The sequence below is a fragment of the Polypterus senegalus genome, chromosome 3 (genome assembly GCF_016835505.1).
Source record: "Polypterus senegalus isolate Bchr_013 chromosome 3, ASM1683550v1, whole genome shotgun sequence".
Lineage (NCBI taxonomy): Eukaryota > Metazoa > Chordata > Cladistia > Polypteriformes > Polypteridae > Polypterus > Polypterus senegalus.
Window position 1 is genome coordinate 40,537,343 of NC_053156.1, and position 121,896 is coordinate 40,659,238.

The 121,896-nt window shown below is 38.0% G+C and overlaps 2 protein-coding genes across 5 annotated transcripts; one reads left to right on the top strand and one right to left on the bottom strand.

Annotated features, from left to right (window-relative positions):
• Positions 1–1,026: 1,026 nt before the first annotated feature.
• si:dkey-19b23.7 lies at positions 1,027–36,446 on the top strand. The gene is made up of 8 exons (XM_039747014.1): positions 1,027–1,292; positions 15,082–15,153; positions 16,071–16,142; positions 16,615–16,748; positions 23,604–23,661; positions 23,840–24,005; positions 24,103–24,300; positions 29,068–36,446. The coding sequence occupies exons 1-8, from the start codon at positions 1,278–1,280 to the stop codon at positions 29,184–29,186; spliced, it is 834 nt and encodes a 277-aa protein (XP_039602948.1). The 5' UTR covers positions 1,027–1,277; the 3' UTR covers positions 29,187–36,446.
• A 15,027-nt stretch (positions 36,447–51,473) lies between these two features.
• On the bottom strand, positions 51,474–121,052 carry si:dkey-19b23.8. 4 transcript variants are annotated; one of them, XM_039747015.1, is made up of 4 exons: positions 121,000–121,052; positions 88,794–88,865; positions 56,589–57,273; positions 51,474–53,616 (listed from the first exon to the last, which is right to left on the bottom strand). In XM_039747015.1, exons 3-4 carry the CDS (start codon positions 57,175–57,177, stop codon positions 53,531–53,533), a joined length of 675 nt encoding a protein of 224 aa, XP_039602949.1. In that variant the 5' UTR covers positions 57,178–57,273; positions 88,794–88,865; positions 121,000–121,052; the 3' UTR covers positions 51,474–53,530. The 4 variants fall into 4 exon arrangements, with proteins under 4 accessions (XP_039602949.1, XP_039602952.1, XP_039602950.1 ...); XM_039747018.1 differs by having other exon boundaries at positions 51,474–53,620; XM_039747016.1 differs by lacking the exon at positions 121,000–121,052 and adding an exon at positions 96,599–96,617.
• Positions 121,053–121,896: the final 844 nt, after the last annotated feature.

Consider the following 121,896-nt stretch of genomic DNA (forward strand, 5'->3'; position numbering starts at 1 on the left):
ATTGAGGTTTTGTCAGATTACGTCAACATGACAGCAGTACTGGTCAAGTGGTTAGCTTGTTAGACGTTTAATTAAATGATTGACGTTTTGCGACCAATGTGCACAAACATTCATTTTTTTTCTTGTTTTACCAATTTTTCATCATTTATATAGAAACTTGGCGAAATACTCTTTTCAGTGATTTGGCGATATTGGCTCAGTGGATAAAGTGTTAGGCTTCTCTAAGAATGACTGAAGGTTCGATTCTCCAATAGACAAGCGCACATTTCCAGTACTTCACACGTGTAAGGTTTTAACGTGGTTAGGAATTTCTGAAATGAGAAATTAACATGAATGACTATTATTTTTCACTTTAAACTCGTGGGTTCGATTCCACTCCGTCGCGAATGTCATTTCTGTCACCTTACCTTCCCACCCCAGATAAGGTTTTTGTAACGTGACGAGGACTGTGTGGCATTAGGGTGGCTAAAAGTATATATAAAAAATAAGTGACACGATTTTATTCAAAAATGCTCTAAAAAGTAATTTCTTTTTTCTTGTACTAAGATTTTCTTGGTCATATGTGGCTAAAAATAAAATCGTGGGGCACCACGAATTAAGTTAATTCAATTAAAATGCATAGATTCCTTAAATGATTAAAAAAAAACTTACAATTTGCAAATTTCTTCAATTACAGTCATTATCCTACATACTTTGACAACTTTTATATGATGCGTGATTTTCAGCTGGTTAGAAATCTCACTTTAACGAATGTATGCATTTTAACTTAAATTAGTTCTTTTATGGGCGCCCACTATTTTATTTTTCTCACATATGACCAAGAAAATCTTAGTACAAGAAAAATATATATATTTTACTTTTTATCGCATTTTTAAAGAAATTCGTGTCAGTTAAAAAAATCATGCCATATATGATATCTATCATATATATATATATATATATATATATATATATATATATATATATATATATATATATATATATATTTTCCCTAGTCGGTTCGCTTTCCAGCAGGTGGATGTGATGATGAAGACTTCAGCATCTTCCCGCCCATCGCGCAGTCGTCGTACGCCGGCAAGCTTCTGTCAGACAGGCACGTTATTTTTCGTTTTTATTATTTTGTGTTTTTAAAGCACCCTGCTTCATACAGCAAAAAATCCGGCGAGGAGCCCAGTTAAAGTCAGTAGGATTTTTCGTAGAGTGCGTGTCTCACTCGGGGATGGGAGAAGAATACGACATCCACGCTCCGCCTGTCTTGACTACAGCAGCGCCCGAAAATGAGCTCCGTCACCGTAAGTGCCTGACAGCTTTTCTCTTTCAAAAATCACACTTCATATTTCGAAGGGGTGAAGTGGGCGGGTCTTCAGACCTACCCAAATAATAACTCAACCCATTTGAACTCGGCTATAAACAAGAGCACTTGCCTTCTGATTAGGCCGCGGTCACGACACCGATAGAGACGGCAAGGCGATGACGCCCCCATATCTTGGCAGCCCGCCGCCTGTCTTTTCTCCTGACAGATTTCGGTGAACCTCCAGTGCTGCGACATGAACAATAAGCAATTTGGGTTAAGTGGACTCGTGGCAAATGTGAACATCTAAATTAATACAAATGACCATGTTTTAAAAATAGAACAACTATCGTAATGAAGTGTCAATTGTATTCTGTTCCCATGGTGGCCACTGCTGCCACTGTGGAGTTTTCATGTTCTTATCGCGTGGGTTTCGTGGTTATAAAGTACAAATTGCCATATAATGTTTTTTTCCCGATTCAAAAAAGTGGGTGGTTGCATGCACTGACACATATACTGAGACCGCAAAACCGGATTAAGTGGGCAACTAATGTATGGAAGAATGGATAGATACAGAAATGTTGCATAGTGCAGTATGGTGGCACAGTGACTAGCAGCTCCACAGCGTGGGGTTTATAGTTTTTTTTCCAGCGTATGTTTGTCTTTATATTTAATTGTTCTTCCACTGTCCAGTGATATGCGTTAGGTTGACTGGCAACTCCAGATTTCCCCGTTTTGTCGTTTCAGTGGCTTGGATTTGATTCCCATACCCAGTCATTTTCTGTGTGAAGTTAGAATTGTTTCCTCATTCTATACGTGGGTGTGTGTGTGTTTACGTATATTTTGTATTTCTGTAGCAGCCCAGTTACATTTGTTACATTGATTGGTAACTCCAGATTTGCTTACTTATCATTTCAGTGACTTGTGTTTGATTCCCATTCTCAGTCATTGTCTGTATGGAGTTTGACTTTTCTCTCTTTCTATATGTGTTTTTTTATTTTTATTTTTTTATATTTCATTTTCCTGCAACAGCCCAGTTTTGTTTGTTACATTGATTGGTGACTACAAATTTGCTTCCTCGTTATTTCAGTGGCTTGGGTTTGATTTTAATACCCAATCATCTAGTTATCGTTTGTGTGGAGATAGATTGTTTTTTCTCTATCTGTATGTGTGTGTGGTTGTTCTTTTTTTATTCACTAGGGGGCTCTGCCCCCTGCTTGCTTCGGTTGCCAACCCCTGGATTTTGCAGATCTGCCGCTCGTGTATGCGGAAGCTGATGTACAATTTAAACAGATTTTTATTTTCTTGGGAATTCTTACATATGCATAATAGAACTAAATATTTTACATTACACCGAGTAATTAAAAATAGTAACAAATAGTAAAACGTTATATATTGAAATAAAATTATGTTTCATGTTGCCTTATACGTTTTCGTTCTGTTTGGCTTTGAAATTAACCTGCAAATACTTTTTAAACTTACAATTTTACTGTAAAAGTTCAGTAAAAATAATATTTGGAATTACATTTTTGTCAATATCGCATTGAATTTTGATTTCGTGTTTGGACTTACGTCGTGACAACGCAATGTTAAACTGCCTGTGAGTGAATATTGTTTCTTTCTCTCAAATAAATAAACCAACTTTTTTGAATGTTTGTCCCTGTGATTTGTAAATTGTCATAGCAAAAGCTATTCTCATTGGAAACTGTAAACGTTTTAATATACTTATTATGTCTTGTATTTTTCTTTTCTTCACTATGTAAAGCACTTTGAGCTACTTTTTGTATGAAAATGTGCTATACAAATAAATGCTGTTGTTGTTGTAATACGAATGGCATATCAAGATCTTCTTTGGTGTCTAATGTTATTCGCGGAATATGTACTACTTTACCTTTCTTGTCACCTGTTAAAACAATCTACAAGTCTCAGACTTAAACTTTAAAGCCAAACAATATCTACATACTTCTGTCATATCACCTATCTCTTCTCTGTTCCATTATTTCACTGAGTAATAGTTTCCATTTGTTAGTACTAATGGGGTCTTTATTATCAGTTTTTTAAGACTTTTGAATTTTACTACTTTCATAATCTGTAACTTTTTCTGCATGTGTATCATGCCAATATTTTTTTGAGACTTTCGAATTCCACTGCTTTCATAATCTCTAACCTGCTCTGCATGTGTAATGTGCAAACGTTTTTAAACGTCTTTACAACATTCTACTTTGTCATCTACTCTTTATCTTTTATTTCTGACCCCGCTTGGACCTGCTAGGTTTTCAATTCCACTTGGTCCAGTCTTATTACTTTCCTTCTTTTCCGAATTTTTTGAATTCTTTTTTCTCCAACGTTTTTGGGCCTTTTTTTGATGCGCTGCCTTTTCTTCTTTCAGTAGTTGACGTGTCATCTAGAATGTATAAAATTATTGTCCAGAAAAGGACTACAACGAATGAAACAAATAGATTGTATGTATAAAAATACAGTCCAGAAAAGCTTCTTTAAAGGATGAAACTGGGGACTTCTCATAAACGACTTAAACTGAGGAAAGCATAAAAATGTATAATCGCTGAGAGTGCAGGAAGTGTTTCTGACAAAAGCACTCACACGAATGAGAGATGAGAGGACCGTGGGTGTGGCCGTTAACCTGAAATGGTTGAGAAGAGGACGGGACTTGAACAAATCTCTTGGCAAAAGCTTGTCTCATCTCAAGATTTTCTTTTATAATAGAGAGATATTGTTTTTCTGCATCAGCCTAGTGAAGTTTGATGCATTGATTAGTGATTTCAGATTTGTTTCCTCGTTGTTTCTGTGGCTTGGGTGTGAGCCCCATTGCCAGTCATTGTATGTGTCAAGTTTTTTTTTTTAATTTATTGTTTCATTTTTCTGTAATAGCCCAGTTTAGTTTGTTACACTGATTGCTGATTTACTCCCATGTAGTTTCAGATTCCAGTCATTGTTTGTGATTGTAGAATTTCTATTCTATTCTCTTTCTATAGGTCCTTCTAGTATGTTGTTTTTCTGCATTGGCCCAGTGAATTTTGTTACAGTGACTGGTGACTCCAGATTTACATTTCATGCGTAAGAGGCAGGTGGCAAGGTGGATTGTACTGCTACCTAGTGGTGGGTCTGATATTGCCTTGTTCCCGAAGCCACCAGTGTGTTGTCATTCAAATGCAATTTTTTACTTTCATTGGTCTTCAGAGTTACCCAAATAATAACTCAACCCCTTTAAAATTTGCTATAAAAACGGATTTGACTCGCAGTCACGATATTGCAAAATTGTAAAAACTGCCGTCTTGCCAACCTGTCACAGATCTTTGTTTCTGACACACATGACACATGAGGTAGTGTAAACTGTCAGGTTCAGATTTTTGGAGGGGTTAGCTCTCAGTTTGGGGAATCTTCAGTGTTGTGACATGGACAATATGAAATATGAGTTAAATGTACCTGTTCAAATCATATGGGGGTGCCCCTCATAAGCTGGTGTTTGGTCTTGTGAGCTGTCATTCAAGACCACAACTTCCAAATGTTCTAAGTATATAATTAATACAAATGACAATATTTTTAAAATGGATATCTCTTGAACTTTGTTCCCAGGGTGGTCACCATTGCCTCTGTGAAGTTTTTGTGTTCTTCTAACATGAGGTTTTTGGTTATAAAGCAAAAAATGTTTTGTTTTTGTCATGAAATAGCATGTATGTGTATACTCAGATTGATACATGTAAGCACTGGTATACTGAAACCCCATAACTGAAAAAGTAGGTTGAAAATGGATCAAAGAATGGATTGATGGATATAAATATATCAGTTTGGGTAGTATGGTGAAACAGTGACTAGCAGCTCCACAGTATGGATTTTGCAGTTTATCCCTGTGTGTTGAGTGTTTTTCTTGCTTTTTAGTTTTCCTCCCACAATCCAGTGATACACATAAAGTTGATTGGTGACTAGTTTATGTGGTGGTTTATGTGTGGGTGGCATGGCAATTAGTACTGCACCCGCATTGTTTCAGTGGCTTGGGTTTGATTCCCATACCCAGTCATTGTTAGTGAGGGGTTAGAATTTCCTCTCTTTGTACATGTTTTTTTTTTCTTAGTATTTTTTTTTAAACCCAGTGAGTTTTTTAGGTTGTTTGTGACACCAGATTTGCTTTAGGTGTATGAGTGTCTGTGGTGCGCTGGTGCCTTGCCCAGGGTTTGTTTCCTGCCTTGCGCCCACTGTTGGCTGGGATTGGCTCCAGCAGACCCACGTGACCCTGTGGTAAGATATAGCGGGTTGGATGATGGATGGATGGATGTATGAGTGTGCAGGTGACAAGATGGTTAGCACTGCTGCCTCACAGTGTGTCTGATATTGTTCCTTTGGTTACAGAAGCCACGTCAATGTTGTCATTCTAATACAATTGTTCACTTTCAATGAAGCAGATTTAAAGCTGACCTCTGACATCTGAGTTAAGTTTACTTACAAAGTGCTGCAAATAGAATGTAGTTCTTTTTACCCCATTTATTTTTAAGACAAGATAAAGTTAAACAAAAAATATAAAATACAAGAAAGATATTAAAGGAACCAAATCTAATTAAAGGCCAGAAAGGCAAGATGCATTTTCAGGCCAGGATTTAAAAATGGCCACAGTTGTTGCAAGACTGACATGAGCAGGGAGGGTTCTTGCAAAAATCACGCTCACCTTTAAGGTTTAGTTGGCCCTCAGCACCACTATGGAGTGTCTGATCAGAGAATCCAAATTCTGCTCTCTTATTTCCCACCTGCAGTTAGTAATGGGGTCTCCATATATTTTGCAATTAAAAGATGTAATTCAGAAACATAATGTTAACTTTGAATCAGATTTATTAACTAAACAATAAAATACTTCTATAATTATGTCATTCATTACATGTTTTAATGGTAAAATGACAGTTTACCTTTTTTCGCTTGCTTATGACACCTGCACTAGTGTTCCAACTGTTTTGTATCACTCAATAGGACTGATTATTTTTTATGAAGGTACCATTAAACTGATTTGAAAATATAACCAAGACATTAATAATGTTGCAAATGGCTATTATTATTTGAAATGACTGCTTTATAATTAATTTTTCAAATATGACTGCATAGCCCTGTTTTCAGCTATCATTCTTTCAGTGTTCTAATGGTCAACTCCCTTAACTTATCCTTAATTAGTCACGTATAAATGCTAATCAGTTATTAGAGAAACCTTTTTACTTGTATCAGCACTGCTGAAATCTGTTATTCTGTTCTATAAAACAGCTCAATTGTCGTTCCATGGCTTGCAAGGTACTGGCATTCGTAAAGTTCATTTTTGAGTTCAGAAATGAACAAAACAAAACAGCTTTCTTAAGAAACATGCCAGTCTGTTGTCCCATCCATCCATTATCCAACCCGCTATATCCTAACTACAGGGTCATGAGTGTCTGCTAGAGCCAATCCCAGCCAACACAGGGTGCAAGGCAGGAAAAACCCTGGGCAGGATACCAGCCCACCGCAGGGCACACACACACCCACGACAATTGTAGATAGCCAATGCACATAAGCTGCTTGTCTTTAGACTGTGTGAGGAAACCCACGTAGACATGGGGAGAACATGCAAACTCCATATAGGGAGGACCCGGGAAGCGAACCCAGGTCTCCTTACTGCAAGGCAGCAGTGCTACCACTGCGCCACCGTGCCGTCCCAGTCTGTTGTTGTTCTGCAAAATTAAAATGATTTAATGTGACAGACTTGTCTAAAATTAAAACCTTCTACAAAGGTGTCTGTAGCTATCTTCAGAGAAGGGGGTAAACTGTACCTAACTGGGATAGAAAAAGAAGAGGAAGTCCCAGATGCACAATGACATAAGTTAAGGACAGCAGAGTGTGTAGACTGAGAAACAAACATCGTACAAGTACCAAGTTCACTTCTTCCTTAAATACTCGCCAAATTCACTGCCACCTGCAACAGTAAAAAGAAAAAAATAGCATATTTATATTATGAAACTTTTGTTGGCAAGTGTATATTTATTTGAGTAGATTCCTTCACTTATTAAGGTTCTGAACAATAGCTGTATTTTTTTAAACCAGTAGCCAGTCATTCAACAGCAGACATATCAGAAAGTAGCTCCATTAACAAAATATTATAAAAAACAATTGGAATTGTGAAAGCAAGTTCAAACATCACACAAAACATTTTGAAAAGAAACATTTCCAAAAGCACAAGTTCTGTATAAGACATTATTTCTAGAATTTGCCAAAAGGTCGAGAAAACACGATCAGTATTTGAATGTGTCAGTAAAGTTCAGTGATTATTGAACTTATGCATAAACTAGATACTTACTGGTGCTGCCACATATCAGAACAGTATAGAAGTATGGAGTTCACTTTTCAGTACGCATTACTCAACTATGACAGACGACTGACATTTTTATAGTACTTGTGGATTTTCAGCTGGCTACTCTGACTTTCCTCCCTCGTTCCCAAAGATGAGCAAGTAAAGTTAATTGGCTAATCCAAATTGGCCCTTTTTTATTGTGAATGTTGGTGTGCTGTGTGATGGACTGGAGTTCTATTCCTTCCTTGTACAGTACTCATTGCTGCTGGAATAAACTCTCTCCCCTTGCAATCCGAAATTGGATTACGCAGGTTTGAAAATTTTACTATGTTTTTGATACACTTTCTAGTGTTATTTAACATGCCTGTTCAATATTTTGTTTTAAAAAAAATACAAACATGCCATGGAGTTCTTGCTGATCTGTAAGCAAATGTAAGCCTGGCAGTTATAAATGTTTGCATTTAAAAAATGTTCTTAATGTCCCTGAAAATTCTCTGTAACTAGGTATACTTATTTGTGGAAGGGAGATGAAAGGAGCAGTATTAAGCACATAAAAATATGTATAGTGTGTAAAACTAAAAAAATGCCTTATACAGTAGATAGGCCAACATAATGAAAATTGACAGGAAAATATTAACCTTTTTTCATTTAGTAATAAAACAAAAAAACAAATACTGCAAAATCTATAGCATTTTTGGTAAATTATATTTAATGATAGACAAAAACACTTTTGGGGTACTTAATCAAGTCTTCTCTATAAAACATATACAGCTTTAAATTGTTCAGGTGAAAAAAATATAACAGTCTCCTGTTTTAATCCACTTTAGGGTTACATGGACATTGGGTTCAGTCATAGCAGCATGTAAGGCATGAAACCAACCAGTTCCTGATCCCCACCTTCACAATGGGCCACTAATGAATTTCCAGTTAACGTAATCTGTGCATGCTTTGAGTTTTGTAAGGAAAACTGGAGAGGAAAAAAAAAGAAAAACATAACTTGAGTGAATATTATATACATAGGTAAAATATTTTACAATATTGAACATTTCAGATGCAGAAGACAACAAGCAAGTGGGCTCACTACAGTATGTTGTATTCTTATAGGACAATAGGAGTTGGCTTCTGAATTAGAGGTTCATTTAGGGGTAAACCAGCAACCTGTTGTGGTCCCAGAAGCTAGTCTGACTTTTCCAAAAATGTATTAAATGTTTGTCTTTACACCTTAAATTAAGTACTACTAAAGTAAATGCATAATTTCCACTATCTCTCAACATTTCTGTGCGATTCTGAATGGGTTTTTATGGTGCTGTGACGAAAGCTTAAAGAGGGACAAAAGCTTTTTTAAATTAGATGAAGACTAATAATTTAGGTCTCCTAATAATTTTTTTCTTATGATCTTAATAATTTTTACTGTAGTCAGTGGGATACTGAACTGTGGTTTGTGAGCAGTTTTCTTCAGAAAGCTTTTATTTGGGTTTGATAAATGTATAATTGCTTGTGGCATGGAAAACGTATTCTTGGTTTACCTTTTGGAATTATTAGTCATACATTGTTCAGAGACTGAAATTATTGTACGTTTGTGGTAATTATCATACTTCTCAGTATCCAAAACCAAAGATAATTTGACACACTTACGCACAAGAAGTGAGACATTGTGATCTGTAATGTTTTATAGGTGAATAAAATCACTACTAGTTGCAGTGTTGTTGGTTAAAACAGCAGGATGAGTGGCAGAGAGTTATATTTTTAGATAATCTGTTCAACTGCAATCCCAAAAATTTGCTGGCACAAAAAAAAGTCATAAAATGCTAGACATGCCAGAAATGCCATGGAATGTTTTTATTTGTCTGTCTGGTTGTGGTTTTGATAATGGGGAGAAGAATAACATTAGTTATAAAACAGATGGAGAGACAGACACACAGGCACTTATCCTTTTATTAAGGTAATGCAAAGCTGGCTGACTCACTCACTCACTCACTCAATCACTATCTCACTCATTTACAAACAAAAACACTATTTCCCATTTAGTTAAAAAGCTGAAATTTGTCAGGATAGTACATGTAGGGCTGTAGGTGTCCACCAAGAAAGAACATTTTGGAAATTTGTGGGTAACCCCCCCAAAATAAATACTCAAAAATCTCAAAAGGCATTGACTGATCTAATTGAAACTTGGTGACATTGTGCATGTTCTTTTTAGTTGTCGATATTTGTTGGTGAAAAAGTTGTAGTGAGTGGGGTATTCAGCACATCATATTTTGCCTCAGCTGTAATCACGCTGAGGTAGGGGATGTGCAGTTCATTTAAATGAATGATATAAACAGAACAGCGCCACTGTATAAGCTCAGGCTGTAATCGCAAAGAGAAATGGGTCAGGCAGTGAGTGGAGAATGGCATCTGCCATACATAGGAAAAAGAGTTGAGGTGGCAAACTACGTGGAAAATGAGATGTAAAATGGATGAAGAAAAGTTATTTGAAATGAAGACGTGGTTCGTCTACTTGGTTACATGTGATGCTCCCTATTCTGACACAGGAACGACAATATCTATTAGCCAGTGCGTTTCTCCAGAGGAGTTCATCAGCACTCACAAACTTAAAATAAGAGCATCTGGTAAAAACTGCTGCTTTTTTTTTTCCTCAGCTACTTTGGGCTAATAATTTTATTGTCTCGCTAGATTACAGTGTTTATTTTAGAGTTTTTACTATTGTTTAACCTAGGATTGTGTTTAGACATGTTGCACTTTCCCCTGTATATTTTAATGTTGACCAGTGTATGTAGTGTTGACCTTTCTTTCTTTCTTTCTTTCTTTCTTTCTTTCTTTCTTTCTTTCTTTCTTTCTTTCTTTGATTGTTTTTTGTAATAATTGTTGTTGTGTAATAAAGTGTATCTTTAAAAATCTTCTTTCTTTCTACATAAAAAAATCTGTTTTAATAAGTTTGAGCTTAGAGTTAGAGCTTTGACTTGAACCCAATTAAATATCTCTGTAGAAGCCTGAAAATAAATGTCCACTGATGGCCTCTATACACCTGATAGTACTTGAGAGGATCTGCAGAAAAGAATAGCTGAACATCCCCAAATCCAGGTGTCCAAAGCTTATTGGGTCATAACTGTAGTACATGCTGACATTATCCATTCTGATCTGCCTGGAAGTGCCTAGTTTAGCAAGCCAGGGCCAGACACTCTAAATGTCAGCTAGAAGGTCTCAGTTTCTATGATGGGAGCACTCTGTGGAATTTAGGCCTCTGCACCTTACCTGGTCTGCAATTGGTCCTTTTATCAGATAACACTAGAGACAACTTTAAAAGGGACCACCTGGATATCCAAGTTTGAAGAAAGAGCCATAATTGAACTAGTGACAGCCTTCATTGGCAGAACATTGCACCAGTTGTGCAAGAAACCAATGGCAAGATGTCCACTCCTACACTTAAAAAAAACCTTTCATAGCCCAATTCATTGCTTCCTGTATCAGCTCACTGCTTCCGACCTAGGCATAACTTTGGCTGTCCATACGTAACAAAGATTAGAGCATATCTTTCTATTACAAATGGTAACCCGTCTTGGACTGGAAAAATGGAAGACAGTCCGTAAAAGGAGTTGGGTGAGGGGTGCCATTAATCCAAACCCTGCTAATATAGCAAATGCTCAAGCCAAGGAAGACTGTACATAAGACAACTCATTTGTTTTGCTAAAATTGGTAACAGAGTAATCACCAGTTGCCCAGAATATGTGATTTTGCTAGCAACAAGAGGACTGACATGGTGTGTTTGAAACTGAAAAGAATGGTGTAATAAACAAAAAATATCCAGAGAGTAGCAGTTCTGTGAGTGAAAATGCCCTATTGTTGGGAAAGGTTAGGAAATAACCAGAATTATTCAAACAAACGAACAAGCCTCAAATGCTCAGATAACAACCCTTTACAACAGTGTCATACAGAATGGCATCTCTGAATGCATGGCATGTTGGACCATAAAGTGGATGGGCAACAGCTGAAAAAGACCATGTTGGTTTTCACTCCTGTCAGCCAAGAAAATGAAGATCGGGCTACAAGGGGCATGTGATACATGGACAACTGAAGATCTGAAGAAATTTTGTCTGCTTTGACAAATCTTATATTTTGCTGTAACATGCAGATGATAGGGTCATAATTTGTTGTAAATTAATCAAAGCTATAATTTGTTGTGTCAATGGTATATCCTGGTGGTTATAGTGTTATAATGTGTGGAATGTTGTCTTGGCACACATCAATCCTCCTAATACCCTTAAAGCACACTGTCAGCAAAAATGCTTAGGTATACTATGACATTCAAAATACATTCAGTCGATATTATTTCATTGCTAAAGTCCACTGTTGTTCAAATGACTAACAGCAGGGAAACTGCAGCCTGTCACAAAGCGTGTGCCATCTCAGTCTGGTTCCATGAACATAACAGTGACTTCTGTTTACTCCAATGATCTACGCAATCTTCAGGTCTAAATCAATTACAGCACCTGTGATTAGATGGAATGGGTTTACAGTGAGAATGTGTGGCTGAAACTGTTGGAACTATGTGATGTTATCAGGTTGGCATGGACTAAAATTGCTTAAAAAATATGTAATAAGCTCCTAATTGCACCCATAACTAATTTGGGTCCTACACAGTACAGTACTAGATTGCTAGACTTAATAAAGTGTCCATTTTGTATATACAGTACAGGTAAAATTATGTTACGATAGATAGATACTTTATTAATCCTAAGGGGAAATTCACATAATCCAGCAGCAGTATACTGATACAAAAAAAAATATATTAAATTAAATAGTAATAAAAAAGCATGTAAAAGCAGACAATAACTTTGAGTAATGTTAGCATTTACTCCCCCAGATGGAATTGAAGAGTCGCATAGGGTGGGGGAGGAACGATCTCCTCAGTCTGTCAGTGGAGCAAGACAGTGACAAAAGTCTGTCACTGAAGCTACTCCTCTGCCTGGAAATGACACTGTTCAGTGGATGCAGTGGATTCTTCATGATTGACAGGAGTTTGCCTAATGCCCGTCGCCCTGCCACAGATGTTAAACTGTCCAACTTTACTTCTACAATAGAGCCTGCCTTCTTAAGAAGTTTGTCCAGGCGTGAGGCGTCTTTCATCATTATGCTGCCTCCCCAGCACACCACCGCATAGAAGAGGGCACTTGCAACAACCGTCTGGTAGAACATCAGCAGCATCTTATTGCAGATGTTGAAGGACGCCAACCTTCTAAGAAAGTATAGTCGGCTCTGACCTTTCTTGCATAGAGCATCAGTATTGGCAGTCCAGTCCAATTTGTCATCTAGCTGCACTCCCAGATATTTATAGGTCTGCACCCTCTGCACACAGTCTCCTCTGATGATCATGGGGTCCATGAGGGGCCTGGGCCTCCTAAAATCCACCACCAGCTCCTTGGTCTTGCTGGTGTTAAGGTGTAAGTGGTTTGAGTTGCACCATTTAACAAAGTCTTTGATTAGTTTCCTGTACTCCTCCTCCTGCCCACTCCTGATGCAGCCCACAATAGCAGTGTCATCAGCGAACTTTTGCACGTGGCAGGACTCCTAGGAGTCATATTGGAAGTCTGATGTATATAGATTGAACAGGGCCGGAGAAAGTACAGTCCCCTGCAGCGCCCCTGTGTTGCTGACCACAATGTCAGACCTGCAGTTCCCAAGACGCACATATTGAGGTCTGTCTGTAAGATAGTCCACTATCCATGCCACCAGGTGTGAGTCTACTCCCATCTCAGTCAGCTTGTCTCTAAGGAGCAGAGGTTGGATGGTGTTGTTAAATATCTTTACAACGAAATTTTCATTACAACGAAAAGTACATTCAGCAGATACTTTCATTACAATGAAGTGCCCAAAAGACCTTGAAATGCCTGAATGAATCACCCACAGAGCAGTTAGTTCTGTGGTCGCATCCTGCAAACAGAAACATCGTAATTTTTTTTTTCTTTCTTCGAACTTTCCTTGAACTGTTTTTTTGCTGTTTTTATTTTCGGTGGTTTTCAGTGATACCTTTTGCTTATTGCTCGTCAATATCTGAAAAACATCCACTGGAATTTAACTCAATGTCACCCTCCTATAGAAACGGCAGACAAGAAAAAACGATAACAGTTCATATTAGAAAAGAAAAAAAAGTTACATTTTCACAGTTCTCAATTGCAGAAAAAAGAAAAAAGACATTGCCAGTGAATTCGAAATTTCGCCATCGACACTGTCAACTTTCTTGAAAGACCGAGCAAAAAAAGAAGAAAAATCTCAGGTTGCAAACGTATGCAAAATGCTCCATTTGTAGATGTCGGGAAAGCTATTTTTATGTGGTTTAGTGATGCTCGTTTAAGAAACATTCCTGTTAATGCAGCACTCATTCAAGAAAATGTGAGGTTTCTAAACTCTCTTGGGACCTCCCCCAACTGGACAACACGCCGAAGAGCATCCCGAAGTGTGATCACTGCGTCTGTGGAAGACTGCTTATCCATTGCTGGGGCAACAGCAAGCTCACAACTCTGCTGTGGCTCTTCACCAAAGCAAACAGAAAAGTTCTCGATGGGTGATGCAAGGAAGATTGTAAATGCAGGGCATGGGATTACTTGGCTACTAACCTGGCCACCACCCTGCCTGTTTGCTGTGTCTGTGTATAGGAGAGTGGCAGATCACGCTACAATAAACAACAATGCTGTTCCTATTTCAAGCTGAATAAAGCTGGTTTTGCTGAAGTACTGAGACTTAGCCTCGTGTTTTGGGGTGCAAGACAGGAACTTATAGCGCAACCCCGATCTTTTAGGATTTGCTTCTGTGGCGCTTCACTGAAGCACTGTGAGCCTGTGGTTGCCCCAGCAACGGACAAACAGTCTTCCACAGACATGCTTTGGGATGCACTACAGCGTGCCGCTCCATTGGTTGGGGCGTGGGGGGATCCCAAAAGAGTTCAGAAACCTCACAATATGAAGAAGAAAAGGATGATTTGGCTTCTGATTGATAACTGTGCTGCCCAGAATATGCTTCCACATTTAGATAATGTTCGTGTTGAATTCCTCCCACCCAATTGCACAGCAGTGTTTCAGTCATTGGATCTGGGCATCATTCATGTCCTGAAAGTGTATTATCGCAAGGAAATGCTGAGAATAATTCTCATCAGCATAACTTGTAAACAGGAGAAGATTAAAATTAACACGAAAGAAGCTATTGAAATGATTGCAAACGACTGGGTGCAAGTTAAAGAAAGCACTACAGTATAGCAACAAATACAGAATCTCATTACAATGAAATTTTCAGTACAACAAAATATTTTCCAGGTACCTGGCAGTTCGTTGTAATAGAATTTTACATGTATATTTAGATTTTTTACAATTTTTTTGTATTTAAAACTGTAATGGCTAATGTCACCTTAATCTTAAAACACGTCAAATTGTTTTCATATTTACTTTATTTTAGATGTTCTAGTGTTCTTATTTTTGTATTGCAGGAGTTAGCCAAGGAGCAAAAAAAGAAGCTGCAACAGTTCCTTGCTGATATGGTGCTTTTGGGATCATTGCAGGTCAGTTGTGTACAGTTGTGTGTTGAACATGATGGCAAATAGGTTGAGACATTCCTGTAAATCATCTTGCACATATGAAGTTTGTTTTGTGAATTAATTGTTTCCGCCATTCAAATGTTAACATAATTTTGACTCACCCTGTATTTACAGTCCAGATTGAGTTCACTCAGCCTGGAAATTTAAATTGCTAGTGAACACTTGGCTGCCATGTGGCACATCCTGGGTTTCAGTCCTGTGTCAAGTTAAGTATGTTGTAGTTTTATTGTTATACCATTCATAACACCGTATTGCAGCATGAAGTAATACGAAATAACATTCCCCAGGACCATGGTACAGAAAATACATAAACACAGGACAAGTGCAAGACAGGTAAAGAACTATATTATACTATAAACATAATAGGTAAGTGAATAGATAGAAATAATTTGAAATAGATACAAAAATATCTAATTAATACAGAATTAACAAAAAACTATTAATAAAAAAAATAGTGATAAATGTAAGAAATGTACTTCATATAAATTCACTAAAAGGGGGAGAACTGAGGGCCGAGGGGCAGCACTGAGTTCAGAGTCTGGACAGGCAAGTGGTAGATGCTGTTGTAGAACCTGGCAGACCTTGTCCAGATGCAAGATACACTACCTTCTGTCAGATGGAAGTGGGATGAAGAGACTGTGAGAAGGATGGGAGTGGTCCTTCACAATGCTGCAATCTGGTTGCTTTCTCTGTTCTCTTTTTGTGTATGTTTTTTTTTTTTCTTGGTTACTTTGATTGCATTAATTGGCTGCTCCAAACTGGTCCCATATGATGCATGTTTTACTGCCAGAATCTGTCTTAATACCCCCATGATGATGAATTGGGTTTTATTTTGTTATGTTAGGTTATGTTTTGTCTTGACAATCATTTAATTTTTCTAGGGCTTTCGTTACTTTCAGCCTTGGTTGCGAGGAAGGGAGGAACTGTTGCTAACTATAGTTAATGAAGATGTGGTAAGCATATCGAGTTAAATAGAAAGAACTTTCTTTAGGCATTAATTGTCATAAATGAATCTTTAGTGTTAAAAGGAAACCAGAATTTTGCTTTTGTATTATTTAAATGCCTTAACTTAATAAGTCATTTATAACATTGTAAGTCAAAGGAATGTTTATGAAATTTGCATGTTGTTCACATATTTTTTGTAGGTTTCCTTCTGGATTTCATCTTACTTCCCCAAAAAAGTGAAAATTATCTTAACTGGCAATTATAGACAGGCAGTGTGTGAGTGTGAGTGTGTGCCCTGTAATGGACTGGTGCTATATCCAGGGCTTTTTCTTGCATTGTACCCAAAACATTCATGTAGCTTATCCTTTTAGTTCTCAACAGTTTTGGTGATTATACTGTAGATATGTCTTTCAAATTGTGATCTTAATAATGAAGTGTTTTTCACATACCTGACATTCTCTCATGTGTCTTTTTTGTTAGACTTGGCATTCTTCTGGTGTCCCTTGCACAGCTGCATCGTCTGTGACAAGTAGCAGCAGCAGCAGCACTGAGGGTGGTCAACTGTTTTTGGGGGAACTGTCTGATGAGGAGCAAGCCTTACTACTCTCAAACAGGTATGAAGAGAAGGAAGAATTACATAATCGGAAACCAGCTGGATTAAGCTTTGACTGCCTAAGGTTGAAAATCACATGCCAAAAAACAAAACAGGCAGTCGTAGTAACCTCATTATATTTGCGAAGTTTTATTAATTTTTTCCATAATCATCTATGAGATCATAGAGGAAGACAACTTTCCTGAGAAATGTAGGGAGCTTCTATTCCTTTCAGAGCTGCACACATTTGTATTTATTTATATTATTTAGTGAGGTTTTTAAATGGCACAGAACAGGGCACAGTCTTGCTGAAGATCTCAAAAAATGAAGAGAGAGACACAATGGCAGCAGGGGAGGTCCTGTTGAATCCAGTGTGACAGGGTAGGAGTGACTAGGAGAGTGGTAAGGTTTGTTACATACATCAAAAGAACAATAGAACAGCCTGAGAGGATTAAACTAATACTTCCACCAGAATTCCAGAGGATAGGAGACCCAGCACAGTGCAATGATTTTTGGAATTCTGACCAAAAGGGAAAATGAGTAGAGGGAAGTTGCAACATCTCTTGGTCAGCAGAGGGCACATAGTTTGAGAAGTAAGCCTTATGTGAGCATACTTTAGAGAAGGCAGCTGGGGAGTTACCATCCTTCAGAGGCCCAGTTATTTAAGGAAGACTCAGGGGTGCAGAGGCTTCTTGGAGCTTCTGGAAGGCATTCTAGTCTGGTGTCCCTGGAACAAATGAAGGGCAGCTTGTGACCCTAGATGTGCTTCCAGGGCTGGGCTAGAAGCAACATTAGACTCCTGTGTCACAGGCTTACTGAGTCTGACAATTGAATTTGTGCAGCAGTGGAGTGGGCAACCCAATTTGACAGACATGGATTTAAACTTGGAAATGTAAATAAAGTGGGGCAGCTAATCCCTCATTTGTGCAGTTCATTTTAACTAAAACACCTTCTTGCATAATGTGTCATTCTAAACTATGAGAACTTTTTGAAACACTTTACCCTGTTTAGATCAGTGGTTTTAATTTCTAAGTTATTAATATTTTACCCCATATTATTTGTGCTTGAACAAAGAATCAACTCACAAAATAAAACAGTATATATTCCCAGTTTTTCCAGATTCTTTTAATTTTTTTATTGAGTGCAGAATAAGTAAATCAAAATGTCTCTGTGGTTGAAAAGAGTTAAATTAAATTTTGGGATTAACTACTACAATTCTCCAGTAGCCAGTCTGAGTATGTCCACTGTAGAACAAGGAATAATAAAATAAAAAAAAATATAAAAAGTTCCTGAGGTTCTAGTGGCATCAAGTAGAGAAAAAAAAATCTCCAAAACCAAACTTGGAAGTTTGAAATGAAGTCACATAGTTAAGAGAAATATACGTAACTCAATTTACTTTAACTGAGTGCACTTTCAAGCACACTGTGCAGGTGGCAGTGGGAGGGAAAATCTATTATTATAATTGGCATAGGGCATTAGCTTTGTCCACATCCCCTTTCAGTAATTATTCCCAGATGTTTATTAACTGCAAAGTGAAGCATAATGTAATCTCATCTACATCTCCACTGCATCTGCTTTAATTGCACATGATGTAAGGAGGACTTTTAAACAAGTTAATGTCCATAAGGCATCTGATTCAAAGTGGTTTTTTTAATTGTAGTTCCCAATTAGCTGAGATCTTAAGTGACACCTTTAATATTTTGTTGAGAGAATCTGTGGACCCCGCCTGCTTCTAAAATACAATTATCCCTTTGCCTAAGAAAACAAAAATGGTCTGTCTGAATGACTGTAGACCTGTGACACTCACTCCAATTATAATGAATTGCTTTGAGGGACTAGTGCTAGGACACATCAAACAGAATGATCCAGATATTGACTGCCACCTCCACTTTACATATTGTCACAACTTTTCCGCAGAGGATGCCATATCTCTTATACCATTCTGGCACATCTGGATAAAACATATTCCAGAAACCTGTTTATAGACTATAGTTCAGTATTTAACACTGCTGTACCGTCAAAACTGATGACCAAACTCCTCAATTTTGGACCTAGTGCCACCATTTGCAATTTGATTTTTGACCTCCTAACCAACAAACTCAGCCATCATGTGCAGATAGACAGCATTACATACACCATGAAGACACTCAGCAGGGAATTATACTGAGCCTCCTTCTGTATTTTTTGTTCATCTCTGACTGGGGGAACAGACTGGGTGGTCTCCAACACCACCATTGTAGGCCTGATTACCAACAATGATGAGACAGTTTATAGGCAAGAATTTTACCTGTTGAAACAGTGCTACCAAGACAGAAATCTCACTCTAAAGGTAAGCAAAACCAAGGAGCTGATCATAGATTACAGGAAGCAGGAGCCAGACCACTCACCCATTTACATCAAATGCTGCTAAATGTGTGAATAGGTTGAACTTTCTTACAGTGATTATTGCAGATGAACTGAGTGGTCACAACTCATTTTGGTTATTGTCAAGAAGGCTTACCAATGCCTGTACTTCTAGAAAAAACATGAAAGCTCACATTCCTCCAGCTGTTCTCACAAACCTTCACAGGTGCACACTGGAGTCCAGCTTTTTCGGCTGTGTAGCCCCAGTTGTGGCACTTGTTTGCTTCAAACTCATAAAGCCCTGCAGAAGGTCGTGAAGGTGGCACAGAATATTACCAGCATTCACCTGCTATTCAGGATTAGATGCAACATGTCCTGCCTTAAAAAGGCAAACAGGAAAATTAAAGATCTCAACCATCCTGCATGGTCACTTTTCTTACCCATTCCTTCTGGCAAATGGTATAGGGCCATTGGCACTTGTACCAATCGATTCAAAGACAATTTCTGTCCACAATTAACAAATATTGTGACATAAAAACTATATATATAAAGGAATGTAATTATACTATGTGTGATATATACTTTGTACACATGGCTATAAACAATAATAATTCTCCTAGGTGAGTTGCATTATTTAAAAGATTTTATAGACAGTCAATGATAGTTTCATTCAGAAGAAGACATCTGAGAATGGGTCTATCATATGAGATGAGACATCAATTACAAAGCATAGTGACTATAAAAGAGCATTCTTGTGTTGGGCCTGAACCCAAAGAATGCCAATGAGGCCAAAGTATATAAAACAAAAATGGTTTATTATAATGAAAAAATAATAATAATAATAATAGAAGGTCTCCCCTGCGTGGAGTTTGCATGTTCTCCCCGTGTCTGCGTGGGTTTCCTCCGGGCGCTCCGGTTTCCTCCCACAATCCAAAGACATGCAGGTTAGGTGGATTGGCGATTCTAAATTGGCTCTAGTGTGTGCTTGGTGTGTGGGTGTGTTTGTGTGTGCCCTGCGGTGGGTTGGCACCCTGCCCAGGATTGGTTCCTGCCTTGTGCCCTGTGTTGGCTGGGATTGGCTCCAGCAGACCCCCGTAACCCTGTATCCGGATTCAGCGGGTTAGAAAATGGATGGATGGATGGATAATAGAAGGGTGCAAATTGAGCAAGGGAAAGGTGCTATATAAATACTATTTATTATTATTATTAATAATAATAATAATAATTGATAGACAAAAAATTATAGGTAAAACACTTTGAGTCCTCATAGGTTTTTACCTCTATATATTGGGAAGGGTGGAAGGTCTATTAGACATTACCTTAAATTTTCTCCTCTTGCTCACACATTCTACCTTCTACTCTTCCTCTGGCCTGTCTTCCATCTGCAAGTGCAGGGCTTCCCAAAATTAATCCTTGCAATTCTAAGTTTCCTAGATGTAAACCTAGAAGGAGGTATTAATCTTTGACATACAATAACTTCTAGGTAAAACCATATGCCACTTCCAGTGTTAGAAATAAAATAGAAACCCCGTGTGTCTGTCCTCCTAAGGGTCTTCCTAACAGACCTCAGGTGTCTCTGTAATTCTGACTCCCAAATCTCTCACAAAAGGCAACAACACCTCCAGGTAATCTGTCTGTTACAGTGTAGTGCATGAAACCATGTATAAATTCATGGGTGTTCCTATTGCCACATAATTTCTTGGAGAACCTGTACTCCGTGTCTTTTCATCCTGCAATATCCATTATCCATATCAAAGCCCCAGCAGAAATTTTCACCACAGCTTCATTCAATATATTGGGGCATATCATTCCCTGTTGGTGGTGGTTTTGGTTACCATATAAGACTGAATAGACTCCTGTCATTTGTCAACCTGTCCTGCATAATGCGAATTAAATGAACTGTAAAAATGTTAAGACAAAAAAAATGCATGTGTTTGATCATATTTTAATATTTTACATACACAAGGCCAATAATTAAAAAAATGTATTTACTAACATATATATGTATACATTACCATATATTCACTAAATGTTCCCTAAGTTATTGTCCATTTACAGTATTTAATTCTTAGTTTTCAAATAGGAATGGCCCAGTAATGTATGACAGCTTCAGAGACCTGTGTTCACATCCCACGTTTTACTTATTTGAAATGTGGAGTTTGTTTCCTTTGTTTATGTTTTCTTCTGATGTTTCATCCCAATCATGTGTATGGATGTGTGTGTGTCAGTGGATCCCATCCAGGGTTAGTTCCTGGTGTTGCTTGAATATGTCTGGGCAACCCCCATGTCCCTGAATTGGATAGAGAAGATCTCAAAATGTCATGTTATTTCATACATTTAAGAGCTTACCTATGAATCAGTTTTATTTGTCATTCAGAAGCAATAGGTTGTTTGTCAGAATTAATGCTTAATAATTGTTGAAAAAAAAAAAAAAACAGTCGTTACAGAACTAATGGAGAGGGCTACATTGCTGTTATGGCAGAGATGTAAGGAAATGTCGGAGGATCAATTAAACAGGAAGAAATCACCCTAGAAGATATTCTTAAACAAAATGCCTTGGGCATTTGAAATGTACAGTTTACGTATACCACCCCCAGTGCTGGCCATTCAGTCCCGTCTTCAAAACTGGGAGAACAGAACATCAAATAGTTCAAAATCAGCACAGCGAACTTTACTGCTCTCTGATCATTAAAAGAAATTATTTGAACTGCAGGAAAATGTCCTGTTGCTCTCAGTAAGGCATGTCAAATGTGTCTGAAGTTTTAGACAGGAAGAAACAAAGTTTAGGAAGTCTCAAGGCGGTGGGTGTAGACACTACTGCTTTGTGTAGATAGGGACACTGGCATGTCAAGAAACACATTTTTATATTTTTTGAAACAATAGACTTTAGGCAGTTCTTTTACTATGGAATGTGGGAACCAGCCTCAAAGTTCTCATACAATAAATTAACAAAACAGAAATGGGTCACAGAGTGTATTGCAGGAGAAAGCAGAACTGAAAAATATCAGAGTACTTGAACCTTGTGTGCTGCACATAAAAAGGAGCAGTTTCCCTAAAATCCCTTCTCATCTCAGTTCCTATCTGCTTTTCCTGGTGAGTGTTATTGGGATAACAGAAAGATGATTAGACCAGATCACTCTATCCTGATTAACAGTATTTAGCTCCTTCGGGGGAAATCCCCATGCAGATGACAGATGTAATACCCTCACCTTGTCCTGGGTCTAATTCCTTCAGGGTCATTCAGGATATCTCTCTTCTGGGGGTGCACAAATGGAATTCTCATTACATGCCTAAACCACCACAGATGGCTTCTCTTGATCTGGAGAGGCATATATTCTATTCTGAAGTTCTACTTTGAAAAATGTCACTTTATCATGGACAGTGTGCCCAGTATCTCAACATTGGAAACTTCGATGAATGGTGTTGTTTTGAACCTTGTGGTTTTGTTAGGGTTACCATTTACAAATTGCACAAAAAAGCCTGAAAACCTGAATGTAGCCATTATATGATACCATCATTCATAAGATAAAGGGTGATCTGCTTCCGTTCCAGCTTGGTGATATGCAAGGTTGAGGCAGATTTGGTTGTACTATAGTAAACTACACAAACTGGTTTTCCTAAAAAAATGTTAAATTACAGAAACTTTATAAATATATCTCTCTATTATAAAAGGAAATACTGGGACAAGACTTTCTTGGAGATAATTTCAAATCCCATGAGAGATTATTTCAGGTCCTGCGAGACGAGATTTTTGATAAGAGATTTTCACAATTCCCGTCCTTCTCTCAAACATTTACAACCATGCTCACGGTCCAGTCACTTCTCATTTGTGTGAATGCTATTTTCAGACACAGGTCCTGCGCTGTCAGCTCCCAAGCGGGGTCGGAAATAAAAGACAAAGAGTAAAAGACTCTTATAAAAAGGTTCAAAAACGTTGGCACGATACACATACAGAGCAGGTTAGAGATTATGAAAGTATTAAAATTCGAAAGTCTCAAAAAACTGATAGTAAAAATTGCATTAGCTCTAACAAATGGAAATTATTACTCGTGAAATAACGGAACAGCGAAAAGAGATTGAATATACAGTATGGACATATATGACATGACAGAAATATGTAGATATTGTTCGGCTTTAAACTTTAAGTCAGAGACTTGTAGATCAACTTAAAGTGTTGCCATCAGGGAAGAGTAGTGTTTCTTCCCAATGAAGAGGCGTATCCACGAGAATTAAAAGATTGATTGTTTGGTGAAAGTGAAACCCACATATGCGAGTGGCTGAGATGTGAAGTGGCTGGCCAGGGGTTGGCGAGCGAAGCAAGCAGGTGGCAGAGCTCCCTAGTTTTAAAAATGCAGATGAGTATGAAAATCTTCCAGTTTTCTGAAGAGCTGGTCCAGTGCTACCAAAGTCAATAAGGTCCAGTTATGAATGTCTAAGCAAAACTCTTAGAAGTTCCACTGTCTTCAAAACTGTGTCAGTATTAATTTATAAATGGAATGTCATTTTGCTAAGATGTTAATATTTTTTTTTTCAGGATTAGTGAAGGGTACCTTCTTCCTGCATCTCCTAGTGAGCGGGAAATAGCCATTCCAGTAAGAAAAATATAACCCAAATTCTTTGTATGCAAAATGTTATTTGGCATTTTAAATATTTATGTTAATAGCATTATGGCACAGGAGTATGTGTCGCTGCCTCATGGATCTAGTCTACATCATGGTCTAATCTACATTTGTATTGTATATCTCTGAGTGTGTCTGCTCTTTTCCACAGGAAGTAAACTGTACACTTTTCCTTCTGGCTGGCTATGCCAAATATGGCCAGCCCTATGCCTGGATAAGGTCTAATCATGAACGACTGGTGAATATTGGCTGCACTGATTCAACGGTCAAAGACACACCTGTCAAGCTGAAGTCAATTTCTGAATGGAAAACACAAGGTACTGAAAAATGGGTCAATGAGCGCATAGATAGATACATTATTAGGCTGGTGTACAAGCTACTGATACTATTCTAAATTATTTATGTCACTTACAGGTGTACGAATTTGGGATATGGTGTGGGAGCTGGTCACTCTCTGCACCACTCCACCCCCTATTAATCCTTTTGCTCTGGACATGAGATACATTGAGTCCTTGCCACTTAGTGAGCGTTTTCTCGCCTCTGGAGCTCTGATTTGCTTTTTAGAGAGGATTGTCATCCACGGTGCCCCAGAAGCTGCTTACTACAGCCGAAGTGAGTTTGAATATTACAAAATAAATGTATTACATGATAGATATTAAGAGTTGAATGGAAAGGCTCTTACCATGTTTTTCTACTATCATGACAAACTGAGTCATTAGTGTACTGGTAACATTCTTTACAGTTTTCAAGTGCCTGACAAAAAATTTGAATGGAATGGTCCATGCAGTGTTTACATGTAAATTTCAGGAATTTACTCGATTTTTACGATGTATTAAAACTGATTGAGCTGCACAATAATATAGAATCAAGTACATTCATTTGTTTTGTTATGTACTCAAATAGAGTAAAATGATTAGGAAATGTAATGAACTGAACAAATTAAATAATATTTAATTTGAACAGACAGATTGGTATGAGGTGGCTTAATGCTTCTGTGCATTTCAAACTTTACAGATTTGCTGTTTGTGTGTGTTCTTTCTGTTCATCTTCCAGCATGTGCTATGGTCGGCAAACAAACTGTCAGCTATCTTTACTTATAAATTTCTGAGTGCATGTGCATGTGTGTGCCTCTGTGTGTGCATGCATGTACAGTATATTTAAATGAATTACAAATCTCAAAAGCTACTTGTGCAAAGTTTTTTGCAAATCAATAGGCCTGGTCCTATGACTAAATGGAACAGACAGCAAAAATGTCGGTGAAATTAAACGATTCTTACAATAGTCACCATTGGATATAGGTCAAACTATTTTTAAAGGATATGGAAATAAGTACTGGACCAAAAACAACAGGCCTGGAGCCTGTAACAAGACAAACACAGTACCACTTGTCTGAGAAAGATAAGTGAATTCTATCGGAAGTTACCGTTGTACATACACTCACTGAGCAAATTATTAGGAGCACTGTTAGGGTCTCCTTTTGCTCTCAGTTCTTCTGAGAATGGATTCCACAAAATTTTGAAAACATTCCTTTGAGATTCTGGTCAGTGATGATATGAGTGCATCATGCAGATTCTGCAGATTTGTCAGCTGCACATTCATGCTGTAAATCTCCAGTTCAACCACATCACAAATGTGCTATATTGGACTCAGATCCAGTAACAGGGAAGACCACTAAAGAACACTGAACTCAGTCATGTTCATGAAATTAGTTTGAGATGATGTTTGCTTTTTGACATAGCGCATTATCATGGTAAAAGTAGCCGTTAGAACAGGGTTGTCAAACTCCAGGCCTGTAGGGCTGCACTGGCTGCAGGTTTTTATTCTAACCCTTTTCCTAATCAACAAGCAGTTTTCAGTGCTAATTCACTTCTTTTTCATTCATTTTAACAGCCCCATTTTTATTAGTATTATTATTACCACACTTTATTAACTTCACCTGTTTGTTGTCTGGTGCAAATCTTGTAATCCATATTTAACCCACTTCCTATTGTCCAAATGACTTGAAATTTTGCACACTTGCTCACTTCTGATGACAATACACGAATCAATAATCAGTTTCACCAATTGATCAATTAATCCATGTTAATTAAGAAAATAAATTTTCATATGAAGAATAGTCCAAGATTTCACCGATAGATGGCGCTAGTAACGGATAGAAATACTGTGAAGTGTTTAAATATTGATTACAAAATTATACTAAAACAAACCCAAGACTAAAAAGTTGAAAATAATATATATATATATATAAATACTTTTTAAAAACCACGCTTATATTAAGTTAAAAAGTGTACTAAAAAGTAAAAAATAAGTCTCTCATACATTACTCGTAAAATAAGTGTGGCTGCTTTTCATCAATCAACGTTCAAAAAGCACCCACACTTTTATTTTTTTATGAGTGATGTATGAGAAACTTATTTTTTTACTGTTTAGTACACTTTTTAAAAACCACACCTATATTAAGTTAAAAAGTATTTTTTATATATATATTTTAAGGATTCAGTCTTCTGAATCGATTCCTTTCTTCATTAATTGACAGCCAAACTGAAATGAGATGTGAGACAAGCCAACAAATGACCAGCTAAATCGGGGAGTCAAACTCCAACCAAATTCACTCTAACCAGTTTCTTAATGAGAAGCCAATTCTTGCTGTTAATTACACTCATTATTTCATTTCATGGCTTGTTGCTGCTCTCATTCTGCCACAGCAGACACTTCCATTATGGTTGATTTTCTTTTTTTTTTCTCTAAGAACACCGTCAAGATGTTTTGGTGACCTGCAGAGATCGGCCTTACTGAGACCTTTACCTTTCTTTATTTTCAGATACTGTGTAATAAACACAAGTGAGCTGGTTGTTTGGTGGCTTGTTTTGTGTCTTGTCAATTGCTGACAATTAAGGTGTCTGTGTCAAGTTAATTAAAAGTTATTTAAAATTAAGGCAAAAAAAATGTTAGAATGAAGATCTGCAGCCACTGTGGCCCTCCAGCACTGGAGTTTCATACCTGTACGTTAGCATATGGGAAAATTGTGGTCATGAAGGGATGCACATGGTCAGTAACAATAGTTAAATAGGCTGTGGCATTCAAGCAATAATTGTCATTAATGGACACAGAGTGCGCCAAGAAAACATTCCCCACACCAATACACCACCATCAGCAGTCTGGACTTTTCACACATTACAGGTTTAGTGCCTGGATTCATGCTGTTGGCACCAAATCTTGATCAAGAATCAAAAATTGAGATTCATCAAACCAGACTTTGTACTTCCAGTCTTCAGTTCTCCAGTTCTGGCAAGGCTGTGCCAACTGCAGCCTCATCTTTTTGTCTTTGGCTGACATGAGTAGAACCTGATAACCTTTCTATCAGCTCTACCCAGTCTGGCTATTCTCCTCTGTTCTCTCTCATCTGCAAGGCATTTCTGTCCACAGACCTGCCACTCACTGGTTCTGCTGCATGCAAAAATCCCAGATTAGCAGTTACAAAAATACTCAAACCAGCCTGTCTGGCACCAACAATCATGCCACAGTCAAAATCACTGAGATCATATTTTTTGCCCATTCTGGTGGTTATTATGAATGTTACCTGAAGCTCCTCAACTGTATCTGCATGATTTTATGCATTACACTATTGCCACTTGATTGACTGATTAGATAATTGAATGGGATGCACCAACCCTGATGTCGGGTGTCATAGCAAAGGGTCTGCTTGTGTCAATGTGATATTTAATTTTTTTTCTTTTAAATAAATTTGCAAAAATTCCAAAAATCCTGTTTTTGCCTTGTTAGAGGGGATGTTGAGTATCATTTCATGTGGGGAAAAGGAATTTAAATGATTGTAGCATAAGGCTATACCATAACAAAATGTGAAAAGAGTCAAGAGGTTTGAATACTTTCTGCTATGATTTTCGTCTACTGTGACCACTCTCAGCTGGCAGCCTATCAGTCATAGTCCACTGCAGGGTGTGTGCTGTATGCTGTCATTGTGGCATCTTGTGCAATGATTTGGCATTTGTTAGAGCGTGAACATGTCAGCTTATTTTTGCCTGTTGCTGAATGAGCAAAATAAGAATTTTAAGCGTTCTCTGTGCTCAACCAATGACTCTCTCAGAGTGGATTTTTGTTAAATCATTTTTTCAAGGCTGTTGAGGAATGATGATTGTTGTTGTCTTTGTTGTATGTTGGTGCTCAGGTTTTATTGTGTTGAGCTTATTATATGAGCATCACCAGTTCAAGTTCCATGCAACTGATTTTGCTATGACAATAAAATACAAATCAGTTGTAACATCTGGCTTCCATCAGTTTTGCTTCTTTGCTTTCATAGTACTGTTGAAAGTACTGACCAGTAGCTCTTACATTGTGAAGCTCTGTTATCCCTGCTCTTTGAGTCAGTCCCATGTTCTCCGGAAGACAACTTCAAATCCTATTTTTGGCCACCAATAGTTGTCTGGTATTCATTTGATTGCCAGGACATTAGCCTCAAAAGTTGTCATTACATTGACCCTCTCATCCTTCATAAAAGCACACTATATTTCTGTTCTGCTTTTCTTTTTTTTACATTTTTGACGTTTTGGACATTTGTCTGATGGCTTTGGTATTTGCCTCAACTTCTGTACCAATATTACCAGAGTATGTAGCAGAACTCCCTCCTGTACTTTGGCATTGGAAAAAATGGAAGCCATAGTAATGAAGCCAAACAGAATTTTTTTAGCAATGCAAAAGCCCCCAACCAGAATCACCTTAAAAATGATTCCCAAGATCATCATGTGTTTGTTAGACTCAATGATAATCTGGTCCTTGTCTTAGACATGACCAGCATATGAGAATACAGCAATTGATTTTACACTTCATGTCTGTGTATACTTTCAGTTATGTGTCAGTCTTGGTTTATGTTTAGTTTTATTGCATTTTTTTCATATTTTTGAGTATTTTTCAGATTTCTGTGTTATTTCTGCAGGATTTATTTATGATTTAATGTTTATGTACCGAGTTTTTATGTTATCATGTTCCTTGTATTCTGTTGGTGAAACCCCAAGAGATGAGGCCACCCTTAAGTTACTACCAGTGAAGCACTGAGTTTGTGGTTGGACAACAGAATAGTCCAATAAGATTAATTTTCTTCTTTTTAAGACCCTTCATTGTACTTTTTGTTATCATTTGTGATTTTTTTATCCTTCTTCTACAGTACATGTTTTACCCATTTTTTATTTTTTATTCCTAACTCTACCAAGTGGATGGATACACAGACACACATGCACAGACATTTTTCCTTTAATTATGGTGGAAACTCCTGTAATAATCCAAAATGCAATTCAGTAATTGTTTAAAATGAATAACTTGAGTGGATGTTTCTATGGAGTGACATTATTGCATTTGTCATTACAGTTATGGAAGACCTCGAGAGACTCCATCTGTTTCACAGCCAAACACTTTGGGACATTCAGCGTCTGAGGCCTCAGATTCATGAGTTCAGAAACGAAGAACAAGAGATGCAAAAAAACTGAGGACAGCAGCATCTATGTTGCAATTCTGTGATATTTTCTTAACCTGGAGAGACACATCTGTGGCCTTCTTAGGCAACTACAAATCAGGCAACTACAAACAGAGCAAGTTCTTGGTAGGGATTTTTTTTAATGTTTGCCTCCCCTTTTATCCAAGGTGATTTAGAAGGTCACAATAGAGTACAAGTGTTCGCACAGAAAGTAAAGCCACTTGCTCAGGGTCACACAGTGAGGTAGATAAAGACAGGGTATGACCAACCCTTGTGGTTTATGCTGTAGTTCAGTCTATAAATATGTCAGCTCTATTATTCTTCGTCCATATTTGGCTGAAACCTTTTTATCCAAGATGAAATTACATTTATCCATGTGGATTTAAAAGACAGCAAAGCAAAGATATGTCAAGTGGCTCAAGTAGTACCACACAGTGAAGAGAAGTGAAGAATTGAATCAACAACCTAAAGTCCTGTGCCTTACACATTATCCCAAGTGGGTGGCTTGTTCCAGTCTAGTTCTTTTATATACCCATGATCACCCAAACAAATTGCTTTATAAAACTGTGAGAACATTTGTGTCATAAGACAGGAGTGAAGCAATTCACTGAGAAAGATTAGGAAGTTAGAAATACAGTAAATGATAACAACGTGATAATAAACAGCTAATGTTATTTTAGTCCATTCTTTCACCTCATTCGTAAGTGAATTTTACTTCCTCTTGGCACCGGAACTGTTTGTAAGCTCATCATTGACTAGGGATACGGAAACATTTGATTAAAGCAGTTCATAATTGATAGTCAATGCCATTTTCTATTGAATGACATTGAATTTTAAGTAACTGGCAACGTGTAATAGGTGGCATGTTCAGTAAAGGAAAATGTACAGGAAAGCAACATCACAAGCTAAAAGAGTCTGCAGCTGGCTAATGGAGTCCTACTTTAGTTGAGTAGTAGGGTGAGTTTAGTCCCAATGTCCAGGATGGGATGTTGGTCTGGCACATGACTGTATCCTCACACACACTCACATTCAACTGATTCTATCGTAGTTGAGCAGTACACCTACCATGTATCTACCCATGATTAGGATTTTTTTTTTTCTTGGCTGTTAAAATCTTGAAAACTTCTTTTTTGGGGGGGGATGTTTGGTCAAGAAACTTCGTGGTCACATTTCTTTTTATGCCCAATATGCAAATAATTATTACTGTCTCAAACCGTGACACCATTTTGTTTCTTGTATGGCCATGTAATGGCGATGTTGTTAGGCAATCTCATTCACAGCATAGTGAGTCGAGGGTTAACACGGAACATTAAAAACAAAAATTTAAAACAACGCACATAGGTAAAAATATAACACAATTCTCATAAAATAAGTCGCACAATTACCAGTCAATCAGAACAAACCAAGTACCTGATATATACATACAGCACCTAAAGGTCAGAAAAAAAAGGTGCTAAGCGAAACGCAATACATTAGCTTTTCTTTTATTCATAACGTGCTAAATGGACATTAATTAAAATGCAGTACGCTTTTGCAATGCATTTTAAACTGACGTGAAAACCGTGTGCCGTAGTGAAAAATCAACCGATCACTTGGTTGATATGTTTTTAATCATGACACCATAAAAACACACCAGAATGAAACAGCCAACTTCCATACGTATTGCATTTCAGTGTCATTAATACGCTGGATTGCATTTAATTTTGGTACGAATAGCGTTCCATACATGCGAAGCACCGCACATTATTGTCAGCTTGACACAGCGTGTTAATAATGCTGGAAAATCGGAGTGTTTGAGGCAATATGACAGGCAGCAAGTAAGCCCAATTACTTTTGTTAGCTAACAACTACTTTGCTGTCACGTAGTCCTCCCAAAGTCGCGAACCAATGTAGTGTTGTAAAGTTAATGAATGTAAGCTTTTCTCACCTACTCTAAATAAAGCGGATATTTCCGTGCATTGCTCTGCATTCTCCTCCAACCCTGTTTTTTTCGCGTAAACTTTGCTTTCTTGGCACCACCCTTCTAGTTTCTTTTAACTCTAAATCTCCATTGTAAAAAATGCACGGGGGATTGTTAAAGAAAAGCTTAAGAAAACGGGTTGTTTAATTTCACGCGTGCGGGGTTGTACCATTTAGGGAGGGATCGCCTCATTTTTCACAGAATAGATACAGCGCAGCGGGATTAAACCACTTTGTGTTTACTAGACGCGTGTTCATTTATTTATGGGGATTTTAAAGGGTGTGCACGGCAGCCCAGAAACGTCACTGGCCCATCGGGAAATCCCCTGATGTTCCCGAATGGTTAAAACTTGTGAGCTGAGATTTTAAGTTGAGGTTCTCATCATATGCTGGCTACTGGACAGTAAATCTGAAACATCAGCACCTGATACGTCTACTGTTATAAAACTGAAGCACATCAGTGTGTGTCCTCAGCAGCGCTTGCCTTTTTTGTGCACGCTCCTATCTGAAATTTATTTTTTTCAACAATGCGTAGTAGCGCCAAATTTTGTTCGACAACAGGCATTTTACCTCCAGAACTGTATTTTAGTCAATAAATAACAAAAACAGGAAAGTAGTTACCAATTTATTTGCTAAATATATCCATAATATCAAGTACAATGTAATTGTGCGCCAATCTCAACTTTCATTCACACTCCATAATATATTTATTTCTGAAAAAAGTGTTTTTGGCCAATGAAATAATTCCAGGAGATGGCTGCAATGTGTAGCTCACTTGAAAGTTTGCACAATCGAACTAAATGGAAACTGAACCAAAGTAACACATTGTTCCTTAATTCAGAACAAAGCAAACTAACTTCTTCTTCCTCTTCATCTTTTCCCACTTCTGTGTGGGACTGAAGTGCCTGATCAACTGTCTTCATTCAGCCTGGTCCTGCACCTCTTCCCCAGTCAGACCATTTTCCTTCAGATGTTCTTTTACTTTATCCATCCACCTTTGCTTTGGGCTCCCTTGCTTTCTTTTACCCTGTACTTCCATTCCCATTGCTGTTTTGCCCCCATATTCATTGTCTCTCCTCATCACATGTCCATGCAACTTTAAACCACTTTCTTATATTTTCTTGGATATTTTTACCACATTTGTTGTACTCTGTCTCATTTCCTGTTCTGTACCGTTTTGTAACTCCACATTTCCATCTCAACATTCTCATTTCTGCCACATAGAACCTCTTCTCCTGCTCTCCCTTTACTGTCCATGTCTCACCTTCATTCATCATTGCTGGTCTTATGATTCTGTGAATGTCTTAAAAACCTCACCTTGAACCTTTGCCTTAATTCTTCAATTATATAATACTGTACTCCTAATGCCTTCTTCTAAATGTTCATTCCGCACTGTTGGGTTATCTCTGCATAAAGCTTTCCCTCTTGGGCTACCACTGATCCTAGACATTTAAATGAATCCCCTCACCTGCTCTCCCTGCAGGCTATCTTCTGAATCCTGATTATCTTTGACCCTCATATATTTTGTCATAGCAAACTAACTCTTGAGTGTGAAAACACCACCAAACCAGTCCTTTATTTTTACCATAACAAAGCATTCTTAAACCAGCCAATTGACTCTATGGTTGTGTGGAATATGTAATGATGCTCAAGTTAGTTAAACTGAACATGAGAAGAACCTGGCAAATCTTCACAGGACATAAACTGCAGGATTTAAAGTGAGGTTTATGAGGCTGTAGTCACTGAGCCACTTGCAATCCTTGTATGTTTTCTTTTACTTACTAAAAAGAAAAGAGGAATAGTCAACATTTAATATGCACGAAAAGATATTTTATTTTTAATTTTATTGATTTTATTGAAATCACACAACATTCCATACAAAACAAATCAATGCCCACCCTTGAGAAAGAGAGCATGGGCAGCAGAATAAAACTTAAACCTAGTAAAAATAAGAAAAGATATTTTAGATGTTGAGTCTACCAATCCATCCATTTTTTCAACCTTCTTATATAGGGCTGGGGAGCCAGAATGCTGGAGCCCTTCCCAGCAACCACTGGGCACAAGGCAGGAATCACACCAAGACAGGACACCAACCGTGATGATAGACAATTAATGGAATGCATAACTAGTGGAGTAACTGCTACATAGAACACCAGAAGCTTTCATGATGTCATTTAGAAGTAATTTCTTCTCCAAGTATCACTGGTTAGACAGTGGGGTGACTCAAACTAAGCCAAATAAAAAAAAAATAAAAAGTTATAAACAGGCACACAGCAATAACTAGAAGTTTTAAAAAGATGGCAGAGTAGCTAAAGATAAAGTACATCTCCAAGGTTTCCAGCAGATCTATTGCTAGGTTGTCTTCATTGAAGCGTTTTTCATTTTGGGCCTCCACATTAACTCCATACACTTCCAATGGTTCAGTTCATAGAGTGTTGACCATTTTCAACATGGGTTCAAAATGGTAAGCTTTAATTCACTTTGTCAATAATTTTAAGGAATTAGGACCTCTTGTTTCTCTGTTCAAGACCCTTTCAGTTATTGGAGTAGGCCAAAAATGCCCCAACTTACTGTTTTCCAAAGATTCTAAAGTTCTATGTGTTTGAAAATTCCCACAATACATTGGGCCCAGCCATTAATTAAGAAAAGAATAGGTTGTTGCTGGAAGAAGTGTTGGTGAGGCAACCTTGTAGTTTGTGTGTGGACCCAAATGTCCCAGTGCACTGTGCTAAAATCGATGCCGTCCTTTGGATGAGACTTAAAACCGAGGTCCTGACTCTCTGTGATTATAAAAGATCTCTGGGTATATTTCAAAAAGAGTAGGGTATATTCCCGATGTGCTAGCTAAATTGTCCACCACAGCCTGGTCATTCTTACCCCATAATCATCCCCAGTCCCTTTTTGGCTAACTCTCTTTCTCACTCCTTCACCACGTAATTGCTAATGTGTGGTGAGCCTAGTGGTGAAAAAATGGCTGCCATCCCATCATCCAGGTGGATTCTGAACATTGGTAGTGGTTGACCTGGCATCCATGTGAAGCATTTGCAGTCAATTGGAAAAGTGCTACATAAATGTAATTAATTTAAATGAACTTAATAGTGCACTCCTCTGACTGACACACTATGTTGTAGTGGATTAGGAACCAAACTGTTCCCAGAAAGCTGCATGTTCATTTGCCATCGCATGCTTACTGTGAGACCCTGAATTTAGCCTCTCACCATTCCTGTGCTCCAACTGTAGAAAGAACAAATATAATAATCGTTTCTTGTGAAGTATGCTGGGATGGTGTTAATGGTGCTATATAAAAGTGGCCTTTTTTAACACACTGTAGAGTTTGAGCCCACACTCTTGTTGTTGAGTGGGTATCAAACAGATTTAACAAAGCAACCTCTGGTTTTGTTAGCCATTCTTATGTGTGGTAATTTATAGAGAGTACTGGAAGGAAATGGAAGGCAGTAGACACAGTGCAGAAAACAGCACAAAGTTCTTGTGGGCAGAGTGGCAAATGGTAGAGCTGGCTTTGAGAGTGAGGTAACTTGATATGACACTGCCAGTCTGAAAGGGAGAAGAAACTTTGTACAATAGGAGGTGTGGACTGAGGTGGAATAGGAAAGGATCAACAAAATTATACTTGGATAGGAAATCTGACAATGGAATATACAAAGGATTAGGTTTTTAGTCCAGGGAGTCTACAATGTTCCCACAATTCTGTCCCAAGTTATTTGTATTGAACATTGCTCAAACACTAGTGTGTACCCTGTGTTCCAAGACATCGACCCTGGAACACATACTGAGCAGTTGCTTTAAGGCTTTGTGTGAAGTTTTCCTCAAGTCCTTTGCGAAGACCTTTAGCAAGGGGATAAGGGACATTCGGAGGGTCAGTTGTCCAGTGAAGCTGATTGCCTGTGTGAAAGAGGGAGAGCAGCTACAACAGAGGGGCCAGCACTGGCAGAGCAGCCTGCTTTCCTCTGCACGGAACTTGGTGTTACAGGTCGACCTGAAATTTCCAGCGCATTTCACAAAGAGTTCACTGAACTCAGACATCACCACAAGACATGTCATCATAATGGAATTGAATCTTCTGTAGAAGAGTGGATGGACACAAAATACGCAGAGCAGGTAGACGATTGCCGCAGGCAAGGATGGAGGTAAAAGTATATGCTCATCAAGGTTGGCTGAAGGGGCTATGCAGGCCAGTCCCTCAGTAAGTGTGGAGCCCTGGGTATGATGGGATGGGCTGAACACAAAGAAAGCCATCAGATCCAACACAGCAGAGAGAGCCTGTAGGTGGACACAATCAAGGCATGATAAACCTCAGCAGGGTCACCTGGATGAGGGTGTCTGATGTTCAAAAGACCCACAATGCCCCCCAATTCTATGCAGCATTAGAGATGATGTGTCCAAGTTTGTACATCATTGGATGTATTCTCAAAAAGTGCATCTACCAATCGACTCAAAAACAAACTCTCAAGTCCCATTTAAAGCCGACGTCTTCAGAGAATTGACTTTTCACTTGTAATTCTTTTTGCCGTGACCCAGTTTTATTGTTGACCAGTTGTATAAATGTCCTTGTTATTAATTTCTGTATTAAAGATAGAAAGTCTTGATTTTTGAATGCAGCAGTATCTGCAGGTCTTCGTGCCCATGCCGAATTTATGAAGACCATTTCTGTTCATGAAGTCTTTTGGGGATAGTCGTCTCTGACACAAACACATCGGCCTCCTGAAGACTGCTTCTGATCTATCAGACTGGCATTTGGGGCTTTTTCTTTACCATAATGAAGTTTCTTCTTTCATCAGCAGTGGAGATCTTCCTTGGCCTACCAGTCCTTTTGCAATTACTGAGCCTTATTCCTAATGATATTTCAGACAGTTGTGTTACCGATGTCTCTAATGGTTTTATTCTTGTTTTTCAGCCTCATAATGGCATCTTTGATTTTTATTGTCACAGCTCTTGTCCTCAGGTTGAACAATGACAACTACAGACTCCAAAGGGTAGAAGAAAGTCGAGGTAAAATATGAAGCAATGTAATCCACCCGAGGAATCACAAACACCTATGATGCCAAATGCCACACACATTATGGTACCCTGAAATGGGGAGAGGTGGGGACTGTGTCTTAAAAGTGTTGCCGTTTCTATATGATGTGCCCAAAATGTATGCAAATACCCTTAAAGTCTGCAACATGCACTTTAATCACATTTGAATTATTTGATTTGTAATTTTAAACTGTGCAGTAGAGGGGTAAATGAAAGAAATATGTGTCTTTGTCCCAAACATCACACAGTACCAATAAATCTCCTTTTCAAAGTTTCATCAGTTAAACTAAAGGTGCGTCTTTGGGGGTGCAGAAGGAAAATGAAAAAAACAGAAACACAGGGAGAAAATGTAGACTGCACACCTCCAGCAACTGGATATTATGAACCAGGGAAAAGGAAACACCAAAGCATGGAAGAAATTCGTAAACATTCAGCCACCGATTACCAAATCGGACCACCATGGCACTCCATCACAGTCTGATCACCTGTATTGTTACTCTAAATGAAACAAAGGAATTGTTGAAAGATAGGACCTGAGGGACTCTCTTAGGGACTTTGTTTCTTATTTAATATTTTCTGCTTACCTGCAGCCTCAGCGTCTTGTTGCACAATGATAGGTTACTTAAGATGCGTATACTGTACATATAAATTCCAGTTTGAGGGGGTCATCTGAATCCAGCAGGGGGCACCAGATCCCTGGCTGGAATCAGTTATTTTGTAATTGCAGCATGTTACATAACCTGAAACTATATGGATATAATATAAAAAGGCGATACCCCTCCCTTAGTGATACGGCAGTAAAAAGTCACATAGGAGAAATAACTTAGCTTTCTTTAATGGCAGTTTACGCGGCATAACAGACGAGGAAGCCATGACAAGACCTTGTGTAGAGTCTGACATTTTCGTAACTGCATTGGAAGGATTTTCAGGATTGGATGACGTTATCTCCCATCTGTCCGTCGGCTTCAAATGTGTGCCGGGTAATGTTCCAAGGCTTTACACTCTTTCTCTGTGTGCAGACCCCCACTTAGGTAAATCATGCCATTCCAAACAAGGAAAAGAAGATCCAAATGTCATGCTGACTCTGACACACATAAATAGTACAATGCCCATTTCGCAGTTGTCCTTTTCTTGTCTTCTAATGCTTGCCTAGCAGTTTTAAATGATGAGCCCCTGTGTGCTAAATCTGGTCCGTTAGCTGTACATGTGAGTGGATTTATACAATATTTTTTGTACAGAACACATTGATATATTAAACTTATATACTTATTATATCATCTTCTGTGCAGAACATTAATAAAGGATTTTTAGAAGCCTAAAATGAAGATGTCTTATTTGATTTATGCTCTGATTAATAGCCATTGAAGATTAGAAATTCATTAGAAAGGCGGGGTGCTTAATATCCTGTCAGCACTAATTTATTACGGTGTTATATGATAAATGGTCTTTCTATAAATGAGAACAGTGTTAAGTAGCTTTACTTTAAAAGTATTTTTTATCAGCAAATGGTCGACTATGGAGATTGAGGTTCAATTTTTGAATCCATTTTCAGATTCTATTTTTTTCATTACAGGTAACACATGCCAAACACCAGAGTCATCTTTAACAGAGAAGAGATGATTCATTGATATGGAACATAAGACACTTTCACAGTCATCATCTGCCCAATGTCGGTGTTTTTTTGCCCCTTTTAATCTTTTCTTTTTATTTTCCAGTTTCATATATGGCTTTTTCTTTGAATCTTATAGCAGCATCCCAGAGTTGTCTTTTCACTGTTGTAGATGATGTTGGCATTTGGAGTGTATTTAATGAAGAAGTCAACAGAGGACCTGTAAGGTGCTTTTTTCTCACACTACACACTTTAAATGAAATCTTTAGTCTCTTGGCAATCTGCCAACTGCAATAACCAAAAAAAAAAAAAACACAGTATGTGGACATCTTTCTTGTGAAAGCAGTTTCATTTTGGCTATTTTTGAACCCAGAACTGAACTTTAGAAATGCTGGTATCTTGTAACAGAAGTGAACAGAATAACAGGCTTCAGCGGTGCTAATGTAATTTCAAAGGTTTCTTTAATAACCATTTTGCATTTAAAGCTGACTAATTAAGGACAAAGCTAAGGTAGCAGACCATTAGGATGCTGAAGGAATGGCTGCTGCTTTGATTTATAAATTATTATTCACTTAAAACACAGTTATTTCAAGCATCACTTTCCATTATAAATGCTACTAATGTCTTGGCTATATTTTTAAATTAATTTAATGCTATCTTGATAAAAAAGGTATTAATTTCTATCAAAACACTTCTGGGCATCCAGAGTATTGACTGACAGTGTACATACTCTCACATTTATTCTTAGCCCCTACTTTAACATTTTCAAATTAATCTTTACCTCATTACAATTTTGTAAACAGTCTAACTAATATTGCTCCACTATCACATGTAACATTTTATACATTTGCCTTTCAAAATGCTAGACTTGACTTCCTTGTAATACTCCAAATGAAAGCCAGGTAGCGGCATCTAGAGCTGTCCAGTAAAGAGCATCATGACACTGTATGTCAGTTTAGCAATCACAAGCTGCACAGGACCATAAACCAAATTTTAAAAGTAGGAAAATGATAATGCTCTTGGTATAAAACAGTTTATTTGAAATAATACTACTGTGGACATAAGAGTAATGGAAAACAGACAAAACACATTTAGATGAAAATTTGTGAAAGAGTAAACATAATTGAAATAAGCCCATCCTTTTTCTTGATACTCTGGACAAGAGACTGCTAATTCTTTTGATAAAGCTATAATTTGTATGCAGTATTATTTTCTCAAAACATCCATCCATCTTCTAAACCTGCTTTATCACGTGGAGCAGCTGGAGCCAATCCCAGCAGGCACGAGGAACGAACAATCCCTGGGCTGGGCACTAGTCCATTGCAGGGCAGACACACATACATACATACATATATATATATATATATATACTCAGCAAAAAAAGAAACGTCCTCTGACTTTCAACTGTTTTTACTTTCAGTAAACTTAATGTGTAAATATTTGTATGAACACTAAAAGAGTCAACACCATAAGACATAAACTAAAAATGTTTCACAATGTGTCCCTGAATGAAGGGAGGCTCAAAATCAAAGTACCAGTCAGTATCTGGTGTGGCCACCAGCTGCTTGAAGTACTGCAGTGCATCTCCTCCTCATGGACTGGACCAGATTTGTCAGTTCTTGCTGTGAGATGTTACCCCACTCTTCCACCAAGGCACCTGAAAGTTTCTGGACATTTCTGGGGGGAATGGCCCTAGCCATCGATCCAAATCGATCCCGCTCCAGAGTACAGGCCTCGGTTTAACGCTCATTCCTTCGACGATAAACACAAATCCGTCCATCACCCCTGGTGAGACAAAACCGTGACTCATCAGTGAAGAGCACTTTTTGCCACTCCTGTCTGGTCCAGCGAAGGTGGGTTTGTGCCCATAGGCGGTGTTGTTGCTGGTGATGTCTGGTAAGGACCTGCCTTACAACAGGCCTACAAGCCCTCAGTCCAGCCTCTCTCAGCCTATTGCGGACAGTCTGAGCACTGATGGAGGGATTGTGTGTTCCTGGTGTGACTCGGGCAGTTGTTGTGGCCATCCTGTACCTGTCACGCAGGTGTGATATTCGGATGTACCGATCCTGTGCAGGTGTTGTTACACGTGGTCTTCCACTGCAAGGATGATCAGCTGTCCTTCCTGTCTCCCTGTAGCGCTGTCTTAGGCATCTCACAGTGCGGACATGGCAATTTATTGCCCTAGCCACATCAGCAGTCCTCATGCCTCCCTGCAGCATGCCTAACGCATGTTCACGCAGATGAGCAGGGACCCTGGGCATCTTTCTTTGGGTGTTTTTCACAGTCGGTTGACAAGTCTCTTTAGTGTCCTGCGTTTTTAGAACTGTGACCTTAAATGCCTACTTTCTGTAAGCTGTTAAGGTCTTAACGACCATTCCACAGGCGCATGTTAATTAATTGATTATGGTTAATTGAACATGCACGGAAAAAATTGTTTATACTCTTTACAATGAAGATCTTTAATTTTATTTGGATTTTTAAAACATTATTGTAGAAATACACAGTCCTGAAAAAGGGACGTTTCTTTTTTTGCTGAGTTTATATATGTGTACATCATATATATATATATATATATATATATATATATATATATATATATATATATATATATATATATATATATATATATAGAGTATATATATGTGTATGTATGTATGTGTGTACATATATATATATATATGTATATATGTGTGTATATATATGTGTGTGTGTGTGTGTATATATATAGTGTGGAAGTTGACCCGGACACAGGCAGGCAGACACGTTCATGTCACCCACAAACACGTTTATTTACAATATTTACAAAATATATGGTCACTAAGACCCACAGTCCACAAGTGCACAAACCCCAAAGTCACAGTCCTGGCCTCACAATGCCTTTCTTCGGGCCGCCCTGTGGCCCCCAGAGCAACCCGGAAGGCAACCCCCACGTGATCCAGGGTGGGCACAGACCCACATCCGGTCCCTCATGACATCCCGGCTGGGTCATGGCCCCTGGCATCCCTGACAATATATATATATATATATATATATATATATATATATATATATATATATACAGTGGTGTGAAAACTATTTGCCCCTTCCTGATTTCTTATTCTTTTGCATGTTTGTCACACAAAATGTTTCTGATCATCAAACACATTTAACCATTAGTCAAATATAACACAAGTAAACACAAAATGCAGTTTTTAAATGATGGTTTTATTATTTAGGGAGAAAAAATCCAAACCTACATGGCCCTGTGTGAAAAGTAATTGCCCCTTGTTAAAAATAACCTAACTGTGGTGTATCACACCTGAGTTCAATTTCCGTAGCCACCCCAGGCCTGATTACTGCCACACCTGTTTCAATCAAGAAATCACTTAAATAGGAGCTGCCTGACACAGAGAAGTAGACCAAAAGCACCTCAAAAGCTAGACATCATGCCAAGATCCAAAGAAATTCAGGAACAAATGAGAACAGAAGTAATTGAGATCTATCAGTCTGGTAAAGGTTATAAAGCCATTTCTAAAGCTTTGGGACTCCAGCGAACCACAGTGAGAGCCATTATCCACAAATGGCAAAAACATGGAACAGTGGTGAACCTTCCCAGGGGTGGCCGGCCGACCAAAATTACCCCAAGAGCGCAGAGACGACTCATCCGAGTGGTCACAAAAGACCCCAGGACAACGTCTAAAGAACTGCAGGCCTCACTTGCCTCAATTAAGGTCAGTGTTCACGACTCCACCATAAGAAAGAGACTGGGCAAAAACGGCCTGCATGGCAGATTTCCAAGACGCAAACCACTGTTAAGCAAAAAGAACATTAGGGCTTGTCTCAATTTTGCTAAGAAACATCTCAATGATTGCCAAGACTTTTGGGAAAATACCTTGTGGACTGATGAGACAAAAGTTGAACTTTTGGAAGGCAAATGTCCGTTACATCTGGCGTAAAAGGAACACAGCATTTCAGAAAAAGAACATCATACCAATAGTAAAATATGGTGGTGGTAGTGTGATGGTCTGGTGTTGTTTTGCTGCTTCAGGGCCTGGAAGGCTTGCTGTGATAGATGGAACCATGAATTCTACTGTCTACCAAAAATCCTGAAGGAGAATGTCCGCCATCTGTTCGTCAACTCAAGCTGAAGCGATCTTGGGTGCTGCAACAGGACAATGACCCAAAACACACCAGCAAATCCACCTCTGAATGGCTGAAGAAAAACAAAATGAAGACTTTGGAGTGGCCTAGTCAAAGTCCTGACCTGAATCCAATTGAGATGCTATGGCATGACCTTAAAAAGGCAGTTCATGCTAGAAAACCCTCAAATAAAGCTGAATTACAACAATTCTGAAAAGATGAGTGGGCCAAAATTCCTCCAGAGCGCTGTAAAAGACTCATTGCAAGTTATCGCAAACACTTGATTGCAGTTATTGCTGCTAAGGGTGGCCCAACCAGTTATTAGGTTCAGGGGGCAATTACTTTTTCACACAGGGCCATGTAGGTTTGGATTTTTTCTCCCTAAATAATAAAACCATCATTTAAAAACTGCATTTTGTGTTTACTTGTGTTATATTTGACTAATGGTTAAATGTGTTTGATGATCAGAAACATTTTGTGTGACAAACATGCAAAAGAATAAGAAATCAGGAAGGGGGCAAATAGTTTTTCACACCACTGTGTATATATATATATATATATATAACTGCTCAAAAAAATTAAAGGAACACTTTGAAAACACATCAGATCTCAATGGGAAAAAGAAATCCTCCTGGATATCTATACTGATATAGACTGGGTAATGTGTTAGGAACGAAAGGATGCCACATCGTTTGATGGAAATGAAAATGATCAACCTACAGAGCCCTGAATTCAAAGACGCCCCAAAAATCAGAGTGAAAAATTATGTGGCAGGCTAGTCCATTTTGCCAAAATCTAATTGCAGCAACTCAAAATTGTACGCAGCACTTTGTATGGCCCCTGTGTTCTTGTATACATGCCCGACAACATCGGTGCATGCTTCTAATGAGATGACAGATGATGTTGTGGGGGATCTCCTCCCAGATCTGGACCAGGGCATCACTGAGCTCCTGGACAGTCTGAGGTGCAACCTGGTGGCATTGGATGGACCAAAACATAATGTCCCAGAGGTGTTCTATTGGATTTAGGTCAGGAAAGTGTGGTGGCCAGTCAATGGTATCAATTCCTTCATCCTCCAGGAACTGCCTGCATACTCTCACCACATGAGGCCAGGAATTGTCGTGCACCAGGAGCCACTGTACCAGCATAGGGTCTGACAATGGGTCCAAGGATTTCATCCTGATACCTAATGGCAGCCAAGGTGCCTTTGTCAAGCCTGTAGCGGTCTGTGTGACCCTCCATGGATATGCCTCCCCAGACAATCATTAACCCACCACCAAACTGCTCATGCTGAATGATGCTACAGGCAGCATAATGTTCTCCATGGCTTCTTCAGATCCTTTCACTTCTGTCACGTGCTCAGGGTGAACCTGCTCTCATCTGTAAAAAGCACAGGGCACCAGTGGTGCATCTGCCAATTCTGGAATTCTATGGAGAATGCCAATCGAGCTGCATGCTGCTGGGCAGTGAGCTCAGGGCCCATTAGAGGACATGGGGCCCTTGGGTCACCCTCATGAAGTCTTTCTGGTTGTTTGGTCAGAGATATTCACACTAGTGGCCTGCTGGAGGTCATTTTGTAGGGCTCTGGCAGTGCTCATCCTGTTCCTCCTTGCCCAAAGGAGCAGATACTGGTCCTGCTGATGGGTTATGGACCTTCTATGGCCCTCTCCAGCTCTCCTAGAGTAACTGCTTGTCTCCTAGAATCTCCTCCATGCCCTTGAGACTGTGCAGGGAGACACAGCAAACCTTCTGGCAATGACACGTATTGATGTGCCATCCTGGAGAAGTTGGACTACCTGTGCAACCTCTGTAGGGTCCAGGTATCGCCTCATGCTACCAGTAGTGACACTGACTGTAGCCAAATGCAAAACTAGTGAAGAAACAGTCAGAAAAGATGAGGAGGGAAAATGTCAGTGGCCTCCACCTGTTAAACCATTCCTGTTTTGGGGGTCATCTCATTGTTGCCCCTCTAGTGCATCTGTTGTTAATTTCATTAACACCACAGCAGCTGAAACTGATTAACAACCCCCTCTGCTACTTAACTGACCAGATTAATATCCTATCCTATATATATCCTATCCTATATATATACACACACACACACACACACACACACATATATATATATATATATATATACACACACACACATATATATATACACTGCTCATAAAAATTAAAGGAACACTTTAAAGAAACACATTAGATACATCAGATCTCAATATGAAGTTGGATATCTATACAAATAACGACAGGGCAATGTCTTAGGAACAAAAGGATGCCAAGTCTTTTAATGGAAATAAAAGTTTTCTGCCTACAGAGGGCTCAATTGTGTAGACACCCTAAAATCAGAGTGAAATGAAGATGTGGCAGGCTAGTCCATTTTTCAAAAACTTAATTTCTGCTACTCAAAATGCTTTTCAGTATCTTGTGTGGCCCCACGAGCTTGTATGCATGCTTGACAGCGTCGGGGCATGCTCCTAATGAGACGACGGATGGTGTCTTGTGGCATTTCCTCCCAGATCTGTATGAGGGCATCCCTGAGCTGTTGTACAGTCTGAGGAGCAACCTGGCGCCTAATGGACCGAAACATAATGTCCCACAGATGTTCTATTGGGTTTAAGTCAGGGGATCGTGAAGGCCATTCAATTGTTTCAATTCCTTCATCCTCCAGGTACTGCCTGCATACTCTTGCCACATGAGGCGGGCATTGTTGTGCATTAGGAGGAAACCAGGACCTACTGCACCAGCGTAGGGTCTGACAATGGGTTCAAGGATTTCATCTCGATACCTTATGGCAGTCAGAGCACCATTTCCTACGCAGTAGATGTCTGTGCGTCCCTCCATGGATATGCCTCCCCAGACCATCACTGACCCACCACCAAACCTGTCATGTTGAACGACGTTGCAGGCAGCATATCGTTCTCCTTGTCTTCTCCAGACTCTTTCACGTCTATCACAGCTGCTCAGGGTGAACCTGCTCGTCTGTAAAAGTACAGGGCCAGTGGCGGACTTGCCAATTCTGGTGTTCTTGAGCAAATGCCAGTCGAGCTCCACGGTGCTGGGCAGTGAGCACAGGGCCCACTACAGGACGTCGGGCCCTCAGGCCATCTTCATGAAGTCTGTTCCTGATTGTTTGGGTAGAGACATTCACACCAGTGGCCCTCTGGAGGTCATTCTGTAGGGCACGAGCAGTGCTCAGCCTGTTCCGCCTTGCACAAAGGAGCAGGTATCGGTCCTGCTGATGGGTTGAGGACCTTCTACGGCCCTGTCCAGCTCTCCGAGAATAACAGCCAGTCTCCTGAAATCTCCTCCATGTTCTGGAGATTGTGCTGGGAGACACATTAAACCTTCTTGCTGCAGCACGTGTGGATGTGCCATCCTGGAGAAGTTGGACAACCTGTGCAACTTCTGTAGGGTTAAGGAATCGCCTCATACTGCCAGTAGAGATGATTACTCAAGCCAAAACTAGCACGAGTGGAAAACCAGCCAAAAAGATCAAGAGGGAGAAACTTGAAATGACCTCCACATGTAAAACCAGTCCTGTTTTGAGGGTTTTCTAATTGTTGCCACTTTAGTGCACCTGTCGTTAAGTCCATGAACACCAATACAGCTGAAAGTGATTAACAATGACCTCAGCTGCTTAACCAACCAGAAAATTATCAGACAGGTTTAATTGATTTCATGCCAGGCCCAATAAAAAGTGTTCCTTTAATTTTTGTGAGCAGTATATATATATATATATATATATATATATATATATATATATATATATATATATATATATATATATATATATATATATATATATATACACACACACACACACACACACATATATATATACACACACACACACACACATATATATATATATACACACACACACACACATACATATATATATATATATATACACACACACACATATATATACAGTATATACACACACACATATATATATATATATATATACACATATATATATATATGTGTATATATATGTGTGTATATATATATATATATGTGTGTGTGTGTGTATATATATATATATATATATATATGTGTGTGTGTGTGTATATATATATATATATATATGTGTGTGTGTGTATATATATATATATATGTGTGTGTGTGTGTGTGTGTGTGTATATATATATATACACGTGTACAAACCGGATTCCAAAAAAGTTGGGACACTAAACAAATTGTGAATAAAAACTGAATGCAATGATGTGGAGATGGCAAATGTCAATATTTTATTTGTAATAGAACGTAGATGAGAGATCAAACATTTAATCCGAGTAAATGTATCATTTTAAAGGAAAAATATGTTGATTCAAAATTTCATGGTGTCAACAAATCCCAAAAAAGTTGGGACAAGTAGCAATAAGAGGCTGGAAAAAGTAAATTTGAGCATAATGAACACTAATTAGGTCAATTGGCAACATGATTGGGTATAAAAAGAGCTTCTCAGAGTGGCAGTGTCTCTCAGAAGCCAAGATGGGTAGAGGATCACCAATTCCCACAATGTTGCGCAGAAAGATAGTGGAGCAATATCAGAAAGGTGTTACCCAGCGAAAAATTGCAAAGACTTTGCATCTATCATCATCAACTGTGCATAACATCATCCGAAGATTCAGAGAATCTGGAACAATCTCTGTGCGTAAGGGTCAAGGCCGTAAAACCATACTGGATGCCCGTGATCTCCGGGCCGTTAAAACGACACTGCACCACAACCAGGAATGCTACTGTAAAGGAAATCACAGAATGGGCTCAGGAATACTTCCAGAAACCATTGTCAGTGAACGCAATCCACTGTGCCATCCACCGTTGCCAGCTGAAACTCTACAGTGCAAAGAAGAAGCCATTTCTAAGCAAGATCCACAAGCTCAGGCGTTGTCACTGGGCCAGGGATCATTTAAAATGGAGTGTGGCAAAATGGAAGACTGTTCTGTGGTCAGATGAGTCACGATTCGAAGTTCTTTTTAGAAATCTAGGACGCCATGTCATCCGGACCAAGGAGGACAACAACAACAACAACAACAACATTTATTTATATAGCACATTTTCATACAAACGGTAGCTCAAAGTGCTTTACATATTAAAAAATAGAAAGATGAAAGACACAATTATAAAACAAAATAAATCAACTTTAATTGACAAGGACAACCCAAGTTGTTATCAACGCTCAGTTCAGAAGCCTGCATCTCTGATGGTATGGGGTTGCATGAGTGCGTGTGGCATGGGCAGTTTGTATGTCTGGAAAGGCATCATCAATGCAGAAAAATATATCCAGGTTCTAGAACAACATATGCTCCCATCCAGACGTTGTCTCTTTCAGGGAAGACCCTGCATTTTTCAACAAGATAATGCCAGACCACATTCTGCATCAATCACAACATCATGGCTGCGTAGGAGAAGGATCCGGGTACTGAAATGGCCAGTCTGCAGGCCAGATCTTTCACCTATAGAGAACATTTGGCGCATCATAAAGAGGAAGGTGCGACAAAGAAGGCCCAAGACGATTGAACAGTTAGAGGCCTGTATTAGACAAGAATGGGAGAGCATTTCTATTTCTAAACTTGAGAAACTGGTCTCCTCGGTCCCCAGACGTCTGTTGAGTGTTGTAAGAAGAAGGGGAGATGCCACACAGTGGTGAAAATGACCTTGTCCCAACTTTTTTGGGATTTGTTGACACCATGAAATTCTGAATCAAGATATTTTTCCCTTAAAATGATACATTTTCTCAGTTTAAACTTTTGTTCCGTGATTTATGTTCTATTCTGGATAAAATATTAGAAGTTGGTACCTCCACATCATTGCATTCAGTTTTTATTCACGATTTGTATAGTGTACCAACTTTTTTGAAATCCGGTTTGTATATATATATATATATATATATATATATATATATATATATATATATGTGTGTGTGTATATATATACACTGTGTGCACAATTATTAGGCAAGTGAGTATTTTGACCATATCATCATTTTTAATGCGTATATTCCAACTCCAAGCTGTATTAACTTGAATGCTTATTGGATTTAAGCACGTCAGGTGATGTGTATTTGTGTAATGAGGGAGGGTGTGGCCTAAGGAGATCAACACCCTATATCAAGGTGTGCAGAATTATTAGGCAGCTAGTTTTCCTCAGGCAAAATGGGCCAAAAAAGAGATTTAACTGACTCTGAAAAGTCAAAAATTGTAAAAAGTCTTTCAGAGGGATGCAGCACTTTTGGAATTGCTAAGATATTGGTGTGTGATCACAGAACCATCAAACATTTTGTTGCAAATAGTCAACAGGGTCGCAAGAAGCGTGTTGAGAACAAAAGCAAATTAGCTGCCAAAGATTTGAGAAGAATCAAGCGTGAAGCTACCAGGAACCCATTATCCTCCAGTACTTTCATATTCCAGAGCTGCAACCTACCTGGAGTGCCCAGAAGTACAAGGTGTTCAGTGCTCAAAGACATGGCCAAGGTAAGGAGGGCTGAAACCCAACCACCACTGAACAAGAAACATAAGTTGAAACGTCAAAACTGGGCCAAGAAATATCTGAAGACAGATTTTTTTTCAAAGGTTTTATGGACCGATGAGATGAGAGTGACTCTTGATGGACCAGATGGATGGACCTGTGGATCAGTAATGGGCACAGAGCTCCACTCCAACGTGGAGGTGGGGTACTGGTATGAGCTGGTATTTTTAAAGATGAGCTAGTTGGACCTTTTGCATTGAAGATGAACTCAAAATCAACTCCCAAACCTACTGCCAGTTTTTCGAAGACACTTTCTTCAAACAGTGATACAGGAAAAAGACCATGATTTTTATGCAGGCCAATGCTCCATCACTTGCATCGAAGTTCTCCACTGCGTGGCCAGCCAGTAAAGGCCTTAAAGATGAAGGAATAATGACATGGCCCCCTTCCTCATCTGACCTAAACCCTATTGAGAACTTGTGGGCACTTCTTAAACGCTAGATTTACGGGGGAGAAAAACAATACACCTCTCTGAAGAGTGTCTGGGAGGCTGTAGTCACTGCTCCACAAAAAGCTGATCGTCAACAGATCAAGAAACTGACAGACTCCATGAATGGAAAGGCTTATGACTGTTATTGGAAAGAAGGGTGGCTATATTGGTCATTGATTGATTGATTGATTTTTTTGGAAATGTCAGAGATGTTTATTTGTAAATTTTGAGGTGTTTGTTTATTATTCTCACTATAACAGATGAAAATAAACAAGTGAGATGGGAAAATTTTCATTTTTCCTTTAGTTGCATAATAAATCTGCACACTAATAGTTGCCTAATAATTGTGCGCACATATGTATTCCCCTGATGATGTTCACACTCACATTTCCGTTGTGAAACATTCAGGTTTCAGGTTTATTAACATTTTGGATTGACTGATAGCACTGGGTTTGTTCCATATTAAAATTAATCCTCAAAAATACAACTTGCCTAATAATTTTGCACACAGTATATATATATACTAGCAAAATACCCGCGCTTCGCAGCGGTGAAGTACTGCATTCAAATTTTTATTAAGAAGAAAATTAAACCTTTTTAAACTGTGGGACAATAAGCTACTAATTATTTGTTAAGGATCTCTTTGTATACCATGTTGTCAGTTCGGCCCTGCGGTTGTAATATGATCAAGCTGTGCACTGAGCTTACTCTTGAGCATGTAACTTACAGTTGGCCATGTGAACAGTAATCTTGTCTCAAATCTCACAGCTTGGATTGCTGCTGTCATAATCGGTTTGAGTTTCATGGTTTGTTTCAATTACGACAGTATTTGCAGGATTTGTTGTGTTGAAGTGACATTCGGCATCTGTCAAGCGTTGTAAGCACACAACCGGTTTCATCGATAAAATCACATCCAGCTTTTGAGAGTTTAAACATTCATAAACATCAAAGTGTCCACTACTGAAATCTAAGATGTTTAAGAGGCATTGGCGGTTGTCGAAAGGTGTAAAATATTTGGCCATTTCGGTACACTTGAAAGCGACAACCGAACAATTCAGCGGCAGCCATCAACTCACATGCAGAACCATAGGTGAAGGGCTTAAGCATTTCACTCTTCTAGTGCTCCTGTGTAGTATAATTATCTCCTGTACCGTCATCAGTCCACACCTTGAACCTGTCCCAGTCATTCAATACATAAGACAGAATGTTCCTCCGGATATCAAGAGTGAGCCTGATATGGCCGTGCAATATGTAACACAGAGAATGGAAAAGGTAGGCGCCATCTCCGGGCATGGAAACCACTCGGTATGTGACAGTTCTTTGATCGATAGAATTTCTTAAAGATGGGCCCATAAGTAACAAAGACTGTTGAAAAGTTCAATATGGCGGCCGACAGTGGCATCATACTACCGAAATAAGTACGTACATTGGTTTCAGTTAGTGGAGGAAGCCGCCTACCAAATTCGAGAAGATGGGGCCATAAATAAGAAAGTTCAACATGGCGGGCGTTGTTGACCGTTATGACCATTACGCGTAGAATTTCGAAATGAAACTTGCTTAACTTTTGTAAGTAAGCTGTAAGGAATGAGCCTTGCAAATTTCAGCCTTCTACCTATACGGGAAGTTGGAAAATTAGTGATGTTGGAAAATTCAATATGGCAGCTGACAGTGGCGTCATACCACCGAAATAAGCACGTACATTGGTTTCGGTTAGCTAAGGGAAGCCACCTACCAAATTTCGTGAAGATGGGGCCATAAATAAGAAAGTTCAACATGGCGGACGTTGTCGACCGTTACGTGTAGAATTTCGAAATGAAACCTGCTTAACTTTTGTAAGTAAGCTGTAAGGAATGAGCCTGCCAAATTTCAGCCTTCTACCTACACGGGAAGTTGGAGAATTAGTGTGAGTGAGTGAGGGCATTGCCTTTTATTAGTATATATAAATATATATACATATATACACACACATATATACATACATACGCACGCATCAAGGCAATTTGGCATCACCATGTTGAGAGACAGCAGTGCTAAGTGTTTCTACATTTTACTCAATGTATCCTTGGCAATATCCCTTCCAAAAAATGTCTACAGCTTTTTTAGCTATTTTTTAACCTGATAGATGGTTGTTCCAAAATCCAAAAGGCTTTTCCAGCATATTTTCAGTCAGCATGCAGTTCAGATGTTCCAACCCTTTTTGGCCATTCATAGTTATTTAAAACTGAAAATTCAGATTTGGAGCAAAAAGACTTGGCATAGCTCAAGTGAAAAAATCCTGCTGGGTACAAAAGACACTCGCAGCCAGATGGCGGGTTAACTGCTTAGGCCGAAAGAGTGGTCCCTGTGCCAGCCGAATGACACAACAGCTCACAAGTTGACTTTACTCCATGCATATGCATCACCTCCAGGAGACCGAGGAGTTTTAAAAATACTGGCATAAGAGGCCTTTTTAGACTGACACTCTTTGATCAAACAAACACTGAGGTACACAAAAGACTCGCCACCTCACTTTTGTTCACTGATGTCAGTTTTATTTAAGAAATTATGTGATAATTATTACAAAAACACAAACTCTTCATATATATTTAGAAGTGGCAGTTTAAAAAAAACTTGATAAAAAAACAAAAATACAAACATAAAGGGGATTGTGCTTCAAACATTATCTGAAAACTAAAATTAGATTCTTGTGGAAAAACAGAACTATAACTAATTAAAATGGTTTACATTTATTCAGAATACTCTGCAAGTGTTGAAAAAATTTTCAAACATCACATGCACTAAAAAGTGAGGGGCAGGGGTGACATTCATATAATACTGTGTGCATACTATACTACCCAACATACATTCAACAAAATATATAAAAACAGTTTAAATACTCTTATTTAAAATGAAACTTTATTTAAAAATTCATTCATTTTTAAAATGTGTAGAAGTGTTTTATGAGGACTTGAGGAGTACAAATCTTTTAAAACCCAGCAGGTTTGCAGGCTGGCTAATGAGCTCTGTTGTAAAATACTCTACACAGTAGAGGGCGACAAATACCAGTCAGAAGTACTTCACACTCGCTCAGTACGGAGTTGCTTTTTACATGTTGGGTAATACTTTTCATATCAAAGACTATGCTTAGCATGCAGATTCTGTTAAAGTTAAATAATCTATTATACAGCTTGTAAATGCAGCTGAAGTACGGTTTAACTATTAAAATGTGGTATCATCAGTTAATAATACATGTATATTTTAATATGCAAACTAGACTTAAAGTTCATTATGCTCAAAATATGTATACATAGATGAAGTGTATACATGTACATATAAAAGAAGATTTAAACCTTACTTTTCAAAAGAAAAAAATCTGCATGTTCAGAAATTGCATGCTAATGAAATTACAAAACTGACTCTCAGGTGCAAGCAACACAATATCCATTCAACTGCCAATTAATACTGAATTTTATTGTACTCAATATGCACATTTAGTCTCTTACACCCATGCAGTTTCTTAAGTTACAAAAAGGAAATGCAGTTATTTTGTGACATTTTAGTGATACTCTGAGCTTGTCTGAAAATATCATCAGCTTGTAAATGTGTCGAATTTGATGGCTTGACAAAGCAAATTATGTAATTTTAGCTTCTTACAAACAATTGCACAGAAGTTATACAGTAAATACAGTTAAATACTTAGATGTTAGGTGTTATATAAAAATATATATACTGTATACACATACACACACACACACACACACACTCTTGAAGGTACCTCAGAAAATACAGATCCACTTCTACTACTGCCTGACTCATCCAAATACATTATTAAATATGAATGAGCATAATGTATTTAGTCATGGCCTCTGGACCATACTGCTAAAATAAATAAAAGTTACTTTTCAGGGCAAAAATGCACCTTGCTTAAATCACTTACTGCTTGAAGTCAGCACGGGGGTGGAAAACCAACGACAGTTTGAGGTTACTTTTATGTTTTGTTAATTATTAAAAAAAAAGCAGAACTCTACCTACATTTCAAAATCAATGATGCTACCAGAACACATTTTTACAGAACATCCATGGCTTGGATATGCTAGTGTACTTCTATCAGACCAGCTGAAAAAAATAAAAAATAATGTCGTCAATGCGGTAACTCGGCTCACTAAGGCCGACAGATGTAGTGATCTGCTTCTGCTCTCCTGTTAGGTTACTTGTCCCCACATTCCTGAATTTGGACCAAGCAGGTTAGCCTTGGCGTACTCCAACAGGCTCAGCATATCTGGTGGAGGATTTTTAGGCAATTCTGCTATTCTATTAAAACAAAACAATGTCATAACCAAACAAAAGCGATTTCACATTATGATATTTGCTTCATCAAAAGAGATAATCACAAAATATTACAATACTGAATAGGTACACTGTAAAGAGAACACCTGTAAAATATTAAAAAGGGGCAAACCTTGAGATGACTAAGAAATGAGACTAAGCTTATCAGTCAAATTCTATTGCAATATACAAGACACATCTTGTTTATGTCAAAATAAGAAAATATATATATATTTCCTTGTCAATGAACTGACAATAGTCCTTAAATTGTAAGTGAAACCCTTTATTGTTTGATGTCATTGTGGATTTTGGTCCCCTTCATATTCCTTCATCATCATAAGGCTCCTTGGTCTCATATTTAACTTCCCAAACGGTTTTCATCCGTTATCCTCCTCATCCTCACTTTCGAGGGAACGCGTGAAATCTGACTCTTCCTCCAGCGAACTGTCTTCACAAAAAGAAAAACATAGAGGTTTATTACTAATCTTTATAAATGTATCAAAACTACACTTAACATTGTAATGGTAGTCACATATTATGCACATTTTGTAACTAACTTCAAAATAAAAGTCACACCTCAATTAAGAAAATGAATGTAGCACGACTAATGCGTAATCTAAACTCATGCCAAGAATTAGCTTTAATGGAATAACTCTAATTATACCACCTTTATTTTTCATTCAAGGAGATTCAGTATACTTTGGCTTGATTAATTAGTCACATTTATTTTTCATTATTATCAAATAAAGTAAACACCATACACCAAACTGCAAGAATTTACTGTATATACATGGTGTGACACAGATTAGCCTCTACAGCTGTAGTTGGTTTTGCATTTAGAAACATGCAAACATCCACCCAACCACCTTTACAGGAATGGGATTAAAGGAAGCTATACACATTCAATGCATACCATTAGTCCTTTGTTAGCAGTAGGCACGTAGAGCACAGTACACGCCCTAATGTCTGACTGCAGGTGATCATGCGACACAGATCAAATGTTCTGATTCAGCAAGGTGGTATACAAATTCCCCATTAAAAATACAGTAAGAAATGAGACATTTTATCCAAGAGATTCACACTAAAAACTTCACATGTTACAGGTTTCAGCCAGCACACAAACATACTGCAGTTGCAAAGCAGTAGAAAACTGAGCCATTATTATCTACAGTACATACGTACACCCCTACAATGGAGTTTAAAGCCTAAGTCACGAGAGTGTGAGAGAGTTAAATAGAGAAACATCTAAACGACAGTACATATAAAGAAAACCTTTAATGTTTTTGCAAAAGATACATGTTTAACCTTTGGGGAGCCAATGATGATTGTTGCTACAAATGTGAAACCGTACCCTGCTAAATCTTGTCCTTGGAGAGGTTTTAAATGCACAAGACAAAGGGCACAAGGTATCATCAGGCAAACTGTTGCTTTTTTTTTCTTTCCCCAAATAAAATAAATAATACACAGATCTGTTTCACATGTATAAAAGAAATAAACAGTTAATAACTATTTTCTAACAGTAAAATGCCATAGCTTTGAGTCATTTATCAAAATTACCAATATCTGCATGTGTGCCTTGCATTCTGTATTAGATGTCACAGTTCACAAGACTGTGCGAGTTACTCTTGGACCTTGCAAATTAGGCAAGGAGGTTCGCACAGATATTCACTGATAGAGATCAAATAAACCTAAACATTTCTGTCAGGCAGACTGGGTAACATGGCAGCAGTGTAGTAGTAGTGCCACTTCATAGCTCCAGGAGGTTGAATTTGCCGCTGGAGTCTCCCTGGATTGTCCATCTACATCCTAAAGACACAGGAGTTTGTGCCAAGTGTGCTCTGCGACGGACTGGAGATCTTTCCAGTGCTGGGAGCATAACATGATTCAACAATGCTGGTACTGGGTCCATCTCATGCTGCCTTAAAATGTTGTTTCAGTGGGTTTAGAAACTAGACTAATAAATGTAAGTTATTAGGAATTTTTAACCTGTAAAGTGCAAAACTTTGAGAAAAAACAAAAAAAAAAAAAAACTGTAATATGTAGACTCAAGTTATGTCAATCGGACTTAAATTAAAAACTACATACTGTATACTGTATATGTTTGGTATCATTCTTTTCAGAATTTATCGAACTTTTCCATTTTTAAACTAAAAACTATCAAGAACTTAACGTCCCGTGACACGAGACTTCGTGCCAAAAGATTTAACCACGCCCAGGGCCGGAAATAAAAGACAGAGTAGGACAGTAGACTTTTAATTGTTTGAAGCGCTGCTCGATATGCAGATCACACGACCCGGCATGGCAGCAGCTGACTGAGCAAAGAGGAGGTTTTTTTTTTTAAAAAAAAACAAACAAAAAAAAAAAACTATTTGTTTCCAATTGTATCACCGTTTAAGAGGTGTTTTTGAAAGAGCAACTGTGTCACCTTGGGGTGCGTTCAGCCCCCCTTCTTCACAACACGAGTGGCAGAGATATGAAGTGGCTGGCACATAGTGCAGGCCGGGGGGTTGGCGAGCGAAGCAAGGAGGCGAACCCCCTAGTAAAACAATTTTTTTTTTTTTTTTTGAGAGGAAATGGTGGCATACACTGGATCAAGGCAGAATATATACACTCTAGTCTCCACATAAACTCATGGAAATTGAGATTAAAATAAACTTAATCAAATAAATTGTCATGTGCTTATTAAACCATGATGCCACTTAGTTTGCTAAAAATGCACTTTGCATATAGTCACAAAGGTCCTACTGTATAATCTGTGGTATAATTATATAGGTTAATGGACTTGTTTTACAGATAATGTAATAAATTCAACAAAGGAATTACAATAGGACCCTTTATGAAAGCCCTCAGCCTATAAAGTAAAGGGGCTGACTCTATCATCCGTTTACTTCATGTTGTGCTGACTTAAGTACACAACATCATTTTGGGATTGTCCAGGTAGAGAAGTTATGGTGGGCGACTGGTGAAATACACAGTATTTAGGAAACACCAAGCAGCCAAACCACCTCTTGGATTCTAAAAATCAAAAATTAAGTTAACATTTTTACCACAAGTGCAGAGTCGATGTGTGCCAATTAAGAATTATTTTCACAGTCATCAGAAATGTAGTAAACTGGATCAAAAGAAAAATGTACTGTTACGCAAACATAATATTTCAGAGAGAAAGACAAAAAGGCTTTTTTTTTTTTGACAAATTATTTTTAAATTGCTGCTGGTAATGGTAACAAAGCTGTATTGTGGGCAAGATCTGTGGGCCAAACTAAAGCAGTGAAAAACCTCTGAGGGCAACGTGATTCATGGTATTGATATTCACCATAAGCTTTAACCTGGCTGTGATAAAAATAACTAAAATCTGTTTTTGTTGATTATTGCATGTACAGGAAACAAGGTACCTTTCATATTTTGCATGAACTGACCTCTTTGTAGGCTAGAAGCCACTGATGGATTCCTCTCTTCTTTGGAGACTTTTCCTGAAGCTTCTACCTTCACCACAGCCTCCACTTCATTCCTCTCTGCCAGCACAGTCTCCTGCCAGTCATTTAGAGCTTTCTCAAAAGACTGCCCCAAACAAGCAGTTATTGCTTTGGCTCGTTTAGCTTTGCTGCACCAGAATACTCGACACTGAAGCTGTTGGCCCCGATTTTTACATATATACAAGAAAATATTGGGTCGTGTAGTGTCTGCTGCACAGTAAGCAATGTCATGAAGGTAAGTCTTGGTTAACTGTCTGCCTGTGGCAATCTCCTTAACTTCCAGGTAGCGTGGGCGAACTACAAGTGCATGATCTTTGGCCATCTTGTCAGGTAGCCCCTCTAGCAGTCGGGTAATTGCTTCCTCAGCTTGATCCACTTGAAGGGAGTAGATCTTTTCCATACCTAGGTAATGCACTTTAAACAAAGGATCACCATGGGAGAGACTCTCAGTGCGGTCTTTGCTGAATTTTCGGCGCAAGGCTGCTGGAGAGTTGCGAAGGGTCCTCATGAGGCGAAAGCTGCTTAGTGCCATGTGGCCTGATGGTCCAGTACAAGTCTGCAAATCTGAAGGTGAAGTCCTCTGCTTTTAACCTGTTGACTGTCCAATGTTCTAGCCTATCCATGAACTCTGGTGGAAGTAAAACAAAATAAGTCAGTTTATCAAACAGATTTTAAAAATGAAAAGCAAGTTTAATTTTTTATCCATCTCAATATCTGATGTGGCATAAATAGTTACTTGGTTTACTTAGCTATTTTTTTTCCTCTCCTCCCATATCCAGGTTAAAATTTATACCCTACGTCTCCAGAATTTGTATTCACAGTGGTCAGCAATGTCACTTCACAGATCCAGATTCCTGGGGTTCAATCCCATACTGGTGGTTGTCTGTATAGAGTTTGCAAGTCTCACTGTGTTTTATCTGCTCCCAGCTATTCCAGTTTTCCTTCCACATCCACAAACATGCAAATGTAAGGATAGATTGGCATTTTTAGATTGGCTACATGCGAAAATGAGTGCAAACGTGTTCATAATTGGTTCCAGAATTAACTGCTACCCTGTCCAAACCTGTTTTCCTGCCTTGCATCCAGTGTTGTCAAGGTTAAGCTCCAGCACCCTGAAATGGAATAAGTGGTTTTGTAGAGTTGTCTTTTCTGCTGACATGCAACACCCTCAACAAACAACTCTGTTGATGTTGATGATTAAACTGCATTTAATCCTACAATTTATATTCCACACCAGCTACACAAGGACATTAATAACATTCTGTTTATTACTACAAAAAGTATGTGAAGCAAGTTTAAATATATCTAGGTTATCAGGCATGTATTTGCTATGCTATTTGCCACTTTGACCTTCTCTGGTCAGTCTCATCCCAGGAACTGTGTTTGATACATTGTGAGTGGGACAATCTGGTATGGCAAACATTGCCCACTTAGCCTACATGTACCACAATGCAATGCTTGGCTGAATGTGCTACAGGAAGCTTTTTTTTTTTAAGATAGATAGCTAGATAGATACTTTATTAATCCCAAGGGGAAATTCACATAATCCAGCAGCAGTAATACTGATACTATTTAATTTAATATTGTTTTTTGTAATAAAAATGCATGTAAAAGCAGACAATAAGTTTGAGTAATGTTAGCATTTACTCCCCCGGGTGGAATTGAAGAGTCGCATAGTGTGGGGGAGGAACGATCTCCTCAGTCTGTCAGTGGAGCAAGACAGTGACAAACATCTGTCACTGAAGCTACTCCTCTGCCTGGAGATGACACTGTTAAGTGGATGCAGTGGGTTCTTCATGATTGACAGGAGTTTGCTTAATGCCAGTCGCTCTGCCACAGATGTTAAACTGTCCAACTTTACTCCTACAATAGAGCCTGCCTTCTTTTCAGTACCTTTTTGATTCTAAGCCATGCATGACAGCCTAACCAACATTTTTTTTTCTTTGCACCAGTTTTAAAACAATATATAAAGAGGTCCTGTTTATTGTCTATGCTATCTTTAAACATTTTAAACCCAATCTCCTAGGTGGAACCATTTGTTTTAGCATAGATTTCAAATGAATACTTTAAGTGAATAGAGCATGCCAAATTATGCGACTAAATGCCCAGTATATCGCACATTCCAAACTAGATTAATAAACAGGATCAACTGAAGTTCCCACTGAAGTCTAAATATTTGCCAAAAACGAAAAAGACAGTAGATATACAGGATGCAAATACCACCTGTATCATTATGAACTGTGATCTGAAAAGCAAAATTAATCAGTGACTAAACTGAAACAGTCCATTGTTACAGTGTCTGTTCTAGACATGGAACAGGATACTTGCGGTTACTAGGCAGTCACTTCATTGCCTCCATAATCATTTGCATGAGGGGCATGAGAATTGGTTATAAGATTTATCTTGTTGGTTGAACATGAAAATAAAAAATTCACAGTTCTCTGAATATGTGACAATCCCACAAAAAAAAAAAAGTGGGTGTGCATCTCTATAAAAATATTCTAAATTTGATAAGAGATAACCATTTAGTACATCAAGCTTGTTTGGCAAGTGATATGTAGGATAAAGAAAGAATCGACTTGGGCATAAAGCAGTACACAGAACTCTACAATTGACTTAATGCTATCAAATCTAATCACAGAACATAAAATACATAGTAGAGGATCAAAGGTCAGCCACAGCTTACAATATGTAAATATCAACTAAAATTACTGATTATAAAGAATTCAAAACTAAATTCATTCTGTGTCCTTGTTAATATATGACTAGTGATTATTTTGTTTTGTTGTCAAGAAAATCAAGTACAATCTAAAATTAACTCTGGATATCTGAAGGTTAATTTTTATTATAGCCTTATTTCTACTGTATCTGTTTCACTGCATATACATTTTGAAAACTTAAAAATTTGGTCTAAAAGAAGAGTCAAGATAAAAGCAGTCCAAAAATGTAGACTCCCATGATGGTTCTTAGTAAATGCAGTGGAAATTGGCCTAGAACAAGAATGCAGGGAGCCAGGCCTAGAGATGGTATCAGCCTGATGAGCACCTGGTTACCCATGTAGCTTTGTCAGGCTAAGAATATAGAAGCCCCATGGAACCTTGCTTGTGAGCACACCACACAAAAAATGTAGTGTAGACGTTAGATGTAATGCTAGACATAGGTGACACAAATACAAACTAGACCCAGCTCACAGCATGTGAGACATAACTACTCTGGCATTGCAGGTGCTGGAGGCTATGTGGCTGGTTGAAAACCATGGGCTAAATATAATCAGAAAATGTTGGCTCTAGAAACAGACTTAAGTGGGGAGGGTTCTCCTCTCTCTTACAATTGTGCTTCCCCACAGGAGAGGTGTCATGTAGTTAAAGAGTTTGAATGCAACTTTGATGTGCCTGAAAGGTTACTGCCGAATAGTCTTACTGAGAGAGGTCAATGCTAATGTTGGTAATTGATAGATAGACCAGGAAAGGCTTTACATTGAAGTACATTCAGACTGATCAGAATCAGAGTTGTGAATTGCTGCTACTATAGATTTCTGTACTAGTCACAGGCTGTCCATAACAAATAGCACATTCAAAAACAAATCCACCTGATACATGGATCATCTTAGATAACGTGTCATCTGATCTGCTGACATATTATGTGGAAAGTACATATAAGTACATATACATGTAAATAGGGGTATTGTGCTGTCAAATTACTTCCACGTTTTGGCAAACTGGCTTAGACAGAAGGTTCCTAGAGCCACCTTGCCTGGAATATGCATTTGAGTCTTCCAGAATGCAGGGAGCCAAGAGCTTATTCAAATAGTACTATTTGCAAAAAAGGGACTATGCCTAAAAAGGCAACTCTCAATTGGCCAATTTAGAATAGCCACTCAACTTAATATAGAAATTTCTGTGATGTGGAAGAAAACAAGAATAAAATGGAGACTAAGATAATGTGTCAGGCAGGAAACATGGGTTCCTAAAGCTTTAAGGAAGTTGTGCAAAAAACTGCACCACTATGCCTCTCTACAATAAAATATTCTGAGCAGATCTGTGTGGATTGACAACTGAAGCTTTGGAAACGTTATAAAATAGCATCACCTTTCCTTAAAACTATAGGCCACCATTTCTGTCTTTTATCCAGTACTATTAATAAATATAATACAAAAAAAAAAAACAACTTTTCTGCATCTTGTCCCAAGTCCTTGTGTAACTGCCACTTTCTTCTGGAACACTGGGCCATAGCCTGAACCCAAATACTGCATCATTATTTTCTGCACAACAGAGCTTTGGCTCCATGCAAACCTAGTTTTATATATGTCTCCATATAGTGTATAGTACATAAAATAGAAGAATATATGTAGAACTTTTGCCGGAACTTACTCTTCTAAGATCCCACTTAACTGAATGCATGCTTATTGAAAGCCACACATTCAAAATACTTCTCAGGTTCAGTTTAGTACAATATACATTCTAAAAAATCATTTAAACTGCAAAATCTCCTATAGCCATTACCTTAAAATGGCAACAGACCATACTCAATACTCACCAGGAAGTCAGCTACTCTGAAGTGATTGTAAAAATGTAGTATGGTAGCAGTTGGTTCGAAGTTACGTTATAACAAACTGACTTGGTTCTCCTCTGTAATCTATTCTAAGTAAAAAGGATATCGAATTTGAAACAACAGTGTGATACAGCAGTGACATAAGCCACATTTTCAGCCAGTTCTTGGATTTGCTTGGGTATGGATTCAATGTGTTCCTAGGGCAAATGAGAAAGCAATCTGCCACTGTTTAAAAAACTGCCATGCTATATACCATTCTTGTTAAATTTCTTTTGATCTAGAAATGTTTTGAAAAAATGGCAGCTTCTCAGATAAACCTTTTTGTAGTGGTCAACAATGCAGGTAAAAGACACTTACAAAAATGGAAAAGTAATGTAAATTTGCTTCAACATACAGCAAACAAACCTGCAAACATACTCCTACTCTTCAAATATTGTTGAAGGAATAAAGAATTTACTTCCCTGAACATTTGGACCATTTAAAATGTAATACACATATACAAATAGATCTATGGGGGTCCTTTGTTTGCAAATTTGATTTCACACAATACTGATTTACATACTAATTGCCTGACTGGGTAAGGGACTCCAATGTATATAGTGTGTGGTGGAATGTTTAATATCCCTTTTGTGAATTAGGCAAGGGGACAGTTTAGTCCTTACCACACCTCTTCCTTCTTTTGTTTGTTCAAATTTTTAACTTTTTATCTAGCCAAATCATTGTTCTAAAAAATAAAATGTGTTTTTTCCTTTTTTGAACTGAACAATTTACATGCTCGCTGTTAAACCATTAATATTTGCCACAGGATTAGCATAAACAAGTTTTTCCCCTTCTTCAACTCTTAAAAGACATATGGAAAGAATGAGTGTTATTTTCTAACAAACGTACAATTTTTCTGTAGACAGTACTGCATTATTACTGAAGGCCATGACTTGCAACCACATATCTGTGTATATCCCATAGTATAATTGTTTATGTATCGTTGCAGGATGTGCGGACGGCTTACAATATTTTTTTGTGATCTATTAAACAGCACCCTTCTTGTTGAATACTCTTTCAAAAAAATAAACAGTATGAAAAGCATTTTTAGGACACCTGTATGCTTTGCCCATAACTGTCTTAGTAAGTGTGCAAAAAATAATAATAATAATAATAATAATGCAAAACAAAACTAGCAAATTGTTGCCAGATGTACTTGTACAAGTCTCATTATTCAATCTAAAACCATGTTTACCAAATATTTCAGCAAATAGTGTTCATTTGTGGAAACCAACCTAACATTAACTATGTTAGACTAAAATATGACATATGAATATTTTTGTGCTCACTTTGTATTAAAACAGTATTAAGACTGTAATAAAGCTTTGATATAAGAGGGCCTCCCAGTACACTATCTAGTAGAATCTCTATAAAAAGGTAAACTAACGCCTTATGCTAAATTGAAAAAAGGCCTGTTCAACTTTGATTGATATATAGAAACCTTACAACTGAATGCTCCTTTTGTTTGAAAGTTAGAACATTATTTTCAAACACGTTTAATATGTGCACACAGAGACAAATACTTGCATGTATAAATCATACACACTTTTAAAGGTCATCTTCTAGAACTCTTCCTTACTCAGGGAAAAACCAAGGGCACAGGAGACGGAACCAAATAAAACGAACAGGAAAACACAATACTGTTTTTATACCATACGAAATAATGCCTAAATACTACTTGTAATAGAATTCAAACACAAACAAAGCAATTCTATATTAAGCACTGAAAAACACAACACATGGAGCATTATACTTCGAAAACTAAAAATAATTAAAGCAACATGTCACAAAAACTTAACTAAATCTAAATAAACCACAATCAAATGGAACCTGTGTGTGTACATCAATCTTGATCAATAGGTAACAATAAATCATTTTTCTAATTTTAAAAGTTCACAATAAATAGGTAAAATTTGATACAGAACATATTTTACAATATAGAATATGTATTATATCCTAGAAGTTTAGAGACATTTTTGGCACTTATTTTTTTTTATTTAAAGTGGCTGATGATGTTGTGTTCCCTCCCTGCCTTGTGCTTGGGTCTGTCTGACAATGACAAACACAACAGGAAATGGTAAATGAAAGAATCCTCAACACAAGCATTTAACACATCAGGCCAATTTTGAATCAAAGATGTCTGAAAGTGTTTTTGTGCTTTGTTATGCATATTATAAAGACTCATTGAATAAACCGACCTTTTGGCTTGCATAGATAGGGGAAAAATAAAAATCCTTGTCTTCTGGTGGGGTTATGTTCCATTTTAACACTTAAGGATAAAATTTACTATTCTGTTATCAGGACCCATTTTTTCTTGTATAGTTGGAATGTAAAAACCATATGCTTACTGGAGAAGCAAAGGGTACTCTCACTAGGAACGAGCCCTGAACATGACAGAATTCCAATGCAAACAGCGAAGCATGCTCAGACCAATAAAACTGCGAGTTCCTAAACTATTTTATCATCGGGTTTGTTTACATTAATGACATTTTCTACTGTACAAAATTAATTATGTGGAACAAAAAAAGTTACTATGACAGAAAATTTAACCTAGTTGAACATTTCCTCAAGAAATATTATAATACTGAATTTGGGTATCCAGTGCTTTATTGACAGTTTCCAACAGGTTTTGACCCTGAAGTTAGATTAAGGGATTTCATATCATGGATATTATGGGAATTATATAGACATTTTACTTTAAATTTCCATTTATTCACTTAGCAGATGCTTTATCCAAAGTGACTTATAAAAGAGGTCAACATAACCGAGTAAACATCAGTCTATTTAGGAACAAGTGCCACAAGACAAGGATACAAAATTGACCATCACAAGTGAAGAGCTATAAACTAAAACAGAAAAACACAAGACCGATGAATCTTTCCTTGGTTACAAGAACCTATCATAGCCATTATTAATCAGACAGATATTCACCAAACAAGACAGTCTTCAAAACACTTCTTAAACACGTGGGGGCCAGCAGTTCAGATAAAGGTTGGCATTTCATTCTCTGCATGTGAAGAATCATAATTGAGGTTTGATGCTATGCACTAAATTATATAAAATCTTCTCTGACAACACATTTTTTTTTATCTATTTTATATCCTTCAGTGCTACATATTATATAGTGCTCTCCTTATCTATTATATTGTGTTTTTTCACACCTGGTCTATTGAAGCACCCGTTATACATCATCTTTCATTATATAGCACCCTTCCCAATGCCTCTATTACTATGACATATAGCATCTTATCTATCATATAGCGGCATGTCTGTTTATTAAAATGCATTTTTCATACTAGCCAAACCATTGTACGGGTCTTTTCAGACCTATTAAACATATAGTGCCTTTGATTTATTTATTGCCTTCAATATCTATACATTATAGCATATTTCACATTGGCCATTCATCTATGATACGAAACCTTTCTTACAGATGTATCTATGATATACAGTACTGCCTTTCCTAACTATATATGATATGGCATCTTTCATGTGGCATCTTCATCACTATTTATTACATAGCACGTTTCAGATTCAGCTATTAAATAGTTACACAACCCGCCAACGACGGCTGGACATTTGTACCGCACCGCATTATAAAGTTTCTGTTCCGAGTGTGCAATCTGTATTAAGTTTGTATGTTCTCTTTTTGTGAATTTCCTTCCAGGGTGCAAACAAAAGTATACTGAATCTGGGTACTTGGAACTGACTGAAGTTCTAGAACTCATTAGTATCTCTTACAACAGACCATTTGTTTCCCGTACAGGTGAAGCAAGTTCTGGCCCCACGTTTAATGCGGCCGGCGACATGCACCTTTCACTGCTAGGGAAAAGCAGGTTTCCAGAAGAGGTATATATTTCAGAAAAATGCATTTAAAAATCAAACTGCTTTCACGTCAAACGTTACACTGCTCGTTTCAATGGAAGCGCCGTTATAATGTGCTTTACAGTGCACTTTAACATTACAATACATCAGGAATCGAACAATGCAAAGAATTTCCAAACGAACAGGCCCGCGGCCAATCGGTCTACATAGCAATAGGTCAAGGATAAGGCAGCCTTGACTCCTGGAATCTCCGCTTTATTTCTTATGCAGATGCGAACTATCTGAATGGCAACCACTTAAAATTTACAAAGGATGAGGTTTTTTTGTGGTAAATTGGGTTATGTATTCAAACAGTGTATTACGAATGAAATGCAATTATTGCATAAAGCACAACTTTCAATTTAATCCATAATTGAATTCTTTATTTATTAAAAGCACACTTTGTTTAAACCCCAGAAACACATCAAACAACCGTACCGTCCATAGCCGAAAGAGAGGGTAGTAGAAGTGGACTTCTTTTCCTCAAAACCAGGTGTTTAAATTCGCATTACTCTACTTCACCTATGCCGATTTAATCCCATCTAACATTTAAAAAAAGACCAACAACTAACAGAGAAAGGCCGAGACAACTTAAAGGAGAATTTCTCTTACCATGCCGTTGACTCAAGTCAGTTACACGAGCTCAAGTGGACGGGATGCCAAACTTTAAAAAGGAGCACCTCTTCGGGACAACAGCTCCCCCTTTCAAGTGCAAAGCTGGCCACTGGGACACAAAACAGGCGCAGCAGCGAACTTCAGCCATTCACGTTAGAAAGCGCATCGCAGTGAGTAAAAACAAAAGTGTGTAGCTACACCTGACCGACAGCCACATAAGTCAAACCGAAATTGAATGTGTGCTTAAAAACCTAACAGGTCTTGAACAGGACCTTTCCAGTAAGAGAAGGAGGAGCAATGAGCGTGTACGTGCTCGCTCCACCTCCCTCCAGAACAGCTCTGCTAGTCACCTTCCATCTGGAAGGGCATTCCTGTTCTCGACAACAGGACGCGCTCTTCCAACTCGAGTAAAGTCATTCCTTTGTCGGGCTGCACACGTGGTTTGTGTTTTTTTTCCCTCTTAAATCTGGTTTGGCGAGAATTCAAAAAGGCGGCACTTTTATGATGACAACCCAATCGAAGGCGGCGGCTAGTGGGAGCAAACCGGTTTGCGAAATGCTCAGACCGGAGCCGGGCTGCGGCAGGCTACGTGCGACACCGTCGAGCCAAAGGCGCTCGCGTGAACTGAACCCGCGCGTTCATTCAGTCAGCGAAATGTCAGCGCTCAGGATGCAGGCGAACTAAACGAGGTTTTCACGTGCACGTCGGCCGAGGAGGTTGTTTTGAAAGGGAGCGACATTTGACACCTGCAAACACTGTTACTCATTCATTCCCATTGGGGAAAGTTTGCTGTGCTTTAAAGCATTGAAGAAACATCCAAGCAGCTTTAAAGGATTAACACTTAACCTTTTTGTAAACATCCGAAGGCAAGTGCTGCTTATTTGTATTTTTTTTCTTTTTTTCCAGAGTTAGACAAAGGCTAATCAACGAGCACCTGAAAAAAAAAAAAAAAAAATACAAGTTGCCAGAAGTTTCCAGGTGGCGGAAATTATTCAAAATCTGACCTGTTGCAGCTTGGTGACCCAACATCTTGTTTCCAAATTAAATATTCTATCTACAGACATACTTGGCATGAGCATTACCATGTAGAGTAGGGTAACAATGGCAGATATGCAACACTAGATAACGAAGATGTTTGCTTTCTGAACACTTTTGGGTGTACCATATGGATTTTTGGCCGTTGACATGTTTTTCCTATTTTCCTCACACAGAGTATAGGTATACATACACAGTACGACTCCACTCAAACCATCTTTGGAGATCTAAAGGTAGTGGCACGGCTACTAGGAATGCAGCTCAGATTTACCAAAAATTATTGTTCCATTTGCTAATGAGACAGCTGTGCTAAAGAATTTTGTTACACTAAATAAAGTGAATCAAGTCAAATCAAATAGAAGTGGCTAAACCATAAGCATCTGGTTGTGGCACATACACCACTTGTCAACCCAACAAAGGTATTTTTTGCCTACTCTTCATATACAACTTAGACTAATAAAAATTATTGTGAAAGTGATGGACAAGTAAGGTGAAGGATTATAATATTTGAGACCGATGTTTCCAGATGTCACATGGAAGGTATTCAAGGATGTTGCTGAGAGTTTTCATGGCAGCTACAGAGCACCAAACTACAACTAGGTGGTTGATAACATGCCACGAAGTGCATGATATTGATAAAGGTTCATACATGAACTTTTTCACTGCTCATATTGGTACAGTCAGTGATGAACATGGGGAAAGGTTTCACCAGGACATTGAAATGACTGAAAAGCAGTGTCAGGGAAAGTGGAATTCATTAATGGTGGCCAACTATTCTTGGACACTAAAATGAGAAGCATCAGATGCTGAATACAAACAAAAACCAGCAGTAAAATATTTTTGGATCATCTCAACTAAAGCAACATGCTAAATTCGATAAATGTTAATGTACTTCTTCAAATTCGGTCATGATACACTCAATCTGAAATTAATATTTGTGTTCAACTTGAAGATGTCATCATAATAACCAAACATTTTTCAGGAAGCAAAACTATTGAAAAAATTTCTAGTCCAATATAATTTCAAACTTGACTCTTTTTTGTCTGTAGTCATGCACCAATAGATTTTAAAATCTCACGAGTCTGACAGCTGTTTTGTCTGTTGATCTGTACTAGTATGTTCAAGATCAGCAACAAATACAAATAGTTTGATATGTATGATTTGGCCAGTAGTGATGAGTGAACATTGCCGAGTTCACTTCGCATCACGGAAATGTTTGCGATATTCGCCAAACTTGGCAAACTTCATTAAAGTTAATGGGGAAGGACTAGCAGAACTAGATTTCACTGCATTATAATGGCGCAGTCATCTTTAAAGTGTCCCTGAGGTCTAAGAAAACGTCTGTCAACTGTGCTGGATCGAATATGGTGGCCAAAAAGGTGACCCGAGCTGTGCGGCAGCAGTGCCAAGCACTGCACCACTATGCCTTTGTGATATCAAAGAAGAAAGTATGTAGTTAGAGATGCACAATCATAGATTTCATCAAAACAAAGCAGAAATGCTGAAATCATAGTCGAAACTCAGAAAAAAATATGTAGGTCTTTTAAAGGCAGAAAATTCAAAGTGGTGTGTCATATTTGAAGCCACTGGCTTGTTCTGTTTTTTGAAGTCATGCTGAAGGTTCTCCAAACTGTCTGTGCTGATGCTTTGCACTTTCTAACCTATCAAAAAGATAGAAATGTCTTGTAAATAGTAATACATCTTTCATTATTATTTCATAGAGTCTCCTTTGTTGGGCGTAGGGTGTGTCAGGCCCCTTCAAGGTTTGTTCACTTTCCTAATTTCCTAATTTGTGGCTAATTATTATGCATGCATTGTTAACGCACCTCCTACTCTTATGTTGATGTGGAACTTGAAGATCGACCTTCACATTTGGCTACAAGCATTGATAACTTGTCCCAAAGAGTCTGTAATGCAAGTGATCCGCATTATATACCCACGGGGAGGTGGTCCCATCAATGTTGGCTATTACAGCCCTGGAGGACATTGCACTGGCCTCACAAAGCATTATGGGGTACTGGTATTAAAAAAAAAATCTCATAAACCGGCTAAATTATCAGCAAATAATTTGATGAACAAGTGCGAGTGTGAACGCAGCAAATTCACTGTGAATAATGCTTTGGTCAAATTTGCTGATCAACACTATTGACCAGCACGTTGTATTGAATGTTGATAGAGTTGCTTTAGTTTTCAAACACATCACTAATAATCCATGTGTAATAAACAAGATGTTCTTTTGAAAGCAAAGATTTGTACTGTGTCTCATGGCTAGTAAAGGGAAAAGCAAATATCATTTGGTGTCTTCCCAAGTGAATGTTGCATTTTCCTGCTATGTTTTTATTTTTCTTTTCTTGGTTGTTGGGATATACACTCTTTTAATAGACACAGGTATGAATATTGCAGGAAATCTTGTACAGGTCTCCCTAATATTGCTGTTCTCACCTTTTCTGCTCATTTATAAAATTAAATAGCAAAACATTAACAAGTAAGTTGAGCCTGCATTTCTTTAATGTCCCAGAGTTTATTCAGCAGGTTTATTATGAACTGGGGTGAACACAGAAATCTGTAAAGAAGTTAAAGTCAGCAAGCTTTATTTTCAGAACGTTCCTCACAACTTACAGCCTGTCCTGTAATGGCCGCTTGTCGATTAACAACCTGCCAGACGCTCAGTCCTTGTTTTGCAAACCACCCACAAAATGATATTCAGCACAATTGTGACCACATACTTTAGTAAAGCAGAGAAAATGTTTTCAATAATTATTTTTTATTGCTGTAAGATGATCATTCCAATCCAGGGTTTTTACCTACTGTATATCTCAAAACAATGCAGAATTTGGGGTCACTCAGAAAAATGATTTTCAAAGCTGGTTATGTGCGTAATAAGTGTTTGCACAGTATATACCATTAGAATAAGTACAAATCTAACAAAAGTCTATTGGGTTTCTAAAACAGGGTTAGTATTTTTGTGGTCTCCAAGTCATTTTGCTTGGCTTTTCTGTGGTCTCCAATAAAATGCAAAACCGAAGCAATTTGCTTTGACATGCTGCTGTATAATATTTTCTAGTAGTCCTGAACCTTGTACATGTACTTTGTTGTTTTAGGCTTCCTTCAGGATTTGCCAAAACTGTACATTTCAATCTGGCTGCTTTTTTTCTTTCACCTGTTAAGTGATCCTACACAGCTTAAACTATGTTGGGTTGGGGCTCTGAGGTGGGCCATTTACAACTTTAGTGCTCCATCTATAAGTAATATGGCTTTAGATATATCATAATCTAGTTTGCAACATGTTTGGAATAGTTGTGCTGTTATCAAGTATTTTTTTCCAAAAAGTAATTTTCCTGAATTTTACTGCATGATAAATCAGAATCTGTTTATATATTTCATCAGTCATTATTCTGTCAATTTGGACCCAATCTCTTAAATGTTTGGGTCAAATGTACTCCCAGACAACGACAGAGCTTCTCCACCATGCTTCACAAAAAAGTGAAGGCAAGAGTCAATGTATTTCACTGCAACTGTTTTTCTGATGTATTGGCACCTTTCTGAACTATACGTTTTGGATCCGGACTCATTGCTGCATTATACGAGTTGTTGCTTATTTCTGTATGGTATGTCTCTTCTGCTTTTTACCTTTCCAAAGGAATCTTTTCTTAGCTGTAACACATCCTACAAGACCATTTTTAAAAACTTCTTTATGTGGTCAAAGCATGTACTTTGGTACAAATGACTCTACCATATTTTGAGCCAAAATTTCGTTAGATTTACTTTGGTCTGTTAACGAAGTACATTTCATCAGAAGCAGTAAAGTTTAAGAGTCTTCATTTGTAGTGTTCAACACACCAATCTCCTTGAACATCAAATCAGTTTGGTGTGCTGTTGCACTCGTGACTATGGCGTTGTTGATTAAAAAATTGTGATTTTTCTGTCAGTGTCATTAGCATAGCCATTTCTAAATCTCTCCTCCTCAAAGTACTCCAGAATCTGTGGTTATCATCCAACACACTCATTTATGTATTAAATTGCACCAGCAGCACACCTGGTCTGGCTAATTGCTACCCCATTGTTTTGAATAAGGTGTTCTGCTGGTGGAGGTTAACAAGAACATAGAATTTTATGGGTGCCTCAGGAAGAGGTGTGGGAACCTTTAGTTCTAGTCATCTCTCATAAAAGTTCCAAAAAGTTTTTGGAAAACTTAAGTAATTCTAGTTTTATTGTATAAAAGATTATTTATATTTATTGTAATGTTCTATAGTATTTTCATAAGCAAATAAACATTTACTGTACAGTTAACTATCATCATAAAATAATTTTCTTGGGTGGCCAAAGACAATGTATGATGATGCTTGGTCCCTGCATACGCATGTGACTATACCTGTACATTACTTAAAGGAAGGCTTTAAATGACACAGGCAACCCTGTATGAATCATTTCAGGAAAAATACATTTTCCATTCCAGAACATTTCATCCTGTGTTACAGTAAGTGACTTATTTTTATTTAGCATAGATTTATAAATTTAGGCATGACGGCAAATGTATCATTCTAGGTATCATTGAAGAGATTATAAAGTGTATGAAAATTGTTATTATTTGTTATTTTTTCTATTTCTTTAGAACAGAGCATTATGAAAATGTATTTGTCAAATAGCACTTTCTGAAATTATGAAACATATTTGTCTACAGTACAGTCTGAAGACCCTGCTGTGCTAACTTCCACCAATTCACTTCACACATAAATAGCTCTTTGTGTTCCTTTATAAAAGATACACTTGGTATGAAGCCATTGACGGGAAAAGTTAATCTGTATGAAATGTTCAAGAAGGTATCTTTTGTGTTTTGGTTTTGTGTTTCCCGTTTGTGTGTATACTTTTGAAAGGTTAGCAGTTTAAAACTATTCTAATTTAAAGACTCATTAAAAAGGTCCCTGAATGGCAGTTATTTTTTTGCATTCTTTTAGTTTTCACATTTTTTGTTTTAAAATCAAATGACAATAAATCACCACTGTTTTTTTGTTTTTATTATTGAACTATGTTAAGTTTGGTATGCAAAACGTGAAGATATTACAGAACAGTAGATAAAAAAGTTTAATAGTAGGAGGTTTACTTAGGTCAGCATCTAGGCACAGAGACTTGTGCTTCTGCCTCATAGCTCTAGAGCAGGAGTTCTTAAAACGTTTTAATCTGAAGACACAAATTAGAAAACTGGTACCATATCCTCCTGAGACTTAAGAAGACGATTATTATCACAATGACAGCTAAGGCATAAAATGAAAAATAACAATGGTCATGTAATTATGTTTCCTTTCAAGCATATTTCTAACATGAATATTACTAAAAGAGAAAAGTGGGAAACAAATGTATTGTTAACACACTACTTCAAATATCCATTTTCCAAACCTGCTTATCTTGAGCAGGGTTGCGTGATAGCTGGAATCTGTCCAAAAAAGCACGGTGTGCATGGCAGGAACAATCCCCGGACAATGCCCTAGGCCATCACAGTGTGAACACGCACATACTCACGCTAATTTAACATCACCAACACGCACATACTCACGCTAATTTAACATCACCAATCCACGTAACCTCTATGTCTTTGAACTGAAGGAGGAAAGCAGAGGAGGAAACACACATGGACATGGGAAGAACATGCAAACTCCACCTAGGAACCACCGGGGGTTTCAACCTAAAACAATTACTGTCTTTCAAAACAGGAATAGATTCCTGAGGGTACTTAATTTCATTTCCATTGGAAATTCTTAGTCTAAAATTTACTGAAGCTGAGAGACATAAATTCTTGGGGTGCAGTGTGAGGATATGAGATTATTTGAAAAGAAAGTACGAAAGGTCCCTTAACTTAGTCATTTGACTCATGGTGCCAGGTAAGGAAGGAAATAGTTAAAAAATTAATAAATGTAATTTATTTACCTTGTTTTAAATGGTACTTTTCAAATGAGAGCTATCATTAACAATACATTTTTTCACCTGGGTTTGCAAATATTTATTTGTACCCTGCTTAAAAAATAAACCCTAAAGTATTCAAAAAATGTATACACGATTTGTATTTTATATGGGTGATGGTGTAAGTCTTGCTGAATAATTCAATAAATCAGTCCAGTTTCAAATGTTTAACTTACTGGTTGACATTGTGTTGAATGTCTACAGTTTATCTCAAGCTTTTCATGGTTTCTTGTTTTCGTTCAGTTCTCAGTAGTCGAACATTCATGTCCTTAACTCTACCAGTTGATGGACATTTGTCAAACCACTTTGAGTAGTGAGAAAAGCACTATATAAATTAAAGAATTATTACTTTAAAAATATTACGAAAGAAGGAATCCATTTTTCGCCATGTGGCATGTTAAACTTAATTCATAATCATCTTTGCATCTGTATTACAAATGTACTGTAGTTTTTAAATATGCCTGTAATACTTTATCTTGAGTTTCTAGCTAATACGTTTCTTCTGTTAAATAATAAGATTGTTGTGTGTCATCCCAATAGATATTACGACCTGACTTTAATTGGTTTACGTCATTTCTCACCATTTGTACAACCAGATGCTAAGAATTTGGGTGTTGTTTTAGACAATGACTTTAAATTTGATAAACAAATTAACTCTGTGGTACACGGCAGCTTCTTCTAGCACAGGATGATTTCCAAAATTAAGTCTTTCCTTTTTTAATACACTGTAGATGATCATACTCACCTTTAGATTATTCAGTGTATACTGGTTTAAGTCCAGTTATCAAGTCCAGTTTAAGGTCTTATTGTTTGTTTTTAATGCCCTCCATGGAAAAGCCCCCTCTTACATTTATGATCATAAAACACCCTATTGCCATGGTGTTCGTTATCATTTGTACTTGTGATTCCACATCTGCTAGTGGTTCCACACTCCAGATTGAAATCAAAGGGTGACTGTGCGTTCTCAATTATACAACTAAGTTATGGAACTCACTGGCTTTGGACATTAGATTAGTTTCATCTGTTGAGATTTTTAAAGCTAAATTAAACTAACTGTTGTGCCTATGATGGTGTGTTTTATTTGTCTTATTTTATCTCCTAAAATTACCTATTTTATCTTTTCTTGGTTGCTGTTTTACTCTGCATAGTACTTTCGTTAAATGTGCTATATAAATAAATTTGTACTTAACTTACTTTACTTACTACTGTACATGAGGGAGCAACCTGAGTATGCAAGGCCTTTCTTTAAAGGTAGAAATTAGCTTCTGATCTGTAGATCAGTTACACTGAAAATCTGTAGCCATCTTAGTCCCACAGGACTGAGCGTGCAAACGCCAATATTAAAGAAATGAATATGCACAAAAACAGCATCTGTTATGCAGCTTTACATCTAATTGTCAAAACATGTTTCTATTGAGGAAGGAAGATCGCTTGTACCTCATACATTGTGTTTCTAACATTTCAGATGGGTATTTGTGCTTTCAGTTTTCTTTTAGCTAAACAATGACTTGGTGTCAGTGATTATTTTTGTATTTATTTTTAACTCCTTTGCATGTCAGAAGGAATTTAAAGTAAATAAGCAAGCCGTGAACAGCATATAGCTCTATTTATGGCCATTCATCGTCCCATTGAGGAAATGAGACAAAACAACAGGTTTTTGTTATTGTTGTTCTACAGTTTAATGGTCACAACTAAACTCCATCTACAAACTTTTTTGATTTACCTTGCTTAGATTCCAATGCAGCAGAAAAATAAAAAGTTTGTAGTGATGGTGTGATGTGCACAGTTGCTTATCTGTTACATATGCCTATGCTTCCAGTGCTGGTGGTGTCGTCAATGTGAAATTGCGCTTCACTGTTTTTGTTGCTGACACAGTGCTAGAGGTGTAATGTTACAAAACAAAGTTCAAAACAGAAATACTGATGACATGCAGATAACACCAGGATCTGAAGGATGTGTGTTTCCATAACTAAATGTAATCCCAGTTCACGTAATGTAAATATCAACAGAACAGAACAACATGTATAGTATCTGACAATAGAGCAAAGCAGAAATCAGCTGTTATGTAATTGAAGGATGTACTTTATTATTTGCACACCTACTGGGTCTGCAGGTAGCAGACACCCTAACAGAAAAACTCCTGACTGTAGGAAGAGCATCAAGAGAAGCTTCTCCATACTTCAGTTGAAAAAAAAAATGGTTACATTTCTTTATAACATCAATTTAGAGGGTTATTGAGATGTTTCCTGACAATATAAAATTATTTAAAGATGCAATATAGAGATCAATAACACATATAATACTGTAACTCATTATCAGTGATGATGTAGTGTTTAAGGCTTTTAACTTCAAATCTTTTAAGACTGTGGGTTCAAATTCTGATAATGACACCATGTGACCATTAGAACATCACTTTACTTTTCACCTGCCTATACATGTTTTTGTGTCCATCCATCCATTTTCCAACCCGCTGAATCCGAACACAGGGTCACGGGGGTCTGCTGGAGCCAATCCCAGCCAACACAGGAACCGATCCTGGGCAGGGTGCCAACCCACCGCAGGACACACACAAGCACACCCACACACCAAGCACACACTAGGGCCAATTTAGAAACGCCAGTCCACCTAACCTGCATGTCTTTGGACTGTGGGAGAAAACCCACAGTGCCCGGTGGAAATGCAGACACGGGGAGAACATGCAAACTCCACGCAGGGAGGACCTGGGAAGCGAACCCAGGTCTCCTAACTGTGAGGCATCAGCGCTACCATTGCGCCACCATGCCGCCCTGTTTTTGTGTTTTTTTGAAAAAAAAAAAGAAACACAAAAAGAAATGTAATGATTTGTATCTCAAATGTTGTAAGTTGTTTTGGATAAACGCGACAGACAAATAATAAGAAATAATATACTAATAACAGGTTGTAGGCTTTAAAAGATTACTTTAGGATTTGATAATGTTGATACTGTCTCTAATGCTGCTTCCATTATTATTTTATTAATAGTTACTTATTTAGCAGACACTTTTATTCAAGGCTTCCAGAATACACTGCAATGAGCTCTACATTGGGTTACATTAGGTTTTTTTCTCAAGTAAATATTAATTGACTACTCATGGTCATTGTTATCCTTGAATGTTCAACTACCACTGGGACACAAATACCTAACTCAACACAGAATGAACCTTGTTATGCAGAATTGCTTTCTTTTTAATGGCAAGTACATTGCCTTATAAGGGAATCAGTGGACCTAAACCATGCTAGTAAACTGCACCATTACAGAGCTATGAGAACCCCTCACTATGGGAAACAAGAATTTGGACCACATATTTTGGCCTGTACTACAAATGAGATCATTTGCTTGTTGAGAACAGGTAAAAGATGACTGGTTTGACCAGAAGACATTTTAACACTGCTTAGTTAGTAAACTCTTTGTTTGCCCCACCTTTACAGCAATAGTGCATTTTAGGTTTATTAAGGGGCTTGGGCTTTTTAAACCACACCAAATTATCATCTGTATAAAATTTTAGCTGGGCTGTTCTTGATGCACCTTCTTGTGCTCACCTTGGACTGACATAAGTTGTCAGTGATCCAGAGCGGGCCCTATTTGGTGACATCTATTTCTCCAACTCCCATGTCAAAATCACCTTTGGTATATCTGATTGTGAAACAACAAGTTGAACATTTTCTTTTGATGAAACCTTTTTCAGATTTGTCACAATTTGCTTAAATCTCTTCTTCAAACCATGATAACCTAAATAACAAGGAAGAAGAACTACCTTGTCTAAATATAATGCTTTATCTGTCACTATTCTTAAAATCATACCTAAAATTGTAACCAAAAGTGACTTTACATGTTATGGAATGAAATATCAAATGGATCTGGTCTGTGTTTTTGTACCAATAAAAATTCCCTGTTAAGTTTTGGACAAATACCATTAACTTTTATTCCAGCTGCTCTATTTTTTTTAAATTTCATATTCTATATATAATTGTCAGTTTTAGGCAAAATATTATCTTCCATCATTAAAAAAACCTTTGGGACTCCTCCCATTTCATTTTGTCACATTTTGTAGTCCACCCAAAACCAAATTTTCTGTAATAGTCCTACTCATTGAAATATATATAAAACATGTTGGTTCATTTTGGGTCATGAGGCTTTTTTTTTTATTATTTATTAATAGTCCAGGCATTACCTTCATAGCTATATCAAATTTCATCTTTTCAGCTTGCCAAGACGGATTTTTTCAGGAAAGGGCAGACAAATAATAAGTAAAATATATATTTGGATTTCCTGGCTTTGGCTGTGAGAAAGTATAGAATGATGCCTCCTTAGGTCAGTGTCTGCTTGCCAAATTCTTTGCACCCCGTCACAGTTTAAAAAAACATGTTGATTGGAAAATATTCAACAATAAGCAGGCGGTGTTTTGGTCACGTTATGCCTGCTTTCGCACATACTTGGGAATCTCGGTCTATTTACTTTTTGCTGTGCAGAGCTGCTGACTAAGTTTATGTATAAACCCGTGGGTAGTTGTGCTTCCAAATATGGTGGGGATATAGTTTTCTCCTAAGTAAATAGTTTTAATGTTCAGTAAACTTTACTTTGTCTGGACATTCTTAGTTAAATTAATTTCCCTGTGTTTTTCACAGCTACATCTGAGCAATTATGTGGCTACTATCTGTGGAAAGGGAACAATAATCAGAGCTGCTTTATACAGTTACAGTTTTTTTAAACAAAAAATAATTATAATACCTGGCAGGGTAAAGAATAATGGCTTATTGAAAGCTCTCTATAAAATTAAGTTGTAGAAGCAGAAATTTATTAGAAAATCATGACAATGAAGTTTATATGCTGCTTTAATATGTCACTTATTAATGTGATAAATAGGAGTGTTGATGTCAATACAGGTTGTCAGTGCAATCTCACTAGGCATCTGAAATAAACACTTTTTTCTAGAAACCAGCATTTAAAACACAGCATGTCTTCTTTGGACAAAAAGCATAAAGACATACCTTGTAGATTCACTCATTTATGACAAATGCAGAGTGAAAGAATATCTTCCCTTATGCTGGTATGTCAAACTCAGATCCTGGAGGTCCACAGTGGCTGCAGGTTTTCATTCAAGCCATTTTTCTCAATTAGTGATTAATTACTACTGCTAATGGCACAGACTTCTTTTGCCTTTAGTTTAATTTACTTCTTTTTATTTGGACTAAGAACCCTTAATTCTTACTTTTGACAAGCAAAACGACCCAACAGATAAACAGCAGACTTCATCCTGTTGTCACCATTTTATCCATCATATCCCATTTAAGAAAATATTTGGAAAGAAATAGGGTCAATTCTGGTCTAGTTTCAGTGGTGCTTTCTGACAAAACCAAAACAGTTTTTGAAATTTCTGATGTGGCAGAATGAGAATACTAACCAACCTTTGAATTAAATAGTGCATTTTATTAACAGCAGGAATTTGCTTCTAATTAAAAAACTGGCTGGAGTGAAAATGGTGACTCTCTAGGAACTGAATCTGAGAAGCCAGAGTTAGTTGGTTAATGAAAAAAAGAATAAAGAGTTCTAAATATTTAAAAGCAAGTCAATTAAAATTAAGGTGAAAGAAACATGTACTACTAGCAGCTGTAATTGCTTCTGGATTGAGAATACTTGCAGCCCTCCAGGGTCTGAGTGTGACACCTCTACCTTACGCCAAGCAATGCTCAGGTCTGCTGAAAACCTAAAAGTATGATTTTATTTTATTTATCTTCAATCCCTTAGAACTGTGCCTGCACTCATAGCATCTTCCTGCACACTATGACTTCTGACCATCTATCATTAGGTGAAACTGTAAGTTTTCTATATTGTGTTTAATCTAATTATGATTTATGTGTTATTTTTTGGATTTACCATAGTAATATGTATGATTTCACGTTGGCTATTCACTTTTGTCAGTACAGTATATGGAGGACAAGCAGTGATTTCCCAGAAACCATTTCTGAAGTGTTATATGTTACTTAATAATTTGCCTGTTTTGAGTCATTTATAGACTGCAAAAATACACTTAAAGTGTAACAAAATATTCATAGGCCACCTTTACAAAAGTGCAATTTTGTCTCCTTGGATTTGGTGACTTTTGAAAGCAGAAACCTCATGCTTTGCTTTTGCTAAAATGTTTTACTGAAATGATTTTCTCGTCTTCATGGCAATGCATTGTGGCAGTTGAAAAGTGAAATAATTGTTTCTTTTAAAAAAAACTTTACATTAAGACCAGTAAGACCAATCTGGAAAATTGTGTTCAAATCTATAGACTACTGTACTACAAAAAAAGACATAGCATCTCTAGAAACTGTGCAGAGAAGAATTCCTGGACTGAAGGGCATCTCCTATAAAGGAATGAAACTACTTGAATCTTGAGCCAATTGAACTATGTGAGAACCTAAAGTTGGTCTTCAGAGTTCTCAAAGGCATTTATAAAGTTCATTAGGAGGATTCTTTCAGTTAGATAATGAATGATATATCTGAAGACCCCTGGGGAAATTGACGAGAACTGCATTCAAGCTAAAATCAAGTCAAGCCAGTCTACACTAAGGGTCATAAGAATCTAGAGCAAACTCCCAAGTCATGCAGTTGAAATGAAAACCTTAACAATTACTAAAAAGTATCTTCATAAGATGTTTAAATGAGGTAGCAAATTGGCTTGATGGACTGAATGGTCTCCTTTCATTTGTCAAATAGGTTAAATTCTGAATATTCTCAATAAGCAGGTATATGCATGACTGGATCCTTTGATGGACTTGTGTGTCCTGGGATGAACTGTTTATTGCCTTAGTGCCAGTCTTTGATGGGTCCTAGTTACACATGTACACCCAGGATATTTTGGAATCACCAGTTAAATCAACCTGCATGTCTTTGGAGGTGTGGAAGTAAAACTCAAACAAACATAAAGAGAACATGCAGACTCCACTATGACAGCATTTGGGTGCAGGTGTATAACTCAGGGTGCTGGCTCTGTGAAGCACAAGCACTAATCACTGCATTCGGCTTACCCATTCATCCATCTTCCAAGATTGCTTTACTCCGAGCAGGGAAGCTGGAGCCAATCTTAACACGCATAGGGAGCAAGACAGGAACAATCCCTGGACAGGGCTCCAGTCTATTGCAGGTTGAATGTATACCCACACATACACACACTATGGCCAGTTTAGCATTGCCAAGCCACCCAACCTGCATGTCTTTGGACTGTGGGAGGAAACTGAAGCACCCAGTGGGAACCCACACAAATACAGTAAAAATATGCAAACCGCACACAGGAGGGATCCAGGAAGTGAACTCCAGCCACCTTGTGAGACATCAGCACTACCACTGTGCCACCCCCATCTGTCTTATGTTGTATTAAATTAATTTTATATAGGTAAACCATTTAGGAGCGGCACGGTGGTGCAGTGGGTAGTGCTGCTGCTTTGCAGTTAGGAGTCCCGGGTCCTCCCTGCGTTGAGTTTGCATGTTCTCCCCGTGTCTGCGTGGGTTTCCTCTCACAGTTCAAAGACATGCAGGTTAGGTGCATTGGCGATTCTAAATTGTCCCAAGTGTGTGCTTGGTGGGTGTGTGTGTGTGCTCTGCGGTGGGCTGGCGCCCTGCCTGGGGTTTGTTTCCTGCCTTGTGCCCTGTGTTGGCTGGGATTGGCTCCAGAAGACCCCCATGACCCTGTAGTTAGGATGTAGCGGGTTGGATAATGGATGGATGGATGGATAAACCATTAGGCAGCATCGTGGTGTATTGGTTAGTTTGGTTATCCACATTCCAAAGATGAGTGTACTGATGCTTTTAATTTCACTTTGCATGTATGTGAGTATGCTCTGAAGTGGCCTGGTTTCCCATCCAGTGATGGTTGCACCCTGTATCCAGTGTTAATGGGGGAAAGCCTGGCACCTCTCAACTTTAAACAGAATTAAGAAGGTCCAAAAGCAGCTAGCTGGACAGATAAGAAATTATTCAAGTTTACCCAGCCTGCACTGCCCAAATACAAATTCTTACAGCTGCATTCTTTTTATCTTGATGTTTAATTAAACTTTGTTTAGCAGTTTTAGAGCCAAAACTAAGCATTTCAATAATCTTGTAGTTTGTTTTGCTGTTCATTGACATTTAATAAACCCAAGTCTTGTTCCAGTCTTGCAATTCACAGAACTACTTGTTATGAGAAGCATGTCTAAATAAACTTAAAAAATTGCAATGCTCAATTCCTATAAATAGGCATGGTGGCAAATTACAATTCTAATTTATTGTCTATTCCAGTAAGCTTAAGATTGCTGTATGGTTATTAACTTTCTTAAATATCTAATGTATTTCTCAGATTGTGATTATTAATAAACTGTTTAGCTAAATTTTATAATCACAGGTCAGTCCCGAGGTTGGCACTTGTTTCAAATGCTGCTGCTCCTGGAATCTCAGCTCAGTAACGCTGTGGAAGGTACATATTCTAGATATATCATTTATTCACTGGGTACTTTTAATGTCACAAAGATGCGTGCAAGGCTAATAGGTGACTCCAAATTAATACTGTAAGAGTAATTGTGGGTGTATCTTTGTATAAATGTGCCCTGCAAAGGAATGGCACCCATTACTGCCCTGCTACCAATGTGCCGAGCTGGACAATACCTCCCATGATGCTGAACTGGATTAAAATGCTTTGATTATGGGTAAATGGATTGAACTAGATGAAGTTATAACATGATTAATTTTGGGATTAAGAGACTGGTTGCTATGAAGTCCTTTGATTATATATACAGTATACTAAGTTGAACAACCTTTCTATCTCACCAACCATGTTAAAATTGCTTGTAGAAAACATAGGAGAAAACAATATGGAGTATAATACAGGATATCTGCCTTTCTGGCATCACTCTATCATCCTTTCTTCACCAGTTTGTTAGATTAATATTATATAGGAATAGTGCAACAAGTATGCCTAAATGAATCCAACAGTAAACTAAACAGAAGGAATACTTAAAGCAACTGAAAACACCACCATGAAGCACCAGTGAAGGACTTACCTGGCCTTGGACTACAACTAAATTGCCCCTGCCAAAATGACACATACTTAATTGCTGCCGTTTACAGTTAATCATTTGCTTGTTCAATGTTTTTATTTGGGTTGTATGTGTGTATTTACTTGTTGTGTATCTTACATTATGGCCTGAGTGTTTGCTATAGAGCAGGGGTGTCGAAATCCAGGCCTGGAGGGCCTCAGTGGCTGCAGGTTTTCATTCTAACCCTTTTCCTTATCAGTGACCAGTTTTCACTGCTAATTAACTCCTGCTCCCTTCATTTTAATGACCCTGTTCTTAAGGATTCATTCTTCTGAATTGATTCCTTTCTTCATTAAATGTCAGCCAAACAGAAATGAGATGCGAAACAAGCCAACAGATGACCAGCTAAATCGGGGCTTCAGACTCCAACCAATTTCACAGTGCGAAGCAGATTCTTGCTGTTAATTAAACCCATTATTTAATTTCATGGCTTGTAGATGCTCTCATTCTGCCACAGCGGACATTTCCAGAACTGTTGATTTTTCTGTTTTTTCTAAGACTACCCTCACAATGTTTTGATGAGCTGAGAGATCAGCCTTACTGAGACCTCCACCTTTCTTTATTTTAACATATTTTGTGATGGGCACTGGTGAGCAGCCTGTATCAAGATAATTAAAGTTAAGGCAAAAGAAGGTAATTGGCAGAAAAAAACTGGTCACAAATTAAGAAGATGGTTAGAATGAAAACCTGCTGCCACTGCAGCCCTCCAGGACCGGAGTTCGACACCTGTGCTATACAGCAGTGTTTCCCAACCTCAGTCCAGGTGGCACTGGTATATTTTTATTTTATTCTACATTCAGAAAAACACAGCAGCATGATTTTTACATTTAAAAGATATTTAGATATATCTCTGCTTTTGCTACAGATTTAAATGCTTAACTCTCTTTTGTTGATTTCATTATATTTTGCCCTTTCTCAGTGCAACCTTTCTCCTTCATTGTAATCTTATTAATGACAACAATTAGCAGAGCAGACATGCTGGAAAATAACACTGAAAGGCCGCAACTACTTTAGCATCAGTTCCACTAATTAGTAAATAATGGATTAATTAATTAATTAGAACCCCACCTAGAAAAGTAGAATGAAAATCAAGATGAAAATATTGTTAAAAAGTAAAAATACATTATTCTCATATAACTGCTAGGTACATTTATATTTAGTATTATATTATTATTTATTATTATATATTATATTATATGTATATATATTATATTTACATAACTTCGTTTTCTAATTTCTATATTGTTCCAAAAACACAGAACTTGGGAAATAACACATCACTTAATTAGCCCAGGAGTCCAATTAAAAACAGAAGCTTGTTGGAACAAAAACCTGCAGCCACAGAGTGTCCCCAGGACTGAGGTTGGGAAACACTGCTATAGAGTATGTAGTAAAATAAATGATTTGCATTAGTTTTGTTAAAAATGTATTACAGCTGTACCATTGTTTTGCATTTTCCTACTTCAGAGTATTATTGACTTTTCTAAGTAAATGTTCTTTTGATGCAGCTGCTATATTCTTTATGATGATCTTGATAGTCCAAGCTGCCAAATTTGGATCCATCACTGGCATTTAACATGAATATGTGGTCATTTGGTTGAGCGGACTTTAAAAAAGACATCAGAGAGAAAGACTAACAAAGCTGCACTTGGAGAGAAAATGGTCTGAGAAAGTGCGAGATGGTAGTGCCAACTGAGAAGCAAATTGTAGTAGTGAATCTGTAGACTGTTGTAAAGGAAACAGTGGTGGCTATTAGAGAGGTGAGGATTGCCCAAGAGAGGCCTAACCACAGTCATTGTCTTATTAAACCTTTCAGATGTCTGTTTAAATGCTTGCCATATGGCTTTAAGTCACTAATATCATAAAGGATTATGCCCCCCCCCCCATTAACTTTACAAGGATAAAACTGTGAGAAACTAAAGGGCTTACTTGGCCTATGCAGTTTATTGCTTGTTTGCTCAAGATAAGGTTTCCTTAAAGTTAGCAGTAGTTGCTAAGGAGAACAAGCATCCTTAATTGATATTCATGAGATTACTAAATATTTCAGCTGCTATGGTTTGAAAACAGGAAATCAACAGAAATGTTCTATATAGTTTCATATGCTTATTGTGTTGACTAAATGTAATAAAGGATTAGTCAAACATGTACAGTATTTACCATTTCTATAGAGAGGATCCTATTACAGAAAAAACTTTTCCTAATTGTGTATCTGTTTTTGTATGATATCACACTTTAGAAAATAAATGTTTCAACTTTCTAATGTAAGTTTCCACACAGAAAGTGAGGTACAAATAAGAAGCTCCAAAGGCAGGGAATTCTATAGCCTCGGGCCCAATATATCACAAGCTCTATCACCCGTAGTAGCTCAATCTGCACAGTGGGACGATTATCATTACAGAATTGGAAAAGCAAAGTTAGTGTAATAGAACAAATGGGTTCAATATGGAAAACAGATAAGGTGGGGACAGACCATGAAGGGCCTTAAAAACTATGAGGAGAAGTTTACTACTGGATGCGAAAAAGGACAGGTAACCAATGTAATTTTTTAAATTGTAGGAGTAATATGCTCCCAAGGTTTACATGTGTAACAACCCTTGCCTCTGAATTTTGGACATAATGTATTCTGTTTAAGCTCAATGCAAGGATACTACACAACACTGCATTTCAATGATCAAGTTGTGAGGTGACAAAAGCATGGATAAGGGTCTCCACTGCAGTGTCTGAATGAAAAGGATGCAACATAGAGATTTGCTTAGGATGGAGAGAGTCTTCTTCTTCTTCTTTTGGCTGCTCCCATTAGGAGTTGCCACAGCAGATCATCTTCTTCTATATCTTTCTGTCCTCTGTATCTTGTTCTGTCACACCCATCACCCGCGTGTGTTCTCTCACCACATCCATAAACCTTCTCTTAGGCCTTCATCTTTTCCTCTTCCCTGGCAGCTCTGTCGTTAGGGATCTAAAATGTGTGTCTGTCTGTCCGGCCTGGAAGTGTGAGGCTACAGCATGACGCTCAAAGAGCCGGCAAGGCAGCCCCAAGTTAACAAGTCGGAAGAAGAAAGAAGTACAAGGCTACAGCATGAAGCTGAAAGAAGGCGACTCCATCGCCAAAGTCAAACTGCAGAGTAAAGACAAACTCACTTAGCTGCTAATACACAAGAGAGGCAAGCACGTTGGCAAAACAAAACCTCAGAGGAGAGAGAAACTCACTTAGCCACTAATAGACAAGGAGGACGAGCACATCCACAAAACGAAACCGCCGACTCTGCATTTCAATTTTTTTTCTGATGATTTTAATAGTTTCTAGGAGCCGGGGCTTTTTACAGCACAGGCTTACATAGCTAGTTTGTTTTATATTTATATTCTAGCAGACTGCGGTTGGGGATTGTTAAAGGAATCAACAGGCATTAGCGGTTTTCAAATCTTGTCACAGATTCTCCTCAGGCTTTGACTGAGTTCCTCTAGAACAGGGGTTCTCAAACTCGGTCCTGGGGGACCCCTGTGGCTGCAGGTCTTTGTTCCAACCAGATTCCTAATCAGTGACAACACCTGATAGCACTGATCTCATTTATTTAGCTAGTATTATTTATCTTTTATTCTAAATTCAGAAAAGCACAGCAGCATTTTTACATTTATAAGAAACTTAGAAATATTTCTGTTTTTGCTATGGATTTAAATGCTTAACTCTTTTTTTATTTTATTTTGCCCTTTCTCTGTGCAGTTTGCTCCCTTCATTGAATCTTAATAATGACAATTAAAAACAAGCAGAGCAGAAACCCAAGCAAACAACACTCAGTCGTGAAAGGCTGCAACTACTTTAGCGTCAGCCCCACAAAGTAGTAAATAACGGATTAATTAAACAATTAGAACACCTAGAAAAGTAGAATGATAATCAAGATGAAAATACTGTTAAAAAGAAAAAAATACATAACACATTTTAATACTTTTTTTTTATCAAACTTAGTTTTCTAATTTGTATATTGTTCCCCAAACAGGGAATCTGGGAAACAGTTCACTTAATTAGCCCAGGAGTCCAATTAAAAACAGAGGCTGGTTGGAACAAAAACCTGCAGCCACAGGGGTCCCCCAGGACCGAGTTTGAGAACCCATGCTCTAGAACATTTGCTTTCTTAGTGTAAAGTCACTCCAGTGTCATCTGGCAGCAGACCTTGCATCACTTTCCAACTTTCTACATTATAGGCAAATACTTTTACTGACTAAGGCAGTTTTTGTAAGGGTTTACTTGAATTCAAATGATTTTGTAGTCTGGTCTCACAAGCTTCCCATTTCTTTTTCAAGAAAGGGCATCTGCATAACTTGTTGCTGGTACCTGTGTAACATAATTCATCTTGTAAGGTAGTGTCCTTGCCGTATGTCATTTCTCTTGCTGGAAATAAACTCAGGACGTACTGTGCACACAGACACCGAAAAACAACTCTCTTACCTAGTTGGGGCAAAGGCAATTTGTTCAAGTGGTTATTTAAGATTTTGATGAGTATGCTTCTTGTAACAGGCTTTCATGCTGAATTTAGCCCTTTGGGAGAAAGTGTTTTCTCACATTGTCACATTTAACTGTTCCTTGGCCTGGTCAGTGTCATCATGGAGTGTGTGTGTTCTCCGTGTACAGTGTAGTGTGTATGTTGGTTTTCTCTGGATACCATGGTTTTTCACTCACTCCCTATAGACATGTTTTAGATTGACTGATGATCTTAGAGTAGCTACTTATGACCTGTGGGCATGCATTAGACTGTACCCTGCAATGGTCAGATGTTTTGTCAGGGCCTGGTTCTGCCTTACTGGTGCGATAATGGCTGCTGTTGCATCATCAATGTAGATCCTACACATTGGTGGTGGTTGAAGTGTTCCCCCTCTGCCTATGTAAAGCACTTTGAGTAGTTAGAAAAGTGCTATATAAATGTAATTAATTATTATAATTATTATTTCCCACTATTGCTCTCAGGGCAGATTCTGACAATTTACCACCATAAAACTGGATTGAAAAAGTTCAGTAAGTAGATGACTGGATAGTTGTGGCTATCACATCTTATGATTTTAAATAAGTTTTTTTTTTTCCTTTTGTATAGTATTTCATCTTTTATTTACATTTTAATACCAGTTGTTTCTTTACCCTTTCACTGTATCGCTTTCCTATGGATGGGCAACCAGCTACAAGTACGACATTCTATTTATACAAGGGATGTGGATTTTAGCTCTCTGTTTCCCTGTCACTGGAATTGTAGCTTTTCGTTATTGTTGTCATGTCTTGAATTTTATTTGTGCATATATTGTATACCTGAATGTTTTTGACTTTCTAATCTAACTAAAAGTTTTATCTTTGCCTTAAGTTATTTTCAGTGCTTTAAACAATATAATTATCCAAAGAGCTCATCCGTCTAATTTCTAACCCATTTAATTGCATAAAGATCACCAGCACCCCATTCTGGCTGAATTAGGCACAGGGTAGAAACCAACTCTGGATGGAGCTGCAATGTCATCACAGGTACACACACCCACTCCCGCATTCACTCTTACTGGGCCAGTTTAGATTTTCCAGTTAAATTATTATGAATGCCCTTTGGTAGTGCAAGGAAAGCCCACTCAAGCAGATAGAATCAAACTGTGAGAGGGCAGCACTACATATAGATCACCCATAATATAAGCAGTAATGTGCTGTATAAAACCTAAATGATTATTTTATTGAGTAAAGGTCGGCATTTTTAATGTGTTCTGAACTCAGTAAGATGCACCTGAGCTTACTTAGCAGTGAATTAGTGTGTGTGTTTGTGTGTGTGTGTGTGTGTTTGGGTTATGTTTGTAACTAATTTAGAATTTTGATTTTACCCTAAACTACCCCCGGTTTCCCTTAAGATGAAAATTAATAGCAGGTTCCTTTTAATTCACCTTAAAATCCCCCTTTAAATCAATTTAAATTGCACGCATAACAAGCATAAAGGGTAGCAGAAGAGTGAACAATATCTACATGTATAATTATGTGTGACTTCAATGGTTTCAAAATGTTTTTTCTATTTTCTGAAATACAAGAATGTACTGTATATACAAATATCACCAGATTAAGCTACTGTATATAATCAAATGTAAATGTGTTGGAGGAATGTATGCTAAAAATAGAAAAATAGCTTCATATATTTCTACTGTCATCACACACAACGTCTGCGGATGAATGTACACTGCGTTTGAATTTGTTACTTTCGATGACTGCCATAAGGATTTCACACATATTCAAAGTAGGCTTATGTTTTTGATTATATTCAGCTCTCACCCACTTCTTCATTTGCTTTTGCACTATAAAAACAGACACTTTTGAGAGGCCCCTATCAGAGGCGGCTGGCGTCCACTGAAATGCTTATCTACCCCCTGCACGCTGTATTTTTTTGTACACTCGGTACATGCTGTACACTCCCTTTTGCTGCCTCAGAATTGCAAAGGGCTACCAAGGGCTTCTATCATCTGTAAGAATCAAAACAATAAAGAAGAAACACCTGGAGGTGACTTGGTGGGAACTCACGTAGAAAACTTTACCTCCTGCGGCTTTTAGCTGTTTGTCAAAAAATTCAGCATGAATCATGAGTTCAGCGTAGGAGCTGGCAGGGCCAGTGATGACATGGCACTTTAGATGTGAGTGTGTGTTTTCTTAAAGAGTGTAGATAATGGGAGCTTTTGTAGTATGGACACCAAGGTAATATTTGTACATGGCAGATATGTTGAGGTGAATGAAGCCCAATATGTATTAACTCTTGCTATCCACAAAAGTATTTAATGCGACCTACAAAATACCACAGTGGTTGGCTTACTGCAAGTACTGTATACTGGCAGTGGACAGAAAAGAAAAAGCAGTGTCCTTTTTGGCATTGAAATTCTGGTGGGGACCTCAAGAGAGATAAACACACTGTGAAAGTGCAGAATTCTTTATAAATTTAAAGAAAATACAGTGCTTGTTACTTGGTTTAAAACTGGGTCAATGGGGCATTGGTTGAATCATAAAAAAAGCTTTCAACTTACCAAATATGTCCAGTTTGTGGCAACAAAAGTTTCAATTTCAGAAAACATGCCTTCTGTGTTTCTGATGTATGTCTATGAAAGCAAAAGGAAATTGTAAGTAATATATTTTACCACTGATTCTTGGCATTGTTTTTTCTAGAATGCATTCCTCCTCAATTGTGTGCTCACAGCAAATGTCATGGGTGGAGTTTTCATGTTAATAAGGAATTAAAATCACACAAAACCATGCACATGTCTGAAATTGTTTAACAAGGTGCAAAATGGAACTTTATAGTATTAGGAATAGAAATATTGTTTGCTAGCAAACTGAATACTGTACAGATGAGTAGATCTTGTGAAATGGGGCCCAGTATGGCTGCTGCGTCTTGGGTTTGTATCTCATGCCTAAACATTGTTCTGAGTCTTCATGTCCCAAATGAACTTTGGGTTTCCTCCTACATCCCCAATCAGATACAGATTAGGTGAATTGTTAAATCCAAATTAGTCTAACTGGGCATGTGTATGAGTGTGGGTATGAAAAAATAAAACAAAACATCATATGCTAAACCAGGGCTTAACAAGCCCGAAGCCGAGCAGATACAATATCTGTCCTCCATGCAGAAGGTGGCACCTGTAAATACATGCATTCGCACATACAGAAAAAACAATATGCAGCAGTGAATAGACCATTATGTTCAATGGAATATCATACAATAAATGAAAAAATGTAGGCACACATATTCAAGACAACTCTGCACATCTTCTGGTGTATCATACAGTCAAGTTAAAGCCACATACAATATATACAAAGGCAGATGTTTAAACCACTGTGCTCACCAGTGGAGGAGTTGAACTTGAGGAGTCTGGGAATTGAATGGCTGTAGCAGTTATGTGATTGAAATCACAGCCCAAAGCTGTCTGAGAAAATGGTTACATCTTACATTCTTCATCAAACAGTCATTTTCATTCAGTTACATTTTAAAATGGCAATGCTTTGTATATGAACACATACAGTAGCTATTAAAACCTAAATACTGTACATCTATGAAAAATATATATTTTTTAAATTGTGTTGGGGGACTGTGAAAAGATTCTTGGCTTGAAAATAAATATGCTTGGTAAATCTTAAAGCTCTTAAGTTTTTTAAGTTACATTCAATTGTAAAATTCGTCAGAAATGCAAAAGGTAATACATTAAGAATGCAATTCTGCAGAAATCTGAAGCAAGAGGGGGAGCGTAACTTTACCTAACTTCCAGTTTTATTACGGGGTTGCAAATATTTATACTTTAAAACTATGGAAAAAAAAGAATATAATGGGACTCTCTCTGCTTGGTTAGCTTTTGATTGTAATCTCTTTCAAACTCTTCTGTGTATGTTTTTCTTTGTGCTCTGTCTATCAATAACTATCATAAATTCAATAGCAATCTGGTTGTGCATGACTCATTTAAAATGTGGAAATAATGTAAAAAATATTTTATAAAGAGAAAAAAAGTTATTCTGTGTTGCCCCAGTGCACAATAGTCATATTCCACATATTTAAGTCATGCATCCGGGTATCCGGACCTTTACAGACTTCTGTATTAGCAATATGTTTACATCCTTTGATCAACTATGCCTCAAAAATAGCTAAACTATATTCAAACAGTGCCTCACAGTAAGGAGACCTGGGTTCACTTCCCAGGTCCTCCTTGCGTGGAGTTTGCATGCTCTCCCCGTGTCTGTGTGGGTTTCCTCCGGGTGCTCCGGTTTCCTCCCACAGTCCAAAGACATGCAGGTTAGGTGGATTAGATGTTTCTAAATTGTACCTGGGTGCACATCATGAAATTAGTCCAAAAATACTTCCAGTACCTTCATCATTAATAGTCTTCCATTACTTTTTCACATTAATCTTATGAAATTTGTCATCCATCCACCCACCCATTTTCCAACCCGCTGAATTCAAACACAGAGTCACGGGGGTCAGCTGGAGCCAATCCCAGCCAACACAGGGCGCAAGGCAGGAACAAGTCCCGGGCAGCATGCCAATCCACTGCAGGGCACTCACACCAAGCACACACTAAGGACAATTTAGGATTGCCAATGCACCTAACCTGCATGGAAACCCACGCAGACATGGGGAGAACATGCAAACTCCACATAAGGAGGATCTGGGAAGTGAACCCAGGTCTCCTTACTGCGAGGCAGCAGCGCTACCACTGCGCCACCATGCTGCCCCAATAGGAAAGTGATATCAAATATTACTTAAGAATAGAAAAAAAATCTAATTTTCCTTACAAGGAACCTTGGTAATGTGCAGCTTATTCAGAATTTGGCACAAATTCACTAATACTGTCCTTAAGTGGCCTATCGGGCTACTGCCCCTGTAGCTGTTTTTCTGTCCTTTGATGTTTTATTATGCATTCGGAAACTATCTCATATTTTTTATTTGGTTTGTTTACATAGGTCTCTGAATTGGGTTGGGTGGAGTGTTACATGTTGATTGTGATTTAATGGCTGTTGATTTTCTGGAATGAAGAAGTGATTGTATTTTTGATTCAGTTGGAGTTTACTTATTGTAATGTGATTTAACCTTAAGAAAATTGTATAAATGTTTTTAAAAAATAATGTTTATGGTAAATACAAAAAAGGACGAGAAATATAGTATCCTGATTATATGCATTTGAGAAAGTAAGAGAGATATTGAAAACACATTAACACTACAAAACAAGGTGGAATAGACATTAAAATCCTGTTATGATAGCTTTAACGAATATGCACTGTTGAAAACAAACAAAATATTTGCATGATATGAGAATATCCCAAGTCTCTGTCTGTCCTTGACTTAAACCAGACTTAAACCCCATAGAACATACTGTATGTGGAGAGAGCTGAAGGTGAAAGTTTATATAAACTTCATAATGGAGCTTGAGAGGGTCTGCCAGGACGAATGTGATAAACTGCCCAAATCCATGTGTGTAAAGCTTGTAGAGAGTCAAGAAGACTCAAGGCTGTAATTGCTGCCACAGAGGTTTCAACAAAGTACTAAATTAAGAATGTGAATACGTACATAATTGAGAGATTTCAGTTTTTGATTTTTGATAAATTTGCAAATATTACTGAAAAAATATTTTTACTTTGTCATTATGAGTTATAGTCTAATGCCAAAATTGATGGGTAAAATAGCACATTTATCAATTTAAAGTAATGTCTACAACACAATAAAGTGTGCAGAAAGTGAAGGGATCTGAATCCACTGTATCCATGTTATTAGGGTTAGTTGTTTTACATTTTGTCACTATTGAAAAATTAAGAAACATTAAGAGATGCACTGTACATTACCAAGAAAGACATGGAATCGCCAAAAGACAAATGAAACCTGAAACAGTGCCATGTTTAACAAAGTACTTGTCTGAGGTGAAAACTCCCCTGAGATATCTGCAAAAATTTTTAGTTGAACCGATCTGGGATGCCCAACATGACATAGCATTCTAAACATAAGACACCCAGTTCTGATCTCAGTCTATTTTAACCCCAACAAGAATTTAAGACTCCAGATAGATTCACTCCAAATTGTGAATGATGCAAAGCAGAATGAAATCTGAGCAGAGACCAAGAATGACATTTAGCTCAGAAAACTGTGAAAAACAATGCAAAAAATGATGGTTTATGTATTGTAGAGAAAGTCATTTGGTCCGAAAAGTGTAAGCAAATTGAGGACATTGTCAGATTGCATTGCAATTCTGTGATATAGTGTGTGAGTCCCAGAATGGATGGACTGGCATCCTGACTGGGACTGAGGATAATAACCTACCCAGTCAGTTGGCCGTGACTGAAGGATCACAGGAGTGGAGACATAACCCGTTTGGGAGGAATCTCAGTTCTTATGAAAGAATAGTGAATGGACGGGGGAGGCTGGACATTATGAACAATTCATGCCCCCAGCATGAGAGGTGGCAGTATTCCTCTGGGTAGCTCCCACCTTGGACACCCACAGGGTTGTTTGCCTGGTAATTGTAGTGTGAAAGGGCACCCAAGAATGCTGACAGGAGACACTGCTAGAAGATAACCTTCCTACTTTATGTAGCTTCTGTAGCTTCTGTGTGGCCTGGAAGTAATTTTGGGGTGCAATGCCATGGCACCAGAAGTACTCCGGCGTCCCACATAGAATGTGGCCGCTCTACCTCATACGAGCGAGCCAGAATTGGGAGGGAGGTAGACAACACTCGAGGAGGATGGGAAGGAGACAGAAGTGCTATTTATTATTCTCCTTGATAGAATTAAATTTGATGTTGTACTCTGTAAGCAGTAATGTGTCAATCAGTTACTATATTTTCATATTACAATGCTTGCAAATTGCATATTTTATTATGCTTTGTCTCCCAAATAACATTGTGAAAACCATAATTTACCTAAATAGTGAACTTAAACATGGATAGAGCATTTTGTATTGGGATCCCTACAGACATATTAATGGTAATATATCTATCACAAAATGACTGTCACAAATCAGAAGTGTTCAGTGTGCATTCCAAAGAATTTAAGAAGGAAAGCATTTTATTATGCAAGAAAAAAAAACTATCATGATAAACTGCACAATCTTAAAATATAATTGATAAGAAAACAAAATCAGGATACTTTCTCTTAGCGCATTAATAAAATGTCATGCCTATAAATAAGTGCAGTACTATAATGTACCATTTTCTACCTTTCAGCTATCATTATCATCATTGTGGACTACAACACCATATCCATAGATGTTATATATTCTCATAAAGGAATACTCCCACCCAAAAATTATATTTTTTTATGTTACGCCATGAAGGTTGTAGTGATGGCAGAGAAAAAAAATGTAATCTCATGTTTTCATGTCATATTATCTGTACCGTTGCACATATGTTTTCCTAAAATATTGTTCAGTAAGTAACTTCAGAAAAGGAAAATAGTCCACAAACTGGTAACGCCTTCACACAGGATTGCGTTTTTAAATTGAAGACAGGACACTTGACCAATGAATAATGAGGAGAGCTGGGTTTTCAATTCAAATTCAAAAGCAATATTTCAGCCAAAAATGCATGTGTTGTGGGCATACGAGTGGATGACCTGACTTGTGGATTATGTGACACAAGCAACATGAGATTTTTGACATTGTTGGTCACCATTGTTATGACTGTCCTCTGTGAAAAGATTAAATTAAAACATTTTAACATCCATCACTTTGTACTACATGGGGTAAGTAACATATACTATATATATATAATATAAACTGTATGTACTGTATATTTGTGGGTGAAGTATTTCTTTAAAACCTACCTTTGCCAGTCATTTCTTGCCAGAAAAGAGACATAATTGTAAAGGGAGTTAGTCCAGTGGATTGAGACTCTTACTTTACTCTTTTCTACTTTTTTCTTTACACAGAGAACCACAGACACTTGACATATATTGCCAAGTTGTGTGGTACACAGTAAGACTTTCGGGTCTTTCAGAACCTGACTTCATATTATTGTAGAAAAATGAAGTGGATAGAATTGCCGAGCTTTGTTGGACTGAATGGCCTGATCTAATCTATACTGCTCCAATGTTCTAATATTGGACAACAGTTCCCAATGTTATTATTATTACTTATTATTTTACTGACACATTTATCCCAGGTAATTTACAACATCTGAGAGTTGCATTTGGTTACATTTCTAAGCAGGTGACGTGACTTGCTCATGGTCACACCGTGTTGTAAGAATGAAGTACTATTGCCCTCAAAGTAAACATATTTCTGCAAAACACATCTAAATTGCTATGTCCAGGTTGGAAAAAATTCCCAAAGAAGACCGCAGACCACAGACACAGATAAAATCATGCAAACACCACACAGCCTCCTGGAATGTGAATGAGCCGTGTTAATCACTGTGCGACTGTGCCTTGTCATCAAAAGTTATTAAACTGAAAGTATGAAATGCTGTGTCATTCTGATTCCAATTTTCAGGTGAAAAGTAGTGCCCTCTAACTACAACATATCCAAAAAAAATTGTTCATGCAAACTGTGGAAAACTTGACATAAATGTGTAAATCATAGCATAGTACTTAGACCGGTCAAGAATAAGATATTAAGACTTCTCACCTTTTTTCTGATTTCCGTTGTCAAACTTTTGCAAAGTGGGGCTAATATTTTGTAAAGGTTTTCTAGACTAACTGAAAACCTATTGCCAGTTGCCTGCATCAAACATGTCTTTTAAAGTCACTGACTAGATTTTAACACATATTTATTAGTGTTTGATTACTAACACTTTTATTCAAGGTGACTTACAGGATCGCATTAATGTGATGTATACTACTGTATACACAGCAAGTCCAAAACAGGAATCAAACCTTGTGCTCCAGAGTCCCCCACTTTAGTCCCTATGCCACATTGTCTGCCTACAACACAGACAGAATAACACCTTATGACACAACATTTTGTTTTTCCCCTAAAGGGTATTTACTGTTAAACAGCTGCAGGGGTTTTCCCACAGACCTTCTTATGTTACAAATATTCTACAAGTACTGAATGAAGCCTAATGATTATGACCTGGCACACGTCCAGTATTCTTCTTTTTCCTTCAGCTTTAACCATCTGCTACTAGAAGTAGGAGTTGCATCTTTGTTCTTTACTTTGAGGCTTTTGGTAAATTCTTTGAGGGACTTGTATAACTGATTTAGCTTGTAGACTAACATCAAAACAATGGTGGCACACGATTCTCACAATGTTTTCACTGTGAATGTGGTGATAAAGATCTCTAATCCACAAGAAATCTGAAGCCACAGGATTCTGCTTTGCTCACCATGTTACAGTTTAATTTTAAACATAAGCTGTGTAAATACTGTAGATCTAGTAGTAATAGTTAAATAAATAAGTGAGAACTACAGATTTTACATTTGTGTTTTGTAGTCCATGTAACTACAGTCACTTTGGAACTCGTGGAAATTTTTGGCTAGTGGAATATTTGCTTTAGTAGATAAAGTTTTAGGCCTTAATATCCAAGAATGTCAGTTCAGTCCTCAGAACCAAAACCCTGTGTTACTTTACCTTTTTTACAAACTTTTATACCCTGACATGTTAAAAACTATAAAATGCAACATAAGCACCTTGTAATGGCATATAGACAAGCACGGTACTGTAGATATTAAGGCTTGTGTCTTGTATTTGTTTTCAAAATGGTGAAATGGGATGAGGAAATGCTGTTCATTTTTACAGGATACATTTAGTTGACTTCTGTCACTTTGTGCTAAAGGAAAATTGTGTCATTTTTTTAAAATAAAAGATAATATTTTCTTAGAGAGATACTGTCACTGAAGGCAGTACATCAACTTCTAATCTTGTATATAAACGTCTACACGTGGAAGTATGTCTGTCTGTCTGAGAGGTGGAGTTGGGGTAAGGGCTCCACTTCCGAGGATACACAAGTGAGGCCAGCACGTCAACAAAACAAAACCTCCGAAGAAAGACAGTCACTTAGCCACTAATACAGAAGCAAGGCAAGCACATCGGCAAAACAGTATCCCTTTTAGTTTTCCTCCCATCACTAATACACCAGCAATGTGAGCGCATCGGCAAAACGAACCCTCCTAGGAGAGAGATGCCCAGAGTGGTTCCTTTCAATTACTGGACATTTCTACATTTCAATTTTTTTTTCAGACGATTTCAATAGTTTCTAGGACCCTGGGCTTTTTTAGTACCGGCTTACACAGCTAGTTTAGTTATATTTGACTATGTGAAAAACACATTAAATGAAAACCACCAGATATGCATTTTAAAAGTTCATTTAGACAGTATAACGGTTTGTCTTTACAGTGACACATTGGTTAGCATCTTCACCTCAAAGCTCCATGAATGTGGATTTGATTCAGTGTTCTTGAAATGTCTGCTCCATGGATGTGGGTAAGATTCACTTCCCTTTAAGTGTCTATGTGTAGTTTTTGCATTCTCCAAATGTCTCCTCGGGCTCTTTCAGGGTATTCCTCTACATCCCAGTGCCATGTAGGTTAGGCTGACTGTGTAACTCTAAGTATTGTAGACCTCCTTCATTGAGTACAAATGGCAATTGTCTGGTATTTCTTTTTGGAGTGTTCCTGGGAATAAACAGGTCAAGTTCTGCTGGAATATGTAGTCTGTAACAGTAGATAAAGAAACAGGTAGGGTAACGCTGTAAATTATATCCATGAACAAACTGAAACAAATCAGCAATGTATCTGCATATACGGCTATGAAGTGAAGCAGCAGCAAATACAAATTTTTGTATATTGTAGCTTCAGCCTTTGAAGGGTGGCTTTCATCCGCATTTAACATCCCAAAGATGTGTGTATTGCTCTGATGTGCAGCAATCATATTTATAAATGTGCACTTAGCAGGTTCTCTATTGCCAGTAGTTACAGAAATTGCAGACATAAGGAAATGTTACAAAGGTAACGCATATCTGGAAGAAAGCAGTGTTAAACATCACAACCAAAAATATGAACTGGTGTCACATCTAGGGCCAGTTGCATCTTAATCAGCACCTGTAGGTTCTAATATCTCCCAGGCCGTTAAAAGTAAAGAAAATCTGTGAATGAAAATGCAGCTTTGTTTAACTTAACAGCCATTTTCATGTGCCTTAGCTTTCTTTCTTTGAAAAGTTGCTTTATAATATATTTGAATACAAGGTGGCAGGGTGGCACAATGGTGGCACAGCTGCCTCACAACAAGGAGACCAGGGTTCACTTTCCTGGTGCACCGTGTTTGGAGTTTGCATGTCCTCCTTGTGTTTGCATATCTCCGGGTACTCCGATTTACTCTCACAATCCAAAGATGTGCAGGTTAGGTGGTTTGGCGATGATAAATCGACCACAATGTGTATGTGTGTATGTGTGTGTTCACCCTTTTTAAAAAGCAGAAAAAGCCTGAAATCTTGAATTTATGGTAGGCTATCTATCAGTACCCTAACAGATTAGGAAAACCCGCTTGTGTTACTGTATGCACCATGAGTCCTTTTAAAATCATGAGCCATTGGTATTTCACAAATCTGTTACCATCTAATCATGGTTATTTACTATATATAATGGAGGCTGTTATAATCTAAATAAAGGTTCTTTCTGGAACCTTCATATGGAGGGGTCTTTTGGGAACCAAAAATGATCCCCCTATGGCATCGCTCTAAAAAACCACGTTGGTGCCTTTATTTTTAAGAGAGTAGTTGTGCCAAAAGTTCCTGGGTTTGTCTTGAGCAAGGCCCTTAACCTACAATTGCTCCATCCTTGGTATGACGTTAACCCGCATCCAGCCCTGCAAGTAGGCCCTCCAACCTACAGGGAAATCTTGGGGTTTTGTGGCAGAATTGGCACTCCAGGCACCATAAAAAACCTCCCACTGTTCCATTCCATCTGAACTTGTGTGGTGCTGAGGTTTCACCGGTTGCATGGCAGCACTCGGGCTCTAATCTGGGATCCTGAGGTGGTCTGTCATGTGGTGGGTGCTGTATCAGTGTGTGCTCTTAACCTCTCTCTCTCACAGAGGCTAAGTTGAAAGAAGGCATTTTCTCTGGACCAGATATTAGAAAACTAATTTCTGATGCAAAACTTGGTGGAGCAATGAACAACCTCGAACAAGATGCCTGGGTATTATTCAAGTTTTTATGTAACAATAAAGAACCACATTTTAAAGAAACCGTGCATTTCTTAAGTTCAAGGAATTGGGTTGCAACAGGAGTCTCTATATTCACTTTTCCAATTCGCATTTGGAATTTTTACTTGAAAATCTTGGGGTGGTGAGCGAAGAGCAGGTGGAGGTTATCAGGTACAGTACCAGGGACGTTGGGATGTCAGTGTGATGGCGGACAACTGTTGTGTGATTCATAGGGATACACCAAAAAGTAGACAAACGACGTTTGGATCACAAAAATTAAGCAGGGACAAAAACTAGAGGAAGTATACAAGTAATGATGTTTTCATATATATATATATATATATATATATATATATATATATATATATATATATATATATGTGTGTGTGTTTAAAAACATTAGAGTGACTTAATATTTCATGTTGATTTCCATGAACATAAATTACATAAATAAATTAACATAAATTAATGGTGTAATCTGGTTTTAATTACATTTCTTTTCAATTTTGTGACATGGTGAAAACATTCTAATTAGACTGTTAACAGAGGAATGAAATTAGCCTCTTGAGGCCGATTGCCTGTGAGTGACCCTAAAGGACCGTTGACATCTTCAGCGCCGTATTGAGGTCTTTAGCAGCGCCATGCACTCACAGCTGCTTGTCCTTTCTAGCACGCCACCCAGCTCCGTCTCAGAAACAATTCGTATGCCACATTATTGCCCCGGATCTCTGCGAGCCGAAGATCTCCAGATGCCGAGAGGCGAATCCGATTGCAGCGCCCTTTAAGTGCTGTGTCCTCTCCTCCCTTACATGCTGCTCACGGTCTACTTAATAGCTGGCTTCTCCAGGGACTGACGCCCACTTCTGAAGTCCGGATCCAGATTTTTTTTAATAGTGTTCACAATTATAACATTTATGATGAGCTTAATTTTGAATTTTTATTACGCATTGTTCTGTCGCACACACCCAGGGCCGGATTTAGACTTGATAAGGCCCTAAGCTATTTGAGACATGGGCCCTTTATAAGTCCAGATATTCTATGTAAGTGCCAAATATGATTTGTTTTGGGGGCCCCCAAGAAGGCGGGGGCCCTAAGATATAGCTTGTGTAGCTTATACGTAAATCCTGCACTGCACACACCCGATGGCCATTTTGTGAACAGTGCGTTAGTGCAAGGCCGTATACACCCATGTAACCCTGATGATAATTCAGCCATGGGTTCAGTCTGGACTTGTTAATTAACTTAACACGTAGGTCGTTATGATTTTAGAGGAAAGCTGTTTTGTTTTTTGTTTTGTTATTTGAGTACGGGGTCTCAAGGGGAGAAGCTTATCCTGCCATCAGGGCGCGCATGAGAAAGAAGCCAGCTCTTTAAGTGGCGCCAGCTGGTCGCAAAAGGTTCTAATCTGAAGGGCATTATATACCATAGAGATGAACTGACTCTATACATCTCTTTGACGCCGCAATTGCCCATATTAACTTTATTATCGTTTTGTTCCCAAAATAGTCACTGGCAGCGACTTAACAGCAACATTTTACTTTAAAGTACTTTAAATAAACAGACTCTGTAATAACGATCCAGCACTGGGGAATCGCAATCAGGGCTTCTAAAAGCGAACAGCAGTGAAAGTCCGCAGACGGTCCGCTAATGATTTACCAGTTAACTGCAGTGTGACTCGTACTCCCGAGTCAGCAGTTCCTATTTGAAATCTCAAACATGACATCATTTTGCCAATTAAGGTAAAGTGATCGTTACTTCTATTTTTGCAGGATTACACCATTTCCCCCAACGATGACACACATATTTCACTTAATATTAACGCACGTGTTAGCTGCGTCACTGCGCAGCTATTTCCTTTGGGTCTAGACGTGGCTTCTCTAGTTCTGTTACTTTAAATAGCGTGGGGAAATTCCTTTTGGTTTAAATTCATACAAGAAAAGATCGGTTTGGCAGTACGATTTTGGCAAATCTTTATTCTGAGGCAGAACGTTCAATTAACATTAATAAGTCTGTAGTCATTGTGGTAACATAAAGACAAACCACTGCTGCATTGAGCTAACTAAAAAAGTTTGTTTTTTTTTTCATTTTTGTTTTCACTTCAGAAAAAGAACAGTAACTTTTTCGCATGGTTGGATTGCACACTTCATTTATATGTGTTTGCGAGTTTAACCAGACTTTTCTTATAAATACAATTCTTTGTGCCTTCAGCAATATTTTCCAGAAGAACTATATGCAGAAGTCCTCTTTTTAGGTAGCATTCATCTAGCCATGCGCAAAGATTAAAAAGTCACTTAACTGATTCCCAATGGTTTCTCATTTTAAAATGTTAGGGTGTGAACTCCATAAGGATTTGGGGTTTGTTTGGGAGTGGTCATTGATCCAAATTCTCCAGTACATGGATATAAGGAAAGTACAGTAGGGGGTCTATGAAGGCAGCTTAAAACACAAGGCAGGAAAACTCCCTGGATGGTTTTACTCAAACGCACAAGCAGTAGGAGCCCAGTAAACCTGTCAAAAGATGCTCCTGTTTGAAATGAACACCACACTGGGAAAAGGTGGAAATTGCATGCGAACAACAACCAGACACCTGCAGTCACTAACAACAGGTGCCATTATGAACAACGCTGCACATCCTCACTCTGACGCATTACACTGAGGACTTTCAGCCAAGAATCATTCAATAGAAGTATGTCGAGAAAAGCAATGGCGGCTCCTTTATACCATCAGCAATACACCTGCATAATGTCTGGGGCAGCCAAGTCAGAAGTTTTCTTTCTTTTAAAATGTTCTTTCTTATTAGTCATTCTGGTGTGTGTTCTGTTCAAACCATAGTGTAAGTATATATATATATATATATATATATATATATATATATATATATATATATATATATATATAATATACTGTATATGTATGTATGTATCTATATATATAGATCTATCTATCTATCTATCTATCTATGATTTAATAATTATTAAAAATGCATTTATAGTTACCTTTTTATAACCTACTGAGAGTGCATTACACAGACAGTAAAAGAACAACTTCAACCAGCAACAACGCCTGAATGATGTAATTTCATCCATTCTTGTGCCAATATGCACACCAGACATTAGCTACTAGGTGGTGAAGAAATGAGAGACATAGCCAGTAAGACAAATGACACGATTAGAGGGCTGAAATGGACAAGGCCATGATGGGCAGTTTAGCCAGGACATTGGGATGTTTTATGACCACATAGAGTCAGAACCTCCATTTTATGTCACATTCAAAGGACTGCACAATTTTTACAGCACAGTGTTCCCATCACAGCCCAGGAGCATTGAGATTGACACACAAACCACAATGTAAGCGCCCCCTGATTGCCTTAGTATCACCTCTTCCAGCAGTAACTCTTGCTTTTCCTAGATAGTCTTACCATCCAAGTACTGGTCAGGTCCAAACATGCTTAACTTCAAGTGGATTAGCTGTTCTGAGGTGCAGGTGAGATGGGTGCTAGGTTTGGACATGGCACCAGTCCATTACATGGTCCTTTTACTTACTCACACACACACACACACTTACACACACACAAACAACACACACAATGGGTCAGCTGGAAAATGCCAATCAACCTAAGGAGGAAAATCCATACAGTCCTAAGGAGAACATGCAAACTGCACATGGACAATGACCATGCATGACTGTGAAGTGGCAGTAATATCCACTGTGCCATCCTCCTTTACAACATATTTCTTTTAAATAGTATGCATTATCATAAGCTGTTAAGGTTCCAAGTTTTACTATGTATCAGACACAAAGAAAATAATTAAATAACGGTTACTATAAGTTATCATAGTACACATATTTGTTGAATTAAGAAAACCAGAATATCTGGAGAAAAGCTCCTTAGACACTGAGAAATACGTAGATTTTACCCAGACAGTGAGCTGGCCAGCAATGGAACCCAAATCATACCCCCATATTATTATTAATGATCACTGACACACATTAATATATGCTAGGACTGGCAGAGTGGTATAGCGATTGAGGCTTTGGGCTTCATCCCTAAAGCTATGCTACTTAGATACTGTGTGACCATGAGCAAGTCACTTTACCTTCCTGAGCTTTAATTGGAAAAACACAAGACATATAACCAACTGTATCTCAAATGTTGTAAGCTGCTTTGGATAAAAATGTCAACCAAACACTGTAAGTAAACAGAATGCCCAGAAGGGGCTGGGTGGCATTTCAGTGTTAGACCCCTAGAGGTTTATTGTCTCCAGCATCCACACCCACCATTTGACCAGAGCATTTGTTTATTAAAGGTTATTCTTATTTTCTCATTTTGATTGCATTAGTTAACCAATTTGAAAGTTATATCATTTAACATTTTTTGAATTTTGTCAGTTATTACACTTTGGTTTATTAAAGTTTTTTGTAACTCTGAGTCATATTAAAAAAAAACCAGTGATAACAGAATGCAATTACATGTGTTAGTAGACCACATTAAAGGTGTGTGTTTTTAACAGCACTTTATAATGTCATGTAGTTCAAAATGTAGCCTAAATAGACTTGTGGCAGCTCAAAAGCTTCCACAGAAAACAGAGTTCAATTCAAGTGATGGAAATCGACTGCTGTCATGTTGGTTGTGGAGAGTCTATGTTTAATTGCAGTTCAAAATTTTTAAACATTACATTTTAGAGATAAACCCAAAGAGTTAAAAACTGTTTCAAGTCTAAATGTCAAATTGTTGGCCAGTTTAGACCATGAGGACGAGAAGGTCTGAAACTTTACTAACAGATTATTGAGCCAGACAAATACCAAATTATTGAAAATGTGCAGATAACGCAGACCTGAGACTGTTATAGCATAATACAGGGTGGCGCACGAAAAACCAAACAGTCTCGGACCGGCTGGCTCGAGCTATTATAAAGGCGTTGTGACAACGAGGCTCTGCGATCGCGACGCGGTCAGCAGCCCCAACTGTGCATTAGTAAGGAAGCTGTGAGCCAGTGGGTACAGACGTGCATCAAAGAGATCCGGAAAATGTATTCTCTGCAACAAAGGATTGGAATAGTGGAGGCTAATGTGGCTACTGGTTCTTTCAAGGAAATGAGGGACATTTTTGCACAGAAGTTTCCTGCCATAAACCTACCAGCAAACAGCAGTATTCACAAGTTGGTGAACAAGTGGCGTAAGACTGGGTCAGTTGCAATCTGCAAAAAGAATTGGGCCCCATCCATTCGTACACCTGTGGTCGTAGCAGATATTCAGGAACGGATGGCCAGAAGCCCTAGGAAATTGACATATAAATTGGACAACAAGTGAATGTTTTGTTCAGGTCTTGTCAATGTGTGGTGCACTTAGTACAAATGAAGCCGTACAGAATAACTTGTGTCCAAGAACTGAAGGACGACGACAAGGAAAAACATGTATTTTATTGCATGTGGCTCCTTCACACAATTGCATTTGGACTTTTGTATTGCATATCTTTTGTTTCGTGTACGGGCTAAGAAACGTACATCAATGCTGGAGTTGGAAATGGTTTGGTTTTTCGTGCACCACCCAATATAAATACTGAGCACTTATTTGTTCACTACATGTTAATAGGATGACACTTAAATAATTGCTTTCCTCTTACATTATTTTCTACCTAACTGATTATTCATTTAATGTTTTTACTTTTACGGTTAACTCACCTTAAGCAGCTGGAGTACAAGAAGCTTGCACACACTCACCTGTCCCAGCCTTTCACTAACTTGCATTTGAGATCCAATTTGCTGGGAGTGTCTGTCAAATGTGTAAAAGGATGAAATATACAAAATGTACAAGATGAAGTAACCTCTCGGATGGTAAATTTGATACTGTATACTAATCCAAAATTCATGAATTTGGATATTTGTCAATGCTTTTCAGTGGAAGACTTTGTAATTTCAAAAATGTATACATCACACTCTATTTGATATAACTCTGCAAAAATGCCACTTTCCTAACAAATTTCCATGGTGAATAATTTTGCCAAAATTGGTTCGCTGGGAGGTGAGCTGTTCAATGTGGAAAGACAGTTAGAGAGACGGACATGATGGACATGGCTGTAACAGTTGGTGCTTTTCACATTATATGCAAATGCACTTAGAAAACCTTTTGTAATGAATTGTTCACGTTCTTTTTTCTTTAAGTCTCTTAATTTCTCCATTATTACTGTAAAGCTGCTTTCATTATATCTATAATTGCTGCTGCTGTAGCTCTCTGGAGCAGTGAGGTTCTCCACTATGCCGCTATACATTTCAAACACTTGCTTTGGACAGTTTGTCTTGCACAGCACAGCTGAATGAAGCTGATAGACGTCTTTGGTGGAATTTTGTGCTCTGATAAGATGGTTAGAAGGTAAAGGTTTTAGGGGGTCATGCACTGTGCATAAACAGTCACTTTGACACTGTGTTTTCTACCTTCTTCCATAAATTATATTTTGGTTAAAGTATATGAGCTATTCCCTTCAGAGTTAACGTTTAATTTTTTATATTGTATGCCTTAAGATATTAATGCCTACTTAATATTTTATTGTGTGTCTTACTTGACTCTAGCTATGCAGAACATACTTGCCAGTTACAGCATGCTTTTCAAGAAGATAACTCTACTAGAAAATTGTGGGACTTACAAGGTAGAGAAGCCATCTATTGCATTATGCCACGGTCTACCCTGTACTATAATACTGAAGGCCAACAGTTATGTAATGCCATGTATGTTTTTTAAAATAATTTGTAAAAACAAGCTGCTCAGGGAGGCACCTCACCCATTTTAGTTTGCTGAGATGGGTGGAATGTTTGCTTCTAGGAAAGGCGAGTCTGCAATTCATGCTTCATGAAAGTCAATCAGACTGTGTATGGCTAACTTGTTTGAGTCTGCACATGGCACTCACCTGCAGCTGTTTACATTCCAAATCTATTTAAAAAACTTGTTTTTGCATCTTAACTATGCAATTTTTACAGCTATATTTAAATAAAAATCAAGGTTTCATGTATTCTCAAACAACATGCCCTCCTTTCAAGTTTGCATAGGGCTTTCCCTTTTCTACATGTTAATTTCCTGAATCATTGACCTAGGCCATTCACATAGGTGAATTATATTATGAATTAGACATAATATTTGGTGAACTCTCTCTATTATAAAAAAAAAAATCTTGGAAGGTTTGGAAGGAGACGATACGTGATCTTCTCGGGAGACAATTTGATGTCCCACAAGAGACACTTTAACGTCACGTGAGACAAAAGGACAGCTGCTGTACAGGCGTTTAAATGATTGACGCGCAACACGACAAGCAGAACACGCAGCAAAGCAGCAGCAGGCTGATCAGACTGCATCTCTTCAGTGTGCGGTCAGCCCCCGTCCCCCCCCCAACCCTTGACAACGCGAGCGGCAGAGACGCAAAGTGGCTGTAGTGTAGCGCGCCCAAGGTGGGGATGGGAAGGGTTTGCGGGAGAAGCGAGCAGGGGGCAAATAATCAAATAACAAATATTCAAATAACAAGATGATATCTTCATTTCAAAAGGTATAAGTGCACAAAGACGGCAGGATGAGCAAGCAGGTACTTGTAAATTGTTAATTCAGCTGTGTTAAAACTGCTGAAATTATTGGGATCGCTGCACCCTGCAATGACACAAGCACACATAGCAGAACGGTCACCGATAAAGTTATGGTATGGGCTAAAAGAATCATGGGATCTATCTTTGCATTTTACTGGAGAACTTGTCACAGTGCTCTACAAAAGGGCGCAATACAAAAACAAACTGAACTGAGTTTGAACCGACTATGACTAGGAGAGCTTTATAGATAGATAGATAGATAGATAGACAGATACTTTATTAATCCCAAGGGGAAATTCACATAATCCAGCAGCAGTATACTGATACAAAGAAACAATATTAAATTAAATAGTAATAAAAATGAAAAGAATTAAAATAAAATTAATGTTCGCATTTACTCCCCCGGGTGGAATTGAAGAGTTGCATAGTGTGGGGGAGGAACGATCTTCTCAGTCTGTCAGTGGAACAGGACAGTGACCAGACTTAGCTGTAATAAAGCCTTTACCATAAAACATGAAGACAGGACTCTTGACCAGCGAATGAGAGGAACAGGCAGATCTTCAGTTCAAAAGCTCAGTCCCATGCATATTGTATTTCCTGTTTATGCCAGGCACATTTTTTTTTATGGAAGCATTTTTTAACAGCATTTTATCAAAATAATGTATGAGTTTTGCATAATGCGTGCATATGACTGGATAACAGGTATGTGGATTATGCAACATGAGTAACGAAAGGTTTTTTTTTCATGGACGTTTTTGAGATTGTTTGCTATGGTCCAGCGTTGGCCACCATAGCGCACCATTCTATCACAATTTTTTTTTATCTCTGTTCTCCATGAAAATACAAGATTACATTTTTTTGTCATTACTACAAAACATATGAGGTAAGTAACATTAAAAAAACACATTCGGGTGAGTTTTACCTTTTGTAAAACTTTTGAATAGTTTACTTTTGCAAGAGAGGAGAGAGAGAGGTTAGGAGCACAAGCTGATACAGCGCATTGTCACACCCACCACATGACGAACCAGATTGGGACCCGAGTGTAGCCATGCAACAGGTGACACCTCAGCACAACACAAGTTCAGATGGAATGGAACCAGTGTGAGGTTTTTTTATGGTGGCCGGAGTGCCAGTTCTGCCACCATCCCCCAGGTTTTTCCTTGCAGGTTGGAGGGCCTACAGCAGGGCTGGATGCAGATTAACATCATACCCAGGACAGAGCAATTGTAGGTTAAGGGCCTTGCTGGTGTTTACAGGATTCGAACTGGCAACCTTCTGATTATCAGTGCAAATCCCTAGCCTCGGAGCCACCACTCTGCCTTGGAGACATTTTACTAAATTGACACATTAGTAAGCTGCTGGAACTTTCTATGCATCGAATATTATGTAATATGTCAGTATGGCACAAATCTCTCTATATATAAAATCCAATGTCTGTTTGTCTGTCTGTCTGACCGCTTTTCATGAGAGAACTACTTAATGGGTTTTTTCTATAATTTGCTTGAACATTCAGGTTGACTTTGTGACTTCTCTCATTGTGTTATGTATCATAGTTCGCTTGTGGTACCAATTTATTTGCATGAATCTGAGAGACACGCAGCAGTCCGAGAAGAGGAGGGCAGAGCCCTCCTCACTCACATGCCAGCCTCGGAACATATCTTACATCCGCTTTGCTAGTGAATAAGAGAACTACTTAATGGATTTAGATTGAGTTTTTTTCTAGAATTAGCTTGAACATTCCAGTTGATTTTGTGACTTCTCTCATCGCGCTAAGAATCATAGTTTGCTTGCAGGAGCGATATATTTGCGATAATTTGAGACAGAGGTTGCGGGTTAAGGAGAGGCAGAAGCATGATGTCAGGAGTGGGGAGTCAGTCTGCCTCCACTTAACTAGCGATATGTTTTTGTGTATTGATTTTTAAAGTTTGTCCTGTTTCACTACTATGCGGGTGGAGCTGCAGGGAATAACCAGTCTTACATATAAGTGCAAATCTGAAAATAACGATCCATTTGCTTTTCATAAGGAATGGTCTCCTGCCTTAAGCTGGACCTTCACCACACTCAGAAACTACAAGCTGAATTGTCCATCCATCCATTATCTAACCCACTATATCCTAACTATAGGGTCACAGGAGCCAATCCCAGCCAACACAGGGCGCAAGGCAAGAAACAACCGTCCGGTAGGGTGCTTACACACACACTGTACACCAAGCACAATTTAGAATTGCCAATCCACCTAACCTGTATGTCTTTGGACTGTTGGAGTAAACCCACACAGACACGGGGAGAACTTGCAAACTCCACGCAGGGAGGTCCCGGGAAGCGAACCCGGGTCTCCTTACTGCGCGGCAGCAGCGCTACCACTGCGCCACCGTGCCACCAAGCTGAATTGTCCCCCAATGATAATCATGCACGTGACTAGTAGAGCACATTTTCTGAATTTATACAGTGCTGGACAAAGTTACAAAAAGTGAATTTATATCCCACTAGCCTGGGGCAAAAAGCTCAATCCAACACAAAACACCCTCACTCATGCATTTATTCATCTATTTTAAATACTTCAGTACTTTTTCCACACTCAATTATTCCAGTACAGGGTTAAGGAAGGCCATGTCCTGGCAGCACTGGAAGCAAGAAAGGAACTAGCACTGGACAGGGAATCATTCTATTGCAGAGTATGCTATGCACTTCACACCACATGGTGAATTTTGAGATGATCTTTCTTGCATGTTTGTGGCCTGTGGAAGAAGTTCGAGTAGCCAAACAAAGAATAGGCAGACATAAGGGAAACATGAAAACTACACAAAGACAGTGGAAGGTCCTGGAGCTGTGAACAAACAGCACTAACCAACATGCTACTGAAAATTATTTCTTATAATTCTACATCCTATTATATTGTTTTCTGTGCAGTACCTACACTATTATTATTGTTTTCTCAAACCTCATAATCGCTTGCAAACTTTCTGTCACCATTCCATTTGTTATCTTTATTATTATGCACACTTTTACAAATCCTGTTTCTTTAATAGCACTTTATGGTTCTTTACCGGGTTTTGTGGTTCCTCGTTCAACCTTTGCTTGACAAAGAACCATTTCATTCTGGGAAGGGTCCTTTGCATTTGGAGTTGTTTTTTGGGAGCGGGGCTTGCAAAAACTTACTGACATCTTTAATGCATGGTAGGCTATTACCCTGTGTCATTGGACCAATGCTTTTAAAATCCTGACCCATTGTTATTTCACAAATATTTTATCATTCTGTTCATGTTTATGTTTTTCATGTTCTTTCTGAAACCTTCTTGTCGAGGCGTCTTATGAGAACCAAAATTGATTCCTCTGTGGCTTTACTTTGAAGAACCACTCTGGCACCTTTATTTTTAATAGTGGATATTATTATTGCAGTTCTTATTTATTCCTAATAATGTATCTGTATTAGTCTTAAGTTACACTAAGTATTCTTAAAGGGTCCTAGAAAAGCAATACCAAGTGTTAAGTGAAACACCCTGAAAAACTAAATGAAGCAATACTAAATAACGGAACATAAAGAAAGGCATGTCATTCAACCTAAAAATGAATCTCTGTGACTATTTAAATGGTAAATTAAGCATGCAAACTATGTATTATGTTATGTTATAATATGTCATGTTGTGGGGCGCAATGATAGCCTTGGAGACCAGAGTTGGTGTGCCGTCTCATCCCTGTGTGGTGTTTGCATGTTTTCCCTGTGTGTTTCCTCTGGTGCTCCATCTTTCTTCCAACAGCTCAAACACATGCAGGTTAGGTGGACTGGTGATGCTAAATTGGCCCCTACTGTGTGAGTGTGATGTGCATGTTCAGGGCCGGATTAAGGTGGGTGCTATTGATGCTGCAGCATTAGGCCCATTCCTGAAATAGGCCCAAATGAAAACAGACGAGAATTTTCCAGAAACTGAACTATTTTCCTTTGCTATATTAACCTCAAAATAATTCTTAGAATGAAATTTGGAGTCCAACTTTCGGACGCCTAGACACAGCTTTACTTATTATACAGTTACTATTGTTCTTTGCGCTGTGGCGTAACAAACGTTGTGTTTATTGTTAACCGAAGATTTCAAGTTAATGCTATCAATTTTACGTTAAACAGTTTATTTAGTAATTTAGCTGCGTTTTTTGCAATATCTTGGGGATTCTTATTACTTTATTATTGTTCGGTACGTGCCACGTAGTAAATTTTTCACTTTGAAAGTTAGTTGTACAGTAAAAATCGATGGCTATTTAAATGTTTATCTGTAAAGGTAAAACTAAAAGCCGGCCCATGGGCCCGGCATGGATGTTTAGAATTTTTAAAATCCTCGACAGGATTCTGGTCTATTATGAAATTTAAATCGTGGACAAATTTTTACCCTCAAGAGCCTGAACTGAGTCACTTTGACCCAATGTCTCTGCATATTTATTTTTTCTTACTCAGTTTCGTAATAGAATTGTGAAATTTTGTGTATTTCATTGTTAGGTTTTCTGCATTAAGTGCACTTTTCAGACAATTGCTATTGAATGTTGACGTTACATAGTTTGATGTTAATCTTGAGTTGTTCCGATACTACGTCGTTATTATTATTCATGTTCAATAAAGGCTGGCTGGTTATGTCTCAAGCAATTAAGGCTCCTTGGTCGGTCTGAGTGCGTACTGTATGTACGATGAGTGTTGAATACACATGCACCAATGCAGAGAAAAAAATAGGCCTTTTTAGCGCTGCAGTATCAGGCCCAATTTCATCTTAATCCGACCCTGTGTGTGATCACAATGGGCTGCATGTCCAGGAATTGTTCCTGCGTTGCTCCCTATGTTTGCTAGATAAGCTCCAGCTTCTCCACAACTCTACTCAGGATAAAGCAGATCTAACAATGGATGTTATATATTCATTTTATGTAGTGCCTTTCACAGCAAATAGCATCCTCCACCCCAGATGGACCTCGATTAAAAATTATGATAACCATGCAATTTACTGGTACTTCACATTTTTTAAGTGCACTGCATTGATTGACATATTTTAAAGGGCCCCTTTAAGATTTTGGATGTATTAAGGACATGGCCTTATGATCACAAGGAATGAGGCTTTAAACTGACTAATAATAGAGTTAAAGACATTGCATTTCTTCCAAGATGTTAACATCTTTTTGTTAAACATTTGAAAAGTGCTCAGTCTTAGGAAATCTGTTTTCATAATGCCTTTGTAATTGGTATGTGCTGCACCCACCCTAAGGCAATAAAGCAGAACTCTTCTGCTACCTATCACACTTGAAGCCTCATTGTTTACACCTTATCCACTTAGCCAAAATATTGAAAATGGAATGTTAGTGATGCCACCACAACTATGTAAAGATTGAGGAACATGAGTAAAAAATAAAGGCTGTAGTAAAGCTCATGTGGTAAGGAACATCAGCACTACTCATCTAACAGAGTTGGGGTGGGGGGTCTCCACTTGTGTGACCTTTGAAGTTTTCAAGATGTAAAAAACGGGTGTTCATTCATTTTCAGGTCTCTGCTGCGATAAAAACAAAGCAATTACTGCGACTGCATAAGGTTTCTGACTCAAATGCCTTGGAATTTGACAGTCCTTGCTGCCTGTCATCATTACAGCACCAATGCTTTTCATGCAGTACCTAAGAACAAACGGGAGGAGACCATTCAGTCTGTCAAGCTTGTTTGTTTAGCTAATAGCTAAGATGTCCTAATATCTCACCCAGGTCCTTATTAAATTTTGTCAGGGTTTCTGCTTCAACTCCATGACTCAGTTGTTTGTTCCAGAGTCTCACAACTCTTTACATAAAGAAGTGCTCCCTGTGTTCAGACTTAAATGCGCTTCTGTTTAATTTCCACTGATGTCCTCGAGTACATGATTCACCCTTAAGCTGAAAGAATTTTGCTGGATCCACTTTATCAAGACCTTTAAGGATTTTGAAGACATGACTTGAAGCAGCCACCTCTGCTGGAAGCTAAACAGATTTAATCCTCTGAGTCTGTCAGAGTAGGACATGTCCTTAAGTCCTGGGATGTTCCTGGTTGCCTATCTCTGCCCAGCTTCAAGTGCTGTTATGTCTTTCTCTTACAGTGGTGACCAGAACTGCACACAATACTCCAGATGTTGTCTCACTAGAGCATTATATAGTTTGAGCATAACATCCCTTATTTGTATGATATAACCTAACATTTTATTTGCCTTTTTAATCACTTCTGTACATTGCTTAGTCAATGAAAATATTGTGTCAACATAAACCCCTAAATCCTTTTCAGAGGGTGGTTCCTATGGTTCAGTGTCTCCCATCTTGCATTTATAATCGATGTCCCTTTTGCCAAATTGTAGCACTTTGCACTCTTCTTCATTAAACTTCATTTTCCAGGTGTTTGCCCAGTTATGAAGCTTGTCCAGGTCTTTTTGAATTCTTTTTGCTGCCTCCTCATTGTCTGCAATCCCTCCAATTTTAGCATCTTCTGCAGTATTGACAAGTTTACTAACTGTACCAGAATCCATGTCATTAATATTAATCAGAAAAAGTCTGATCCAAGGACAGACCCCTGAGGGACTCCACTGATGATGGAGCATTCTCATCTTATCCTGTACTCTTGGTCTCCTGCTGGTTATCCAACTAGAGTATGTTCACAACTAAACCTCTGGGCTGTAGAAAGCAGTACTTAGCATCCAACACCTTTGTTGGGCTGACCGTAAATCAGTCAATCTGCACTGTACTATTTGTTGTTTTCTTTTTCAATTTTGCTAATCATGGTTGCATAGTTAATGAAGTTGTTTGAAACCAAAGATCTCAAAGGGAAGACCATGACGTATGTCTAAACTGCACCAAATTTGGAACAGATGCAGTTTTTTCACTTAGGGCTTAAAAAAATAGCTAACCCCTTCAGCAGAGTCGCCATTTCACAAAGATTTGTTCATTTTGTGGATGAGCCAACGGTGTTGACCAGCAGGCGAAAACCACTGTAATTATTCACTGTAATTATTCATTTCTGTGCAACCCAAATAATAGCATATGGCCAGACTGCTTATGGGCACATGAATGATTCCTATATACATTTTTATACCCAGCTTTTTTCCATTAGTATTTGTATTTTATTATGTTAATTTTATTCAAAGCCTCCTCCCACATAAAATTTATTCATGTTTGTATTGTAAAGCACCTTGTGATTGATTGAATTCTCTGCTGAAATACAAAATAAATATTGATATTTGGTTACTCATGAATGTAGACTTTGCATGAGGCTTTAATGCCTAGAGGATATAGGTGTCATGTACTTTGGAAATAATCCTGGAGGACATTTATCATGCAGAGTAGCACAGAGTTTAGTTTTGCAGCTGTCTGCTCTGGTCATATGTGGAGTTTACATGTCTTCCTATGTCTTGTGTGTTTTTTCTTCTTCTTTTATATCCCAAAAACATACAGTTTAGCTAAATTAGCTCAGAGAACAAATACTTTTTCCTGTGTTGGAACTGAACTCAATGCAACTGGAGCCCACCTTGAAAATGTAAACTGGACAAGCAGGTTTAAAGATGAACCGGTTGTGGATGGATGGAGTTAATATGAAAGAAGAGACGTAGTTGCAAACATCCTTTAAAGTTTAGCATTACTCAAACTGTGTTAGTGTTAGTTGATTGTTGGTTTGGTATTTGTAGTGTGGAGTACATGAGTGGACCTTACATGGTCATATCTTCCCTTATTTGTAGCATTATAAAGAAGAAAAGCACCCTCTGATGGACTGACACCCAGTGCTCACTGAGATTTTCCCTGTGACCCTGCTTGGGATAATTGGGTTTGGAAAATGGACAGATGGATAAAGAAAAAAAATGTAAAACACGTGTAATGCTTCACTCAAAGAAAAAAAACAGATTCTTAGGTAATCTTGTTACTATACAGCTAATATAAATTCACTCAGAATTAGCATGCTTTAAGAACTCGGGAATCCTTTTCTAGTAGAACTGAATAATTTTTCTTTTCAGATGTCACATTTACAAGTATAATTTAGAAACAACTTAAATGGATTTCTTTCATTTATATCGTAAATATTTTAAAGCATGTTACTATTACCCAAATACGTCGTTTTGACTCAAAGCTGACATGTTTTAAACTTAAAAAAAATGTTGAGAAATTGTAAGATTACACAGTGACTTTATGCAGATTCAAATGAATATGAGCAAGTTTGTATGTTCTGTGTTTCTATTTCTAGCACATTTAAGATCATTTTGTTGGATGTCGTAAATAAATCAGTTCATTTATGTTGAAACAAAGAAAACAAATGATATTTAATCATTATTCACATTACAGCATCAGATGTCACCAAGGGGGCAGGTTACCCCAATCGGGTGATTTTTTAAAACATTTTGTGATTTGTTTGGGGTGTTTTCCAGAATGTTTGTGCAATTTTTGGGTTATTTTTCATGGGAAAAATGCCTGATTTGCATAAGGGGGCCTCTTTTTTTCTTGATAAAGGTATTGCAAAGTATTTTGGGGATCTCCACTTGTTTGCACAACGTCAAACGAAAGGCAAGACTTTGTACATAAAAGTATTTTTAATTGCCAAATGTGTATAGTTACGAAAATGGTTTTAGGCTTGTGTGTCCACAGTAATCTGGAAAATCTATTACATATGGAGGAATATTTGAGAGAAAATCCAGCTCAATAAAAGGACAAGTGTCTAAGTGTCTGTACACCTGTCTGTGTGTCCGGTTGCACATCACAGACATTTGTAGTAATATAATGCATTGCTATGTGATGCACTTACTTTTATTACAACAATATAAATGGGTGTGATGCGGCATCTGTTGGAATGACAAAGGCAACACATTGTATTATTACATGCATTACAAAATACATTGCAACAGACGGTGCACAGCAAATATTAACACTTAGGTTTACATTGATTACTTGGATTTGAAGTAGAACAGCTAGAAAATAAATGAATATATAAATAGTCCAACAAAAAATGTTCTGTGAAATGTGACAATAACTAAATAACAAAATAAAATGGGCATATGAATAGTTAAACATGTCAGAAAATATATTTTTGTTTCTGATTTCTTTGCTTTTATTCAATTATTTCTTAATTTTTTTGTTTTAGTGGCACTGCATGTAGCATGAAATAACTTCTAAAATAGAAACTGGCACCTGGGCGACTGAGCTCCTAAAGAGAAATTTGATCATACTTTTAACCATCCAGCCCATGGACACCCAGTCATTTAAACAACAAGCAGTAGTGCATTAAGTGTGAGTATTGGTGAGAAGGCCCTTTGCCATCAAGGGCTCCTGAGCGTGCAACCACAATGCCTGATGGTAGATCTGCCCAGTCTTAGCTTGTCAAGGTTGAGAGGATGGGCAAAATCATCCTCAGAGTGGACATATGTGCTTTATTTGACTTGGGAATACTGCGGCTAATGTGCACGTTCGAACTTGTGAGTGAGCATGTCATGAATGCAATAAAAAATTGCCCAAACCTACTGTGTGAAGCTACTACTTTAATTCAAGAAAGTACAAATCCATCATTTAAAGTTTGCACCTGAAGTTTCTGCTCTAAATGTGGCACTTGTTGGCTAAAGGACGTCCACTCTACTGACCATCCACCAATCAAAACACATTATTCACTAGAACCCACCCTCTCAGCTTTGATAAGTAAAAGTGACAGTTTCCATTTCAAGGCTTATTTCATATTGTGTCCCTTATGGCTGAAATGAAGAAATAACGAATACATTAAGAAATGATCAACAAAAAGAATATTTCATTACACATATAATTATTTATACTCACATTTAATGGTGTTAATTATTTGTTACATTTCACATATTATATTTATTTGTTTATTTGTTTAGTTATTTATTTTCCATCCATCCATTATGCAACCCGCTATATCCTAACTACAAGGTCATGGGGGTCTGCTGGAGCCAATCCCAGCCAATACAGGGCGCAAGGCAGGAAACAAACCCCAGGCGGGGCACCAGCCCACCACAGGGCACACACACACTCACACTCACACACCAGGGACAATTTAGAATCGCTAATGCACCAAACCTGCATGTCTTTGGACTGTGGGAGGAAACCGGAGTACCCGGAGGAAACCCACGCAGACACGGGGAGAACATGCAAACTCCATGCAGGGAGTGAACCCGGGTCTCCTAACTGCATGGCAGCAGCGCTACCACTGCGCCACCATGCCGCCCCATTATTTATTTTATTTTTCCAAAATATATCACAAGAGCATGCATGCATGGTTCATGTGAAGATGGCATGCTAATTTAATAATGATACCATCTGCTGTTATTGGTTATGTAGCTGTCCTGCTTCTTCAAGTTGGCTTTCGTGGGCTGGAAAGTATTACCACATGGGTGGAGGAAAGCTCAGAAAAATTAAAATGAAAGACATTTGCATATAATAAAGACTTGATTGGGTGTGTCTTTTTAACCTTATAATTGGTGATTGCACACATGAACTCGTATATTAGCTCATGGCATTTGTTTTAGAGTAATTTAATTCAGTTAAATGGAAATAGAGAACACAATTGCATAGGTTGATCTAACAATACTACATACTAATTATATATTTTATTTATTTGGCAGCTTTTCCATGCTCAGAGAGCTTCAAAAAGATTTGAATTAGAATAAAAGACAATAAACCAGAATATATATATATATATATACATATATATATATATGTATGTGCATATATATACTATACTGTGTGTGTATATATATATATATATATATATCAATCAATCAATCAACATTTATTTATATAGCACATATTCATACAAAAAAATGTAGCTCAAAGTGCTTTACAAAATGAATAGAAAAATAGAAGACACAATAAAAATAAACATAAGTCAACATTAATTAACATAGAATAAGAGTAAGGTCCGATGGCCAGGGTGGACAGAAAAAACAAAAAAAAACTCCAAAGGCTGGAGAAAAAAATAAAATCTGTAGGGGTTCCGGACCAAGAGACCGCCCAGTCCCCTCTGGGCAATCTACCTAACATAAGTCAAACAGTCCTCTTTGTATTTAGGGTTTTCATGGAAGGACCTGATGATGATGGTCACGTAGACTTCTGGCTTTCAGTCCATCAATGTTGGAGCATCATGATGCTTTGAGTAGGTGGTGGTGGCGCAGGCCATATATATATGTGTGTGTGTGTGTGTGTGTGTGTGCAAAATACTACAAGAAAACCCTGAACAAATAACATAATTTGCGATTTAAGTGCAAATCATCTTCAGCACCTGGACAAGAAACTTGAGAATATAAGGGTACGTTATAGAAATGCATATTTGAACAAACGAGTTTTAAATAGTTTTTAAAAACAATTCATTGAGTCACCTGATCTCATTAATTTAGGGAAGTTGTTCCAAATTCTGGGCGCTATACAGTAATATAATTTTGTATTCAGTCCTACAAGACACGGGAGCCAGTGGAGATGGAGCAGTATGGCTGCTATGTGCTCGCTGTTGTAGGTCTGTGTCAGGACACTTGTAGCAGAGTTTTGAACTACCTGGAGCTCTAATAACAGAATAAACAACGGCTTAATTTCTCAAAAGACGCGTTTTAATAACAAGAGATAAGAATGTTATTTCTATTACAAAACAAATGTGTAGATCTATTTATTTCAATTTAATAGAAACTATTTTTTCAGTGTTGTCTGCAATTGCTTGAATTCCTAGCCTCCTCTCTGTCTCCCTCCTGCTTGACCTCCGATTCAAGTAAACTTTCAACGGATGTTGCACAAGGACTATATAATCACTGAACTGCGATCTCCAACAAAATGCATCACCACTTTCACTTCCGCTGTCTATTTTTTAGAAAGACGGGCTGAAAACGTTATATCCAGCCCCGATCTTCTGAGACACCCCCACCTGATCTTCTGAGACACACCCAACTGCCTCCCTTACCTGCCGTTATGCGTGGTCTACTTCAAGTGGGACCCTACAATCGGTGAGGTCGAGAAACGCCAAAGAAGATCCCAAATAAATTGTCAAAAGGCTTTAACAGAAGATGGCCATGTCCCTAATAAGTACTAAAGCTAACGACGTCCCCGCATGTGCATTGCATTTTTTTAAATATTCTTTTTTAATGTTCCATTATTCGCGTCCAGTTTTCATTTGTGTTAAATGTATATGCTGTTGTACACTTTTAAACCCGGTTGAACGCTTTGTGAATGTTAAATGTATCAATATGACGTTGTATTACATGAAAGACTGCATGACCGTTCAGTGACGCTCCTGACTATCGGTTTACCATTATCTGCGTGGCTGTTTTTGATCGGGAACCCCCGATTATAAATGAGGTTAGTTGTCGACTTTAAAAGTTATCATCAAGTGTGTCTTGGTGCGCATGTGCGTGAGAGCGCTCAGTCCAGAACTCTTCCTTACTTTAACCCCCCCATGCACTACTGCTGGAATATTCGATGTTTTTAAAAAGAATGAACGAATGCAGGACCGTTGCTTGACAGGATACAAGAGTAACGTTTAGGCTATCGATTCCTCCTAACGCATTGAAAATATACTTCACGTCGGGTTTGGGTAGAACGAGGTCTTTTCATAATTTATTTGGCGGTATTGTTTGGGTCTGATCCCCAAGACAATTGCATTCCTTACATACCCATAGTTGTGACATTGGTTGGGTGATTGCGATCTGAAATCATCGTATTCTTTTTAACAATTTACTTCTGTAATCACAATAGACGGACATGCCGATCTTTTCCCAAAAAAATGGAATTAGCTTCAAGTCATGAAACAATCGAAAGTTTTTTTTTCTCTCTTCCTGACCACCAAGTTTTTTTTTTTAATCTTAAATTCTTTAACTCGGAAATGTTTGCCCACTTAATAACATTGAAAATGCAAGAAAAGGTCACATTTTAGTTTATTGCAATTTTATATAAATGTTCTAATCCTTTTCCTTTTAATGGCAATTTATCGTACACTATGATGGACTACACTCTTAAAACTCCAGATTGTTCAAAGGTATTTTATGTTTCATTCTGGGACGGGTTCTTTGCCCGTGAATTTGGTTCTTTGTGCTTTTATAAACTTTCTAGTATGCAGAAGAAAAAAAATCTAGACTATAATTAGCAGGACATACGAGATTAAGAAAACCTATAGCCTGTGTTGCTGTACGTATGCAGGAAGAGTCCTTTGAAAACTAGGACCCAGTGGTATTTCACAAATTTGTTACCATCATTTCTATGGAATCTGTTATGGATTTAAGAAAATACAAAGTTGCTTCTGAAACCTTAATGTGGAGGAGTCTTTTGGGAACCAAAAAATGGTGGCATCGCTCTGAATACGCATGCACTCTGGCACCTTTATTTTTAAGAGTGCTCTTTATTGTCCAGCACTCAGCGCTACCGGGACCGTGAACTAAATTAAACAAGTATGAGAATTTAGATTTTTTTATTTCCATAAATCACAGATCAATCAAAGAATCAGATAGTTCATGCCTTTAAGACATGTTTCATATCAATATCAAGATCGACCCAGTTTGGAAAGCCATGGTGAACAGGGACTCCAGTATGAAGTACTGTTCTGCCATAGCGAAACACTGGCAAGGTTAGCAGAAGATCTGCTTGTTTTGTTTTACGACAGTGTTACAAAGACTCTTCAGATTCTAAGAAAGTTCTGTGCCGTTCCTCGTACGGTAAATATGCCTTTTTATAGTTGTAAGTAAAAAAGTTATGGAGGGCTGAATTCCACGGGGCACATCTTCATAACTGGGTCTTTTCGATTGAAGTGTATGACAGCAAAAAGTATGGTGGCACACCAAATAATATTTAACAGACAAACACAAATATTTTCGCAATGTGATCTTATAGCATAATGGATAATTTACTTTTGTTTACGTCCAAAGCAATTTTTGGCAACAACAACAAAAGAGAAAACCAAAACAGTCACTTTTAACACTAAATATTAACAGAAACAAACTGACCGCTTCGCCTCATCTTGCCTCCTAAAATCCCATCAACTGTTCATTAAGATAACATCTTTAAGCTTCGAATTACATTTTACCGCAATATGAAACCTGCCCCAATGACCACAAAGTAAATAACAAGTATATATTTTTTCTGCATGTTCTAAACCACGTTAAACAGTTGTTCATTTTTGAAACCTCCATGACCGCCTGGCGTCAGTTTCAGAGTTGACATCACTCGGTAGAGACCCGCAGTGCCTTTCTGCTGCCCGACAGAAGGTTAACATGTGCGACTAGAAAAACACAGAACTCCAACTCACTTTTCCAATAAAAATAAAAAGAATCCCGCCGTAAAGCGCGGGCATCTCTTAATCATGGCGCTGCTGACAGTGCGGCCGTTAAGAGGCTTCAAACACCCGACAGATGTTAAGATTAACTATGAAATCAAAGACAGTGCAGAAGTATACGGTTCTCCAGTGCCATAGCGCTCTCAATTCCACTTAATCCAAGCCAGAGTCAACGGTGGGTTGGAATCTATCCCTGCCGTAGTAGGCTCAAGGCAGGCATAGCAAAGCACAAGACGTACGTCTATATCAGGGCTGACTCACACGTATACTGTATATTTTATTTATACTGATGTGCCTGTTTTTGTCGGTGAAACGGGACACCCAGACACAAGAGGAGAACACACTGAACGCCGTTGCTCTGGATCCGTAAAGCCACAGCACTGCCCTCTGCTCTGTGCCGCTTCACTTAAAACCACAAAGAACACAGTATGCCCTGCGACAAACCACGAATACACCTGTGCGGTCGCGCCAACTTACATTATTGTGTAATTCTTTAATCTTCGAAAACATTTCAGATAATTGAGTTAAATATACTATTATATTATTATTATTATATGAGGCATTAAAGTTAATAAACAGACAATCTTCCATCTTTTGGAAAGGTCATAAAAATCAAAGGATAGCGCAAGCGCACACCTGTAATTCTCATCAAAAACACGATAATAAATGGTGAAGATCAAAGTGCAGAGTGCAACAGCGGTGTTGAACTTTATCGAATTGTCGGTTTTAGAAGAAAGAGTACTGTAATGCATTCTAACAGAACACTTAAGAGTACAACTTACCGTTTCCAGCGGTCCTTCTTTCTGATCAGTGACTAGCAGCTGCTTTATTGAACGAGCTATTTAGAATGTGTTTTGGAAGGGGCAGTGAGGGGGCGGTACTCTGATGGGCGGGACAGTCCGGCGAGTGACGTGTGGATCTGCTGAACTCAGTTCACTTGTAATGATAATATGAATGTGGTTGTGTGTCTCTGCACCTTCTGTACGCTTCCGCTCATTCATCTACAAACTTTACTGGGCACAGAATTTCCTTTTCTTAATAGATACATATGTAGCGTATTATTTTAAAACTCACGCGTACACACGTACGAAGCAAAAAGAGCAAAAGTGTTCTGCCACCCAGTAAAACTGTTTTTAAATCTACATATGGGGAAGTGTTTATTTGATCATGAAATAACTACGCATTCATGAAATTAATAGAAATTAATATTTATATAATAAAACGTACCAAAAATGTCTTCTGTTTTCTAAAACCTTCTTGATATCTTCTGACATGGTATAACAGCACAGCTTTGGTTCCCAAACTTCTTTTGAAACACCTCAGTCATTTCACCAGCAGCATACCTGATTCAAATCAAGCAATATGATGTAGTGGTTAAGATTTTGGACTTCAAACCCTGAGGGTGTGGATTCAAATCCCGCTACTGACACTTTGTTGACCATAAGCAAGTCACCTCACTTGCCTGTGCTCCAACTGGAAAAAAAGTAGTGCAGCCGATTGTATCTCAAAGCATTATAAGTTAATACAATAAAATAAATACATGTTCATCACTGACGTAGTGATCAGAGGAACTAGGTGGACCAATTAAACAATATACAGGAATTGGGCAGTAACTGTGAAGAATTCAATGTTTGGTTTGTTGGGATACCATCCATTTTCTAACCCACTGAATCCGAATA

What these genes read in the sequence shown, in the direction of transcription:
- si:dkey-19b23.7 (XM_039747014.1), top strand. An exon ending in GCCTTACTACTCTCAAACAG is followed by an intron (nt 16,749 to 23,603) that starts GTATGAAGAGAA and finishes TTTTTTTTTCAG; the next exon opens with GATTAGTGAAGGGTACCTTC. An exon ending in AGCTGCTTACTACAGCCGAA is followed by an intron (nt 24,301 to 29,067) that starts GTGAGTTTGAAT and finishes TTGTCATTACAG; the next exon opens with TTATGGAAGACCTCGAGAGA.
- si:dkey-19b23.8 (XM_039747015.1), bottom strand. Translation starts at nt 57,177, where the DNA reads ATGGCACTAAGCAGCTTTCGCCTCATGAGGACCCTTCGCAACTCTCCA. An exon ending in GGCTTCTAGCCTACAAAGAG is followed by an intron (nt 53,617 to 56,588) that starts GTCAGTTCATGC and finishes TTGTGAAGACAG; the next exon opens with TTCGCTGGAGGAAGAGTCAG.